This window comes from Oryctolagus cuniculus, chromosome 4 (genome assembly GCF_964237555.1).
Source record: "Oryctolagus cuniculus chromosome 4, mOryCun1.1, whole genome shotgun sequence".
NCBI classification, from domain to species: Eukaryota; Metazoa; Chordata; class Mammalia; order Lagomorpha; family Leporidae; genus Oryctolagus; species Oryctolagus cuniculus.
In genome coordinates this window covers 112,366,395-112,510,573 of record NC_091435.1, presented here as the reverse complement: position 1 = coordinate 112,510,573, position 144,179 = coordinate 112,366,395, and the positions used below count along the sequence as shown (strand labels likewise).

The window sequence follows — 144,179 nt, the reverse complement described above, 5'->3', positions numbered from 1 at the left end:
ATGTGGGAAGCCAGGGCTTCAGATGCACACAGAAGTCAGCTTTTGGAGAGCCCTGGCAGCTCTCCCAGCCAAGAGCTGGGTCACTGGAAATGGAACTGCCCTAGGGGTTTAAGAACTCCTGGGTTGAAGCCACAGATTCTGTTGGCTGTAAGCTGAAAAAAGAGAAGAAAAAAAAAAAAGCCCCTAATTTGGCCTAGCTTCCAAAGTAACCATCACTATTGAGGGGATGGCCAAGTAGGGTTAATAACATTCACAGGCAGAATGGTAAATTTCCTTTAGAGATGCCACCTGCCTTCTCTTCAGGCTGGCTGTCCTCCCGAGCAAGCTAGGTGCCTTCCCTAAGAAGGTTCACTCCTCCCTCATGATGTCTCTACCAGCACCCCATGTGAAGAGAGAGGTCTGGCCCTCATATATACCTGGTCAGGCCTTAGCCCACCTGCTCATTATCAGGTTCTTCCTGTCAGTTTCTATTTGCCTCTCAATGGGAAAACTTCCTCATGGTTTAGATAGCTCCTTGTTTAGGCTCTCTGTTAATGTCTCTGTCCTTTGATTTACACCCTGGGAGTTTAACCTGTGTGTTAGATTTGTTTCCTCCAGACTTGAAACAGTGAAATTCTAGATGGCCATGCACATGAAACTCAGATGGAAGCAGTTTCTGCAAGCTGGCACTGCTACTGCTGCTGGAACCCTGTCTTGACTGCTACTCTGCCCCTGCTCAGCTTGAAAGTCACAGCACAGTCCTAGTCCTATACCCCCTAACAGAAGTTAGGGTCCATTCTTCAGAGGGAGGGAATGTGGGGAGTCAGATGGGTTAGTGGGCAGTCAGGGTGGTCTTGATGGAGGTTTAGGTTTGCAAAACGCTTACTTTCCCCGGAGGTTGCCTTTAGCAAGGTCAAAAGTGCCTGCCTGCCCACCCCATGGAAGCTTCCAGTCTTGGAATAGCAAGGAAGTGGTGATTCCTTCTGAGCTCCCAATTTACTGTAAAGCAAATTAGGTGTCCCACACTTCTGATGGCTCTTTTTATTTTATCATGAGCAAGCCTGACAGGATAAAAGATTGCAAATCAGGTCTTGATGGGTTTTGTCTCCATCTTGTACTGAATGTCAAGATTTTTTCTTTTCCAAAATTGTGTTTAGAAAGCCCAGTACCTCTAGCCCCTTCAGGTTTTGCCTCTCTTGGGGCTCCCCTTTGTGCTGCTCTGACTGGATGTCTCTGACTCTAATAAATCTTGCTTTTAAACCCTTAAAAAATTGGGAAAAATATCCCACAGCTGAGTTCTGAGCATTTAAGGACAAAGTTTGAGTTCTAGAAGAAAATTAACTTTGATCTGACCTACCTGGGTTCATATTCAGACCTAGTTTCAAATCCGGGCTCCCCTGTGTACCGGCTACTCCTGATTCAAGCCGTCCTGGTTCTACGCTTTGATTCAAGCTGTGCCTTCTTTCAATGCCTTCTCTTTCTACTCAAGGTCTCACATCCATAATTTCCCTCCGTTCCCATCATAATCTCCTCTCCCTCTGAATTCTTCCTTGTTCCCTTCTCCACTCACATTTGAGGTAATCTCTCGTATCTGGTTCAGTCTTCAGCCTAAAGGATAATCAGTTTAAAAGCACAGAAAACACTGAAATTCTATTTATTGTGTACTACCATTCTAATGATTTTTCTGGTACAGAAATTCTTCATTATCACGTCAATTTTACTGGAAGTCCATTTTATTTATTTTTTGCATATGAAGTCTATAAAAGATGATTTACTCAAGAAGCAAAATAGGCCGGCGCTGTGGCTCACTTGGTTAATCCTGTGCCTGCAGTGCCAGTATCCCATATGGGCACTGGGTTCTAGTCCCAGCTGCTCCTCTTCCAGTCCAGCTCTCTGCTGTGGCCTGGGAGGGCAGTGGAGGATGGCCCAAGTGCTTGGGCCCTGTACCCGCATGGGAGACCAGAAGGAAGCACCAGGCTCCTGGCTTCGGATCAGCGTAGCTCCAGCCACAGCGGCCATTTAGGGGGTGAACCAACAGAAGGAAGACCTTTCTCTCTCTTTCACTAACTCTATCTGTCAAATAAAAAAAATACATTTTTTTTAGGTTCTTGCCATTTACTTAGCTAAGAATTCTAAGCACTGACCTATACGAGACAGACAACATGGTAAAGTTAAGGATTTATTTGGAAAGAGAGAAATACACAGGAACATGAGGGCTTTATTAAGGGAAAACTGGTTAGGAAGAGTAAATGGGGAGTTCCATACCAGCCTTTTTGTCGCTCCCCCTCTTCGTGGAGGAACGACACAGGACCCTGCGCTGTTCTTTCGTCTGCTCGGCCCTCCCCGGGTTTGCTGCTGGTTCTTCCCGGGTTGGCTACTGTCCCTTCCACCTCCGTGGAAGGGCAGTTCCCCCTGGCCACATTCCCCACTTCCGCAGGGGAGTGGCACACCGCCGGCCGGCTCTCTCGGGGGCTGCACAGGTGTTCCCCTTAGATGTTCCTGGTGCGTGCCGTCTCTCTCCTCCTTTATAGTCCTCCTCTGCCAATCCCAACTCGGCTGCCCACACGCCGAGTACGCTGCTCTCCTCCAATCAGAAGCAAGTCCTACAGTTTATTAGCTGAACTGGAGGCAGCTGTGTAGAAGCTGTTTTCTTCTCTCCCAGCGCCATATTGTGGGAGAGCAGATGCATAGAATAAGTCTTAATTCCAGTAACAGTCTAGTCCGAGCTGCTCCCCACACCTTTTCTAGGGAGAAGTCCAGAGACTGCAAGGGAAAGAGGGTACGCAGGCAGGAGAGGGCGGGAGGCACAGGAAAGTAGGCACAACAAGTGGCAAAACAGTGCCAGCTCAGTGCGCTCCAGCCTCTTATCTACTTCCAAAAGGGGCATGGTTAGTAGTCTGATTGACAGGGGGTGGACACAGGTGAGATCATGTAGGGAGCAGAGGGTGTGGCCTCCAGCTCATGAGCCTAATTCTATCTCCCTGATTAGTCCCATATCACCTGCACCCTCTTGGGAAACTTGTAAACAGCTCCAGGCTCCTGGCTTCAGATCAGCCCAACTTAGGCCATTGTAGCCATTTGGAGAGTGAAGCAGCAGATGGATGACTTCTCGCTTTGCCTCTGACTCAGTGTAATTCTACCTTTCAAATAAATAAGTAAATCTTTAAAAAAATAAATAAATAAACCAGGTACTAGGATGTTTTCTAAAATGGCATCTCACCCCATTAACCATCTAGGTTACTTTTCTCTCTCTCTGCAATCTGCTTCTCTTTCTTCCTTTTTCTTCTGAAATGTATAAATCAATTTAACAAGTTATTTTGAAATTCAGCTATATATAATGCTCAATCATTGGCATTATAGCTCCCTGCTCATAGCCTGAGAAAAGCAGTAGAAGATGGTCCAAGTGCTTGGGCCCACGCTTCCCTCACAGGAAACCCAGGTGAAGCTCCTATCTCCTGGCTTCAGCCTGACCCGGTGCTGGCCACTGCAGCCATTCAGGGAGTGAACTAGTGGATGGAAGATCTCTCTCTCGCTCTCCCACCCTCTCTCTGTGACTCTGACTTTGAAATAAATAAATAAATCATTTTTAAAAATTCAAGAGTAATCTCTCTCCTGAAGGAATTCAACCTATTCAGAAAGAAATATACAAAAACTAATTAGGACACAATATAGTTTAAGAAAAACTTGGGGAACAGAAGAGTACTCTGGTTAAAACAATGCAATACTCGGGGCCGGCGCCATGGTGCAGTAGCCAGCATCTCATATGGGCACCGGTTCAAGACCCAGGTGCCCCTCTTCCAATCCAGCTCTCTACTATGGCCTGAGAAAGCAGTAGAAGATGGCCCAAGTCCTTAGGACCCACCACCCACATGAGAGACCCAGAAGAAATTCCTGACTCCTGGCTTTGAATCAGCTCAGCTCCAGCCATTGTGGTCATTTGGGTATGAACCAGCGGATGGAAGATATTTTTCTTTGTTTCTCTACTTCTCTCTGTAACTCTTCCAAATAAATAAAGTAAATCTTAAAAAAAAAGTCCACTGTTACTTTTTCAAAATTATTTATTTGAAAGGCCAAGAGAGATAGAAGAGAGAGAGAAAAAAAAACAGAGAGTGAGAGATTTCCCATCAGCTGGTTCATTCCCCAAATGTCCATAGTGGCTGGGGCTGAGCTGGGGCTGGAGCCAGGAATCACGAGACAAGAGCTGGGAATTCAAAAATTCAAAAATAATTTATTTTTATTTCCTTGTGGGTGGCAGGAACCCAACTACTAAAGCCATCACCCCTGCCTCCCAGGGTTTGCATCCGCATGAAACTGGAGTCAGAAGCCAGAATCAAGAATTTAATCCTGGGGCCGGCATTGTGGTGTAGCTGGTAAAACTGCCACCTGCAGTGCTTATCCCATATGTGTACCGGCTGCTCCACTTCCAATCCAGCTCTCTGCCATGGCCTGGAAAAGCAGTGGGAGATGCCCCAAGTGCTTGGGCCCCTGCTCCCATGTGGGAAGACTTGGATGATGCTCCTGGCTCCTGGCTTCAGATTGGCGCAGCTCCGGAAGTTGCGGCCAACTGGGGAGTAAACCAGTGGATGGAAGACCTCTCTCTGTCTCTCTCTCTCTCTCTCTCTTCCTCTCCTTCTCTCTCTATGTAACTCTGGGTTTCAAATAAATAAATAAGACTTTTTAAAAAAGAGTTTAACCCAAGTGCTCCAAAGTGGGACACAGGCATCCTAACCACCAGGCTAAATTCCTATTCTCTCCATTGCTATTCTTAGTTTGAAGACTAATCAGAAAAGAAATATATATATATATATATATAAAAGAATAAGTGGTTTTCTTCTATAGTTATTTAAGCAAAAAATAGTCAATCATTATAGTATAAAAGTCATTTCATTTTTTTGTTTGATTTTTACATTGGATAGATGCTGAAAAGCTTCTTAATTGACCCCAAGTGTCCCATGACAATGTTTATGAGAGGCTGTTTCCTCATATGGAAGAATTTCAAAGGTGACAATATGGTTAAATGTTGAGAAGCTGTGTAACAGTCTAAGCAGTCCTGTAGACATGGTTGACTCGAACAGGCAAAGACTGCATTTCCCCTGAGTTATATTGCATGCAACTCTTTTAAAAAGGTGCCTTTAAACCTCTGGAGTCTAATCTGTGAGGGAGACTTCAGTGGTCCATCGTGAGCAGAACTATTCTCCTCATTAGACAGTTAAACCACCACTGAGGCAATTTAATGAATCTCTATGTAAGTCTCAAATAACCTGCTCCATATTTTATAACTACCAGCAATACCAGAAAAACCTCTAGCTATTCATATACCTGTTACCATATTCGTTTAATAGCATAATCAATGTTTTCCTTTTGTTTTGAAGAAACAGAAATACTACAGAAGACATTGCCTACGCAGCTGAATGCCATTCTAGCAATTGGCGTCACAATTTTTGTTGTTTTTTGTTACCAAGACCAGAATTGGTTCCAGAATGAAGATAGTGTGCAGGTTGAAACATAATAAGTAAACAAAAGGTTCAAACACATATATGTAAACCTAAACAAATAATTGCCCACATTTCTAAGTGCAGAGAGAAGAATCGGGGAGGCAGAGAGATGGTCATTCTACCAGCTCTTACTTGGTAAACAAAATCCTACTATCATATTGCCTTACATTTATTTCTTAGCATAACCAAAAGCTAACATTTAAAAATATCTCAACACATTGAAAAGTAATACAAAACTCGGGGAGCAGCTGCTGTACTGAAAACAATTTTGGAAAATGAGTGTCACCAGAGTGGGGTTATTCATCCGTAGTGTCAGTCACATTCATATTTATCAAGTTCTAATTCACCAGCTTAAAAAACCCAGACAGCATATAAGCAAAACATACTAGAGCACTCCCATTATTAACAGCAACCATGAAACATAAATATATCCTCCTCTTTCACCCGGGGGATGTTTAGCAAGATTTGCAATGCATTTTATTATTATATTCCCATAAACTATGCAGAAAGAAATTTAAAGCAGAACATAAGGTTAGATTTACTTCCCTTCCTTTTCAACATTTGTGGCTTTGAAACAATCATTGTACATTTTTTAGTCAATAAAACCGATTTACTATTTTTAAGAAATTCCAGAAAATTAAAAAATACTCTAATGATAGGAAAATAATGAATTGGCCGAGATTCTTTGTGTTTCAAAATTCAGTGCCACAGTATAAATTTATTTTAGAGCTATGACATGAGAATAATTGTTTGGCCTATGAATGTGTTTTTATCCTTATATATCCTATTTCAAGGAACATTGAGAGAACAGTTTGCTTTAGCCAGAAATGTTTTAAAAAGGAATCAAATAAATTTTTTCCTCTTTGTAAATGTCTACTTGTTAGTTGCACAAATTTTGTATAATAAAATAGAAGGAAAAACAGTTGTCCATAACCCCACTGCTTATTAGCAATGTTTTCTATAATTCATTTTAGTTCTTTAATGCACAGTTTTTGTTTGGTTTTATTTTTCTCCCATGGTTAGAATAATACAATTGGTATCCTCTTGTTTTCACCTAATATAAGCACGCAAAGAGGGATATTAGAATAATTCTCAGACCTCCATTCCCAGCTCTTTGTCATCTTGATAATTACTTTATTTCTCTAAGCCTTAGGTGCCTCATCTATAAAATAGGGGTAATACTGATATTTGCCTTTTGTAATAGTGTACTATGGGTTCTTTTTTTAAAAAAAATTATTTTATTTGAAAGATAGAGTTAGAGAGAGAGAGAGGGAGAGAGAGAGAGATCATCCATCTGCTGGTTCACTCCCCAAATGGCTGCAACAGCCAAAGCTGAGCAGATCCAAAGCCAGGAGCCAGAAGCTTCTTCAGGTTTCCAGGATTCCTATATTGGTGCAGGGGTCTAAGCACGTGGACCATCTTCTGCTGCTTTACAAAGTACATCATCAGAGAGCTGAATCAGAAGTGGAGCAGCCAGGACTCGAACCGGCGCCTATATGGGATGTCAGCATTGTAGGCCAGGGCTGCAGACTGGGGCTTTAATCACTGTACCACAGCGCCAGACCTACTATGGATCCTTTCAGTTGTTAGATTCTTTGTGGTAAAGATTGATGACCTGTAGAAATCAGGACTCCGTCCTAGCTGCCTCTGTGTCAGGGGATCTCTCACAATGAGAGCAAAACTCAGCTTGCTTTCTGCCAAACACACAAACGCTCCATAGCAATCAGGAGTTCCAATTCTCTATCTTTAGGCAAGCTCTCAGCAGTTTTCTTGGAAGTTTCACTCGAAAGCAAAGAAGTTAGTAATATTCCAAGGTGAAGATCAGCTATACTTTTGCTGGGACAGATGATGAAATCGGAAGTCACAATCCACAGGTGTTAAGTGTTAAGCACTTGGCTTTCCAGATTCAAATATACTATTTAGGTTAGTTTGCAGATGTTTATAAAATATTTCTAGCTGATCAATAATATTTGTAACATCACATATTTTACCAATAAGAAAGTGCTGATGAAAACTAATCAACTTGCTGGTGTAATAGCACACAGAGATATCTGAAGCTCTAGTACAAATACCTCTGGAGTTTGGAATCCTGATCAATGTCTTTCAAATAATGTTAAAACCTAAGTACTGGGACCTTTGTCCGCTGCCTCCCAGAGCAGATGTCAACAGGAAGCTGAGTAGAAGCTGAACAGTTGAACCCAAACAGGCTCTCTGATATGGGCTGCAGACTTAACGACTGAGCTACTCACAAACCCTGAAATGAGTATTTCTGGTTAGAATACTGAACTCAACCTGAGTCTCCCACATGAGTGGCAGGGACCCCACTATTGGAGCCATCGTCTGTTGCCTCTAACGGTGCACATTAGCAGGAATTTGGAATCAGGAGCAGAGCCAGGACTCAAACCAATGCACTCTAATTTGGGATGTGGGCATCCAAACTGCATTTTAACTGCTAGGCCAAACACCTATCCTGTGTTTAACCAGGCGTTGTGTTTAACCAGCAGGTGGGCCTTGGCATTTAAGCTGCTTTAAAATTTTTATGATAAAAATAATAATAATAATGTGATAATAATGGTATATTATTATATATAATACTGTAAGAAAGATTTAGGCCTAGGATTCTGTTCCTTCTCTTCTCGCTTTTTTCCAGCTTCTCTTCCTCTTCCTACACATTCTTTTATTTATTTATTTTTTTTTTGTCAAGAAGTTTTTCGTGAGAGAAATTTCTCAGAAACTCAAGCATCTTCTCCCATGTGTGATACTCCTGATCAAAGAGGCTCCTGGGTCCCATGGCTCAGGCAGCAGAGCATTTGTCCCCCAGGCAGGCCGTGTTCTGATGCCATGCTTCACTCAAAGTCAGAAGTCTTGTATGTCACCTGGTGTATGAGATAGAACCATTTTTTAAATTCTGGGTTATACTGCCATCAGAACCTACGTGGCCTACCAGGCATTCTGATTCCTTCTAAATGCTATTATGTACAACATGAAATAATTTATTTTTATTTCTAACAGGCTATCCCAATATGCCCCAGACCACTGGCCCTATGTCCTACACTGATGAAGATACAGTTATTGCATCTTCATAGAATACATTTTCTCCCTTTCTGGAATGCAATACCTTAACAACGCCTTTAATGTTCCTGCCAGTTGTTGCACAGTTGGTCCTATTAAAATATCATTGATATAATGAGCCAATGAGAAGCCCTACAGATCATCATTTAACTATATTATGACAGAAGAAAGGAAAGTTAACATAGCTCAAGTACAAGCCCATTCCAAGTTCATGTGAACTACTTCTAGCAATCTGATTCAGGAGTTTAACCCCTGAGAAACTGGGTCTGGGTTCAGACATGCCAAAGAACAACTTAGGAGCCTTGCACAAGTTCACACTTCTTTATTCACAAAGGTAGGTGAAAATATACACAGAAAAAAAACACTTGTCTGGGGTGGTCTACTGTATTGAAATGAGATATCCACACCCACCCATGCTCCCTAACTTTTTATATGAACTTCAAGACACAAGTAGCAGAAAGCCAAGCTGTTGCATAACAGGGTGATGGGCAGCTAGCCAAGCAGGTGGGCCTGTCGGTTACCATGACAGCAGTTAGCAGAGAGGTAGAGATGTGTTAGCGCAGAGATAAGAGGGCAAGGGTATAAGGTCTGGGAACCTTGATAAATTCCATCTTTTCAAATCCATTTCCTCAAAACCACCCTCCTGATAAGAGCTGGAAAAGGATGTATTCAGCACATCTTTGGCCACTTACCATACACCTTAGCCCAGTTATTCTGCTGTAGCAAAGATAACACATCTGGCACAACTTAATTCACTTGTCAGAATTTGTTTTAAATTGAGTATGGTAGGGACCACAAGTTTGAGTCTTTAAATATTTAAAGGCAGCAATAATCTCTGCCACTGTCCATGAGACATGAAGTTGTTGTGATTTACTATTCTGGAAGACTGTAGAGGAGCAGCTTTAGAAGCCTCCATTTGGCCAAAGCTCTTATCCACAGACTGAGGAGTCAATATGGAGGATCTGCCAGCTACTGAGTATGTCTATTACAATTGTCCATTTGGGAATGGGAATGACTCCAAGTGGTTCTACGGATTACTACAAGGCAAGACCCAGGCCAAATCCATTTATTACTTGAGCCCTAACCACACCCATTGAAACAAGGGCATTATGTTGTGAATTTTTAGGGCCCTTTGTGGAAAAGCTGGAACAACATTACCATTTATCTCCAAATTCTCTCTCCTGGAACTCTGCCCCAGATTCACTACCTGGGTTCTAGTTTTGAAAAACGGCTCATTTAAGGAAAGCAGCAAGGAATTATGACTTTTGGTTAGGGAATCTTTTCTCAGCACCACATTCAACTGTATTTGATTTCTTACGGCTGTTTACGTTGAAAAATACAACACATCTATGTTGGCTTCCATATATCTTTCTCCTTAAGTTGCTTCATTCTATTAATAATCTCTGCAGCTTAGTGTTTTTCTAAGTTAGCAAAACTTAAAAGAACCACTTGGAAGGAGTACTGATTGATATGAACTGTAGTAGGGCTGAGATTTGATCTTATTTGCACCCTAACAAGTTAACCAGCCACAGTTTCACGAATGCCTGTAGATGGCTCAAGACTTCTAGTTCACAGACACAAGACAGTTTGTTACTCACAAAAATAGTAGTAGAAACAAGAGTATCAGCATCTTTTGCACCGGTGCTCCAACAGACAATTCCCAAAGGTCAATGCCGACAGAATCAAATGATACCCAAACATGCAGCAGAGTGTGTTACAGGAAAGATCGAAGAGAGAAACCCTGGGCTTAGGGGACCCAAGTCTTTTATAATGAGCAAAAAGCAAGCCTGCACTTTCCTCAAGAGAGGACCACTATCTCTGTCTTCCAAAGCTGTTTGCTCTACAAACATCCTTAAAAAGATAATTTAAACAGAGGATATTCAGTGCCTCACTTCTCAAAATGTGGAGAAACATGAGACATGGAGAACTGATAACACACATGATAAAAGTTCACAATATTTGTTAAGTTAAATAGTTAGTGTCTATGGAGTGGTTACAGTGTCAGGCCAGGGAAGTAAAAGCTTAATGAAAGGATCACAGTGTTTATCCACGAGAATATCCCATTAATTATTGCATTATTTTTTAAATTTTTGAATTATGTAATATGAAATCGTATTGATTGTGCAGAGGTTAATTTCCTTGACTTTCTTTGAAATTATATTACTATGTTGCATTGAATCTTAGATATAATAATTTACAAGTACTATTATTCTACTTACCACTAGGAAATAGACATTATCTAAAAACTGTATGTTGCGATGCTTCCTCTAAAATCTATTGTAAACCACATTATGATTTTAGAGATGTCAAATTATGGGAAAAAATTGCTTCTTAAAAATCAATGAAATGTAAAAAAAGACATACAAGTGGGCAGGAGATATATGAAAAAATGCTGTCACTAATCACCAGGGGAATGCAAATTAGAACCACAGTGAGATGTCACTTTATACTGTTGGAATGGCTGTTATCAAAAAGACCAAAGAGAACAAGTGTTAGCAAGGATGTGGAGAAGAGGGAATTCTTATCTAGTAGTGGGAATGTAAATTAGCATAACCATTATGGGAACAGTCTGGAGGTTCAAAAAAAATTAAAAACAACTATCATATAACCCAGCAATTCCATGTTTGGGTATGTTTTACAAAGGAAATGAAACCAGTGACAGAGAGATGTCTGTGCTCCCATGTTCACTGCAGCACATTTGTCAAGAAAATAATCAATCTCAATGGTATCCACCAACAAGTAAAGGGATAAACAAGACATGTATGTGTGTGTGTGTGTGCATGTGTGTGTGAACAAACAGAACAGAATATTATTCAAGAAGGAAATCTTGCCACTACACACTGCATTAATGAACTTGGAGGACATAATGTTATTTGAAATAACCCAAGCACAGAAAGACAAATACTATAAGATCTCACTTATATGTGAAACTCAAAGAAGAGAGAATGGTGGTTACCAGGGTCAGGGTAATGGGATGGGGTGAACAGAGGAGAAAGACGGAAAGATATTAGACAAAGGCTACAAATTTTCAGACCAGCAAAAGTAGTAAGTTCTGCAGATCCATTGTATAGCATGACTGTAGTTAACAGTAACATGCTGTGGGGCCAGCACTGTGGTGCAGAGGGTTAACACCCTGGCCTGAAGCGCCAGCATCCCATATGAGCGCCAGTTTGAGAACCAGCTGCTCCACTTCCAATCCAACTCTCTACAGGGTGGGGCAAATACTATGGCCTAGGAAAGCAGTAGAAGATGGCCCAAGTTCTTGGGCCCCTGCACCTGCACAGGAGACCTTGAAGAAGCTCCTGGCTCCTGGCTTTGGATGGGCACAGCTCCGGCCATTGCAGCCAATTGGGGAGTGAACCATTGGATGGAAGACCGATCTCTCTCTCTCTCTCTCTCTCTCTCTCTCTGTGTGTGTAACTCTGACTTTCAAATAAATAAATAAATAAATATTTTTACAAAAGTAACATGCTGTATGATTGAAGATTAGTTAGCATAAAGATCTTTAATATTGTCACCACAAAAAATGACAACTATGTGAGGTGAAAGTTATGTTAATCAGCTTGACTTAATCATTTCACAATGTTTACATATAACAAAAATCATGATGTATACATAAGTATATAAAATGTGTATTTGTTAATGAAGACTTGATAAAACTGAAAAATAATAAAATATGTATTTGTTAATTGTCTGCCTTTCCCAAGTAGAATGTAAGCTCAAGGAACACAAGGATTTTGTCTATATTAACAAGTGCCCAGTGCTAGTGTATGGCTGATTAACAGATGCTCAATGAACATTTGCTGAATCAATATAGGAAAACATTGTGGGTGCTACCTGTCCTCTAGCCCCACCTCCAAATAGTGCTCAACTTTACCCACATATAGAATCAGCTGGGGAACTTTAAAAACATACCTGCTCTGGCCCTATCCAGAATAATTAAGTCAGAATTTCTTGCAGCAAGACAGACACAGGCGTGTCTTAATAGCTGTCCAGGTGAATCTAATGTACCATTCAGAATCACTCATCCATGTTACCCCATTAACACTACTTCCTCAACAGAGAAAACTTTCTAACAGAAATCATTGATATTCCTTCAAAGAGTAATAATCCAATATGCTCACATAACATATTCTATTAACTCTGTCATTTGGTCTTCAAGTAATCAAATGAGGTAGGTGGAGCAAATATTATCATCTAAAATTGGAAAAAATCTTAATCTCAATGACTTGTTCAAGGGAATGAAAAAGGTATGCACATTTTCTATTCTCTGTGTTATGATTCCAAAAAGACCAGAAAACCCATTCTGAATTTTCATTTTATCTCTATTTTCAAGTCACACTAGCAAAACATGGAGTATCTAGTTCTTATGAACCATTCATTTATTGAAAAATATTCACTGGGTAGTGACTTATTGGTTGAGTTCCTACAAGGTTCAAGCTGCTGTTGAGGTTGAGCTTGCCCCGTACCTTTTACTCTTTCTAAGCTGCTGGTACAATTGCTCCATCCTCCTGGCTCTCACCACCCTCATGACCTTCTTTGACTTTCCCAGTTGAAGTCAGTGCTGTAGTACAGTAAATATCACCAGTCTATCCACACACTTCAGTTATTTGAAAGTCTTAATATTCATTTGAAACCCAGTGTCTGATTTCCTTCATGCTCTCAATCATGATACTCTCCCCATTCCTCCCGCCTGCTAAATTTTAATCTGTGAGTTTGAGGCCCCTTGATAATAGATTGAAACAGGCTAAGAATAATATTCAATTAACTATTCAATAATTAAAGGTTAAAAACTGGGGCCAATTTTGGTTTTTGTCTTTTCTAGGAAAGCAAAGTCTCTATATCTCTAATGTGTTAGAAACCATTTTTTCTTCAGGGTGAAGACAGCTATTAAACTCTCATTATTATCAGTTTATAAAGTTAGAAACATTTGCTACAATTGTAAGAGGGATAGTTCCCGCAACAGGGGAATCGGCACTTAAATAAGCTTTGGTTCATAAAAGAAAGGGACTTACAATAAGGCATTTCCCTGAAACAAACATTAAAGACTCTTGGAATCAAAATTCACCATGATGAAAATGTACACAGAACAGGCAAAGTGTTCTAATGAATTTTAGGGAGAGACCCAATTTCCTCTTGGGGTATTATAACATTATTAAAAAGTTAATGGGATATCAACCATCCTTAGAAACCTTGGATCCCAAGGATTTATATTACACAATTAAAGTTCTCATGAAAGAATTTAACATCATTCATAGGCATTAAAAGTCATATAGAAATGATAATGTCTTCTTTCAATTTTTATGTAGCTTCCTTTCAAGTATAAAATGGGGTAGAAGTGGAATCCATCCTTCCTAAGTACACATTTAATGCCAGTGCTTTAAAAACACTGGTCAAATTAGACCTTCAACATGTTCCAAACATAGTTTTTAGGAAATGCTATGTAATATTTCCTACCTAAGCAAAAGTTTAGTATCATCATAAAGGTTCTAGTGTGACATACAATAAATTGGGTGACCATACATCCATATTAGCGTGGAATGATCTTGACTTATCCTTTATCCATTGTCCTAGCTTACACATCAATAGCACTCCCTTTCTCTGTTATTAGTATCCCAGTTTGGATAATAAATAATGTGGTCACTCTCCCAATTTCAGTTTAACATAGTTTATTCTAATATTTGCCACCTTACTTTACTATGGAAGCCATTTATCCTGTAACACTTATCAACCTCTCAAGGAAATGTTATTTTACAGCTTTCCTAATTAATACTTAATGTAATATCTGACATTAATTTAATTTTATTAGAATTTACTCTTGCTTTTTCTTGGCAGCAGTCATAAACCTTATTTGCAGAAATTAGTTGTGGTAGAGGAAAGCGAAGACATGTTAAGGCATTGAAAGAAGAACACAGTGTGTAGCTCACCTTTCGCATGTGCAAGACGTTGCTGTGTGTAAGGTGATACCAGGTCCACTTTCAGGCAGCAAGTGGTGAAACAAGGCCTCGGGCAGCCTTTCCAACCCAGCTGTACCAGAACAAGCAGCACTGGGTAGATGATGCTGCAATCTGTAGCAGCAGGTTTTGCGTACCTCTGCCTTAACCACCAAAATTCACTTCCTTTTTTTACAGGGTCCCTTCCTGTTGCCCAGTCATGCTTAGTGAAACCAGTGTTTGTTGTTATTACTCCTGAATAGAAAACTGGCAAGTGGAAATGCCCAGCAAGTGAGCTTGGACTCTTCCCTCCTCTTGGCATGCCCAGGCCAGGCACCATGGCAGCTCCCCACCTTGGGTTCCCCTCTGTGCATGCTAAGCAGGGACCGAAAAAATATTATTGGGCCCACTTCTAAAGCAGACAATAGGGAAACATTCAGGAAAAGAACAGGGAAGCACACGAAGAGGCTTTTATATTTGGAGTTTCAAGGAGAAACCACATAAATGGTTTTCTCATACAGCCTAATGTCATTTTCATCATCTATCACCTATATCTTCCTTAAATACTACCAGGGGATATCAATGGAGGAAAAATGTCCTTCCCAGTAGCCTATGGTGCAGGTACAGCCCGATAATCTTTGTGATCACCAACCCTCCATTTCCACTATAGCTTTGACTAGGGTGGGGGAAGAAAACATCAGAAAAATTCAACTGCTCCTGAGTGGTATGCTTTTGTCTCTGGTGGAGTGTGGTTGCCTAAGGGTCAAGAGCAACCAACGTTCCTCTTTAGAGACAGAAACATATAACCAAGATATGCTCAAGGTGACTGCCCCATTTTTCTTGAGCTAGTATCTTTTTTATGGGATACAACAAGGTGAGCTCAGACTTCTATCATGGACCATTGTTACAGAACCTTGAAGGGAGAACCATTCAAATCCACATGTATCAAAAACATATCAATGCCACCAAAACACTTCAAGTATTTTTTTCCAACCTGGTTCATTTTTAACAGCAAATGCAACTCCTGAAAAAATCATTACACTTCCAAAACCTACCTGTTACATTGAAATAGACAAATGACTTCTGCTAATACAAAAATCAATTGCCATCTCAAATGATTCGTTTATAACTACTAAGTTACACAGTGTTCTTGGGAAACCATTTTCTGGAGACTATTTGAGTGCCCAACAGGCTCAACATTTCCCCACATCATTATTAAATATTTATGTGCCTTGGTTTTCCTTGTAATGATAGCTAATGCTTATACAAAACTTAATGTGTCCAGACACCATTTAAAACATTTTTCATGCATCTACTTGGTTAATCTCCCTAATAGTCTTTAGAAATAGATAAAAATATTGCTTCTCCACCTACAGATGAGGAAATAAATACATCAATGTTTACTAACATGCCGATGACTACCTGGCAACTGCCTGTCTATACAATTGTATGTCTTTCCTTTAAATTTTAGCAGGCAGAATACTACATCTTTTTTGTGTTTCTGTTTTGAACACCTCATGCCTTTCTGTAGATATTACAATCAAAAATGGATATAATAAAGTTTAATCAATAGTAATAATGTTTAAGATAAATGAAAGAACAATCATGCATAAAGATGCCTATTGGGGTATAGTAAAAATTTGATAAATATTTGTTGGTTCTTTCTGTGACAGTACATGGAGACCATGCCAACATTCCCTAAAAACTGTAAAAACTATTAAGTTATTTACTATTTCTTCATTCTGGTAAAATTCAATATTAGTTAAACAACATACTTCCCAAACAAAGTTGTTTAACTTCCAGTTCAAGGGCATGACTATCAAAAATATATTTTTAGCAGCTTTTTAAAACTATGAGTGTTTTCCTTTTCAAAGATTAAGATACTTTATTGGATTAAATAATGCCCCCCTCAACATTTGCATTCACTCACACTCCCAAAATATGATATTACTTGGAAGCAGGGTCTATGCATATGTTATTAGTTATGATGAAGTCCTTCTGGATTAGATTGGTGCCCATCTAAGGTCCGCCATCCTTTAAAGCTTATGTGCTTAGAGAAACCTAGAAGATAAGCTTCATACAATGATGCAGGCAGATTGGAGTGATGCAGCTGCATACCTAGTAGATGAATTCATTTTCTGTTCCTATAACAAAATATCTGAGACTAGGTACATTATAAAGGAAATATGTCTATTTAGCTCACATCTGTGGAGGGTGAAAATCCAACATAGGTAGCTCCATCTCCTTGGACTCTGGTGCGGGTCTCATGGACAGTATCACAACAGTGGGATGATGTGTAGAACAGATTACATGCTGAGAAAGCAATCTGGAGAGTCTTGGGGGCCAGGATTATTTCTTTACAAAGAGCTCATTCTCCTGGGGCTGATGTTGTGGCTCAGCAGGTTAAGCCACTCCCCTGTAATGTTGGTAGCACAAATCAGAACACAGATTTGAGTCCCAGCAGCTCAGCTTCCATTCCAGTTCCTTCCTAATGGGCCTGGTAAGCAAGCAGAAGATGGCCCAAGTGTTTGGACCCCTGCCACCTATGTAGAGTAAACCAATGATGGAGTGCCTCTTTCTCTCTCTGTCTCTCTCTCTGTCACTGTCTCTGTCTCTCTGTCTCTGTCTCTCTCTCTCCCTGTTACTCTGCCTTCAAATAAATAAAAGACATCTTTTAAAAAAGAACTAGCTTGCTCTTTCCAGAATTAAGTCATTTCGGGAGGCTAGCATTAATCCTTTCTGAGAGTGATGCTCCCCTGGACAAATTACATTACATTAGTCCCTAGCCCTTCAAGGTTCTCCCACCTGTCAATACCACCACCCCGAGTCAAGCTTCCCACACATAAATCTCTAGGGGGCACTCTCAAACCACATCCAAATCTTGGCACCAAGGAACATTAAGTGTTGCCAGCAACCACCCGATGCCAGGAAAGAAACAAGAAACAGATTCTCCCTTCAGTCTCCAGAAGAACTCAACCTCATGTACATCTAGATTTTGGACTTGCAGCCCTCAGAACCAAGAGATAATTCATTTATATTCCTTTAAGCCCCCAGTTATTGATAAGTTATTGTGACAGCACTAGGAAACTAATATAGATGCTAATGTTAAATTTCAATATGTGTTCGATGTTAGATAAAGGTTACATACATCAATTGTTTAGACATTAGCAAGAACAATATTTTATAAATATTACTCTTTAGCTCAGTTTTAAAGATAGGTGGTATTCATCTATCTGAAAGGATCACTTTCCAAAGAATACTTAAATATTTTACTTAAGCTTCTGAATAAGATTAATCTCTGCCAGCTAATTATTTGTTGCTGCATGGTGATAAGAAACTAGGACTATATTTTCTCCATTAGCATTAATAATGGATTGTTTCATTCCTACCTGACAGATAATGCTTTAGGCTCCTCATATTGTATAATTAATTCCATACAGCCCTTGGTGAAGGGCAAGCCAGAACTACTCCCACTGTCTTTTAAAAATAATGACCTTGTCTTCTTGGTTGTTCATAAAGATAATATAATAGCATTGATTCGTACATTTAATCCACTCATTAGTTCAATGTGAAACTATTGAATACTGAATTTGGCAATTATTTTGTTAAGTTAACAAAAGAAAAATGTTACTAATGTCAGTTCTGACTTTATGAAGCCATTTTGTAATTACACAAAACATTTTAAATGTTTGCTTTGTTTGCTCACACTTATCCCTCTCCTTTCACTCTATGAATCTTTAGTTTGAAATAAGGACAAAGAAAAAGTATTCTTATTTGTATGTTGCCTTTGATATCACTTGGCAACTGCATTAAATTTTGAAAATGTAACTCATTATACTTAAAATAATGATAATATTAATTGGAACCTAGAGCTGCTCAGTAATAGCCCATAAAAGGCTAAGTCTCAATCAACAGTGAAAAATGAAGTAGTATTCACGGTTGGACATTTTTCAAACTTTACATTGGAAACTTAAGGATGTTTAAATCACTGGAAAAGCTTGATTGCTATAGGCATCACCTATAGATTTAAAGATATGCTGGTACTGTAACCCCAGGTAAGCAACATAGAAAAAGAAATCAACAATGAGTATGGGAAGAGGTTTCTGACTGGGTCTTACTTCAGTCATTAAAATATGGATGGCATCCATTTTTCACATGTAAGGTAAAGGTATGATTGTATTTTCTTAGTGGAAAAAAAGTACTTATAGAAACAGTATAATAATCAAATGATTAATGTGGAGAATATATATACAAATAAGCCTTGTAATCCCTATTAATTAATGAATTCTGTGGTGGAATGAGAAGGCCTGCCAAGATGGCCACTGGCAAGTGAGCGTCAGATACTCAGGAATGGTTTTGGAAACCACATGGCAATGGAGCCTGCCTGGCAACAGTCTGTGATTGGTTAGGGCATAAACTGCCCCTTGACCGGATTGGCTACCTCGGCTATATAAGCTGCTGTACCAACTGAAATAAACGAGTCTGTGGGCTGCTTGCCTCAGGCTTGCTTTCACCCAACTCCCAGTGTCTGTGTGGTGACTCTGCGCCTCTTGCCCCCACTGCACTCCTCCTCTCAGAATGAATCCCCAGCAACAGAATTCCATATGTGGATGAGGAGTTGAGTTATTTCTTCATTAAAGTAGATCTCCTAAAACCTAACAATCATATGCTTCTACCAGGTTCTCAGCTTTTGTCAAATTAATTCTGTACTATTCAGTTTTCATGGAATACATTTACTAGTGAATAAAGCAAACTTTATTGGCTTCTGAGAATTCTTTATCAAAGGAGGAAATTCTCTATGTCTTAAAATGTGGTATATGTATACAGTAGAATATTATTCAGCTATTTAAAAAATGAAATTCTATCATTTGCAGCAAAATGGACACAACTGGAAGACATAATGTTGAGTGAAATGAGCTAGACACAGAAAGACAAATACTGCTTATTCTCCCTTATATGTGGGAGCTAAAATTAAAAGAAAGATAGATGGATGGATAGATAGATAGAAACAAACAAAAATTATCTGCATGTATCAGTATTGCTACAAATACAGCTTTTTGATACTTTGCTTTATATCTTTGTCAAACCAGTGGTTAAGAATGTTATACTACTATAGTTTTAATGCTCTGTGATTACTTTAAAATGTACTATATATGGGTGAAATGGCCATTTTTCCATTCAATTGTTTGTAGACATTGTCTGTAATCCCACTAAACTAGGGTCTTTTTGCTTTTTACTTGTTAAACTTCTTATTTGGTGAAGTATCAAGCCTTTTAACTCCAATGTAGACTTTTTTTATTTGACAGGTAGAATTATAGACAGTGAGAGAGAGACAGAAAGAAAGGTCTTCCTTCTGTTGGTTCATTCCCCTAGTGGCTGCTACAGCTGGTGCTCCACCAATCCGAAGCCAGGAGCCAAGTGCTTCCTCCTGGTCTCCCATGCAGGTACAGGGACCCAAGCACTTGTGCCATCCTCCACTGCCCTCCCAGGCCACAGCAGAGAGCTGGACTGAAAGAGGAACAACCTGGACTAGTACCTGGCGCCCCAACTGGGACGAGAACCCGGGGTGCCGACACCGCAGGCAGAGGATTAGCCAAGTGAGCCACAGCACTGGCCTCCAATGTAGATTTAAAATATATTACATCAAAAACTAAAAAATACATAAATAGAGAAGAAAGGAGAGTGGGAGGAAGAAAAGGGAAAGTATGGAAGGAGAGAGTAGTGATATCAAGCTATAGAATGTTTGCTTTTCTAAACTATAAAAACAGAAAAACCATAACATTCAATCTCTTCCAGAAGTCAGTCCCTGCATAGTATAGATTTTGTCTGAATTGTTCTTTACCCTTAAAATATAAAGTTTTCTAAAAAATAGTAAAACAAATCAGGAAACTGTGGGATGCTGACCAGAGTTCACCTGGTTCATTACTCTGCATTCTGACTTTGCAAACTGACAGTGGGAGAGTAGGTGGTAGACTGGAGAGAAGGGGGCCCAAAGCCAAGTGTGCCTACAAATAGGGAGCAGTGGGAATATTCAAAGTAAATGAAATCCCCATATGAAAGAGTTGTCTTTACTCCCATGTTTCTAACACCTCTATTCCTAAATTAAGATAAGGAATCAACCCAGATGTCCATCAACTGGTGACTGGGTAAAGAAAATGTACTATTCAGCTATAAAAAAGAGTGAAATCCTGTTTTTGCAACAAAATGAATGCAACTAGAATCCATTATCCTTATTGAAATAAACCAGACCCAAACAGACAAATATCACATGTTGTCTTTGATTTGTGGTAGTTAATATACAGAGTCCAAAAAAACTACAATGTATGTGATCATTGAAATTGGGGTAGGGGGAAGGAGCTGATAACAGGCCACAGGGAAATGTCAAAAGGACTGAAGTCCGCTCCACATATGCCTTCTGTTCAGTGTGCAGAAACACTGGCATTTATTAATTTGGCTATTTAGTCTTCAAACCAGGAACATTTATTGAAATGAATAAAAGCATAGAAAATGATCGAAATCATGGTCTCCATCCATTTGCTTTGTGTATTCACTCCCTACAGCTCTGAAGAAATGTAAGACAAGAAGCTAGGAAATAGGAAGATAAAAGAGCTCCTGGTGTCTGTGTTAATACCCATTCCAAAGTAGGGGTGCAGACTGAACTTATTAAACCATGAAAGAAATCATGGACTGCAATCCATTGGGATAAAAGTAACTAAACTTTGCAAAGGACCACAATTGCATTGAACTTTAATGCAAATTATTTTATTACTTTATTTATAGCTAACTGCAAATGAACTGCAACCCATATCCTCATTCTCCCAGCTCTAGGCATCAACATCTCCTGGCTTTTTAACCCAGCAACTCCCCAGCCCCAAATCACCTGGATTTCATGACACACACAGTGTAGTGATCTGAGAGCCTGCAGATACAGAAAACCAAGCTCATCCAGAGAGAACTCTGTGCCAACCTGCTCATCTCTGATGGAGGACTTCAAGCCACATAATCTAGTTAAGCACATGTCACATAACCTGGTTAGCAAAAATTTTAAGAGAGAAGAAAAGTACATCTGGGAAGTACGTTGAATTTTGCAGCTCTGGTAAGGCTCAGAGAGGGCAAGGAAAAGGCTTGCAGGAATTCACACACACACTCCTGATCCTGGCCCTTGTGTGGTATGATTGGCTGGTGTTATGAAAAAGTCAAAATTTGTGCATGTGTGTGTGTGTGCACATGTATTTTCCTGCTATGAAGCTAGCATTTCATTCTACAACCCCTTTCTGCATTGTCCCCAAATAACTAAATTTATTTCTTTCAAGTTAAATACTGACATATCTTCCCTTTTTTTAAAAAAATATTTATTTATTTTTATTTAAAGTCAGAGTTACAGAGAGAGAGAGAGGTCTTCCATCCAATGGCTCACTCCCGCACCCCGCCCCGCCAGTTGGCCAAAACGGCTGGAACTGCGCCGACCTGAAGCCAGGAGTCAGGAGTCTCTTCCCGGTCTCCCGTGCGGGTGCAGGGGCCCAAGGGCGTGGGCCATCTTCTACTGCTTTCCCCACATAACTAAATTTGTGCTTTCCCAGGCCACAGCAGACAGCTGAATCCGAAGTGGAGCCAGGTGGGTCTCGAACCAGCACCCATATGGGATTTTCCCCACATAACTAAATTTGTGCTTTCCCAGGCCACAGCGGACAGCTGGATCTGAAGTGGAGCAGGTAGGTCTCAAACCAGCGCCCATATGGGATGCCAGCGCTTGAAGCCAGGGCGTTAACCTTCTGCGCCACAGCACTGGCCCCACATCTTCCCTTTTTAATGTATGTTATAGCTGGTTTTCCCCCAGAACATTTTCATTCTTGTTAAATACATATTGTGCTCTCTGGCCACCCTCATCCAGCAGCTTGTTCACCAGCTTTTGTAGCCTATAACCCAGCATGGAGTTTTACGCTTCCTGAATGACCCAAACCTAACCATAAACTCTCTATTAGAGTCAAGTAGTTTCCCTCTTATTTTCAGAAAAGTTTTCAGTCTTGGCTTTGGTTTCCTACCTCCAGCCAGAGTCCCCCAAATCAGTAGAGATTAATGAATTCACACTTGCTTTTAAGACCTTTACATATATGAAATATTTAAAGGTCTGATAAAGCCTAGCTACCAAATAACATCATTGAAAAAAGCAAAGTCATAAATCTAGGTTTAGCCTATGGTCTCCACACTAAGAAATACTTCATGACTTTCACACCCAAACTTTTGCTCATTGAATCTTAACTTGCATGTGGGAAGAGGGAAGAAACATAGAAGTTGAACGAGTTAGATAAAGGTTCAGTGCCTCCAATCACAAACGAGATCCCTGTGATTATTCCCACTAGGTAAAGGGAGGCAAAGAATGACTGAGACATCGAGACCCTTGTGTAAGTTCAGAAAGTTGTTGACCAGTGTAGCCAGGTGTCAAATTCCCATCTGTCTCCTGCCCCCAGCAGGACGAAGTTTACACACCTGTTGCTGTTGTTCTTGAGTATGTCACCTGTGGTTTGTTACCGTTAATGCATTATGATGTCATGATCAACACTGTCACAAAGCAGAATAAAAGAGCAAATTCCTTACTATTTGTTTCTTGATAGTTTCATTTCACTTTACACACATTCATATACATTGTTTCATGATGTATTCATTTTTTTTCCTATGGTCCTACTCAGAAGTAAAATTAATTAAACTGCCAACTGCTCTCCTTTTGGGATTCTTTGTTATTCTATAAAAGCCACCGTTTATAGGTTTCAGAAATATTTGTTTTGAGGCAAAGCAATTGCATTATGAGTTTTTGCTCCATAAGCAGAGATTAATAGAAATATTGATTTATGCAATTCCCTATTGCAATATTCTGAAATCTCCCTGGTGTGACCCTTTGAAAGATGGTGGAAACTGACTCTTACAGCAATTGGAATTTACTTTAAAACACGTTAGCAAAGACATGTAGGGTGCTTGTAAGTGAGGGTGTGGGTACCTCTGTGGTTAGGAGAGGTTGGTTAACTTAAGAAGTTAACCCTGGTGGTGCCTCAATTGTAAATGCACACCCCAAAGGAGGGTGATCAGCCCTTGAAAGAATTTAATCCAGTGACTCAATCCTGGCTTTACGGTAGGATAATTTGAGAGCTTCTCTAAAGAATTTAATAGTTACATTACTTTATTTATTAAATGATCATACAGTCAAATCAACCTTTCATTTTCTTCTGTTGTGCAGGTGTGAGAGTTTGACTCCAGGTACAGATTTGGATCAGAACCTAGGACAGTTTCACTGCCCAGAAACCTCCCTTGAGCTTTCCAGTCACAGCCTCCCCAGGGGCTTTCCCCTCACAGGTCATGATTTGTTAAGAAGCCTTTAAAAAGATCTATTCCCAGAGCTTTTTATTTAAGCAGACTGGGGTAAAGGCTGGGCTGTCTTGAAAAAGGTCTCTCCATGACTCTGATGTGCAGCCAGGACTGGGAACCCAGAGTTCTCATCAGAGCCACCTTCTAGAGGTTGCTGCCACAGGTTTCATGGGGTAGATGGCACTATGGATATTAAGGGCTGTGTTCGTGGGGTGATGGTGTTCAAACTCTGTGGGTGAGCTGGAGGGAATACTGTGCAGACCCTTCCCCCCATCCCAAACAGCTACAAGGATCTGGTGAATCCAGCCCTCCCCCCACCATGAAAAAGGGCACAAGATTGCTAAGGGGACACTCAGGCATAGGACCTCTGCCAGCATGGAAGTGCAGCCAAGTTCTGATCCTGGAGGGGTATAGCATCTGTCCTGAGCAAATCACTCGCATCTCATGACCTTCTAGATGTCCTGAAAGGACAGGGAGCTGTGTTCTCCAGAACTGTTCAGAAAAGTTTTGACATTATTTATACTTGCCTGTGTTTGCAAAGTTGGTATGAGACTCACTTCCACCATAATTTACCTATGACAGTGAGAATGTTGAGGAGGGACTATTATTCTTCTCAGCTTCTAAGAAGTAAAGTAGTAATTTTCAATCTGGGCCACACATTAGAATCACCTAGGCAAAGGTAAAAATCCTGACACCCATACCTGCACCCAGAGGCAATGAATTCAGAGTCTCTGGGAGTTGGATCCAGAATCACAACTTTAAAGACTCACCAGACACATAGGTTGAGAGGTTATGAATGTTGGCCAAGCATAATCTAATAATTTTGTACAAATAAGTCGGCTTAAATGTATTTCACTCATAAAGTTGAATTCTGTCTTCCCTCACCAATGCCTCTGGACATGGCTCTCTGCAGAGTAACTGGCTATAGGCCCCATTTCACCATGCAGCTACCCACCATCCTCACCTCTCTCTTTTGAGACAGAAACACTGTTTGGAAGGTGAATTAGTTATCTACTGCTCTGTGACCAATCACTCCAAAACATAAAAGTATAAGCATGCATTACCTCACAGGTTGTGTGGACCAGGAATCTGGTTTGACGAGGCCAAGAGGATTCGTAGCTTCAAGCTCACTCACATGGCTATTGGCAGGAGGCCTCCTTCCTCACTGGCTGTTGATCGGAGGCCTCCGTTCCTTGCCATGTGGTTATAGATCTCATCATGAGGCTAGCTGAATGTCCTCATGACATAGTAGCTGCTCCCCCTGGAATGAGAGAATGAGAGATCAGAAAGAGAGAGAGAGAGAGAGAGAGAGAGAGCAAGCAAGCGCTTATAGGAAAGTGACTTGCCTTATATGACCACCCCTCTGAGTCACACAGTTCCTTCCCTTTAATTTTACTTCTTTGAAGTCAGTATCTAAATCTAGCCCACACTCAAAGGAAGGAGGATTAGGCTCACCTCTCGAAGGGGAGACTGTCAAGGATTCTGCAGACAAAATTTAAACCATCACAGAAGAAAATAGGCCAGGGTTAAGGGAATATAAAAGGTATACCAATTGGGGCTGGCACTGTTATACAGCAGGTTAAAGCACCAATCTACAGTGCCGACATCCAATATGGGCACCCATTCGAGTCCCGGCTGCTCCACTTCTGATCCAGCTCTCTGCTATGGCCTAGGAAAGCAGTGGAAGATGGCCCAAATCCTTGGGGCCCTGCACCCGAATGGGAGACCTGGAAGAAGCTCCTGGCTCCTGGCTTCAGATCAGCTCAGCTCTGGCTGTTGTGGTCATTTGGGGAGTGAACAAGCAGAATGGAAGACCTCTCTTCTCTCTCTGGTTCTGTCTCTCTCTGTAACTCTTTCAAATAAATAAAGTATTTAAAAAAAAAAAAAGTATACCCATTGTCTTTATGGAAAAAAAAAAGTCCAGTGTCACTAGGGTGCATAACCTTAATAGGAATCAGATACCTATAGAGCCCAAACAGCCAGTTTTCAGAGCTGAGACCACAAAGTTGACTCTAATGTATTAATGGGCAGCCATTGTAATTGGTGCCCATACTTTAAATCTTAAAAGAAGAAAGGACACACCAGCTCAAAAGATGTCATGCCATCTTGTTCAGGCCTATGTTTTCCAATGAACTAGGCCTCTAGAAGACATGTTCTTCAGGGAAAATGCTATGTATGTGCTAACAAATAAACAGAAATGACATTTAATTTCAAGCTCCATTAGTGGCATGCAGTGGATAGGGAGAACAAGGTTGGCCAAGATGGTAAAGGGCAAAAGTATTTCATTTCCAATTATTTAAGATAGTGCACCAATGTTAAGCTAAGATAATGCTGAGTGCCTCCAATTTAGAGAGATTAGCAAAAAAGAAAGAAAAGACAAAAAAATCTTATATCTTAGGCTCTAAACCCCCTATTTTCTGAATTGATTGTTTTTTTACAACAAGCATTTGGATTGTATAAACCAGGTGTCTTGAATCTGCAGGTCAAATCCAACCTGCTTTCTGTTTATGTAAATAAAGTTTTGTTGGAACACAGCCACGCTCTTTCCTTTCTGTGTTGTTTCTGGCTGCCTTCACTGCCCCATAGCAGAACTGAGTAGTTTCAGAAGAGTGTCCAGCTCCTGGAAAGATAAAAAGATTTACTATCAGCCCTATTACAGAAAATGTTTGCCAATCTTTGGTGCAAAGAAGGAAGCTACATGAGTATTTATAATTTCATTACAATAATCCCTAAGCTTTTCTAACACAATTGTGGGCCTTAAAGGTAGGTCCAAGAGAAAAAGATCGGTAAAAGAGCATGTCATTATTTATGAGAAACTGCTACATTTGGGGCAACATGAATAAAATTTAATCAAAAGTATTTCTCAAAATAAATAAATAAATAAATAAAGTATTTCTCCTGTTGGGCTGATAGTGTTCTTCCATAAAAATATATAACGATGAAGTCAGTCAGTTTTGGGGGATCAGTTAAAACTCTCCAACTCACTTTTCAAAAAAGAGGGAAAGGGATGTCGCTCCCCCTCTTCGTGGAGGAACGACACTAGACCCTGCGCTGTTCTTTTGTCTGCTCGGCCCTCCCTGGGGTTTGCTGCTCGTCCTTCCCGGGTGGGCTACCGACCCTTCCACCTCCGTGGAAGGGCGGTTCCCCCTGCCACTTTCCCCACTTCCGTGGGGGAGCGGCACACCGCCGGCCGGCTCTCTCGGGGGCTGCTCAGATGTTCCTTCAGATAGGTGTTCCTGGTGCATGTTGTCTCTCTCCTCCTTTATAGTCCTCTTCCACCAATCCCAACTCTGCTACCCACACGCCGAGTACGCTGCTCTCCTCCAATCAGGTCATCACTCAAGTTGGCGAGAGGCAGCTGCGTAGAAGCTGTTTTCTCCTCTCCCAGCGCCATATTGTGGGAGAGCAGATGCATAGAATAAGTCTTAATTCCAGTAACCTAGTCTAGTCCGAGTTGCTCCCCACAAAGGGAGACGTATTGGAAAGTATAATCAAACGAAGTCAGAACCTGCAAATTTGAACATCATTTGTCTGTCTCCGTGTCTGATTCTTTTTCTGCCTTTCTTTTCTACCTTTTCATCCACTCTCCCCACTCCTCTTTTTTTGATGGCTTCACTCTTTCCTGCTACAATGAGTTTTCTCCATGTGATGAAGGGTAGCTTTGTCCTGGCAGCTCTATCTCCACAAGTTTTCTTTCTTCACCAAAGCAGCCAGAGAACATTTCCCTTATCCACCCTCAGTCTAGAAACCCAGCGGGAGGTTATCGGGTTACTCTGGGATGTGCTCCCTTTCCTCCAGCAGTCACCATGGTCTGCTAGGTGGGGCTCAACAATTGGTCCAGCTCAGGTCTTGCACCCACTCCTGTGGTTAGAGTCTGCTTCAAATGAGAAGAGGAGATGGTGTGCAGACAAAAGGTCAACCAGTGGATGAACATATACTGCACACCACCGAATCAACTGCTGCTCCCCTCACAGTGAGGCACAAGAGCCAGGGACTTCTGAGAGGGTGTTGCATCTATCCCTCCACTTAAGAAGGCCCTTGATGAATCATAATTGATGATTTATTCTGATGAAAACTTCTCTAGACACAGCAATTCCATTAATCCATTTCTCAAGATACGTTTAATTCTTCACACTACAATTGCTGCTTCAAAGAAGACAGACGGGGCCGGCGCCGTGGCTCACTTGGTTAATCCTCCGCCTGCGGCGCCAGCATCCCATATGGGTGCCAGGTTCTAGTCCCGGCTGCTCCTCTCCAGTCCAGCTCTCTGCTGTGGCCCGGGATAGCAGTGGAGGATGACCCAGGTGCTTGGGCCCTGTACCCGCATGGAAGACCAGGAAGAAGCACCTGGCTCCTGGCTTCAGATCGGCGCAGCACTGGCCGTAGCAGCCATTTGGGGAGTGAACCAACAGAAGGAAGACCTTTCTCTCTGCCTCTCTCTCTGTCTATAACTCTACCTGTCAAATAAATAATAATAATAAAAAGACGGACATACATGCATTTGCACCTTCCATTGCATCTCTTAGGTCAAACACCTCCAATTTCTTCATTATTCCTCAACACCATATGACTGAAACTTCACTTATTTTTTTTTGTCTCTCTGCTTTTGCAAAATTTAATATGCATCTTATTAATATATGAAACTCAGAATGTGAAAAAGAACAATGATCCAAACACCACTGGCTATGTTGTAAACTGATGGTGGGATCAGACTCACCTCAGAATAATTCACTCCCACTTATTTGTAGTATGATCTTGAAACACTAAGTATTCCCTTTTTACAGATGAAGATTGTAAGATACTAACTTAAATATTCACTGAATATCCACTAAATGCCAATGCTTGGGATACAACAATGAACCGAATAAATACAGTTTTTACTCTCAGATCTGTCAAGGAGAATACAGACAAGTACATAGGCCGCTCTATGTACTGTGACAAGAAATAGTAGATATGGATGTTATAGGGCAGAAAAAGTTGGAAGCCTAGACTTAAGGGTGGAGTGAGTGGAAGATAGGTCCTTCCAGAGGAACTAGTATCTTTTTTTTTTTTTTTTTTTTTGACAGAGTGGACAGTGAGAGAGAGAGACAGAGAGAAAGGTCTTCCTTTTGCTGTTGGTTCACCCTCCAATGGCCGCTGCGGCCAGTGCACCGCGCTGATCCAAAGGCAGGAGCCAGGTACTTATCCTGGTCTCCTATGGGGTGCAGGCCCCAAGCACTTGGGCCATCCTCCACTGCATTCCCTGGCCACAGCAGAGAGCTGGCCTGGAAGAGGGGCAACCGGGACAGAATCCGGCGCCCTGACTGGCACTAGAACCCGGTGTGCCGACGCCGCAAGGCCGAGGATTAGCCTAGTGAGCCACAGCGCCAGCCCTGGAACTAGTATCTAACATGAGACCAAAGCAGTCATCCAGGCAAAGGATAGGATAGGAGAGCAAAGAGGGCTGAAGAGTGTTTCTCATCGAGGTTTGGTAGCAAACAGACCATGATACAATGGAGTGGAATGTTATTCGGTATCAGTCAGGAATCTCCAGATAGCAAACGACAGAAATGCATTTCCAACTAGTCAAATGAAAAACAGACATTATTAGCTTACTAATCAACCTGTACTAGAATTAGCTGTCATCAGCGATGACAAGATATAGAGACCAGAAAAGGATGCCACAACCCTCTTCATCTATGTCTCTGCCTTTTGCTGTTCTCTGAGGGTGACATTTGTTGTCTACCCTTGTAGACTATTTTTTGGATGCAAGAAACCCAAAATTTATACAGTAACTTTGCTTCTGGAGAGCAATAAGTTGCTATTGTCTTTCCTCCTGCCTGTAAAATATCAAGAATGGTACAGAATCTGAGATTTTACTCACCTTACACACTAATAAGTTAGCTACTACAGGGTCATGGATGCTGACAGATGGCACCAGACTGCTGGGTCTGAGGCAAAAGACTTCCATTTCTCATGGCACAGTGGGCAGCATGAGTTTCATTCATGTTCACATCACTTCCTCTAGCTTCCCAAGTGTGATGGGGATAACAAGTGGATGTAGCACACACAAAGGGTTGTGCCATAGCTGAGGATCTTGGGAAACCCTCAGCTAAGAAAGGAGAGGCTAGTGGGGCCGGCGCTGTGGCACAGGAGGGTAGTCCTCCACCTGCGGCACCAGCATCCCATATTGACGCCAGTTCTAGTCCCAGCTGCTCCTCTTCTGATCCAGCTCTCTGTTGATGACCTGGGAAAGCAGTGAAAGATGGCCCAAGTCCTTGGGCCCCTGCACCCACATGGAAGACTGGAAAGAAGCTCCTGCCTTCTGGTTTCAGATCAGCCCAGCTCCAGCCATCGCCACCGTTTGGTGAGTGAACCAGTGGATGGAAGACATTTCTGTCTCTCTCTCTCTCACTGTCTGTAACTCTACTTGTCAAATAAATAAAATAAAATATTAAAAAAAAGAGAGGCTAATAAACCTATCCAAATTCTCCCCCAAAGGAAGACATCATCTTTACTGTCAAAGTCAGAAAACAAATCTGATCTGTGACCCAGAGGGTTATTGCAGGCTTCTAAGGCTGTCTGCTATGCAAATATACTTGAACAGATGGCCCAGGATAAAGGTTGTCATGAGATGTATGGGAATATGGCAGGACTGCCTTCCAATAAAACAGCCCAGGGGAGATATCAAATCTATGTGTCATGGTCAACTGCCTGTCTTGGATCAAATACTTTGTTCAAGATGATGGGGAATTATTGGCTGTACTAGTCAATTTCCCATGTGGAGACCAAGGTCAAGGTTGCTTACCAACACATTGGAGATGAATGTACTTGACAAAAAAGAGTCACATGTATTCTGACTCAGCGTAAGTTTGTTGTTGGTAAGTTGTAAGGCTAAAGAGGGGAGATGGGGTCAAATCACAAATAATAATATAGGTCACGTGTCTGGAACTTTGCATATTTGCAAGAGCAACTTATTAAATAATTTTATAATGGGGTAGAGTTAGTGTTATTTTTAGGGGAAAATCATATTGGCACAGATTTTTTAAATGGGCAGGAGAGAGCAGTATATAGATGGGTTAGGGACTCTTATAAGAACCCAAGTAAAAGACATATCTATCCAGTGTGGGGAGCAACTCAGACTAGACTGTTACTGGAATTAAGACTTATTCTATGCATCTGCTCTCCCACAATATGGCGCTGAGAAGGGAGAAACAGCTTCTACACAGCTGCCTCCAGTTCAACCAATAAACTGTAGGACCTGCTCCTGATTGGAGGAGAGCAGCGTACTCGGCGTGTGGGTAGCAGAGTTGGGATTGGTGGAAGAGGACTATAAAGGAGGAGAGAGACAACATGCACCAGGAACATCTAAGGGGAACATCCGGATAACACCTGAGCAGCCCCCGAGAGAGCCGGCCGGCAGTGTGCCGCTCCCCCGCGGAAGTGGGGAAAGTGGCAGGGGGAGCCGCCCTTCCACGGAGGTGGAAGGATCGGCAGCCAACCCAGGAAGAACCAGCAGCAAACCCGGGAAGGGCTGAGCAGACAAAAGAACAGCGCAGGGTCTAGTGTCGTTCCTCCGCAAAGAGGGGGAGCGACAACCCAGGACAATAGGAAGGAGGGAAGTGGGCTATAGCAAGGTATTTTTGTGACAAATCCAGGGAGAAAAGACAGAAGCAAGGACAAGCTTTATATGTTTTGAGAAACTCTGAGAACTTAAACAAACATAGGACCTAGAAAGTGAAGAGGTTTTAGGTGATAGGCAAGACAAATTCAGTTTTGAAAATTATGATACTGGAGATAGAATTGGAACACAGAAAACCAGGTTGGGGAAACTGGGAGAGAGACATGTGCCCAACCCATGGGTCGGAAGAGGGTTAAATAGAGAAAAGATCTCCAGCACAAAACCTGGAGAACACCAATATTTAAGGAAGCAGGAAGAAAGGAGACTTGTATAATAGATGGGAGAGAGCAGCCAGGACATTAGGAAGTAAAGTAGCCACAGGTATTAGAACAGAAGCCATGGCAAGATGATTCAGGAACAGAAATTGACCAAACTCACTCTTTTTAATGGCTAGGCAAAATGCTGCAATATGAATGTGCCATAGTGTAACCAAAGAACTAAAAACAAACACAAAGAACTCAAAATGGCTAAACAATGTCAAATACTCCAGAAGACAAAGTTCTTCAAAAGGGAGGAGCAAATCCTATCCACTATAAAAGCACTGTGGGAATCAAAGTGGATCCTATTCACACACACCTTGTACTATGAAAGACTCAATACATGTCCATAATTTTCCTTTATGACAACGATCACCAGCACATTAGACCACATTATGCGTTTACTGTTAGGTCTTTCCTTGTCACTGTTGCAAATAACCAGTAACTACGTTGTTGTTGTTGTTGTTGTTGTTTTAGTGGGAGGTGAAGGACCCCAAAAGCGGTGTCCTTTTGTGACGACCCCAGAAACACAGACTCCAGACCAGATGATGCAAAAAGCAGGAGGCAATTTTATTTCATTTGCGCAAATGGGCCCTCTGCTGGCCGCCGCAAGCAGCGGGGCAAGAGAGGAGCCCCGAACAATCATTTTACACAGTTTTTAAAGGGCAAAACCACAAAATTAACATACTATAGGGTGGCGTAAGTTCATTGGATAATTCTCAGCAACTGGCCTTATATGGCAGTTTGAAAGCGGTAATGTCAGTGGAAAAGTACTAGGTCAAAGGGGTACACCAGGGGAGGGGGTCGTTGGGGAAGGGAAGCGGGTTGCTAAGTGCCTTACGTGCCTTGCGGTTTCTTTGTTAAGCTTGAGCAAGCACAGGGGAGGGGGCTTATGTGCATACCAGGATGTTCTGTCGCCCTTATCTCTGGGTAGTAGCTATCTGCTTTCTCTGTGAACTTAGTTTACTCCCCATTTTCCCAGGACTGTTTCTGGAATTGCTTGTCTCAGTTCCTGTTCTTTTTATTTTATTAAGGCCATTTTAATGGCGGCTCTTGGCCACTCCTTTCAGGAGGTAAAATAGTAAGGTTTATTAGGGAAGGGACATCCGTAAGGATGGATGGGCACCTGTCCAGACAGAGCCTGAGACTGAGAGGGTGCTCATTTGCTCAGACTTGGGGGGAGGGGACGGGAAGGAGCGAGGTTACACGGTTGAGTGGAGAGAGTACACCTGGCCAGACCAGGCGGGCAGCGCAGCAAAGAGGCAGAGGGCTGAGTGCGCAGTCCAGTTGAGGCTGGGGGTTTTTAAGGAGATGGGTCTTGCTTCCCCACCTCTGCTCCTCTTGGAACAAAGGGCTTTTTGGATGTAAATAGAAAAACTTCTCTCTTGAAGGTCTGAAACAAAGGACTTTATGGATGCAAATGTTATCAGACGAGAGGAAGGGTGGGCAGGACCCCCTAGAGAATTGGGATCCAGAGCAGGGTGTTTGAAATGCAGATACTGGGCTGCACCTGGGAGGTTGTGGAAGATTTGTCAGGCAGAAGGGGTAACTACATTTGTACAACAGTTTTTTGTGCTCTACCATATTCATCTCTAGTAGATGATTTAAAAAATAATTGATTATGTCACTGGTACCAAATGCTTTCACTTACTGGTTTCACCAGAAGTCAAACTAATTGGCAGGATAAATACAAGGAATATTTTACTTCTGTTCAGCTCATTAATGTGTATCAGCTCAGGCTGGTCAGTTCTTCTCAAAACAGCAGTTAGGCTGACCCTATCACTGAGGGCCATATACAGAGAGGAGCAGATTGCAACGGCAGCCTTCCTGGGAGGGTGGCACAGCCTTTTTGTTCATCTTGTATGTGTGCACCTGAAACTTCTTATATTTTTGGCTCCCTATTTATTTTTTCTTGCTCCGAAAGGAGCTCAAATAAAATAAAAATTCTTAACTCTCAGGAAAGGGGTAAATAAATCACGTCCCAATCATGTAGAGAAAGATACAAAAAACAGAAGCAGATTGGGAATGGCATTTAATTTTTTAATCTATATTGGTAGCTTTATAACATTTGTTTTCATGAAAAAGAACTGGAGAATGTTAGAAGATCAGAAACTAATAAGAAATCACATATGGTGCTTTGAAAGATTTATCATTTTTTTATAGCTTTATTGATTATTACCAAGTTTCAATATGTTTCAAATAATTAAATACTGCAACTGGGACATTAAAAATACAAACAAATTTACCAAAATAATTGTATTCTGAATATTATGTACAATATAATACATTTTACATTACATAAAGGGTTTTTATACATAAAGGTAAGATTTGATTTATGATTATTGGAAACCCAAAATACACTTGAACAAAACATTCCTATGCATACATACACAATCGCTCAACTGGAATAACCAAAACCATACACAAGTGTGGTCATTAAAAAATAAAATTACACTCATACAATAAGGGTAGAAAATGAAATTTGTTTTTATTAATTTGAGAGTATTGCTGTAAAACCACACACATATGAATATATAACCCAATTCTATATATTCAAAAATCTTTATTCTGGAGACATAAATATGTCTCTATTTCAAGGTGAATTTTTGAATTTTAATTTTCTTTTAAGGGATTTATTGTAATTCATAATCATTAAAATGCCTTATACATACACAAAAAGCAGACCCAGTGCTAGCAAACAGGAAGATCATGAGAGAGTCGATCATATTTCCACATTTATATTTCACTATATAGTCTTGAAAAATAGTTCTATTAAATTGTGCAGTTTGATATGCCTTCATATTCATACTTGTTATCAAAGTGATTACATAGCGAATGAAGCATACAGCTTAAAGGAGAAAAATATATTAGAGAATTAGATGCTGAAATGGATATCACTAGGTGCCTGCAGAGGAAAAAATATTGTGAATGGGTGCTCATGTAGAAACCACCACCCATACCCACTAAATTAGTTTTTAAACAAACCATCGGTCCTCCAGAAAGGTTAGTATACTGATGTGTCAAATCTTGTTTGAACACTGAAGTAGCTGATTAAGTCCAGGGTACTGCCACAGTGAGTTTTGGAACCATCTCACTTTCAAAGGCAATGGCTCTCAAGCAGAACAGCTGTGCTTTTCAGTAATGTTCACTGTTTTTCTAACTGTTCTGAACAATGTCAGAAACAGTCTTTACTGTGCAACAGAAATGGCCCTCCACCTGTATGCCACTGTGCCCACGGGTCTCATTCCAGAGCCACACACACTGGGGAAAATCCTATGAGAACTATACACAAAAATACAATTAGTAAACCAGCCATTCTCCTCTAAGTCTTTACAGCGTTTTACAGTACACTCCCTGTTGTGAAATCCTGTATCAAAGGCAAACAACAGAACTCCTGGAACCAGAAGCTAGAAAGGTGACAAGTCTAAACATATACAAAGTCCACGTTCTTTCCAACATGACAGAATCTATGAAAAATTAGATTCAGGGTGGAAGGTTTGCTTAATTGCTTCTCGTTCATGTTTAGCTTTTATATAAAAGAAACTCTACCCTAAGTTATCAAAATATATTCATATAAATGTATGAGCATTTCTAATACAAAAGTTAAAAAAAATTCTAAGTTCTCATTTTTTTGTAATTAAATATCCTAGAGTTCAGTAGGCAGGTTTCTTCTTGAGCAGCTTGAAAAGAATCCACGGGCTGAGCGCTGTCTGGAAATCGGACACAGCTACATTTCAGCTCTCCGGTGTGACTTCTCCGCAAGGGCAGCCCCGTCTTCCTCCTCTTCCTCCACCTCATAGTGTTCTTCTCGGCCTTTGGGGCGGTTGTCATCGCGCACGTCCTGTTCTTCTCCATCATTGTTTTTATCATCGGCCTTAAAAAGAAAAAAAGCCAAGAACTAGGGTGTAGGGTCAGTGATAAATATTCCCCCTGTGATAAGGGTAGAAAGTTACTCATTTTGGACAAAGGAAACAAGTGAACAAGAACAGTCCTACCAGCAACAGTGGCGCCGCCTCTCCTAAGCTTCATGTTGCTACAACCATTCCTAATTCCAGGGTTAAAGTCAGTCCCACCAAACGGTGTCCTTCCTCACTGGCACCCCCCAATTATACATGTATACATGTGTAAGCACCCACGCACACACACACACACACACACACAGGCACTTGGTAGAAATGTGCATCCCACACGTACGTTTTCTTCATTTTCACCGTAGGTCTCTTCAGCATTATGCTCCAATTCTCTTTTTTTTTCTTCAGTCAAATCTTCCTGGACCTAAAATCACAGACACCATGTGATGCTTTCAACATTTAGACACTTGCAACAATGTATTCTGGTTTCCAAAAAACTTCATTAAAAGCAGCACAATTTTCACTAAAAACATTTGCAAAAGAAAAATGTTAAAAGTATGATTTTCTCTATTAGAAAGCAAAAAAATGTGTAATAATCTAACGTAACTAATTCTGTATTTAGGCCCTTGGTTTTGAATTTCTGATTTCTTTGACTAAAGGTCAATGCTCCTATGATAATGCTTGTGGGAATTCAGCTTATAAAATTAAACAGTTCCCTTTTCCAAATGGGAAAACTACAGAAATATAAAACTCTGGCAGAATGTAAGATCTGTGAAAGCAGGGATGGCCTATTTTATTCAGTTTGCTATTTCAATACCTTTATATATGCTAGGCACACTGGAACTGTTTCATTAATATTGCTAAATGAACACGTCTATGAATTAATACATAAATCAATGTAAAAATTTCTCCACTGTATAGGCATATAAAATAGACACCACTGCTCTATACAACATAGTAGAAAACTGATGTATCTATTCTATGTTTCAAAATAGATTTCTTTGGGTAAAATATCTAGAAAATAGAATACTATCTAATTTCCCCATGAAATAGTCTAATATAAATTGTCTCAAATTCTCATCTCTTTAGTGTTATAATATTTGTTTCAAGTTGTTTTCCTATATGAATATTATTATAGTTTCATTGATTCCAATCATGCATTTCAAAATGCAAATTAAAGAAAATATCTGAACATGGTTGCTAAATAATCTCTTAAATTACCAATCTCATATAAATATAGGGTAAATCATTTTCTAACTTGCAAAGGATTTTGAAAACCATACATACACCAAAAGTTCTAAGCCATTTGAAGATTTGTCAAAAAAAAAATTGCTGAATATCAGTTAAGCATAAGGTAGTATCCCACCGAAATGATCTTTTGTGATCATGGTTTAATAAACAATAAATTCTCTTGAATAACACATAAGTCACAGAACTTGGAGGTAGGGAGTGGGAGGGGTTATTGTTGAAAATCTGATAAATAGGGGGCTGGTGCTGTGGTGTAGTGGGTAAAGCTGCTGCCTGCAACGCTGGCATCCCGTTTGAGTGCTGGTTCATGTCCCAGCTGCTCCACTTCGATCCAGCTCCTGATAACGCACCTGGGACAGCAGCAGAGGATGGTGCAAGTGCTTGGGCCCCTGAATCTGCATGGGAGACCCAAAAGAAGCTCCTGGCTCCTGGATTCAGCCTAGCTCAGCCCCGGGGGTTGCAGCCATTTGGGAAGGGAACCAGTGGATGGAAGATGTCTGTTTCTCCCCAACCACCTTGACCCCAGTAACTCAATTAAATAAAATAAATCTTTTAAAAATAGAAAATCTGAAAAATGGGCAAAGGATGGAGAGGACTTCAAAAAGTTCATGGAAAATGGACTTAAAAGATAATTTGGTGTGGAAAAAAACTTGAAATCCATGTAGGTTTTTTTGTCTGCTTTTTCAAGAATTTTGTGAAGCCCAAAATGGTACTATAAATAAGGAGAAACAAGAAACAAATCTTGTATACTTGGATACTTCAAGGTATCCAGCCCAGGCAAGATAAGAATAAGCTGCAGCCTCCCAGGTTTCCTGTGGACAAAACTTGGCCTCACATGGGCCCCAAAAATGCCCAAGAGAGAGCCAAGCCCCCCAAAACCTGTTAAAACCAGCTCGACTTCAGCTGAGTCTACAGCCCCTGACTACAGTGGTCCTGAGTAAATACAATTTGAGGACAGAGGCAGGAGCACCTCTTGCGTTCACATTTCCTGCTGACAGGAGCTAATGACACCCTTGTCCCTCCCTGTGGCTCTGTGGTCCCTAAATCTCTGCTCTAAGTCAAGAATTCCACAGGCCGGTGGGGTGAAGACAATGCAGCACACATTTCAGACCACATCAAGCTCAGCCTAACTGAAACACCATTAAATTGCTGAAGGGCCCCTGTCTGTATGGATGAATAAAGGTATGTTTTCTGTAGCCTTCTGAACGAAGGCAGGCTATTGGTAAAGACCCAACAACGTTTTAGTTGAGATTATGCAGTGTGATGGAAACGATGTACAAACCAGGGCTTGCGAAATTTTTCCTGTGGTTGCCAAATAGCAAGTATTTAGACTTTCTGGGCTATATGGTTCCAGTGGCAACCACCGAGTAGCACAGAAACAGGCATAGACCTTATGTAAACAAACAGCCATGGCTGTGTCCAGCAACAGTTTACTGAAAAGAGCTGCAGCCTGGTTTTCCATCTCCTAACATATACTATGGAGTCAGACAGACTTGGACCAGCATCTCGCCTTGTCAATGTTTCCGGGTATATAAACAGTAAGGTCAATTGTTTTTATTATGAAATTCTTCAGTAAAACGGACATTTTTACATTTGATTATTGTGTATAGCCCTTGCCTATATTTCTGAGGCAGTATGGTCTTTTTACTTGCTGAACTCTTTATTTAGTGGAGCAGTAAGCCTTTGACTATAATGCAAATTAAAAATAAGTCAAAAATTAGAAAGGAAAGAAAGCAAGGAAGGAAAGAAGCAAAAGAAAGAAAGGAATGAAGTATCATATTCTTAGAATTCTATCTATGAACCACACTGAATCTGTTCTTTATATTAATCATATTAACATGTGCATTGCTGAGAGTTGTACTGTAGTAATTATCATGCATTTGCCGAGACCCTGAGAGTCTAATGTATTAATAAATTCCTTTTTTAAAAAAAATGGAAATCTTCAAGTATATGCTAATAAGGAAAATCTCTTAAGCTAATAGTCATTATCATGGTTCAAATGTTATCTCAGTATTGCAACACTTGTGTTTTTTTCACTGAATTATTCTTGAAACTCGAGGACATTATGTAATTTCACCTCCCTACAGCACAGCGGAATGACTCACATTTCTGGATCTGTTCACTTCTTTATGGTATCACTTAATTCATTCCTCTAGCCCTCATATCTCCTGAAAGTAGAAGTTAGCTTAAAGGTTTAAATCAATTCAGGTTTAACATGTGACCTGTGTTCACCTATTGAAAGCATCCATTTACAATTGGTGCTTACATTAATTGTCTTAATTAAGGGTTAAAAAAGTGATGACTTTCTAGTGCCATCATTCTTTCTGCATTCACTATTTCTATAAAGAACTCATCCATATCGACTGTACAGTATGCTTGGTCATGTCATCCTTGGGTGGGCCCTAACTACGGTTCCAACAATAAATAACAAGCTGTGTGACCTTGAAACATTTAATCTCTCTGAAGATCAAATTTCCTATCTGTAACATAAAGGGGTTGGGTGAAATCAATGATCTTTAATTTTATACATGTGTGGTTGGGGAAGTTCGTGAGTCAGGAACCTTTTTAAGAGTCTGGTAAGAAGGCCAGCTCTCTGCTGTGGCCCGGGAAGGCAATGGAGGATGGTCCAAGTGCTTGGGTCCTGCACCCCATGGGAGACCAGGAGAAGCACCTGGCTCCTGCCTTCGGATCAGCGCGGTGCGCCGGCCACAGTGCACCGGCCACAGCGGCCATTGGAGGGTGAACCAACGGCAAAGGAAGACCTTTCTCTCTCTGTCTCTCTCTCTCTCACTGTCCACTCTGCCTGTCAAAAAAAAAAAAAAAAAAAAGAGTCTGGTAAGAAAATCTTCAGCCAATGGGCGGAGACAGAAAGCACTTCTCATGTAAGTTCAGAAGGTTAGACAGTGTTGTCTGCTCTAGCACTGTGTGTCTAAACAGTGTACTCCTGAAATAGGGGGTGGCGGTGGTGCTTACAAAGAACTCTGATTTATAGGCCTCACAACAGATAAGACCAAAATCTCCATCAGGAAGATCCAAGGATTTGTTCTGGGTAGAAAATCTTCAAGATGACTCTTAGCCATGGCAAAAACTGAGAACCACTTTCTTGAGTAACAATGGATGTTGGGATAAAGATGTCGGCTATGAGATCATCACCCTCTTAATGAATCACTCTCCTTGGGATCTACCGTAGAAAATGTGGTTTGTTTACCATCTGTCAGTGGAGTCTTGGGATTTACATCCCTCTATAGGGAACTCACAAATGGAATCTTTGTAATTATCTAGATGTATAGTCTCTTAGTCCTTACTTGTGTAATATATTCTTCACATTGAGGGCTAACGTAGTGAGAACACACCTTAAAAGGCATTATTAAATAGGACCAAGATGATCCAGAGCTCCTAAAGTATCTTTAAAATGTGCTCCGGCTAATAAACAGGAGGCAGCGGTTTTCCTGTCACAATGCGGACGCGCCATCCTCCACCACTGCCTCTCCTGAGGATCCTGCTAACGCAGACCCAAGCTCTGTCACAGATTTTCCCAGGGCTGCTCCTCCTCACTCATTTTACCCCCCAAAATGTGGATTATAAATATGTCTTAGGCATTTTAGAAATGAGCCCTATGAGATGGGACAACGTTTAGTAAATGGCCAAAGCAAAACAAAACAGAACCTCTGGGTGTGGAACTGGGCTGTGGCTCGCTACCCTGTCTCTACATGCACAGACACTTTTTTTTTTTTTTTTTAAGGCAGAGTGGACAGTGAGAGAGAGAGACAGAGAGAAAGGTCTTCCTTTGCCGTTGGTTCACCCTCCAATGGCCGCCACGGCTGGCGCGCTGCGGCCAGTGCACTCTGCTGATCTGATGGCAGGAGCCAGGTGCTTCTCCCGGTCTCCCATGGGGTGCAGGGCCCAAACACTTGGGCCATCCTCCACTGCACTCTCTGGCCACAGCAGAGAGCTGGCCTGGAAGAGGGGCAACCGGAACAGAATCCAGTACTCCGACCGGGACTAGAACCTGGTGTGCTGGCGCCGCAAGGCGGAGGATTAGCCTATTGAGCCACAGCGCCGGCCCCAGACACCTTTCATTTACACACAGAAGGTGTTATGGGATGAGCCAGGAAGCTGAAGGCTGAAGCCTTTGTGGCCAAGCATGCCAGGATCCAAAAACACAGACAGGAGGTGGCAAAGGGAAGACCTTGGGAGCACTAGCTCGAGTGATGGGCATCCCTGCTTGCTGAGGACTTTCTGCCACAGGAAAAGATTCCTGACATGGTGACCCACAGGTCCCAGGTGAGTACGTGGCCAATGAAGATGAACAAAGGACGTTGTGTGTGGAGTCTCCCAAGCGTTCAGCTCAACATCTTTTCAGCCACACTGGGGAAATGAAAGCATACAGATTTTTCAAGCAGTCATTTCACCTATATATCTCTTGAACATTTAAATAATTTTAAAGTATACATAGCACTTTTTGGCAATATCATAACTGGTGTGTCTGCACAAAGTTGGTAAAATAGGGGGCTGGTGTTGTGGCGTAGGAGGTAAAGCTGCTGCCTACAATGCCATCACCCCGTTTGGACGCCAGTTCATGTCCTAGCTGCTCCACTTCCAAAGCAGCTCCCTTCTGATGTGCCTGTAAAACAATGGAAGATGGCTCAAGTTCTTGGGCTCCTGCACCCATGTAGGAGACCTGGTGGAATTCTAGGATCCTGGCTTTCAGCCTGGCTCAGCTCTGGCCATTTGCAGCCATTTGGGGATTTAAATTAGCAGATGGAAGATCTGTTTCTCTGTAACTCTGCTTTTCTTTTTTTAATATATTATTTTTAATTAAAATAATTTTAGAGCAGTTTTAAGTTTATAGAAAAATTAAGTGGGAAGTACAGCAAGTTTCCACTCTCTTCTACCCATACAGACTGTTCCATTATTTACAATGCATTAGTGAGGTACATTTGTTGCAACTGATGAACCAATATCAATATAGTATTACTAACTAAAATCCATAGTTACTCTTTAGGTTCATTCTTTGTGTAACTCTGCTTTTCAAATAAATAAAGAAATTTTTCTTTTAAAAACTGAGTAAAATAACTGGGTTGTAAGCAAAACAAGGAAGAGATCATGGTATGAATTCCTTTGACTCTATGGTCCCAAGCAACAGAGAACACTTGTTAATAATCATTAAGAAAACGCTGCTGTACTAAGATATAAGAAGGCAAAGGCAGTGTAGGTTTCCTGAAACCACACTTACAGTGGCACCTGGAGATTCAAACAACACAACAGGGGTTGATGGCGTGGCACAGGAGGTTACTCAGAAACTTGAGACACCTGCATCAAATGCTGCAGTGCCTGGGATCAAGTCCCACCCTCACTTTTGATCCAGCTTCCAGCTAATGCGCCCAGAGGCATCAAAGGATGGCCCAAGTACTTGGGTCCCTGACACCATGTGGGAAATCCATATGGAATTCCCAGTTCTGGCTTTGACCTGGCTGAGCACTGGCTATTCTAGGCATTTGGGTAGTAAACCAGAGAATGGAAATGCTCTTTAAACATTCATTTCATTTATTTGAAAGACAGAGTTAGATAGAGAAGTAGAGGCAAAGCAAAAGAGAGAGGGCTTCTATCCGCTGGTTCACTCCCCAAATGGCTGCAATGGCTGGAACTGAGTTGATCCGAAGCCAGGAGCCAGGAGCTTCTTCCAGGTCTCCCACACAGGTGCAGGGGCCCAAGGGCCATCCTCTGCTGCTTTCCCAGGTGCATTAGCAGGGAGCTGGATTGGAAGTGGAGCAGCTGGGACTCAAACCGGTGCCCCTGTGGGATGCCAGCACTGCAGGCTGGGGCTTTAACCCACTGTGCCACAGTGCCTACCTCAGAAGTGCTCTTCAAAAACAAGATAAATCAATGCACAGTTCCGCAGCATTTCACTGTTTTCAGAGTGCATCTCTCAGACACACATATGCTTATAAACAATACAGTCCACAATTCTACTTTATTTTCCCATTGCTGCAGTCTACCGAGAACTTCATCTCCAATCATCACTAGTGCCTGAATGGGATTTGTGCACCACTCTTCCTCGCTGGTCCGGGGAAGTTACACTGGGAAGAAGGAACACTCCCCAGGCTTGCACAGGCAACTCACCTGGCAACAGTTCTAACCCCAAGGGGGTGGGTGGTATCCTGGAGCCTCTGAAAGAGAGACTTGGAAAGACGGGGATCCAAACATTGTCACACTCACAAGAATTTGTAGGCAAAAACTAGGGAAAGGGGATCAGGACTTGGGGCCAGGTGCAGCCAGAGGGGAAGAACCCTGTCAGCTCAGCAGGCTAAAGGCACAGGAGGATGTTGAGTTCAGACTGTGCTGGGCCAGCACAGCTCCTCTGTGCCATCATCCTTTTTCCTTCTGTCTTGTCTCTCTGTCTTTTTTTTCTATCCCTGATCTCTCTTGCATCTCAGGACCTCCCTCCTCTACCTTAACTGATGATAACACACAAGTGAAAAAGAATCAGTAAATACTATTAAATTTTGATGTTGACCCTTCTGAATTTTTAAAAAGAAGGCAAGGTGAAAGCTTTCTGTCTAAATCCCTCAAAGATTTCTGATACCTGTCATAATGAAATAAGGTGATATTGGTCTAGACATCCTGCTACACAAGAGGCGCAGACCAATATCACTTTCTTGCCCATTGTGTTAATATTCCAGGCTGCTGGTTTCTCTGATGCTCTCTTTCCGACAGAACAGCTCAGGTCTTGATGAATGGCAGACTGAGAAAGAGTGAGAATAAAAAGCTCAAGCCAGTGAGAGCCCACATGACCAGACATGTTGCCAGTGGCTGCAAAGGCCAGCATCCTTTCCTGCTTTCCTGGGACAAGCACGGATCATAGCACGAGCTGGGAGCGGCTGACAGGAGCAGCAAGCAGCAGAGAGCAGAGCTGGCGAAGGGAACCTGCACAAGGGCAGAGCACACACTTCCTGTGGCGGGGACGTTCACGCTGTCACACGTCCATCCTCCCCCGACCTTCTCCTTAGGGACAAAGCCACACATTTGCATGACACCTGGCTTAGAACCAGCTCTGAACTGCAGCTTTACTTTGGGAGCTATTCCTGGTCCTCAGAGAGATTAAATAATGTGAGATCTGCACCTAATTTCTGTCATATTCCCAAGGATCGCAGGTGTTCACCCAGCAGAGTCAGTGACAACAAACAGCAGCATTCCCTAGTTAACTACAGGAATGTGGCACCATGACAACACAGCATACACCTCATTAAACACAGTACAGTACGTATGAAGTCTACAATAGACAGTAAATTAAAATCAAATATTAAGGAATTCCATCCAAATACGTTCTATTCAACTTACATATTTTCCCTTCTATTTATTGTCAAGTTCATTTAAGATACCGAATCTTTATGAGCGAAGAGGCCAGAAAGCTAGGCGGTATCATGTGGGTTCCAAGAGACACTGCAGGGCATCCCTGTGAGGGAGGCACTGAGGAGAAAAAGCTACAGCGACCGTCCAGATTCCCTCAGTATGAAGAGCTCTGTTTACTGCCTTTCAAGAGCGAAAGAGACATGAGAGAAAGTTCTTACAAAAGATCACAGAACTCTAAGTGTGTCACGCCTGGAAAGCCCAATGCCTTCTCAATCCAAAATTCCTGGTGAGAACCAGAGAGATGGATTTTCTTACGTGGGTTTTTTTGTTGTCTTCTAACCAAATGTCTCTACTGCCAAGGCCCATTTCCGCTTTAATCCACCTTTTCTGATCCTGTGTCAGCCTCTCTGAACCCTTCTACACAAGACACATCAAAGTGCCCCTGCTGAGGCTTATATAAGGTGCCTGCGGCAGACCGCGCCATTTCATCCGTCTGCTGCATTCCATCTTACTACCTCCTCTTCTCCCTCTTCCTGGTACTGCTCATCCACATTATCCTCTTGCTGGTCTGGATTTCCTGCCATCTGTTGAAACAAAAGGGGAGGCTCACGTTACTGCGTGTCAGAGACGCCTGTCACAGTACTCTGGGACAAAAAGCAAGCATGCCACCTTATAAAGTGCACTTGCAGCACACCTGTGGCCAGGCAATGACAAACAACCTTCCTAACCCAAGGCCCAGGATGTCGTCACCCCCTCCCTGTGCGCAGGCGCATCAGTTCAGAGTGGCCTCTACCCCATCGTAGTGGCACTGCTCTGCCCTCTGCAGATTATGACTAACCTTTGGCATACACCAGGCTTTTGTCAAAACACCCAGGCTCGAGTGGCATCGGCTTACCCCCAGACGCTCCTCCATCTCTGCGTTCTCTCGCCTCTGACTGCGAGGCTTGTGCTCTTCATTTTCGTCTGGCAGGTTTTCTTCTCTCACTTGCTCAGCTTCCTCAAATTCATCTTCCCCTTGATTATTGGGGTCATCTGCTGGGTTTATCTCCTCTACAGCTGCCCTCTGTGAAATTTTAGTGGAAAGTAACCATCACTTCAAAACTAAGGATCAAGCTTAATTCCATTTGAAAGGCCACACGCTGGCGGAAGTTGAAACCATCCTTCACTGGATGGCTAAGATCTCTCCTTGCCAAGACTCACCAGAATCAGGCAGTCCAGTGCCAAAACATACAAGACTCTGCTTAATTTGTCAGAGGTCAAAGAATCAGAATGAAGTAGAGATACCACTTCTTTCCTGACTCTGCTCAACACTACTAATCCGAGTGACATGAATGCAACTGAGTGAACAGTAAGAAAATATTGCTAAGAAACGTCAGCACACTACCTGGGATTAACTGATTAATTTAGATGGGCAAACAGCAACCCCCTTCATGCTAATGTTGATTTTTAGACAAACTTCTGTTCGGAAGCAATTTTTGACATGCAAGTAGGTAGACAGTAGTTGAAGATAAAGAAGCCTCACTCCAGAGAAGACTCAAGAGGAGGATCTGAAAAGGAGGCAAGACAAGGCTAACTTGGAAGCATACAGCGATTCCAGCATGGATCTAATTTCTCTACCAGCACAGCCCACCATGAAATAGAGAGATGCACCCCTGGCAAGGACCAGGAGATGAGCGGCCCAATCCTGGGCAGTATCTCCTGAACAGTATCCTCCCCTCAGCCAGCTCCCACGCAGTTCTCACTGACTCTGATCAGCTTTGGAGTTCTTTCAATTTTCCACTTCATCTCCCAAAGCACCTTCCAAATAGCACACAGCCTCACCAGGATTCAGAGTTTAGAGCCTGAGATGCGCAGACACCGATGCTCACGATGAGCTTCCCCAGCCTCCCCCAGCTCACCAAAGGGCACTGACTAAAGCGGTACGTGGTCCCACAGGACAGGGCGGCCATGGAGTGGGATTCAGTCTCTGGCAGTGTTCTCCAGATAACAAGACGCTACTTAACTTCACCCAAGAGCCTTGAACATGTTCAAGAACTCATTGCAGTCTCGGCTGATGCATTACCTGCACATCCCTGGACACAGACTTCACTCAAGTGCAAATGACACTCTTCTTAGGCAATGTAGAAAGTGACAAATCATCACCTTCATAGTCAACTCAGTCACTCCATGCTCTCTTGTCATATGGATTCCTTTTTGTGCATTACCAAAAATATGTGTGGAAATAAAGGAACAATGTCATGTGTGCTCAGTTCATTAAAACGTAGACTAGCTCCAGTTTCAACAGTCTTATGTAAAAGTTAACAGGCACAGACAATACTAAGCGAAAATAAGCAGAGCTAGCAATCTCAAAGGAAAAGAAGGCACAGTGGAAAGGCCACTGTTTCCCAGTATGTTCCCCTGAAAAAAAAATAAACAGATGACAGGAGAATAAAGGGTCATACATTCAAGTAATCAAAGCCTACGGCAGCTCAAGTGGCTGAAACCCTCAGCCCTTCCCCACCCCTTCTTGTTCCTCTCAGGTGCGTGCAGGCTTTTGCACACTTGTTCCCTGGAGTCATGGACTCTCTTGCTCTCCCAATATGCTCTTGCTAACTCTTGGTCTTTCTTGAAAACTATTCAGGGCTAGCTTCCTTGGTGCAGACATTACAAAGAATAATATGGGGACGGCAGGGAAATGTATTCTGCCACAGCTCAGGGAAAGTTAAGTGGAAAAGCCATTTGCATTAAGGGGGCATAAGCAGCTAGCAGGAAGAGTTTGTCGATGATGATGGAAGAAAGACACAGATCCTCCTTTCAGCTGCCTGGATCAGTATGAGCAGAGCCTAATGATAACCCAGACCGAATCTTATAAACATGGGGTTGATCGCTCAGCAAAAGATGACAAGAGAGTTAAAATAAGTTGTAAAAGTCATCTACACAAAACACAAGAGCAGACTCAACACCTGCTTGTCTCACTCCTAGGCAGGGCCGAGTTGAACTGGGGGTCTCAGTCATCTTTTGGAGAACACCATGGATGAGGTGGTTATTAGGTGTCAACCATTTATATTCAAATTTTCTATACCCAGGGAACCTGAACAACTCCTATCCTAACTCAAATCCCTTGTGCTTACTACATATTGACTAGAGAGTCAGGGGCTGTTGGGAAGCTTACAGAAAGCCACACGCAGACATCCCCCAAGCCTCAGGAGATGACTCAGCATGCTGCAGAGAGGTTTACATTTCTTTCTCTGGGCCCCTCTCCAACTCCCACCTTTGCCTCTCCTCCTGCCACCTTCCAGAGTTCTGCATGTTACGATGCCCCTCAGTTTTCCTTTTCTACGGTTTGATTTTAATGACCTAAAAGCTGTCAGAGGGACAATACTTAGATTGCTGTTTTTTTCCCTAGAGCGTCCTCTAGCCACACCTCGTCACACACTTATGTGATGATTCACAGTTGAAACAAGCAAGCGTCATGATGCAAGCCACCTTGCCCCGTGCTGATGAAACACCAGCCACATCTGGGGCCAGGCTCTGCTGTCAGGCCAGTGCGCTGGGCTTCCGTCCCACCTCGTGAGTTTCCAAGTGGAAGCACACTTACATCTGCCTCCAAATCGGGGTCGACTTCCTGAGGTCCTTGCTCTCCAGGCTCCTGTCTGTTTCCTGGCTCTACTTCTGCTTCATCTTGGTGCGGGTTGTCTCTTTCGTAGGCTACAAATCAAAGGAAGAGAAATCAGTCCAAAACAAAGGACTCTTCCCTTTCAACTGCGGGCTTCGCCAGAGACCCTATCACCCAATCTCTCTCTCCTCCACCTTGGCTAACATAAGGCAAATGCTTTGGTGTTCTGAATAAAGTAAGAGCCTCTTCCCAGACTGTGTGTCTGAAGACAGGGGACGGGGGAGAGATCACACTTGAAGCAGAGGCTGCAGTTCTTCCCCGTGTGATGACAGAAAACAACAACCGTCAAAACGTTTTCAGGAAAGGAAAGCCCGGTGGATGGGGCATTTCTGAAATAATCCACTAGACTTAATATCAGAAGAAACTGCCAGGTTCCCAAAGAACTTCATAAACTTCTGTGAAGTGAAAGGGAGAACATCACCATCTGTGGGGCTCAAAAACAGATACACCTGATGAGTTCCCTGCCACCCTAACGAGGACACTGCCACGGCAGCCACGCCAGCCACGCCAGCCACGCCAGCCACGCCAGCCACGCCAGCATTCACCCTGGACAGCCGTTCGCTCGATGCTTTGTGAAAAACTTGTCAGATGAAGAGAATTACAAGGGCGTGCAAACACAACCACAAATTACTTTTTACAAGACCTAAGATACAAGAAGAAAGGTTAAATATACGCAAAGTATTTAGGCTTCAGAAAACCTCTTGGTAACAGGGTAAGTTACCATCAGGATGCAAGTGTGAGAAGGGATTTATTAAAGAAAGAAAGGAACAAATTGTTCCCTAGTCTTCCTGATAACAGAGCAAAAGAGCTTAAAGTGCCCCAAGGGAGACATAGGGAAAAGTATTTCCTGACTGTTATGGCCATAAACTATCACAACAAGCTATTGAGGGAGTTTGTGTCTCCACCTTCCCTTAGATCTTTTTAGAAAAGGATACACAGCCAAGTGTTAGTGGTGCCAAAGCGACAGTTATCTTCTACTTCTATTATCACAGTAAGCAATATTTGATAAATCATGCACTAGATGCTTACCACAAATGAAAGCTACTACTGACTTATTTTGAAAAAAAAAAAAAAAAAGAAGAAGACAATGATGAAAAGACTTCCAAGATAAAGAGAAAATGTAGCCATTTTCCCAAAGCATAGGGTAATTTGTTGGAAGTAACTACTTGGAATACAAAAAGCTTAAATTAAGGGGAAAATATTAGAGAGGAGAGAGGTTACCTTGGGCAATTTTCACTAAGTATGTACACAGTTTGCAAGAATTAATGAAAACACAACAACACAACTAGAACAGTAAGAGACAGCTGATTGACAAGTCTCCTTTGCACTTACTCAGGTATGCACACAGCACAGTAATATTACATAACACTGGCTCATTGATCTTGGGTAATATTACCAAGTAATCCTATTCACACGCCCATCATCTAAGAAGTCTCACCACCTCCTTCCTCTTCCTGGGTTGCCTGATCCTCCGCTCCTTGAACGATATCATTATCCATAGCATCATAGCGAGCCTGCTGCCTGCAAGGGACACAGACTTCATAAACTCAGTGACATAAATTACACGGCACAGTTTGACAACGGTCATTTATCTTTAAATACGGCAATGAACAAGATTCTTCAACATTTTTCAAAACCCACTAAAGTATTTAAAAATGTTAAAGTATCTTTTATACCACATCTTTTGACAATGAAATGAAATAAAGTTACCCGCAAGCCTGCCCAATGATTCAGAGACCAAAACTATCATTTATAAACAGGAAACAAATATGGACTTTTTTTAAAAAAAATTTGCCATTTAAGTCTGAGCTCAGCAGGACTTGGGGTAGCTGACCTGCCTCAGCCACCTCAGCTGCACAAGCCCAACAACTCCATAGCTCACAAACCCACAGAGCAGGTAGAGGGGAGGCTACCGGAGCTGCTCCTGGCGCTGCTGCAAGCCGTCTTCATGCTCGGTCTGCCTCTGCCGAGCTCTCTCTCTGGCCAGAAGCAGCTGCTGCTGCTGCTGCTGCTGCTGCTGCTGCCGCTGGCGCAACAAGTGTTCCTGCAGCCTCTGCTGGTGCAGGGCTTCCTGGTGCTCCCGCAGCTGCTGGGCCTCCTCCGCCTGCTGCGCCGCCAGCCTCCGCTGCTCCAGCTGCTCCTCATACGGGGATCGCACTCTGGTCCTGGCCTGGGCTGATGGATACACCTGGGGCAAAGAGGTGTCAGCTCTAACCCAGCCCAAGGGTTCAGCTCCTCCGATTTCCCTTTCACTCACTTCTCGGGACGACCTCGAGAGGAAGGGTCGGTTTATTAACATCGATGGGTCAGGTAGGCTGTGATTACCCATAAAGTCCAAGAATTCCTATTTCCCACCTTCTCTGAATCACTCCTGGCTTCTTTTCACAGCTGGTCTTCCCAAATGACTACCATTAAGGCAGACTTTCAGTGTGTTCCCGCTCAAATGGAACAGGGGCCAGAGAATAAACCGATTTCCAGCTGTAATTCAATTCCTGCTCACAAGGCTTTGAGGCAGGCGGGCACTCAGTAACCTCACAGTAACGGGGCGGTTTGTGAGCTGAAGCAGCGACTGTGGTTTTCTCCATGAAGAGTGACAGACAGGCATGTTAAAGCAATGTACTTGTATCTACCATTCTCGGGCTGCGCCCAGCCCACCAAGTCCCCACAAGGCACGTTCCAGAGAACGTCAACGGAAGAGCAGAGGACCAGTTTTCGTCAAAGAAATGAAGCCTGGGTGAGAACACAGCACCTTCTGATTAAAAGTAAATCTGGCAAAGCAGACAAGCTCTTCAAGCTGCTGCCCATCAAGCACTCACTGCCCTCCCCCCGGCCCTTCACACCAAGCCACCTGACGTCTCAAGTAGCTTCAAGTCTCAGAAACTCTGAGGCCAAGAGCAGGTGCTTAACCTAGTGGTTAAGACACTTGCACCCCAAATCAGAGCACCTGGGTTTGATAGCTGTCCCTAGCTCTTGAGTTCAGCCTCCTATTAATGCACACCTGAGAGAGGCTGGTGTTGTGGTCCAGTGGATTAAGCCACTGCCTGCGACACCAGCATTCCTAATGGGCACTAGTTTGAGACCCAGATGCTCTACTTCCAATCCAGTTCCCTGCTCATGGCCAGAGAAATGCAGCAGAAGATGGCCCAAGTGCTTGAACCCCTGCACTAATATGGGAGACCTAGATGAAGCTCCTGGCTCCAGGCTCCAGCCCAGCTCAGCCTCCACCATTGTGACCACTTAAGGAGTTAATCACCAGATGCAAGATTCTCTCTCACTCTCTCTGCCTCTCCTTGTCTCTCTGTAACCCTGCCTTTCAAATAAATAAATACATCTTTTAAAAAGAAAAAGAGCACACCCCAGGCAACAGTAGTGGTGGCTTAGGTAACTGAGTCCCTGCCACCCACATGGGAGGCCTGGATTGAGTTCCCAGCTTGGGCATCTGGGGAGTTAGCCAGTGGATGAGAGCTCTTTCCATCTGTTTCTGTCTCTCAAGTAAGTAAATTAAAAAATAAATAAACCTGAAGAAGGTATGACAATCAAGGAAAAGAAAATCTGAAGCCAAGCAAACTTCCATGTCTTGGAGGCTGACGCTGTGCTGCAGCAGGTTAAAGCCCTGGCCTGCAGCACTGGTATCCCCTATGGGTGCCGTTTTGAGTTCTGGCTGCTCCAATTCTGATCCAGCTCCCTGCCGATGTGCCTGGGAAAGCAGCTAAAGATGACCCAAGTCCCTGGGCCCCTGCACCCACGTGGGAGACCTGGCAGGAGCTCCTAGCTTCGGACTGGCTCAGCTCTGGCTGTCACAGCCATTTGGGGAGTGAACCAGCGGATGGAAGACCTCTCTCTCTCTGTCTCTACCTCTCTCTCTAACACTTCCAAATAAATATAAGAAATCTTAAAAGAAGAAACAAGGCTTGCGAGGTCTAACCACAGGTGACTGGCACCCATGTGAAGGCCTAGAGACCCACTGTTGGGCCTCACCTTAGAGACAGAAGAAAAGAAACTGGCTGCACTCACCATTGGTTCCAGTGCCTCTGAAGTACTGATTATAAAATCGGTGGCTTTTTTTAAGGAATGACAACGTCTGGTCTATGTTTCTGAGGGGTACTCAGTACATGGAGCCTCAACAGACTGGCTGAACATATCCAATTGGCAGAATGTTCCTCCCTGAAAAGATCACCTCAAAGATGAGTGGACCACAGTCAACACAATGAGACAGTGAATGAACAGAAAAAGAGGCCTTTGGGCATAGAAAATGAGACCCTTCTCCAACTCATAGATGCTCAAGAGGGGACCTGAGTGCATAGTGGGAAGGTGGCCAGGCAGGTGCTCCCAGGATCTAAGGCGTTAGCGCCCCACCGATAAAGGGAAGAACATGTTAATATCCCAGCCCTGCTTTCTCATGCCAGCCAGCTTGCTGAGGTTCGCAAGCGGCTGCACCGTGAATGCCACCACAGTGAAATCACACTTCTTTGTTTGGAGCTCATGATATAAGGGGAGGCGTTTTCCTTCCGTCACTACCCATGGAGTCCCATTCCCCACACACTGTACCTCCGCGTGAGCACGCCCCTCCTGAAGGCCGGCTGCTTCCTGTGGTGCACGCTGTTCTCTCCACGCCTGGCCCTGCTCCTCTGGTGCTGGGTCGTGTTCCTCCTCCAGGTGCTCCGCCTGCCCGACCTGCTCCATCTCCTCCTCTGCCAGGGCCTTTCTGTGCTCCTCTTCCACCCCGTGCTCCTCAGCCTCTCTGTGCTCCGCTTCTTGCTGGTTGGGCTCTGCAGGGGCCTGACGTTCTGCCTCCCTCTGGGTGGGAGAAGAGTCCGTGTCGTCTCTTCTTCCAGGAATTGCTTGCTGCTTCAGCCACACGTCATTATGTCGAGACACCTAGGCCAAGCACACCAATGGGAATGACACTCTTATTTCAAAAGTACCAATATCATGTCTTTTCTTTACAGCCACACCTGGGGGGCTACATCAGCAGCAAAATCCTAGCATCTAGAAATATATAGAGGGGTCAGTGTTGTGGTGTAGCAGGTTAAGCCACCATCTGCAATGTTGGCATCTCATATAGGGGCTGGTTCAAATCCCAGCTGTTCCACTTCCAATTCAACTCCCTTATAATGCACCTGGGAAAGCAATGGAAGACAGCCCATGTCCTAGGGCCTCTGAACCCATGGAGGAGACCTGGATGGAGTTCCAGGCTCTTGATTTTGACCTGGCAAGGCCTGCAATGAGTACTCAATGAGCAGATGGAAGACATCTCTCTCTCTCTCTCTCTCTCTATCTCTATTTCTCCTTCTCTGTGTTTAACTGCCTTTCAAACAGATAAATTTAAATATTTTTAATTAAAAAATAAATACATAGAGTCCTGTTTTAAAAATATGGTTGCAGGGGCTGGAGCTGTGGCGTAGTACGTTAAGCCTCCTTCTGAGGCGCTGGCATCCCCTATGAGCACCAGTTCCTGTCCCGGCTGTTCTTTTTCCTATCCAGCTCTCTATTAATGGCCTGGGATGGCAGTGGACGATCCCCCAAGTGTTTGGGCCCCTGCACCCACGCGACAGACACAGAAGAAGTTCTGGCTCCTGGCTTCATACCAGCCCAACTGTGGCTGATGTGGCCACTTGGGGAGTGAAGCAGTGGATGAAAGACTTCTCTGTCTCTTCCTCTCTCTGTCTGTAACTCTGCCTCTCAAAGAAGTAAGTGGAATCACTTAGTTTTTATTATATAATCTTACCCCTAATGTAGTATTAATGTAGGCAAAAATTTCATCTTAGAAAGAATTCAGAGGCAGGCATTTAGCCTAGAAGTTAAGAAGCCCACATTGCACATTGGAGTGCCTGGGTTCAATCCTGGCTATGACTCCTGACTCCAGCTTCCTACACACTGGGAGGCTGTGGTAATGACTCAAGTAACTGGGCTCCTGCCACCTATGTGGGAGGCACCGATTGAGTTCCCACCTTCTGGCTCTTACCAGCCCCGCCCTGACCATTGTAGACATGGGGAGTGAACCCTCTCAAACTGATTTTTTTTTAAAAAAAGATTTTATTTTATTTTATTTAAGAGGTAGAGTTACAGACAGTGAGAGGGAAAGACAGAGAGAAAGGTCTTTCTTCCGTTGGTTCACTCCCCAGATGGCTGCAACGGCTGGAGCTGCGCCAATCCAAAGCCAGGAACCAGGTGCTTCCTCCCGGTCTCCCACCCGGGTGCAGGGGCCCAAGCACTTGGGTCATCTTCCACTGCTTTCCCAGGCCACAGCAGAGAGCTGGATTGGAAGAGGAGCAGCTGGGACTAGAACCAGCGCTTATATGGGATGCCAGTGCCGCAGACGGAGGATTAACCCACTGTGCCACAGAGCTGGCCCCTCAAACTGATATTAAAAAAAAAAAAAAATCCACTAAATAACCTGGAAAAGTCAAGCCACAAGAAACCACAGCTCAGAAGTAAACTTGTCCATCAAAAGCAATAATAACCATGTTTTCCCTTAGAATAAAAATGAAAAAACCCTCCAATTTCCAGTGATGAAATATTTACAAAATTTTCTTCAATGTAAATTCTGTTGTCAATACTCAAAAAGAGGAGATCAAATTGGGGAAGAGGTGGGTGAAGTTTTTATTAGTTTGATTTAATACAATTTTTTTAAAAAAGAATGCCATTACTGACAACGACATTAGTTAAAATTAGTGCCCATTAAACAAACAAAATACAGTAAAATTATTTGCAAGCATTAAATTAGGAGTTTTTTATAAACCAGTCTTTGGTAAATATTTTGTGTTGTCAATACAGAAGATCTGCATAGAAAAAAAAGGAAGGTCTTTGTTTAAGAATACTCCTGTGGGGCTGGTGTTGTGGTGCAGCCATCTGCCCCCCAACATGGGCACCGGTTCATGTCCCAGCTTCTCCTCTTCTGACCTGGCTCACTGCTAATGCACCTGGGAAAGCAGCGGAGAATGGCCCAAGTCCTTGGGGCCCCTATACCCATGTGGGAGACCTGGATGATACTCCTGGCTTGTGGCTTAAGCCTGACCCAGCCCCGGCCATTGTAGCCATTTGAGGAGTGAACCAGCATATCTCTCTCTCTCTCTCTCTCTCTCTCTCTCTGTTTCTTTAACTCTGCCTTTCAAGTAAAATAAATCTTAAAAAAAAAAAAAATATTCCTCTAAAATTGATTGATTCAAGTCAGTTTTCCTGCAGGTTTCAGAGGTCTCTAAATGATCTGCATTGCTTAGAAAGTGGGGTGTGAGGGGAGATGATAGAATATTGATAGAAAAACCTGTCACCCTGTTCCTTCCTTAACCTTCTTTATGAGAAGGGGGGAGGGGCTTCTTTAGTCAGATTACTCTGCCATAATTAAAATAAAAGTGAAACCCTATTCTGAAATTGGCAGATGTATTACCAAGCACATGAAACTGCACTGCCTATCAGTAATAAACATTTGAGGACAACATTTAGATATATACATGTTAGCAACTATCTGGCCAATGTGATGGAACACTATCCTGGATCAACAGGAAGTATTTCTCCAAGGAGCGCCATGTGCCTTTAAACACCTGCTACTCATCATCACCATATCCCTGGAAGGAAAGTTGGTGCAGGTAACTATTAGCTTCCACTCCCAAATGGAAAGAAGACAGAAGCTCTGATTAGTTCGACATGAATCCACTAAACCAGAAGTCAAACCAGGGTCAAGGACAGAGCCAAGTGCCTGGCCAATGATCTGGTCATGCTTTCTTGCATCAGTGTTAACATAAGTACTCAGAGGAAGAACATGCATCTGTGAGGATGCTGGACCTGTCTGGGAAGGAATGTTCTCAACAGAGCAAAGCCCCTCATAGATGAAGTCCACTCACATTAACCTCGTCATTTCCATAAGACCATAACTAACATGGAGGCAAGTCTTCTCAAACAGTTACTGTTATGAAAAATTTTATCAAGCGAAAGATACTGTATTTCTCATCTTTTATTCTAAATGTGATTGCAGAAACAACTTTATAAGAATTAATGATAAAGAGGAGATCACTTTTGATGTCCCTCTTATGACAAGCTTAATTTTCATGATGAAGACTGGAAGGCTGCATTATGAGACTAGCACTCACACCCTGACAGGCAAGTGCTTCACTACAGATCTGGACACATTCTGTGCAGACTGAGCAGGGCACCAAGTTCAGACATATCAACTCTAACACTTGAGTGGGCTGTCACACAGTGTCCTCATGATCATCTAATCTTCTCACCCTACGCCCACAAAAAAAAAAAAAAAAAAAAAAAAAAAAAAGTAACAAATAACCAGCCTTCAGAAATGCAGACACGGCAGCTCCTTTAAGACAAACTCACTTGCATAATGTACAAAGCCAGTGAAGTTTTCCCATGTAATAGCACAGCAGCTGTTCTCAAATTGTGCTCCCCAAACCACCCGAATCAGTCAGAAATGCAAAGCCCTGGGCCTCACCTCCAGTTAACTGAATCGGATGCTCTGGAGCCAGGGCCCAGCGATCTGCATTTAACAAGCCCTACTGGGGGGTGTGATCCACACCCTGCTCTGCAGGAAGAGCAGGCAATGCTGGCAGCCATTAGCTTGACAGGGAAAGTGCCCTGACCCGGGATTCCCCATTCTCGCCTCTTACCTCCCGAGGTTCTGCCCGAAGTTCTGCCCGAGGTTCTGCGGATGGCCTCGCCCTTGCTTCATTGTAACCCTGCGGGGGATGTGCCGCTTGGGTAGGGCTGACGTTCTGCTGCTCTGCTGGGTCAGGCTTTCGAAAGCTTGGAATCCTGTTCAGAGTATCTTTCAGTTGTTTATATTCCGCAACTTGGGTCTGCACGCAAATTGTACAATGTGAGGAGGGAAGAAAGACATCACTGATAAACAGACACAGGGGTTCCCTGGAAGGCCAAAGGCACGGTACGGAAACAGAGGTTAGGCAAATATGCAGATGGTTTCCATGCAGCAGCCATTCCTCCTCAGACATGCCGAACCATTGCTGAGCACATGCAGGTTAGATTTAGAGTTAAAGGAAACAGAAAACATATCTAAAACAGACTGTTAGTTTCCCACGCTATGACAGAAAACGAAGTCAGACCTTTTGCACATAGTTTTCTATTATAAATATCATTATTAAAAGACAGTTGTGGAGGTCAGCACTACAGTGCTGGTATCCCATATGGGCGCTGGTTCCTGTCCCCGCAGCTCCACTTCCGATATCCAGCCCCCTGCTAATGGCCTGGGGAAGCAGCAGAAGACAGCCCAAGTGCAGACAGCCCTGCACTCTGGTGGGAGATCTAGAAGAAGCTCCTGGTCCTGGCTTCAGCCTGGCCCAGCTCTGCCCTTGTGGCCATTTGGGAAGTGAACCAGAGGATGGAAGCTCTCTCTCTTCTCTGTCCCTCCTTCTCTCTCTGTAACTCTGCCTTTCAAATAAATAAGTAAATCTTAAAAAAAAAAAAAAAAAAAAAACTAAGAAAGTTGTACAATCATTATTTTATCTCAATAAAAAAAATCTACTAAAAACCTCAACACACAATTATACAAATATTTAGATATTACCAGCAGGATTTGAGGGCCATTTTTCAGATGAAAGAAATCATGGGTTTAAAATAAATTAGGGGGTATGTGTATATGTGTGTATAAAATCACTCTCTATGGGGCTGGCACTGTGGTGTTAAGCTGCCACCTGTAATGCTGGCATCCCATAGGGGCACCAGTTCGAGTCCTGCTGCTCCATTTCCTATCCAGCTTCCTGCTAACGGCCTGAGAAATGCAGCCAAAGTGCCTGGGCTCCTGCCACCCAGGTTGAAGACATGGACATAACTCCTGGATCCTGGCTTCAGTGTGGCCCAACCCTAGCCATTGCAGCCATTTGGGGAGTGAACCAACAGACAGACAATCTTTCTCTCTCCCTCTCTCTGTAACTGTGCCATTTGAATAAATAAATCTTTAAAAAAAATACCCTCAGGCTACCTTTTTCCTCCCAGTTCACCTGTGCTCTAATAGTGTCCCCCACATTACAATGCTGATATCGTGCTCGGTGGGTAATTTTTTTTTGGGGGGGGGGGTGGGAAGCAGTGACATAGGCATGAAACCAGGCTGGATTTTTATTCTGCAATTTTGAATACCTTTTTCTTGTGACATGACAAAGGCACTAATACAGATAGAGGACTAAAATATTCTCATAAAGGTGTATTTGGGCATATACGTTGTAGGGTATGTACATATTTGTAATGTTTTTAATACAAGGAGCCAGAAAGGCACAGAAATCCATTACTTTAAGAAAGTCAATAGAAATTGTGTAAACATATATCTCACCATACATACACCGGCACTGCTACCCCGAAGAGAGAAATTCTGTAAACATACTTACATAAGCACATCCAAAGAACACTGAAATCTTTCTCTTAACAAGCTCCCCAGACAGGACCTCCTCCCTCACTGCGCCCGACACAGCCGGTGAGTGGGGCTGGAACCAGCCCTGACCAGCCCTGCACCCCGCCACACTGCTCTTCCACCTCAATGAAGAGACACAATTCTGCATCTAATTTACACAAAGGTGAAGAAGGCTGCTTGCTGAACCTGTCTCAGGAGAGTGTCTTTTTATAATTGGTAAAAGGTCCTTATCTCAGGAATCTATCAAAACACGTGCAAAACAACTGTGTAGGTCACAGGAAAAAAACTGACATCCACATAGTCACACTTGGAATACTTTCCAGGCACGATGCAGAAACACACAAAACGCAGCCCTACTCTTCCTTTCTTTTCCTTCTCGGTCTATCATCTGTGCAGGCAGTCCTGATGTAGTTCTCTGACATCAGTATGCATGCAGGACCAGGTTTAAGATGTAGTTCCTGGGCAAGGTCTGGAGCGAGGCCCAGGGGACTGTGATGGGGGGCTCTCAGACCTGATTCCTGAGGAGCTGACGTGACTTTCAAGTCCAGGAGTACCTGAGCTTCAAACTTAGTTCTAGTCCCTGTTGTGGGGTGAGTTACTTGACATCTCTCTTCATCTCAATTTATTTAGTTATAAAAGGGCACAATGTTATAAAACTCACAAGATCGTGAAGATCCCATAAAATCCTCAGCCTCATTTAAAAATCAGGCTGCCAAGCCAGAATCTCCTGAGATGATTTGCATGCAGGTGTCTGAAATAGCATTTGTTCCCCAAGGAGACTTGAGGAAGTTTAAAACAGTGTTTAGGACAGAATGTGGTGTCCTCCCAAAATCCATATCCCGCAATCCTAACCCCCAGCCAGTGTGACAGTGTCAGGGGCTGGGGCTTCTAGGAAGTCACTACCTCACGAGGGGACAGCCCTCATGAATGGGATTAGAGGGAGCTCTCCCAGGCTCTCTGTGCTACGAGGGGACACAAGGACAAGTCAGCAGCCTGCAAATGGTAAGAGGGCCTTCATCAGACTGACTGTGCTAGAACTTCCAACTGCCAGAACAATGAGAAATAAACTGTTGTTTAGGGGGTGAGTGTTCGGAGATGCCATGTGGAACTCCTGCATCCCAGGTCAGGAGCCTGGGTTCAAGCCTTGGCTCCTGATTCCAGCGTCCTGCTTATGCACACTCTAGGAGGCAGCAGGTTGTGCCTTGAGTACTTGGATAACCTTCCATCCAAGTAGAAGACCTGGATTAGTTCCTGGCCCCTGGTTTCAGTCTTGCCAAGCCCTGGCCATCATAGGCATTTGGGGGAGTTTCCCAGTGGATGGGAATTCCCTATCTCTCCCTTTGTCTCTGCCTTTCAAATAAATAACCAAACCTTAAAAAATAATACAAAAGAAAATTCTGTAGATTATTAGCCACCTGGCTTATGGTATTTTGTAATAGCAGCCGAAACTGAAAGACATGGCTCTAATTAAGTCAGGTACCTAATTCTGGTATAACTATTAAAAAAAAAGGCAGAACAAACATTAAGGACCCTGCCAAAAAAGACATACAATGAAAAATAAAACTACACACAGGTTATGTAAAAAAAAATATTTTTACAGCAAACCTCCATCAGCAATACTGGCTGCCTAAGTGCTTACCAGGGAATTTGGTTTTTGTTGCATTATTTTACTTATATTTTTATAGATTTTCAAGCTGTCATTTAGTCTAATATTTTTAGCCACTATAGCTGAGTATTCAAATCCTTTTGTCACACTGTAAAGCATGAAGCATAGCCTTAAATAAAATAACATGACAAAACCTAATAAAGTTTGAAATTAAATAACCTCCTCTAAGGTTAATTTAATTTATATACAAGAGAAAGAAAAAGCTACCCCAAAGCTGCAGTTTAGTAGGGAGACACACATGAATGACTCTTTTAGAAAGAGGTCCCAGAAACACAGAAGCTACAGCCTCCAAAAAGGGTCAGGAATGAATAGACTTTTGCCCTTAATAATTTTTAAGAGACAAAAAAATAATAACCTGGTCTCTTGGGGAACACAGACAGTGTGTTTCCCTTTGCCCTTTTCTCACAGTCCCTCCAAAAACAGAAGTGAGGACCTGGTTGTGCAGTGACTGAGCCAGCCATTCCTGTCTCTCTGCTTCTGCTAGAAGCTGTAAAGCACTCAGTATGCTATCGATTCATTCAGCTCTCCACACTTGCATACACTCACTCAGTCCTTCAGTAAATATGTACCGAGGGCCTGCCTTGTGCCAGGGGCTGTTCCAGGCTATGAACAAATGAAGATCACAACTCTTCTTTTTCCTTCTCTATTGATTTATCTTCTATTCTGTAATTTGAGCAGCAGCACAGAAGCCTAGTCTTAACAGCAGTGTGTGTAGGTGGGATGCTGGCTGTGTGGCTAAAGGGATTCAAGAAAAAGTCTGATAGTAATTTCGGTGGGTACCTAGCATCAAAAATCCTATAGATGCCACACCAAGAGTTCACACTTATCAGATAGCTACAAAAGACCATATATGTGGAGGCAATTTCTACTATTTAAGCAAGTATTAGACCATCACTTATAGGAACTGGGATGGGGTAGAAACAGCCGTATGCACCAAAGAACCAGTGAAAGTTTACTGACTAGTCTCTTGATTGAATTTTAAAAGCATGCATAGTCCTTGGATTAGGAGAGCTCTGTCGAAAGTGATTCACTGAAGACTGGCTTGTGAGAGACTACATGCATAAAGGAATTCAGAAATGTTAAGCAGACTTTTAAAAGAACCAGCAGAGGCTGCTACCCTTCTAACCTGTGCAGCAGCTAGTGCACTCTTGTGGTCTTCCAAAGTCACTACAAGTTGTTCATGTTCGGAGAGTAAATTCTTATGCTGTTGCTACATAAAAAAGAATTTTACATGTTGAGCTTTAACATTATAAAGCAAATTCTCCCTTGGTAAATGACAACCTGAATGATACTTTGATACTTGCTTGTTTGTTGTTGTAGTTAACATTTATCTGACTTAAAAATCATTCTAGAAAGAAGACAGATTCAGGTGATACTCCCAAATCTAAAATGTGCTACCCAGATAAATCATAACCATTACAATGAAATAAAACCAAAGGAATTAAATCTTTTATTACCAAGATACCTTTGTAAATACAAAGTTTTTAAAAATGCATCCACCTAGCAATGAAAATTGCAGTTAATGAAAGCATTTAGATTTTCAGATCACCTTTTAGTTGACAATGCCAAACTGATAAAGGGAACAGGTACACTCCAGTTGATGCGAAGCTCACAATAATAACCAGGATTGGCAGAGCAGGTCAGTCAGGGAGTGACCTCTCAAGTCATCCCACACAGCAAAGCGAGCAAAAACTCTCAGAGGTCAAATGCCTGGCTGTATTTTACCTTGACATCCTGAAGCTGTGTGTGTATGTCCTGGTGTGCTTTCCTCAGCTGTCTATTCTCTTCTCTCAAATTGTACACCGTTTCTATTTTAGAAAAAGAAAAATCACACAGAAAGGCTTCAGGGTTTTAGATCCAGTTATTTTCACATATTAAGACTCCAATAATTTAATTGCAGGCTTTTTAATCCTGACAGTGTAATATTCCATATCATATTGGGAGAAGGAATGGATTCAGTTGGACATCTCAATACAAGCTAGTTCAATCATTTAAATACTTTTAAATAAGCTATTCATTTCTGACAAAAGGTAAGAACATCTTAATTACTCAGGAGTTAAAAATGAAATACTTCTGTTAATAAGCAAGTCCATATGAATAAGACATAATAGCCAGAGTGGTTTCAATATTACCTCTCCACAAGTTAAAAAGAGTTATTAGAAAATACAGACCATTTTTCTCACAGAACGAATAATTTTCATAGCCCCCAGAAGGTATTTCATTCACAAAGGCAACTTAAGAAATAAGAGACAGAGAGAAGCCCAACTTATCTGTTGAAAAATTCCAATTAATTTTTTCTTTCTCCTACCATTAAGTTCCTGACTGGTCCTAAGTCTACTTTCAGGGCTACAATGTGAGACTGTTGCAGTCACTGTGACGTTTTAAAATTTCCCCTCCAGAGCCCTACTAATCAGAGAGATTCTTCCACTTAAAGATTCCCAAATCACCTCCTACCATCTTAGTAATTTTCCCACATTCCCTGTATCTGGACATTGGATATTTTGAACTGGTGGCTGTTGGGCTAAATGTAACCCATACCTTTTTTTTTTTTTTGCCATTGCAGTGTTGGACTAAACAGAGTCCATATTTGAATGGTTGTCATCATTTACACAATTTGCATCAATCAAATTTGGCAACAATAGGCCAATTTGCATGCAACAACATTCAGAGCTGAGTGGTGACAAAATAACCATGTCATTCATTTTGCAATGCAAATACTTCTGAGAATGAACAGGGGTGCTTTTGATACTCTTCCTGGGACAACAGGCATAAACCTGAACTAATAAGCAGGGAAAACTGTCCCTAAACAGCATCAATCCCCTGCAGGACAACAGCCTAACTCTCCAGGTTACACCCAGTGCTGAAGGAAATGGGTCAGTCACCATTTCTCATCATATCTTCTGGGCATATTTTCACAGTCCCTGTCTGATCCTTGGACACTGGCTTGGTGAGTGGGTTTGGGAGAGAGATCAGGAACAATGTGGCAATGTGACCAGTGCCTAGGCTGTCCACCTCCAGGTAACAATGGTTTCTCTCAAAGGTTAGAACATGACCCCAGTGGCAATCCAAGAGGACCTTACATGTCATTGCTGGATGGGGCTGCATCTAACACACACACAGATGCACTTGGAATTACACACACATTGCTAGTGTTTAAAGCAATTTCAGATAATAAACCTAAAGTCAGTGGCACCTGTGCCTTTGCTGCCTTACCTCAAGCCAAGTAACTTAACTTCAGCAGGTTTCAATTTCTTCATCTGTTAAATGAGGCTAAACACAATGCCTACCTTACAAGGTGTTAATTATTAAAGAATTAAAAAAACAATCCACATGAAGAGTTTCACTTGGTACTGACACGTGATCAACAACTGTTCAGTGTCAGCTATTCTAGCGATGATGATCGGGAGTAATTATCTAAGTCTACATCTGTCCTGCATGCTCACCAGGAGTTCTAAATTCTCTCCTTGCATCACATGAAACAACCAAGGACCACGGGACTTCACACCTTGGTTAGCCACTGCTGAGCTGCGTCAACCACAAAACGCTCTCACTTAGTGTTGAAAGCATCTTTCAAGGATCATAATCCACAGTGCTGATGTGGAACTTGCTTACAAAGTGTCAAAGGCACCACCTATACGCTGCTGTTTCAGAAGCCTTTGAGTGCCTTCTTCTAATGTGCTTTTCTTGCTCTCTCCTACAGTATTTTCTGGTGACAAGGGCCCTGTGATCTTCTTTTGAACCGGGTGCTAGTAAGTTCAGACTGGGTTCTAGGGCTTGAACTATGTATGTCCTCTTAATTTTCCATTGTTCTGTTTTCTTCTATGTATAATTTGTTAAAATTTTACTATACATGAACTTTTTTAAAAAAAGAGAACTAGGCTAATCCTCCGCCTTGCTGCGCTGGCACACTGGGTTCTAGTCCCAGTCGGGGCGCCGGATTCTGTCCCGGTTGCCCCTCTTCCAGGCCAGCTCTCTGCTGTGGCCAGGGAATGCAGTGGAGGATGGCCCAAGTCATTGGGCCCTGCACCCCATGGGAGACCAGGATAAGTACCTGGCTCCTGCCATCGGATCAGCGTGGTGCGCCGGCTGCAGCGCGCCGGCTGCGGCAGCCAATGGAGGGTGAACCAACGGCAAAGGAAGACCTTTCTCTCTGTCTCTCTCTCTCACTGTCCACTCTGCCTGTCAAAAAAAAAAAAAAAAAAAAAAAAAAAAAAGAACTAGAGCAGAGAGCAGATAAAAGAAAACATGCCATTAGGGGATATTGCTAAAACACATAAAATTCTTAAAGTATGACAAATACAAATCCAGCACCTAGAAAACTGTATTTCTTATTCCTTCATAAGTCAACTTGTTATCACTATAACTGAATGTGTTTACTCAGCTTGGCTAATACTGAATGGCACAGGCAGTAAGCCAAAGGGCGTGTTCCTCTCCAGACACAGGTGTAGCTCTCCAGGCATGGCCAGCACTGTCCGACCCTGGAGGCCCTTGTTTCAGGCAGACTTTGAGGATTTCTGATGTTCAGTCTGTCTTCCATTCTCTGTTTTGTGATCCCCAACAACCGCTCACCACCTGCCAGACCACCAACAAGCCATAGACTCTGCAGGGCCACATTTTTAGGGTATCATCTACTGACACATGGCCCAGCTCTACCTAGACCACCTTCACCATCTGCAATACTGCCCGGGTTACAGCTTAACTCTGACCCATCACCCAGCTTCCCTTCATGATGGCTCCTTATGCAAACACAGTTCGTTACCATAACAAGCCAACTGTTTGCCACAGGACAATTAACCAGGCTTCATTTGGGTTGCACCATCATTTCTGCAAACACCAAGTATGTTTTATAACCATTCTCATAGTTCAAACTTATTTAGCATTTATGTATTTGCTTAGAGACTGCCCTGGCTTCCAGAACTGAAAAAAAACTAAGAGAAGAGATACATTTTTGTTCCCTACTGCTATGAAAATGCCTGACATTGACGTTGTTGGTAGCTAATGCACCCTGTGCCAGGAACTATTCTAGATGCTCTGCATAAATCATTTAATTCTCACACTACCTGATGAGGTGCCACTTTACACGATTATTTCCGTTTTCCAGAGCAGGATGATGAAGCACATGGTGAGTACGCAACTTGCCCAGGGCCACGCAGCAAGTAACTGAAGAAGTCAAGATTTGCCTGGGCAGTCTGCATGTAGGCCCTGAGCTCTCTGCAGCTATAGGCAGCAATCAACGGGAAGTCACTCTGCCCTGTTGGGGATTTTTAGAAATATGTGGAGCAATTTTTGAGTTGGGTCAAAGATGTTAAATGTCTGGCTATGTACACAGAAGAATTACCTTGCTGCACACGGCCATGTGCCCCACTAAGACATAATAGAATACACTAAGTATTCTATTCTGCTTCTCTGAACAAACCCAAAGAGACAAGGGTCAGTGTGAAATGTTACCAAGAAGCAACTGGCTGGTAAAAGGCCACAGGATAAATGTCAAAGACCAGACAAAAACCAAGTCTGTTGTTCCAGTGAAACATTAGCAGGAATGCTTATGTATACTTGACTTCCAAATACCTTTCAGCTTAGACAGCTCTTGCTCTTTTTCTTGCTGAAGCTGCAGGTATTTCTGCTTGTGCTCATTAAACGTCCTACTGAAGTCTTCCCCTTGCTTGCGATGCTCCTCTTCCAGGTCGCTGTGCTGCTGCTTCAGCTCCTCGTGTTGGCTCTGCAAAGGGAAGCACTTGAGCAGAGATGCGCACTCTCTGGATTACAGCAGAGCCTGTTTCTGGAGGCTCCACCTCACCCCAGTTAGAATGGCTCTCGTACCGAAATCAACAAGCAATAAATGCTGGTGAGGAAGTGGGGAAAAAGGCACTCTCACCCACTGTTGATTGCAGCCATTGTGGAAGACAGTATGGCAATACTTCAGAAAGCTGAAAACAGATCTACCATATGACCCAGCAATCTCACTCCTGGGAATTTACCCAAGGGAAATGAAATCAGCATATAAAAGTGTTATCTGTACTCCCATGTTTATTTCAGCTTCACTCACAACAGCTAAAATGTGGAGTCAACCCAGATGTCCATCAACTGATGACTGGATAAAGAAATTATGGTATATAGATGCCATACTCAGCCATAAAGAAGAATGAAATCCTGTCTTGTGCAACAAAATCAATAAAACAAAATTGATACAACTGGAAACCATTTAATTTAGCAAAATAAGCCAGTCCCAAAAAGACAAATACTGTATGTTTTCCCTGATCTGTAGCAATAATAGAGTATTAAATATGTAATGTAATAGGAATGAAATTGACATCTTGATCTTCAATGATTGTTTACAGCTCTGTAAACTTTTTTTTTTTCTTACTATTCATTGAACTCTTAGTGTAGGGTTAATCTTGTGGGTATAAAGTAAACTGAAAATAAAAATTAAGTAAGGGAATTAATTAAGAAAGGGAAGAGGAGAAGGAGGAGGGGGAAGAGTATGAGTGTGGGCAGGAGGGAGGGTAGGGTGGGAAGTATTACCATGTTCCTAAATCTGTATATTTGAAATACACGAAATTTGTATACCTTAAATAAATTTGTTAAAAAAAAAAAAGTCTACTTCTTAGGAGCACAGCCTCTTTCTTCCAAGAAAAATAAAGAGAAATGAAGAACTAGGCTATGTTTTTCTCAAGTTACTTTTAATTTGTGTTGCTCCCTTCCATTTCCTCTTTATTTCAAATGAATAGTTTGGGATCATGGCCAAAAAATAAATCTCCCCTCAATTTTTTTCCATCAACGTAAACAACAAGAAGTTTCCATGGGAGATAGAAAAGGGAAGGGTCTGGGGAGATTCCCAGGGACCCAAATTACCATGGAAACAAGGTAAAGCTAATTGGTAAAATCATCCCTCCACAGATTTTCCAGGTTTCCTCTTCCAAGTCACACTTTCCCAGCAACATACAATGGCCCTGTGATATCTGAGGGGGATGGGTTCCAGGACCCATCTTGGATATCAAAATCAAGACTGTGCAAATCTCTCATGTAAAATGGGTATATTATTTGCACATAACTTTTAACCATATTTGAATTCACCACAAGAGTACTTATAACATCAGACAATATAACATTCTACATAATAGTTGTTATACTATATTGTTTAAGGATTAATGGCAAGAAAAAGCCTGTAAATAGTGCAATTTTTCCCAATACTCTCTTTTTTAAAAAAAGATTTACTTATTTATTTGAAAGGCAGAGTAAGAGAGATAGAGATAGAGACAGAGATAGAGAGATAGAGACAGAGAGAGATTAGAGAGATCTTCCACCTGCTGGTTATTTCCCAATGGCTACAATGGCCAAGATTGGGCTGAGCTGCAGCCAGGAGCTTCCTCCAGGTCTCCCATATGGGTGCAGGGACTCATGCATGTGGGCTGTCCTCCACTGCTTTCCCAGGCACACTAGCAGGATGCCAAATCACAAGTGGAGCAGCCGAGACAGGAACCAGCACCCACATGGGATGCTGGCATTACAGGTGGCGGCATAACCCCTGTTGAATATTTTCATTTCAAGTTGGTTAAATACACAGATGGAGAACCTGCAGATACAGAGGGCTGATCATATCTGATTTCTCTTCTTTGGTTTTCAGTCTTCCTAATAACAAGGTTTCAAAAAGAAAAGGCTGTTTCCCCTTTTGGGGAAATAGTACATTGATTGTTCATAGAAGTGATTCTTATTTACTCTATTTCTGCTTATAATCTCACACTGTAATCACAATCTACGGATACTCTATAGTCTCCAAACGTTCAATGGAAAGGAGGGTCTGCATTGCACTGTTGATAACAGGAAAGGTTCTGGTTTCAATAAAAAGCACATGCTCTACTGATGTGGGGGGAAGACAATGCCACCCAAAAGGCTGGGGGCTTGGCCCGCGGTGGAGACCACAGCATCATCTGCACACTGCACAGCACGGTCCGCTGCTCATCTCTTCCAATGGGACAGAAAACCTCCCTCTCCCTCTCTCATCTTCCTGACACACTATAATGAGTTTTCTCAAGGACCACGGAAGGAGAATCTTTAAATAATAAATTGTGTTCCTATAGTAGGTAAAAGGCCAGTTTTTAATAATAGCAACACAAGGGAAGTATTTTAATAGCTCCACAGTCTCCAGTCTGTCTAAGATAAAAGAAACTGTCTAAGGAAAGCTACTGTAAGAAATGAAACAAACAAAAATCTTTACAGGACAAAGACAAGAACAAAATTAAAAAGTAGGTGAGCAGAGAGCCTGACATGTAAGAAAATGTATAATGTATTAAATACATTCTTTGTAATCAGATGATAACTAGGGTGGAGCACTACATTTTTCGCCAAATGTGACTTTAGCACACCACGTTACAGAAAAAGTCAACTCTCTGTTTACTTTTTTAACTACTTTAAAGACCATTAATCATTCAAATATTAGTGAATTCTTTATTTTCCTCAGGGAGAACAACTTTACTCACTTTCAACATTTGATGCTGCACACTCAATGCACTGTATCTGCTGTTGGAATCTTGCTGTAAATCAAAATAAATGAACAAATAAATCAGTCAATCCGTCAATACCAAGATGCCTAATCCAGTTCTCTTGATATACACGCTTAAAGCTCTTAATAAAATTCTCTCCCTTGTAATTTATTTCTCTTATGTAAGCTCATGAACTCTATGCTTGATCCAGGATGTCTTGGGGCCATCCATTTAATAACAGAAGCAAACTTTGAGCATTCCCATAGGTTTGCTATATTTTCATGATGAAAACACAGAACATGGAATCCTAAAATGCTAGGTGGACAGGGTCCTGAGAGATAATTTAGTTTCAGTTCTCATCTACAGAAGAACTGAAGCCCAGCATGAGGAGGAACTTGTCCTGACTCAGTCACTGTATGTGACCAATCCCCTGCACTGGGTGCTCAAGGTCAAGGAGGCAAATCCAGCAGGAGCAGGCCTCACAAGTTTGGCAAGAGAGGGAAGAGAAGAGGTACTTTCCTGCCCTGAACTTCAGTGGGTAACAAATTCTACACACTTGACTTTACCTAATGAGACTGTTACAGAGTGAGAAGCTGAGAAGGAGTAAGGAGCAGCCCAAGGGCAACATTTCATAAGGCGGCAGAGCCAGGGCTGATATCTGAGCCTACGTGGCTGAACTTCCCCTTCTGAGCTCCAGGTTCAGGCGTGGATCTTTAGGCCCCTGTAGGATGCTGGGGTGTCCCCACACCTGGACCACACACAAGTGCACAGGGCAGCCATACACAGACACCTGGAACGTGCCTGCCACCACGCTATGTGGCTCTATGTGACTCAGCACACTCGCTGCCTGACTCCACAGCCAGCACAAGTGCACTCGTGAACTCCTTCTCATATTTTCGCAACTTCTACAAGGAACTGCATCTTTTGCTTATCATTTGGGTTTACTACTTTGCTACATTAGTGTGTAAGGAAACGGTATCACAAACATGTACAATAGAGTGAAAAACAGACTTGGTCAAGGCCTTTAAAAGCAAGTAAGAGTTGAAAGTTGATAGCATCCCAGGCTATCCAAAGAACTGTTTTCTTGGTTTTAATACCCCAAGGTACCAGAACTTTACTCAACTAATGCTCTTGTATTTTCCTTAGGGCAAGAGTAGGTAATTCCTGCAGGTAATTTGGTCTTCTAAAATATTCTTAAACGCTAGACTCACTCACTCACTTGTTCAATCATTTCACAAATGTTCTTAACTGCAACTAGAAGCCAGGTCTTGTGTCAGAGGTTACACAGGCAAAGGTAAACCAAAATAAATAATATATTCTAAAGAAAAGCGAGAATACAAGTAAAAATGCATAAAAAATAAGATCTTTATGTTGAAACTACTCTCAATTTGTCACTATCATCAATAATGTGAGAAGGCAGGTTTTAAAAGAAACTTAAAACTAATAAGGCTTTCCTCTTAGAATATTTTGGTAGCAGAAAAAATGTATCTCAGTCCCACAATCCCAGTGGTCAACAGAGAAAAGATGTTGCCACTCTATTTCCCGCCCCTTCGTGTTTCATGAACACAAATCAAGGAACAAAACAGAACAAAACTTACCCTTCCTTTATTTAGGGTTTCTTGTGCTTCTAACTTGTAAACAAGAAAATCTAGGACAAATGGAGAAAGTATAGTGTGAGCTAATTCACTGTGACAATTTTACACATCTGAAAGGATAAAGGCAAACTTTACTTAAACTTGCAAAGATGTTTTGGCCTTAAAACTATCTACCTGGCAATTTTATATCTCTTTTTTGCCTCCCAATGCTTTAGAGAGAACTGAAATGAAATATAACATCCCTCTTTATCTTAAAGCTGTGAATCTTTGCATCAACAAACTCCGCACTATAACCAACTGATTAAAAGTGCACAGTCTGTGGGATGAAAGCGCATCTGACAGGTGATTTATAGCTCCCCACTAGATGGCACACTCAACTCCTTCAGGACCCACGAGGAGAAATCCAGCCGCCCAAGCCATCTGTAATGCTCTGAAAACTTTATTATCCACTAGATGGCTCTATAAAATCGCTCTGCATTTGAAGACAATGAAAATCCAAATCCTCCTGAAGCATTTCAGTGGTGCTAAAACTTGTGTTCTTCACATGGGCTCCATGCAAGGGACAATAATACACCCTGGCCAGCACAGCGTCCTCCCCTACTCTCCCTCCCGGACCCCACCAGGGCAGTCAGAGAAACACCAAACTTGAATTTCCAGATGTGTCACAAAACAGGAACAAATACAAATAAAACTGATAATGTCACCTCACAAACTATATGAGGTCAATGATTTGCAGAAAATTTCTGAGAAAAATCAATCCCACTGCCTAATATATGCACTAAATGTTACTTTTTCAAACTGAACCAGTAAGTCGTGCCAATAAAAGCTTTCATGAGAAAAGGACAGGTGCATAACTTAAAATATACCAGACAATGTGATCAGTCCATTATGCTATAAATGTGTGTCTGTGTGTGTCTGTGTGTATAAAGCTTGTTATATTCTGGTTTCAGTGCCACTGCTCTTTCTTCCACTCCTTTTTTCTGGATATCTGTGAACAAAAGTTCTAGGAATTAGTAATATACCTGTGTGATATTCAGATGAAAAGCTACGTATGATCTTTGAAGTTATATGTATAATATGTATAATATGTATATTATACATATATATAGTTCATATATGAACTACCTCAAGGTGGCACCAACTGAATCAAAGATTCTAACTCCAACCTTGAGCAGAAATTACTGTGCAGTGCCTAACCTATTGCCTGACACCTCATTCCCTCTCCAGCTGCAACATTGCCTTTGAGCTGATTTGAGAAGTATCTAGCAAAAAGTATAGTAAAGCAACTACATAAGACTTCAAAGAAGAATATGAGAAAACATGGAACACAAATAGCATTATTTCTTTACCTTCCTTGGCTTTCTTGTGTTCAAGTCTTTCCTTTTGCAATGATTTTTCTAATCTTGATCTGTGTTCATACACAACTGGAAAAAAAAGTTAAAATTTATATTTGACAAGTTAGGAATTCAAAGTAAGATTAACATCAATTTTCAAAACAGAAAAGAACACTGCAGGTCCTCTACTTTAATATGTAATTAAAATGAAAGCAAATGCATTAGAAGTTCCACATTCTGGGTAACGAAGACATGCAGAAGGGTATGACTGTCATGCGGCTGACTGTCCCACAGCCTGCCCTTTTGCTAATACTCTGAACTGAGTTTCTGCTTTCTCCAGCAGCTCCGGGTCCTTCTCCAGCCTGCTACATGCAACACTGTCTGAGGTTCAAGGTCTTTCTTGGGCAACTGTATCTACTCTCCTGACCTCAACCACCATCTGCACTGGAGTTACCCCCACATCTGCATTCCCAGTTCTTGCCTCCCTCTTGAGCAGTAAATGAGTGCTTCCACCCCGTAAGTACTGCAAAGTCAAGGTGATCTGCCTCTGAATTCAGGCTGCCTGGATGGTAAGGAAACCTCAGCTGCATGCCACCATGATGCAAGAAGACAAAGTGTAACCCCTGGCTCCCGCAGCAAGGTGAGAGAACACAGAGAAATGGAAGAAGGGGGACTGTCCAAAGAACCCATTAAAATGCCCATGAAATAATGAGCCAGATCACCATCTGCTGTGACCCATGGGAAACCATAGTGTTCTGATGTTCATCCTATGAGACCTCCCCTGCCTTTATCTCCCCTCCCCACTCATCCATATGGTGCCCTGTGAGTAAGGCAGGAAGAACAGAAGGGCTGGGGAGTCAGGGAGAAGCAGCCCTCTCGCATGGGCAGAGCAGGAGCTGGAGGCGAGGGAGAGGCCCTACCTCTGAATGAATAAAAGACCTATTATTACCCTGCACTGAGACCAGACATCCTAATTACTGAACTGAGACTGCTAACCAAGACAAGTCACTAAGAGTTTGAGGAAGTTTTCTTTTTGTTTTGTTTTGTCTTGTTTGTAATCTTAGAGAAGCCAAAGAAGTAACCAAGTCTGTCTCAGATTTAATACAGGAAAAGAGAACTCAGCTCCTCAGAGGGTCTGGGGCAGACAATGAGGGGAGAGGAGGAGTAAATAAATGAAATTTCTGATGTACTGTTTGAATACTGTTTATTCAGCATGATGATTACATATGATCTCATTCCCTGGGGAGCTAAGCCAAACCTGAACTCCATTCTTTTGCTGGTCACAAGCTTCCCATGGCTACATACAATTTAATCATCCATCACCAGTTGACCATGTAACAATATAAAGAGCAGTCAGCCCAACACTACCAGCTGTAGCCAAAGTCGTCATGGCACCAGCAACTCCCCTCCTCACCCCTGCTACAGTCCCTTGCTGCTGAAAGGATTTGCTGCCTCTGCCCCTGCACTTTCCTCGTCATCACAGCTGCCAGTTACCAGCTACTGTGGTCATTCTTCCAACATGGCCATCATCTCCTGGGTGCACCAAACCATCCCTCCCCAGGGCTCCATCTGCTATGATCATGGGCCCTAATTCTACTCAAACCTCTGCAATCATCTCTGTAACTCCTAGGATGCCTGTGATCACCCACACTTACATGGGCATTCCCCTGACGGGACGCCTATTCCAGGCAATCTCGGCCAGTCATTGTAATGACTCTTTCCCCCTTCCTTCCTTCCTACCCGAGCTCCTATTCTATTACCAGATGATCACTTCCTCCTGTACCATCATCATAAAAAGCTTCAATACAACTGCATATTTATTGAGCCCCTACTCTGTACCCAGAAAAAAGTAGGAAATTATACTAAAGGTTAATTGTAATTTATAATGCTCGGCTGTAATTCCGTAAGTCCCTTGGTCAATTCTAAAATTCTATTAAAAGCAAAAGATTTCTTGGATTGGAATCAACAATGTTATCCTGACTGATGTTTGCAGTAAGACAGGAAAAGCATAAAGATTAGCACTATGTGGGTAACAGGCATTTAGCTTCATGGTTAAGCATCTGCACCCACAGTATACCTGGGTTCAATATCCAACTCTAGCTCCTGACTCCATCATCCTGCCAAAGGAGACTCTAGGAGGCAGCAGTTGACAACTCAAGTAACTGAGTTCCTGCTACCTGCATGGAGACCTGGACTGTGTTCCCAGCTCCTAGCTCTTAGCCCTAGCTCTAGCACAGCCTCAACCATTGCAGACATTTGGGGAGTGAACCAGTGAATCAAAGATCTGTTTCTCTGTCTCTGTTAAAGATGAACTCTATAGGGCTTTTCTAAATGAAGACTGTGCGCTCACAGTCTTTAATAGTTTCAGGCAGGTGGGGAGACATGACGGGGAGAAAAATTACAGTACTATCTGATATAACAGAGGCAAGTACAGGAACACCTGCACTCTGCAGCTGGAAGGAAAAGCATTCTCTCAACACTAATCCACTGGCCAAAGTTCTCCAGGTTTGGGTAGAAGGTTACTGGAACATAAACATGCCAGTTAAAAGGGAATCTGATGCATTAACTGCACACATTATAGACTGGAAGTCATTAAGTATGTCCATTATTTAAGTAGAAGGGGCAAAGTAGTCAAGACCTTGCATTTCAGGAGCTGGAGCTACAGCAGCTGGTCTCAGAGTAGAGGGCTCCTGAAGGAGGAAGGTCCAGATGCAGAGAGAAATGATTCCAGCCTCACAGCACCCATAACCATCAGAAAACAGAAAACAGCAGCAAAGTCAAGAAGGCATACATGAGGCAGACTGCTCACTGCCTGTCACCCCTTTAATCAGAGTATAAGTATCAAGCATTATTCTGGAAGGTTAAGGATAGAAGGAGAAAGTTGAACTTCCAAATTACTGTCTTGTGAAATGTCTGCTTACTTAATGAAATACAGCAACTATCACTGTAAGTTACTATTGCCAACTCAGGGTTGTCAGGTAATGATTGGAGTTTAGGATGTAGAAAGCTCATGAGCGACACCTCATCTTCACCAAGAGTGGAGGGCCCACTGGACTGTGTGAACAGAGGGGGTTTGGAGACACGGGTGAGGAGTGCTGGGGGTGGGAAGGGCGGAGGTGGCAATCCATTCTTTTTCCTCTTCCCTAGCAATCAGTTGGGAAGATAATGTACCAACAGCTGGTCTGCAGCCCTCATTTATCAAATTGGACACTACAATGGTCTTCTCCAGCTGATTTACACATTCGACCCACAAACAGCAAGAAGTACTAGGAAACAGTTATAAACTTTCACACATAATCTGAATAAACTCTACGGCCTCCCAAATGCAAGCATGTTTGTGGATTATGGTCAAAATTCAAAGGTTGTGAGTTCATGAAGATTCCAAGGCATCACTAACAGCAGGCTCTAAGATAGAAGACTGTGTTTTTGCAGGTACAGAAGGAGAAGAGATGTGGTCAGCAGGAAGAGAGGCCCTCTGCAGAACCATGCGGTAATCACACCATTAATATTATCTTACTGCGATCTGCTCAGGCCCTTATGACAGTACAAGCTTCCAGTTCTCATGTAACATAACCCAAGATTTCAGAAATGGCCAGTGGGGTCAGGACGCCACTCACCGGGAAGGAAGCACAGGGAATAGAGCGGCAGGACTGGGGGCGCACTGGGGAAGGGCTGTTCTTCATCAGGCTCAGGAAAAGGAAAAAGGCAAACCAACCTGAAAGGCGCCTTACACTGGAAGCTGAGGACTCCACATTAAGTCAGGTCAAGTGAGAGTGGAAAAAACAAATGAAAACAAAAACCCTTAGCATTAAAAATCCCCCAAACAAGAGGAGAAAGAGGAAGGCAGTCATAGGATGGCCGAGAGCACAAACTTGATGCCTGGGGTTGAATCCCCAGTTCTGCTTATGGGATAAGCTCCTAAGCTTCTCTGCACCTCAGTTTCCTTTGTGGCATATGGAGGTAATAACAGAACCAATGTCTCTGGGTGACTGTCAGAATCCTATAATATACTATATGCAAGTGCTTCTGATTCCATCTTGTATGGCTAAACACTAAATTAAAATTTTTTTTCACCCACATGCTGTCTTAAAAGTGTCAAAGAGGGAATCAGAGGATCTTTCATGATTCCTTCCTATCCTACCACTAGAACCTAATGTTAACAATAACAAAGTGCACACACACACACCCCCACATCCACATAGTCTTGAAAAGGCAATAATATTAGTCTTGGGTTTTTTCCCTTACAATAATTATTTTGAAATGCTTTTTAAATTATTAAATTATTTTATTAAATTATTTTTTTAAACTAAAAAACAAAGGTCAGTAAAATGAAAGAGAAGCTTTGTGTGCCTGTGGTCTAGAAAACTTCTCTATTATACACACATACACCCTCAATTCTTTGGCTACGCATTCTCTAGGCTTTGTGATGGTAATTTATCTAGATAGGTTTACTCTTTAGCTTAGAAGGAGGATTGCTAATCAATCCTTGTCACCTATCTCTATTTTCCTGTTTAGACTCTGGAGTCAAGGGCATCAGTCACCAGAGACTAAGGCTGCTGCCAGAATATCTGCAACTAAAACCGTGGACTATGAATATCCTCACAGCACCCCGCAACCTTAAGGCAAAATAAGTATAAAAATAATAATTCAATCTTGTCACTCAAGATTTTAATGCAGAACAACACTGCAAACTGGAATGGGGTTTGAATCACAAGAACTCACCAAAAAAAGACAAAATTGAGTGAACACTCATCTCCTCCCTTGCTTCCTGAAAAGGACGTTAAAATTTTTCCATGCAGTCAACAATGGAAAGAGGATTTATTCCTCCTCAAAAGTACTCAGGGGATTTAAAATCCACCTGCTTCTTACCACAATCCTCCATTTTAACTCTGACTTCCATCAGAAAGTAACAAGAGAAATTAGCTATAAATATCCCCTTATGGACAAAATATACATCTATGCCATTTTAGGGCAAATTACTCCATTTAAAAATTAGAAATCAACACTTTTAAATTAGGCAGAAAACATCACTAAGTGTTTTAACACCTTAAGCCAAAAGAATGCAACATTTCTTTGGCAGAAGTAACAGCCCAAGAAATGTTACTTTGGTGCTGACTATAAGAGAATATTTTATATTTATAAATAAAGGAAGCTTGAACATTGCACATTTCAACTTGTAAAAACATTAAGATTTGGAAGTATCTTCATAATTTCAAATATGATTAAAAAAACTAAAATGAACAAACTTGTGCTTTTAATAATTCGAAAATTTTTAAGTAGGAAGCCAAGAGAAGGAACAAAAAAGGGAAAATAAGGGTCAGCCTTATGGCACAGCAGGTTAATCCACTGCAGGCAATGCCTGGGTCCCATGTAAAGCACCAGATGCCCCACTTCTGATCCAGCTCCCTGCTCAGGCACCTGGGAAGGCAGTGGATGATGTCCCAGGTGCTTGGGTCCCTGCCACCCATTTGGGAGACACAGATATAATCCCAGGATCTTGGCTTTGGCCTGGCCCAGGCCTGATCATTGCAGTCATTTGGGGAGTGTATTAGTGGATGGAAGAACTGTCTCTCTCTCATTCTCTCTCTCTCCCCCTCCCTCTTTCTCTCTCCCTCTCTGTCTCAGTCTCTCCCCCATCCCCATCACTCTGCCTTTCAAATAAATCTGTTTTTAAAAAGGAAAACAAATTGAAATCAATACAGTTCTCAGAACACATCACTTTGGAGGTTTTGTCTTGGTGTTTAGGTCTACTGTTGTCAATATTTATCAGGTTCTCTAAGAGCAGCTGCAGCTCTACTTCACACAAAAGGGTGGGGCTCCACCACTGGCCTGCCCCCAATTGCCCAGCAAATACATTTTTCCAATTGTCTTTCTTACTTCTTTCACAATTTTACCTTGTAAGAAGTCTGAGAAAGAATACAGAAGATCTCCTTAGAAAATAACCCACATAAAACAATGAGAGAGAAAAGGAGGCCGACAATGATCACCATCTGCAGGCCCACACGATACCCCACGGCAGAGTTCTGCACCCACCTTCACAACTCCCCCAACCCTCTCGCAGATGCCTCCAGAGGCTTGGCCACCTTTTACTTCTCACTCGAGCCCGCGCCATATCTCCAATACAAGCTTTCCAGGCCACCTCACGATTTAGAGCAGAACGCAATCAGTGACTCTCTTCCTGCGTAGTCAAGGTCCAGGACTGGGGGCAAACCCTCGGAGGGTGTCCATCACACTCCTAGAGAAGCCTGCAGTCCGTCCTGCCCCAGCCCTGCAGCTTCATGGCCACTCCACGAATGGGCCAGGTCAATCCAGCTCTCCCATATGGGCAGAAGATACAGGTAACTTGTCCCTGCTGCCCCCAGTGTCTGTGTCAGCATAAAACCCGACTCAGGAGCTGGGTATTTATTCAAGTACCCTGATGCAGACACACGTGTTTTAACTACTAGGCTATGGGCCGGCGCTGTGGCTCACTAGGTTAATCCTCCGCCTGTGGCGCTGGCACCCCGGGTTCTAGTCCCAGTCGGGGCACCAGATTCTGTCCCGGTTGCTCCTCTTCCAATCCAGCTCTCTGCTGTGGCCTGGGAGTGCAGTGGAGGATGGCCCAAGTGCTTGGGCCCTGCACCCGCATGGGAGACCAGGAGAAGCACCTGGCTCCTGGCTTTGGATTGGCGCCAGCCGTAGCAGCCATTTGGGGGGTGAACCAACAGAAGGAAGACCTTTCACTCTCTCTCTCTCTCTCTAGTTCTGCCTGTCAAAAACAAAAACAAAACAAAACTGCTAGGCAAAACACCTGCCTAAGTTCCCACATTTGTTGGCTCATTCACACATATCTCAAAGCATACATAGGCAACAGAACAGAAACTAAACATAAATTTATATGTCAATGTATAGGATCATAAGATTAGAATTACTAAATGACAGCCCTGAAAGACAGATGCTTTCAGAGTGCTGGGAGAAGAAACAGTATTTTGAGTTATTTTTCCATGGATGGCAATTAGTGTTTTTTTGATTTGTTTTTTTGTTTTTTGGCTGCACATCGAAGTTCTTAGTTCCCACAAAGTCCTGTGTTTAAGTTTGCTAGTGCATAGTTTATGAAGCAGTTTAAGCCCAATTTTTTCGGTGCTTAGCTACCTTTCCTATTTCGAAGAACATGATACTAGACCTTCCTTCATGGCACTATCTAATGGAGAGTGGCCTTTCCACACAGCTTTGTATTAGCTAACTTTAGAGATGCTTTTTCCTACCAGTCTTCTTATTGGCATATTTGCAATTGGGGAACCACCAACAATCATGCTCCTCATCAAATGCCATCCATTCACGCTTTATGGAAGGATTCTTAGATGCTAAGAGCTTTTTATTAAAAATAAAAGATTTATTTTATTTATTTGAAAGACAGAGTTACAGAGAGAGGTAGAGACAGAGAGAGAGGTCTTCCATCCAATGGTTCACTCCCCAGATGGCCGCAACGGCCAGAGCTGCACCCATCCAAAGCCAGGAGCCAGGAGCTTCTTCCAGGTCTCCCACGTGGGTGCAAGGGCGCAAGGACTTGGGCCATCTTCTACTGCTTTCCCAGGCCATAGCAGAGAGCTGGATCGGAAGTGGAACAGCTGGGACTAGAACTGGTGCCCATAAGGGATGCCTGCGCTTCATGGCTTTAAGCTGCCATGCCACAGCAATGGCCTCTTTTTTTTTTTTTTTTTTTTTAAGATTTATTTTATTTATTTGAAAGACAGAGTTACAGAGAGAGGTAGAGACAGAGAGAGAGGTGCTAAGAGCTTTGATATTAAGTCCAGCAGCATTCCAGGCACCATGGGAGACACCAAAGAGTAGAAAGTCCTCTCATAAAAGTCTTAGGACCAATGCATTCAGGCTATGTGAAGAGGGTAAGACAGGTAGAACAGTCAGCAAAAGCTAGACAGGCTGAGGTGACACAATGATCTGCCAACAGATTTTTAATCAGCACCTCTTGCAGAGCTGAGAGGGAAACCGCCTCCTGGCCAGCGAAAGGGCTGCATGCTACAAAGCACATATTACATGCTCAAAGACGTGTGTAAGTGTATATGCATATACATTAGAAACTCAGACTCAGTAACAAGCAAAAGGGTTCTAAAATGAGAAGTGTATAACGTATCCAGTACAGTGATATTCTTTCCTGACAGTTAGATTTCAACTGGTTAATCTTGTAGTATTTCAGACAAAAACGGAGAGGTAAAGCAGAGGAAAGGGGAGAGAAGTGGATAGAGGGGAGAGAGAAGGTTGTTTCTGATGCCCTCAGACTGATGCAAGGATGCATAAAGATGCCCTGAAATGTGCTAAGTATGCAAAGGCACATTGGCTGGATAATGGAACTATGAATTTATGCATATACTCTTTGAAATTCATTTGGAACCAAACTTACAAGTTAGCTCATTTCCATAAGATTTTTTTTCCATGGGAACTTGCCTCTATGGACACTTTAAAGTAACATTAACAAAAAGGGAACCTAAAATCCAGTACTCAGAGAAATCAACCTCTAGAAGGTTTAAACACTGTATCACAGCAAATACCCACAACTGAGTCGAATAAGCCTGGCCACCACTGGCTTCTCCTTCAGATCAATGCAGTGGTGCACAGACTACTCCACCCTCCTCCAGCCTCCCAATTTCAAGCTTTCATTTCAAAATGCAAAAATCCACAGTATATCTGGAAAAGGGCTCCTACGAATCTGGCTTATAGATAGCTATGTAAGGTCTCCTCTCTATTGCATCCTGAATATGTCACTCATCAAAGCAAATCAGCATTTCTTGAGCACCTACTGTGAATGAGGCATTGTTCTGATATCTGGGAAAACATTGTGGGCAAAACAGTAAGAAAATTTGCTTTTGGAAGTTTATATTCTAGCAGAGAGATATAGATGATAAACAATCAGCTAATTAAATAATATCCTAAAAGACAGTTAGTGCTACAGGGAAAAAAGCAGGGTAAAAGATTGAGAGACATTGGAGATGTAGGGAGATGGGCCAGGTTTCTTTTCTAGCTGATGTTTAATTTCTTATTTATTTACTTGAGGTGAGAGAGAAGAGAGAGAATCACTGGGGCTGAGCCAGGTGGAAGCTGAGCGCTGGGGAACTTAATTCAGGTGTCCCATGTGGGTGGCAGAGACCCAACTACTTGAGTCATCCCTTGTTGCCTCCCAAGGTACAGCTTAGCAGGAAACTGGAACTAGGAGTGGAGCTGGGACTTGAACCTGGATAATCCAATATGAGGCGAAGGTCTCTCAAACAATGGCTTAACCTCATGGCCAAATATTCTCCTCCTTATTTTGTATCTATTTTAACTAATACCTCAAATTTACATATATTTATGGGGTACCATGTGATGTTTTAATACATGGAAATACATTGCATAATGTTCAAATCAAGGTAAACATCTCAAAATGGCCAGATTTCACTTCTTTTTAAAGAAGTATTTTTTTATATGAAAGGCAGAGAGAGAGAGATGGGGGCAGAGATAAGAGATGGGGAGGGGAGTAGGAAGAGAGTATCTTCCAATCACTGGTTTGGTCTCCAAGTGCCCACAATAGCCATAGATGGGCCAGACAGAAACCAGGAGCCAGGAACTTCATCTGCATCTCCCATGTGTGTGGCAGGAACCCAAGTACTTTGACCATCATCTGCTGTCTCCCCAGGAACATTAGTAGAAAGCTGGATTGGATGTGGAGATAAGACTTGAGCCCAGACATTCCACTATGGGATCCCAGGCATCCCAAGAGGCAATTTAATCCACTGAGCCACAATGCCCACCCAGGATATAAAACAAAGGACATTCATTATTAGAAGACCTAAGAAAGGTGCTATCCAAACCACGAGGAAGTTTTCCCATTGAGAGGCAAATAGAAACTGACAGGAGGGGCCTGATAACAGTCAGGTAGGCATTAAGGCCTGGCCAGGTATATATCCAGGTATATATGCAGTCCACACCTATCTTTTCACACTGTGTACTGGTACAGACATGATAAGGGAGGTGTGAACTTCCTTAGGGAATGCACCCTGTTGACTTCCATTACCTAACTGGGGAGGACAGCTGGCCTGAAGAGAAGGCAGGTGAAATCTCTAAAGGAAATTTACAGTTCTGCCTGCAATGTTATTGACCCTACTTGGCCGTCCCCTCTACAGTGGTGGTTACTTTGGAAGCCATCAAGGAGCCCCAATAGGCCAGTCCACCACAAATGCCATTGGTTTTCAATGTGGAAAGCCAGGACTTCAGACGGACACAGAAGTCAGCTTGTGAAAAGCCCTGGCAGCTCTGCTAGCCACAAGCTGGGTCACTGGAAATGGAACTGCTGTGGGGGTTGAAGGACTCCTGAGTCAGAGCCATAGACCCTGTTGGCTCTAAGCTGAAAAGGCCCTTCACTCGGCCCAACTTCCAGAGATTTCTGATAATGAATGTCCTTTGTTTTATATCCTGTGTTTTTGTTTTTAATATTTATTCATTTATTTGAAAGTCAGAGCTACACACAGAGAGAAGGAGAGGTAGAGAAAGGTCTTCCATCTGCTGGTTCACTCCCCATTTGGCTGCAATGGCCAGAGCTGTGCTCGTCCAAAGCCAGGAGGCAGGAGCTTCCTCCAGAGTCTCCTGTGTGCGTGCAGGGGCCCAAGGACTTGGGCCATCCTCTACTGCTTTCCCAGGCCATAGCAGAGAGCTGGATTGGAAGTGGAGCAGCTACACTCGAACCGGCACCCATTTGGGATGCTGGCATTGCAGGCAGTGGCTTTACCAGCTATGCCACAGCACCAGCCCCTATCCTGTGTATTTGTCTGCTTGTTAGCTTTGTTTTCTCTAGACTTCAAACAGTGCAATTCTAGATGGCCATGCACATAAAACCTCAGAAGGAAGCAGTTTCTGCAAGTTGGCACTGCATTCCCCTCAAGAGGCCACCTCCTTCTGGAACTCTGTCTTGACTGCAGTTCCCAACTCCGCCCCCTACACAGCTTGAAGAAGCCAGAGCAGCAGCCATCCCATACCCCCTAACAGAAGTTAGGGTCCATTCTTCTGGGGGAGGGAATGTGAAGAGTCAGACAGGTTAGTAGGCAGTCAGGTTGGTCCCAGTGGAAATTTAGGGTGCAAAATGCTCTCTTTCCCCAAAAGGTATCTTTTGCAAGGTCTAAAGCCCCTGCCTCACTCCTTGGGCACTTCCATTCTTATCATGAGAACAGCAAGGGAGTGGTGACTCCATCCTTCGGAGCTCTCAGTTTTCTGTAAAACAAGTTAGGTATCCCACCTTCCTGATGGCTCTTTTGTTTCATCATGAGCAAGCCAGGCAGGATAAAAAGATTATAAATCAGACCTTTTGATGGGTTTGTCCCTACCTTGTGCTGATTGACAGGTTTTTTTCCCCAAAAATTATGCTTAGAAACCCCACTACCATCAGCACCTTTGGGTTTTTCCTCTCTTGGAGCCCCTCTCCAGGCCACTCGGGCTGGAGGTCTCTGACTTGAATCTTGTTTTTACATAAAAAAAGAAAAAAAGAAATCAACAAATAACAAATGCTGGCAAGGATGTGAGGAAAAATATACCCTAATCCAGTGTTGATGGGAATGTACAATGGTGCAGCCACTGTGTAAGACGGTATGGAGATACCTCAGCAATCTGAATATAGACCAGCCTTCCCACTCTTGGGAATTTACCCAAACCAAATGAAATCAGCATCTGAAAGAGTTATCTGTAACCCCAGGTTCATTCATTGCAGCTTAATTCACAGTAGCTAAGATATGGAATCAACCCAGATGTCCATCAACTGTTGACTGGATAAAAAAATTATGGTGCGTGTGTGTGTGTGTGTATGTGCACACACACTGTGGAGTACTACTCAGCTGTGAAAAAGAAATAAAATCCTGTCTTTTGCAGCAAGATGAATGCAACTGGAAACGATTATACTTAGTGAAATAAGCCAGTCCCCAAAAGACAGATATCATGTTTTCTCTGATCTGAGGTAACTAATATGTAATGTATTGGAGTAAAATGGACATTTTGAGATTTGATGATTGTTTACAGCCCTTTTCTCTTCCATAGAGGAAAAATAATTTTCTTTCTTCATACTATTTGTTGAACTTACTATATGGTCATTAAGCAAGCTGAAAGTAGTTCTTTGTAAAAATTAAGAGTGGGAATGTGAGAAGGAGGAAGAAGAAGGGTTGGAAAATGGGTAGGAGGGAGCGTAGAGAGAGAAGTATCACTACATTCCTGAATCTGTATATATGAAACTTGTATAACTTAAACAAAAAAATTTTTAAAAGGTGATACGAACTTAGGTTTTAATGTAGTGATCACTCTGACTGCAATGGGTCCAAGATGCACACAGTGCTGGGATTACTACATAGTAAGCTACTGCAGTGATCTATCAGGAGGTGAGGGCAGACAGGACTGGAACGCAAGCTCTGCAGGGTATTAAATAGATTCGCTCAGCAGCCAACGTGGGGAAAGCTGCTGGTACCATAGGCTTAGCGGAACCTCAGGAATAAGCATATACTGATTACATGTGATGCACTGAGCCTAGAGGAGCCAAGTTAGACTCGCTTGGCTGAGTGTTGAAAGATGACAAAGGAGAAAAGACAGAGGGTAAACTCTTACAGCTGGGACAGCTGTGAAAAGCAGGGAAACAAATCTTAAAATAACCTATTTTGTGGTATTCCTCCAACCCTCCAGAAGGTAGGAACAATGTCAAGTGCTCCATAATGGCACAAGCTTCTTGGGAATCCCAGCCCCCTGGCACCAAAAAAAAAAAAAAAAAAAAAAAAGGAAAAAAACTACTGATTCTGAATTTCCAGGGGGTCTGCATATTCAGCAAGTGACTCCTCTACTCCCCAAGAAAGTCTGCAGGGACCCTGACAATACTCTGTGCGGCACAGAGTTGATGGGGAGGCGGACAATCAGGACAGGACAGAATGAATGAGATAGGGTGAAAAATAACTGACCCGATGTGCATGACCTCCTACACACAGGATATAGCAGGGAACTAGAGAGAGGACAGAGGCTGCTCTTCAAATATGTGGAGGTCATTTCAGTAACCTAAAAACATTAAGATGCGGGTTAAACTTCCATATTGTCTGAATATAAGATGATTTCCAGTTTTGCCAATAAGTTCCATAAGAAAGTTGTTTTGTTTTTCCAAATAGAACATATAAAATTTTAAGGAAGTGAAAAAGATTAGACAAAGAACATGAATAAGCACTTAAAAGTATCCTAACGGCCACTGAATATTTGAAAATGTGCTCAAGTAACTTAAGCACTGAGAAAATGCAAAATATAATCATAGTGCCATATCGCTATTCTCTTGTCAAAATAGCTACCATAAAAAAGACAGAAAATACCAATAGATAGCAAGAATTTGCAGGAACTACTTCACTGATGGATGTCTAGATTGGTATAAGTATAAAAACTGACGGTGTTCACCAGAGCTGAGGAAGGCATACCTTATGATCTATAAATCCCACTCCAAGGTATGTGCCGACCAAATACTAGACACTTACTCACCGAAAATCACATCAGGGAATTTTCACAGTAGCAGTATTCGTGATAGTCCCAAACTAGAACCATCACAAGTATAAATCAGAGTAGGATAGCAACTGTGGTTGTTCAACAAGTAAAATACCATTCAGCAAGGAGAACAAACTTAACTAACAGCCTGGATGAATTTCACAACCAAAACATTGAGGAAAGAAGCCAGACTGCAAAGTGGTACTTACTGAATGATTCTATTTATAAAATGCTCAAAAACAAGCAAACCTAAGCCATGGTGATGAAAGGCTGGCTGCTCATCCTGTGCCTGGTGAGGGGCAGGTGGTCAGGAAAGGACTGAAGGCAGCGAGGGGAACGCGTCTGGGTGCTGATAATTCTCCAATTCCTGACCCGGGTGCCAGCTACAGCACCTCCTTTGCACTGATTCATTGAGCCATATACTTACAACTCATCTAATGCTACGAACGTATCCTTCAGTAGTTTATCAAAAATTCAGAGATGGTATGAAACAGGCATTACTCATTCATATAACATCATGACATTTTTAGTTTAGGTTGGAACTGAAATAGCAAAATATAAAATACATTTTATGTGTCACTGTTTTCTTCCTCTATGTCTCTCAAAACAATTTCGTTCAAATTCTTCTCGTGAATGGCTGACATGCATCTGTCAACCTGTCAGTCTCTTAGTGCCCTCAGAGTTTTCTGAAACACACCCAACTCTATCTTCCCTTGAGATAGGGCATCGGTGGAATCTGTCTGATGTCTTCACTGCAAGTCATGTCCTAAACCATAGATAAGACTGGGTAAAAACTAGGATGGTGCCATTCCAATTCATCTTGTATCTGCATAGTCATCTTCTCTATATCCTTACCTCCTAAGTATACTCAGGCCTGTTTGTTTTTCTGTATGTGTGTCTGTGTGCAAGAGAGAGAGAGACAAAGAGAGAGAGAGAGGGAGGAGAATAGAGAGAGAGGCCTGTTTATAAAGACATTTTCTATTTGCAATTGTGAGAACACATTCTTGGGAATAAATATCCATTTGAAATGTTACCGCAGCCTTCAGAAGAAAAAAATTGTCAGGTGCCTTCCATAAATATCTAAGCATATTACTGGGGTCATCTGGGGCTAATGTGTCTTCCTTACACAGTGCTCTGCTGTATAAAACAAGGCAGGTAGAAGAGTGCCCATTAATAGCAGAGGCTTTGTGCTGACTCTCATGAGACTTCCTCTTATTGGAGGGGTATTTCTGCAAAGAGAAAGGAACCTTAACTTATATTCAAGCACGTGCAACAACCATTGAATGAGGGAGGGCTGACTCAAAGTGAACTATGATAGCAGACCCAGGGATGGTACTAGTATTTCTAGCTTAGCTTCTGTATGAAATGGAGGTAGTAGAAAGGGGTACATCAGAGCTCCATACTGGACATGTTTTTAAACTAATTTATCTTATTTATTTGAAAGCTGGAGAGAGGATGAGAAAAAGACAATAAGAGATCTATTCACTGGTTCACTCTTCAAATGCCCTCAGTAGCTGGGGCTGGGACAGGCTGAAGCCAGCAGTCAGGAATTCAACCTGGGTCTCTCACACGGGTGTCAGGGACCCAAGTATTTGAGCCTTCACCTGCTGCCTCCCAGAATGCACATTAGTAGGAAGCCAGAACCAGATCTACAGCTGGGACTCGAACCCAGGCACACAAATATGGGATGTGGGTATCCCAAGCAATAGCCTAAGCACTACACCAAATGCCCCCTGCCAGCCCACCCCTGCACCCAACCATTTAACACTTGATAGATGCACACAGAGTAATGTAGGGAACACTCAGGCTGCTCTCACTGGAGAGGAGGTCTATTTTCACCTCTGCACACATGCCTAATACCTAACCAAGGCCCCATCTGAGACAAGCCCCTGCCCAGCTCCCACAGCCACCTCTTCCTCTTCCTGGTCCTTCATTGCCCATCATCACCACACTGCTTAACTACAATGTATACTGACCACTGAGGAAACATAAAAAGGAGTTCCCCCCAGAGACTGCCAGGACCATGTCAGGAGCTGTCTCAAACCGGCTTCATCAGTTTGATGGGAATTCACAGTAATATCCTGCATTCACTTTCATTTTGGGATACTTTATGCTGTTCTTTGGAATACCAGCATAATTAAGTATAATTTTTTAAGACTTTAGTTTTTTTTTTTTTTTTTTGACAGGCAGAGTGGACAGTGAGAGAGAGAGAGACAGAGAGAAAGGTCTTCCTTTGCCGTTGGTTCACCCTCCAATGGCCGCCGCGGCCGGCGCGCTGCAGCCGGCGCACCACGCTGATCCGATGGCAGGAGCCAGGAGCCAGGTGCTTTTCCTGGTCTCCCATGGGGTGCAGGGCCCAAGCACCTGGGCCATCCTCCACTGCACTCCCTGGCCACAGCAGAGGGCTGGCCTGGAAGAGGGGCAACCGGGACAGAATCCGGCGCCCCAACCGGGACTAGAACCCGGTGTGCCGGCGCCGCAAGGCGGAGGATTAGCCTAGTGAGCCGCGGCGCCGGCCAAGACTTTAGTTTTTAAGAGTAGTTTGAGGTTCCCAGAAAATTGAAAGTAAGGTATAACATTCTCCCATTTACCTGCTGTATCACTTTTTCCTTTCCTGATACTTGCTACAAAACGTAACAATCTTCCTGACAGCTGGTCAGAAAGAACTCATGTGGCTTTGAACAGGAATATCTCTGCACCAAAATATTGAGCATGACCTGAACTGGGAAAGGCAGGTCTATCTGGATCACCAATCACTGCACAGCATGTAAAAGCCCAGGGAGCAGAAGGCTGAGCTCACGGGCCACCCCCTCAGAGGCCACCAAGAAGAGTTACACCCTCTTCCTCCCCTACGGAAGGCACACTGCCGACAACGGGTGTGGGTTTCAGGATGGACAGTAGCAGGCTATTGCTGAAAAGGTGACTGCCATGAGGAGGAACTGGAGGGCTTTGTGAACGCTTTTCTGGAGTGTAGGCCTGAAGGTATTTCCATTATACTGGCCTGCATCACATAAATCGTAACCCAAGATGGTGACAGCAGGATCGGGGTCTGCCTTCACCATGGTCCGTGGAAGCTTCCACAGGCCATTGACATGCCTCCCCTCTCCTGCAGGGCACTAGGCTTACCTCCATCCACAGTCATGTTCGGATACTTTATGTATCAATCTGTCACTCCCACTGCATTGTGGGATTACTTAGGAGGAAGTTTATTTCATAATCTGTGCACACTACCACCCAGCCTTGAGTCTGTACATTGTGCGTACCTGTAGATGTTTCTTGAATGACTGAATTATACAAAACTGAATCTAAGATATCACACTGTGTTAACAATGCATTATTCTCCCTATTGATTTTATTTAGTTTTTTAAAAACACTTATTTTCATTTATTTGAAAGGCAGAGAAACGGAGAGAGAGAGAGAGACCTTCCATCTACTGATTTACTCCTCAAATGCCTGCAATAGCCACTGCTTGGTCAGACTGAAGCCAGGAGCCAAGAATTCACCCTGGGTCTCCCATGTGGGTGACAGGGAACCAGGCACCTTTGTCATTACCTGCTACCTCTCAAGGAGTACATTAACAGGAAGCTTCATCAGAAGTGGAGGCAAGACTTGAACCAGAAACTCAGATATGGAATGTGGGTGTTACAAGTGGTGTCTTACGTACTACACCAAATGCCTCACCCCATCCTATCAAATTTTATTTCATAAAACTCATAGATGGGAAACAGTAATATCTACATATCAAGAGAGATACCTAAAGGTCCCATTTTAAGAAACTTTAAATTTGCTACAAATGACATACCAATATAAGTGCAGGAATTCACAAATAATCTCTAAGGTTTCTATATGAAAGTTGGAGAATATATCGATATTTAACAAGGACATGGAAATTTCTGAAAGCAGCACAATAAAATCAATGAGCAATTCAGATCTATGGAAAGGTACATGACTGAAGGCTAAATCAAAGAAAAATCTTTGATGATATCAGCATTCTAATTAGACTTCTATTTTTTTCACCCCCATTTCATAGTTCAGATTAAATCTACTGAAAACAAACAAGACTGAGATAGATTCACCTGGAAGGAAAAAAAAAAAAAAAAGAACAAGAGGGTGCCCAGAGATAATTCACTGAGGATTTTCAAGTACTCCCAGTTTGGAGAAAACAACACTGGCCTGAGCCAAGATTCCTGTGTGCCCAGGTGCCTGACACTAACCAGTTCTATGCACACAACTAAGAAACTCCACATTTTTGTCTCTTCAACAATAAATGATGTAGCTGGACAGTTGAGTCACCAAAAATTTCAGAATTCTAAATATGCATTTACATAGTAGAAGAGTACAGACCACCCCCAAGTTATGATGGTTTAATTTATGATTATTTTTCTCTTTACAATGGTGTAAAAGTTATTTGTATTCTACAGAAATCATATTTTGAATGTTCAACTTTTCTAGCCTAACAATATGCAGCATGACACTCTCCAGGCAGCAAGTGGCAGCTCCCACTCAGTGACCCAGTCACAAGGGGACACAGTAGACAGACCACAGCATACTGTGTTGCTAACTGTGGTGTCTGGTGGGCTAGGTGGTTAAATGCTTTTCAACTTAATCTAGTTTGTTTACCATGAGTTTATCAGGTCATAACCCTATCACAGTCTAGCAGTATCCATAATGACATCGCAGCACATTATTTCAAATTAGTTTAGGGGAGTGGACATTTAGCCTAGCAGTTAAGACACCCACATCTCACATCCAGAATGCTTCAGTTTCATTCTCACCTTTGGCTCCTGACTCCAGTTTCTCACCAATGCAGACCCTGGGCAGCAGTGGTGATAGCTCAAAGTAAGTGTCCCTGGCCCGGATGTGGGAGACCTGGATCATGTTCCCGGCTCCTGGATTCAGTCCTAACCCAGCCCCAGCTGTTGTGAGCAACAGATGGGAACTTACTTTCTGTGTTTGCACACCTCTCCCCCCCCCACCACCACCTCCTTCTCTCTATGCCTCTCAAAGCAATAAAAAACAATAAAGAGTTTTTAAAATGAGTTGGAATACTCTTGGTGACTTAAATTTCAATGAAAAGAAAGATTCAGTACAGCACAATTCTGGCAAATAGTGACTTTTCAGGAAAGTATTTTAGTAAAAGAAGACTCCTCAATTTTCTGTTACCTGTGATTTTCAATAGCTTGGAACCCATGATATATAAGCTAAGAAGCTGTACCACATTTGTGGTGTCTGCCAGTGGGGCTCTCTTTTTCTCTATGTGTGACTATGAGAAATGCAAACACACTATGCTTCTCTGACACTGAATAATAAGAGCAGTAGTCACATACACATGCAACTGCTGTTCTAATTGCAATTGGATCTAATGAGTGTGCTTGCTTGGTTTTCCCTGTCTTCCATGAGTTTCCATTTATTCTCCCCCTAATAACTCTTGTGCAGCTGGGAAATCACCAAGCATATTCTGTCAGCAGCCCTTCCACAGGGGTAGGAGAATGTCAGGTGCTCCTCCATGGAGTAAGCAGAGCTCTGCACAAGACCATGAGGAATCCAGAGATTTCGTTTCATTTTGAATCTGAAAAGTATTTAGTTCCTTTAGTTTCATCACTAGTAAAATAAAAGGGCTTATCAACTGACCTTTAAGGTCTCTCTCTTCATGGTCTAACATTCTCTGATCTGCTTTAACAGCATAATACATCAGAATTAGGGAATGACCTGGATACACATTTGTGATCTTAGAACATCACAGTGATGTTCAGAAAGAATTCTGACCCAGAAGAGACAGGAAAAAAGAACTGGGGGTTTGGAGGGGCAGCATCTCTCTAGCTGAAGAGCTTAAGGTTCTTGATGAGGGATGAAGGGCTTAAGGCCCATTTTCTTCTACAAAATACCCGAAAATGATTACAATTATTTTGACAGCTCCGAGTAATTGGGAGGTAGGTAAAAAGAGAAAGTTCAGGCACAGAATTCCAAACTCCACCAACTCAGCATTCACAGTAATTTGGACATGCGTAGCTGACATTTATTATTAGACTACATATTCATTCTCAAGCAACAGAGGATAAAACTAATTATAACCATAGTCCTTGAAACAAGACTCATCAGCAAGCTTCATGTTTCACTTTCATTTTATTTTTCCATTAAAAAAGGTAAATCAGAAGTTCTCAGGAAGACTGAACAGTTATTCCATTAAAGATCTCATTCTACTCTTACCACCCTGTAGATAAACCTGCCACTAAGAACTTCAATATACACAGGTCCTTCATAAGGTTCAGAGACAAATGGAATTAACAGATGTTTTAGTGCAAAAGAAATTTTAAAATCCATGCACAATTTTTCCATAACACACATTTTCCATGAAACTTCTGGAGACCTCCACATGTTGTTGAAGAATGCTCATCTATTCAAGAAAAAATACTCTTGAAAACACATTTTAGGAGTGATTGTAATAAACTATGTTTTCATGACCCTTTATAGTTTCTGTACAAAGGGCTTTTACACCCAATTCACATGCAATTTGCGGATGAAAAAGTAAGGCACTAACTAGAAATTTCACTGTGTACTCATCAGAAGTCTCTCTTTAATAGTAGCCCCGTTTAATGCACTTACTTTAAAAGTGCACTTACTTAAGCATTACACTTTTTGGTAATTCAATATGGTCTTCTCTCACTGCTCTGAATTTCTGAAAAGTTACTTCATTAAAAGAGGAAACCACTTACTATGGTCATTTTTGTGAATATCAATCAAGAGACTATGAGAAAGAAAAGGCACTATTAACTTCAAGTCCACCTTTAAATTGTTTATACAAGATCATTTTTCCAACCAGCTCCCTTCCCCATCCCAGACAAAGCTACATGAATACAAGAAAGAGAATCAGGACAATTTTGAATTAATATTCATGCTTGGTTCTTTCATCTTTGCTTTTGAATCATGAGAACACATTAGCTACTTTTTTTTTGACAACTTAAAGGACCTCCTTTTATGTGCTACTTTCAATGAAAATAATTTTGTGGCCACTTTATTACATATTCAGTGATGGAATAAAAACCACCTAAAAACTGCTTACAAATAGCCCATCCCTTCAATTCCAAATGAATTAAGAATTCTAGCCCTTGACTTAAAGCAGTAAATGTAGGAATACACATCAAACTGCTACCTAAATGAACACAAAATCTGCAGTATAAGTAGGGATTCAAGCACACAGAAAAGCTACTAGCTTTTTATCAGAGGCTACCAAATGCACACACGATACAAAAAAATCCCAAACCAACACAAAGTCCCCTGCTATGGTATGAATGTGGATCCCAAAAAGCCTATTAGAAACTTAATTCTCAATGCAAAAGTGTTAAGTGTTCAGAAGCCGGAGTGCAAAGTTTCCAGAAAACACCTGCAGGACCTCAGCACTTGGTGCTCAGGGCCACCTGTGAACTCTGTTCTGTGCCTCCCATACCATGCTCCTTAACCTCCAAGGATGGGAGCTCAAGCTGCAGCCCCGGAAGGCACCCGTCATACAATGTGGTGGTGTCCGCGTGCTACAAAAGCTACGGGGCAGAGGGTGCAGAAGCTGCGAGGCCACAGCAGTCTCTGCCTAGATGTTAGAGATGCATCAGAAAGCCTGGGCACCCAGGCAGAGGCAGAGCCACTGCAGAGTCCCCATGAGGCAATGCCTTGTAAGCTGTGGGCATGGGGCAGCCCCAGAGACCCCAGAACTGTAGGGCCACCAGCACACACTGTATGGGGCTAGCCAGCAAAGCCAAAGGGGCAGGGCTGCCTGAGGCCCTGTAGACCCAGCCTCCACCCCACTGCCCCACCTGCAGTAGGTGGAGTCAAAGGAAATTATTCTCCAGCTTTACAACCTAATCTTGCTTGCCCCACTAGGTTTCCGGACATATCTGGGACCTGTTACCCACTTCTTCTTGCCTGTTTCTCACTTCTGAAATGGCAGTGTCTACCCTTGGATTTTCAAAGAAGATAAAATTGTTTAGTTTCACAGGCTGCACAGCTGAAGTGGGATTTTCCTCAGGATGAAGCTTGCCTTGAGTCTCATATCCAGTTTAGATGAGACTCTGGGCTTTTCAGTTGGTACTGGAATGATGTAAGACTTTGGGGCGGGGTGGGGGAGGGGCTGTGGTGCAGCAGATTAAAGCCCTGGCCTGCAGCACCAGCATCCCATATGGGCGGCGATTTGAGTCTCGGCTGCTCTACTTCTGATCCAGTTCCCTGCTAAATTGCCTGGGAAAGCAGCAGAGGATGGCCCACGTCCTTGGGCTCCAGAACCCACATGGGAGACCTGGAAGAAGCTCCTGGCTCCTGATCAGCTCAGCTCTGGCTTTTGCGGCCACTTGGGGAGTGAACCAGTGGATGGAAGAGCTTTCTCTCTGTGTCTCTACCTTGCTCTGTAACTCTCTCAAATATATTAAATAAATCTTTAAAAAAAAAAAAAAGACTTTTGGTGCTATTGGGATAGAATGAACATATTTTGTATGCGAAAAAACATAAGTGTGGGGACCCAGGAACAGAATGCTACAACTTGAATATTTCCCCCAAAAAACCCCTTGTGCTGGACAGTGAATCCCCAATCCATTCGTGTTAAAAAGTGAAACTTTTTGAGAGATGATCAGACCATAAGGGCTCAACCCTCAGAAACGGATTAATACTGATGACAAAAGGCTATGAGGTCAGCCTCTTGCACTCTTACCCTTCTTGACTTCCACCATGGGATGATGCAGAAAGCGTCCCAACTTTAAGAAATAAACCTGAGTCTTGGGAGAAATTTCCAGAATTCCACACCCAGGAAGCCCTCCACCCAGAAGTGTCCCAGACAGGGAGAGGAAAGAAAAATGAAGGGCCTATACACCCCCATAAAAATATTTCATAAGGACTTCTCTCCATTAAAATCTCAATCCACACGCTGGCACTGTAGGTGGCATAATAAGTTAAGCCTCTGCCTGTGGCACCAGCATCCCATCTGAGCACCAGTTCTTGTCCCAGCTATTCCTCTCCCAATCCAGCTCTCTGTTGATGGCCCAGAAAGGCAGTGCAAGATGGCCCAAGTGCTTGGGTCCCTGCACCCATGTAGGAGTGGGAAGAAGCTCCTAGTTGCTGGCTTTGGATGGCCCAGCTCCAGCTATTGCAGCCATTTGGGGAGTGAACCAGTGGATGGACGACCTCTCTCTCTCCCTTTCTCTGTCTATAATTTTGTGTCTCAAATAAATAAATCTTTTTTAAAAATAATAAATATTTATTTATTTATTTGAAAGGCAGAGTTACAGAGAAGCAGAGGCAGAGAGAGAGGTCTTCTATCCGCTGGTTCACTCCCCAGATGGCCACAACAGCTGGAGCTGCACTGATGTGAAGCCAGGAGCCAGGAGCTTCTTCTAAGTCTCCCACGTGGGTGCAGCGGCCCAAGTCCTTGGGCCATCTTCCACTGCTTTCCCAGGCCATAGCAGAGAGCTGGATTGAAAGTGGAGTAGCCAGGACTTGAACCGGTGCCCATTTGGGATGCCAGCACTGCACGTGGCAGCTTTACCCACTATGCCACAGTGCTGGCCCCACAAATAAATAAATCTTTACAAAAATAAAATAAGATCTCAATCCAGCTGTAGTGGGCCTTGCTGGATCACTCTAACTACCACAGCTGCTAAACTGTCAGGCTTTCCTGCCTACATTCATTTCTCCAGGTTAAAACTCATCCTGACCAAGGAAGGTAACTGGGGCAAGGCCCTGAAGAGGTGGTGAAAACAAACCCTGATACCCACATTGCTTCACTTCATTGCTATTCCAGGAGATTCTGAAAACGCCATGAGACGGCCCCCATGTCTGATCTTATAGACAGTCCCATTATCTTGCCCTGAGCACTCCCAAAGCTGCCACCTCCATATCCAACCAAACCAAAAAGCTTCCCACTTTCCTGTGGCACTGATTTCCTCCAGGGTGATTTTATCAAGTCATTCCTGAATGCCTTTACCTTTGCTGAAGCCGTTCTACTTATTCTGAGCCCTAACACCCAAAGGTGATTTTCACGCTGCTTCTCCTGACCACTGCCCTGCCTCCCTCCCGTCCTGGCCCATGCAGCACTCTCTTGCTGCACATCACTTAGAACGTACACACAATCTCAGCGCGCTTTCAACATCTGGGAGAATGAACCAGGTTTAGCTTGAGAAACTTCCCTACTTCAACATCTGTTTTCCATGTGGGACTTCTCTCTGCCTCCTCACTTACTGGACCAAAGCTTGTACTCTTACCTTTCCATCTCCCAATGTGTCCATGGCTTCCAAAAACCAATTTCTACCAATTTCTCTAACCATGAACATTTGCCACAAAAGAACTGTCCCTCTAATACCCCTCCTAGCCAGCTTAAAAACTGCTACTGGGATGCGCATGGGGGTAGGAGGACTTGCTACATCCCTCTCTTGACTACCAGGCCCTCTCTAGAGATAGGCAAGACAGCCTAAGTGAAATATCTCATGGCTCTTTTAAGGTCCATGACTCCTTAACAACTATTGTTATTTTTCATTTCTCCTGATCTAATAACAACTATTGTTATTGTTATATTATTGTTAAGGAGTCAACATGACCTTACCAAAGCCAACAGAGCTTAGACCTATTAACAGCAGAAAAAGAGGGTCTCTTTATTTTTATTAGAATGTTGCTTTTACGTGAATCAATCCCGACTTGTCCATGATGCTGCTCGCAAGCTGACAAAGCATCCAGAATTCAACAATGGACACTGGACTCCTGAAACAGCTGGTTCCAAAGCCCTCCTGGCTACCTAGGCTTGTGTCCCTTCTCACTCCCCATAACAAATTTTTCCTTTTTGTTTCTCTAGGGCCATGTATGCTTCAGCTATTGATATGGTTCATTCATTAAGTGGTCCCGAACATCACTGAAACCCATGTAGACAATATCCTGCTAAAAGGTGCTCAATTCCAGACACTGCTCCAGCGAACCCGTACTGAGAGAGGGCAGAACCATTCCCCTAACTATGCCCCTTCTCAGCAGTAAGTAGCCATGGAGACTCATTGTCTTGCTGTTTTTGCTACGCCAGGAATCTTATCAATGTAACATCAAACGTTTCTTTTTTCTTTGTTTCTACATATGTTTTTTTTTTCCTTGCTTTTTTCTATGTACATTTTAAAATGCTGGATTTGCTAGAACCTATTAAGCCACTAGGGCTCATTAGAACTCATTAGATCAGGTCACTGAGCCTGAACTCCCAGGCCTGATGATGAGCAGATGGATCATTTAAATATTACTTAAATGGGAAAGCCCCGCACTTGGGACATTCCCAACCACCAAGACAATGCACTGTAAGCTGCACCAAGGAGCCTTTCTCACGTTCCCCACTCACCCTATTAGGGTCCATGCTGCGCTCTGCACCTCCCCAACAAGCTGCTTAAGAAGGGACTCTGGGCAACAGTTCTAGTCCCACTGCTCTGCTTCAAATCCAGCTCCCTGCTAATGCATCTGGGAGAGCAGTGGAGGATGGTCCAAGTGCTTGGGCCCTGCACCCATATTGGAGACTGGGAAGAAACTCCTGGCTCTTGGCTTCCAATAGACTTGACTCTGGCCATTGTAGCCATCTGGGGAGTGAACCAGCAGATGGAAAATCTCTCTCTCTCTCTCTAACTCTGCCTTTTAAATACATAAATAAAATCTTTGAAAGGAAAAGAAAATTGTCTTTAAAAAAAGGAAGAAGAGACTCTGCCTGTTGCTCAAAGGGAATGAAGTCTGATTTCAAACTCCTTGACTCCGGTCCGGGCAGGCTCAACCCCACTCTATTTACTCCTCCTCATTTTGTCCTCCCTAAAATAAAAGTCTTTCCTACTTTTAAGAAAGAGAGAAATCTGTGTCCTTATGCACCACTGAGTCTCATGGTTTCCTGGAACAGTCTCACAAAATAGTCCAAGACACTCTGATAATTAAAAATATGCTATGGTCAAGTAGCACTTGTGTCCCCAAGACCCAGGTTTTAACTGATGTCTTCAAGTTAATGGTTGATGACTAAAGCTGGAGACCCCGGCTCACCATGGGATTGTTCCTCCACGTCCACCATGACCAACTTCTACCAGACACCAGACCATGAGGCTGCCAGGCCCAGAACTAAAACCTCCGAACTGTGAGCTAAAATCAACCTTTTCTTTCCCAAGGAGCGCCTCTTAGAATTTTTACAGTAATGGAAACCAGACTAATACAAAGTAGTTTACAAAGCAGTGACAGAACTCAATAAATTATCCCCATGATAAATGCATCAGAAAATATACCACCATAATTTAAGAAACAAAAATGAGACTAAGACTAATTTAAAAATTTCCACAATACAGAAAGTACCATTCTACATTATCAATATGCAAAAAAATATTTAAATATATGTGGCAGAAAGCAAATATTTCCACCAACCCTTCCTTCAGAGTTTCATGGGCCGAAAAGAACACAGATAACAGCTAATTCCTCTTTTCTGGCCTAATGTTCTACTAAGAATATACAAAAATAATTTACAGTTCTTCAACTTCAAAACTAAGAAATAAAGGATGCTGTGAGTGGAATTTATCATTCTAAATTTAAATGAACTTATAAAATATCATTATAAAGCTGACAAAAATAATGCATCTCACAGTACATTATAGACTAAAAATATTTTGCTTACAAAGTTAATTATTTCAAATTAATCTATCCAAGACAGAATACAGATAATTCATGGTTGTATTTTTGTTAAGTTTGCATTCCTTCTCATGATAAAAAAAAAGAAAGCAAACCAACAAAAATTACTGCAATGAAAACTTCTCATTCAACACTCTAAAAAAATAGTTTAAAAAATTAACTCTTAAAATTTGACTTCTAAATGGCTTCATTATTTGAATTTTCCTGAATTCTGAAAACGTCCATTTTACTACTGACATATAAAACTCTTGCAGAATAAAATAAAATTTAAAAATAATCTATTCTTTTTTCTGTATACTTAATAAGATTTTGCAACATTGATAAATTAAGGACAGATTTTTTTTTAGAGTTTTTTTGTAAAGACCATAAAAAGAAGTTCATTTCTGTTCTTTTCATCTATTTTTTCTTTCTAATTTCACTAAAATTCAAAATTGAAATAATACATAAAGCAAAATGCCAATTTAAGTTATAAAAAAGAAATGCACATCCATTTGCCTTTGATTCTATAAATAAAGGCTAAACACTAAAATTTTAATGAAGTTCCCTCAGGTTATTGGAATTATGAATGAATTCTTTTGCCTCTTAAAAATTCTCTGATCACAAACTACTCTTAAGTTTGTATAACATCAATTAGTTATGCTGATACTCATTGCTTCATAGCTAAATGGAAATTTTTTATTCAATGTTTAGAAAAGAAGGAATGATGGAAATCTCATAAGGCCAACTCATTGTTATGCAGAAGGAACAATGTATATATTTATTTGAAACTTTCTATTTAATCTACACTCAAAGAACTAGCAAGAACTGATGTTACCAATGAAATAAAACAATTAATACTATCTAGAATGCTTTTCAGTAGAATATCTTAAAACAATTTAGGATTTTCTTTAATTAATTTCTTTTCTTTCTCCAGATTATAGGTATGCGTGTGTGTGTGTGTGCATTTATATATACATATATATACAATACAAACTCATATATACAATACAAACTCATATATATATATAATACAAATTCAAATTCAATAAAATTATTTAAATACAGAGACCAGAAACCACAGCAGAAAAGGTAATAAGTTTTCTTTTTAACAATGACAACTAAATTCACCAGAATATTCCATTTCCTGACTATTTCACTTAATTGAGTTTTGCTGCCTTGATGTTCATAGTCTCTGAATAAAATAAATTAATGCTGGAAATATTTGGCTGCCTTTTACCATTTCAACATATTTTGCATGAGAGAAATAACAATGCCTGTTATGAACATCAAGTCTTATAATAATGCTAAACTTACTTTCCCTAGTGGCAATCTCAAAAGGGGGTCCCTTAGAAATTTATGTCACCTCTATCTTTTATTTTCTAAATTACTGTTACAGAAAATCTTTGATCTATTTTGTTTTCAACTATGAAGTCTCTGAACAGAAAGATGAAGTTACTAACTCACTGTTAGTAAGGTAACATTTTTACAGAAGTTGTATCAAATAATTAAACAGTGGGTGGGTTTGTCTTTTTCAAAATATCTTACTGCACACTAGGCACTTTCATTATACTTGTAACTCTAAAAAAGGAGCATGATCTTCATTTTAACAGGCACCAACAGAGGCTAAGTGGCTATTTAACTTATCAGAGGTCATCCAAGTCATTCTGAAGTCCAGATTTGAGCATAGGTGTATACTCATTCAAACACAGGGAAAGTACACAGCTTCTCTACCTTCCTGGCTGAGTACTCACAGTGTGGTTTCATGAAAGTCTCTGAAGTGATCCCCTCCCTTATCAAACACAGGCTCAAAGGTAAACTTAAACAAACATATTTATGAAGCCCAAAATGGGTTATCGCTACTATTCTCTCCCAATAATATAATCAATAATTAATATTTTTCAACCCATGGAAATAACCTCAATTTTCATTAAATTAAAGAAGTTTAAAAAAGAAAACACTTTCAGTGATCTGTCTAAAGGAGGCAGGTGGTTTTATAAATCAAAAGAGAAGTCTTATTTATTCATTGTAACATACCTTTCTGAATAAAGATCAAATCCACATTGTGAAAAAACTGAAGTCAGAAAGGAGTTCCCCAATTTCTACATATTTAATAATAGTTAACTCTTCCTAGTGAATGGAGTTTTTCAATACTAAATTACTAAATCAATTATAAGACTAATCCTTTTTTTTTTCTTTTAAAGATTTATTTTATTTATTTGAAAGGCAGAGCAAGAGGGAGAGTGAGAGAGATCTTCCACCTCCTTGTTCACTCATCAAATGGCTCCAAGCGTTGGAACTGGGCCAGGCCATGGCCAGGAGTCTACAGCCACATTTGCATCTCCCACATGAGTGGCAGAGGCCCAAGTACTTGGGCCATTTTCCGCTGCCTTCCCAGGCACATCAGCAGGAGGCCGGATCAGATGCGGAGTACCCAGGATTGGAACAGGCGTTCAGATGTAGGATCCCAGGCAGCCACTTAGCAGTCTGGGACACAACACTGGCAAGACCAGCCATTTTTAAGTTGGTGGTGAATACGACTGCTTTTTCTACACCCTGCAAGCCGCAGGCTGCCATTACAGTGCCAAGATGGACCTACAGAATGGTATTTGGTGCTTACAATGATGAGAGCCAGGGGAGGAGGATGCCTGCAGCACACACTCAAGCACAACCTAAAGTGTTCAGCTCACACCATCAGGGATCCCAAACCTCTCGGCATGCCTGCAGGAAAAGGGTGCTATGCTAAGTCAGAGAGGAACTCAATTTACTGTCAGTATACTTACATTTGAATCCCTTCTGCATTTTGTTACCTTTTCATTTTGGAAGCACAACCTCTCTTTTATTCTTTTAACCCATAATGTTGAGCATAAGGGCCTAATTCCTAATTCAGTGTAGGACACATAACAGGTACCCAATGAATTTCTGGTAAATATAAAACAAGAAAAGAGGGGTGGGCATTTGGGCTAGCAGCTGGAACACCACTTGTGGTGCCCATAAGAGAATGCCTGAGTACAAGTCCCAACTCCATTCTCCATTCCAGTTTCCTGCCAATACAGCAGCAGCTGACGGCCCAAGGAGTTGGGCCCCTGCATTCTATGTGAGAAACCCAGGTTGAGTTCCCAGCTCCTGGTTTCGGCCTCCCGGTCACAGCTACTGAGGCTCGCTCTCTCGCTCTCGCTCGCTCTCTCTTTCTCTTCCTCTCCCTCTTTGTCTCTCTTCCTTTCATGTAAAATTAAATGAAATAAAGCAAGAGAAGAAAAGAATCTCTCAGCTCCAACTTAGCTCCCCCAGAATGGATGATGAAAAAGTACAAGAAATGCACCATTGCAACATTCCAAAGACAGAAACAGAGTGCAAGCCCTTGCCGCAGTGGCAAATGCCTGACGTCTGGGGAAAACCAGCTCAAGTGAAAAACAAGGCCACCTGGCAGCAGGAGGAGGTCCACACTGAAACGAGGGTCTCTGGAGCGGACCAGACACTCCGGGAAGTCAGAGATGACCCAATTTTGCTTGATGACAAAAAAAGAATGCCGGCTTCACTGATTTGCTACTGGATGAGTCACGAGGGTGGGTAACCTCAAAAACTATGTGAGCCAGTGGAAAAATCTCAGTAATTAATGGATGCTGTAGAGCTTTAATTTAAAAATTCCGTACTCTGAATGTTTTGTCAGCTTTGTGTATCTACAGTGACTGTCACATCCTCCCATGAAAGCTCCGTGGCCTTATTTCCGAAGGCTGAGATGCCTCTGGCCGAGTTCCATTCACTGTAAATCCCAGGCAGGGAGTGAAATACCGTGGGGCAGTTACACTTGCTTCTGGACATCGAATCTCTGAATCGTGCCTGGAGAACAGTTCAGTTTTATGGCCAGCCCTGGTCTCTGGGTTTTCCACAGGCCGAATTCCTCGTACTACACTGCAGTGAAACTCAACTCACACGGACCCTAGCCACACAAACTGCACTCTGGATCTCAGGGAGGAACAAATGGCCGCTGGACTAGGCTGGCCTTCCCTACATGGCTGGAGAAAAACCAGGACATCCTGGTCAAAGTGGCTTGCATCACAGACTCTGGTGACCGAAGCATCTGTCACGAGGCACGAGGCAAGGGTATGCAAAGCCTGTTCACACTGATGGGCAAATGACTGTGGAGGGAAACAGACTGCCAGGTAATGGTCTTGCCCTTACCACAGTCACCTACTCTTCATACCAACTCGATAAGAAAGTGATGGAACTCTTTCGGGGGCTGGCGCTATGGTGCAGCGGGTTAACGCCCTGGTCTGAGGTGTCAGCATCCCATATGGGCACTGGTTCTAGTACCGGTTGCTTCTCTTCCAATCTAGCTCTCTGCTATGGCCTGGGAAAGCAGTGGAGGATGGCCCAAGTCTTTGGGCCCCTGCACCCATGTGGGAGACCGGGAGGAGGCTCCTGTCTCTTGGCTTCGGATCGGCGCAGCTCCGGCTGTTGCAGCCAATTGGGGAGTGAACCAGCGGATGGAAGACCTCTCTCTCTCTTTCTCTCTCTCTCTCTGCCTCTCCTCTCTGTGTAACTCTGACTTTCAAGTAAATAAACAAATCTTAAAAAAAAAAAAAAAAAGAATGAAAGATGCAACTCTTTAAAGGATTAAAGGAAGCTCAGAAAGTTTCAGCAATTAGCTTTTAGGACATAAAACTAAAGAGGGCAGAGCTATGAGGCAGTCTGACGTGGATTACAGAACAGAGTTCAGTAGAAAACTTAAACATCTTGTCTACTAAGTGAAGTGCTTAAAACCGAAGCTAGTACCATACAGATGTAAAAATGGGCCACAAACAGATGAACTAAAATAAATAAAAACTCCCTTAAAAATGAATGACTTAAAAACTTTTGGGAAGAATCTTATGTATTCTTTATTCTAAGTAATTCAAGCAAGGTTAGTTATTCTGCTTTTAAGTCCGTAACAAAAATAGAAACATTAAGTAACATTAAGGAAGGGAAGAGAGAATGACTACAGTTAAGAAGCTGACAACAACAAATTCTATTAAAAAATCACTTTTAGAGAACTAATTCTAAAGACACATTGGTTGGGGCCAGCGCTGTGGCGCAGCGGCTTAAAGGCCTGGTCTGAAGCACTGGCATCCCATATGGGAGCCAGTTCTAGTCCTAGCTGCTCCTTTTCCAATCCAGCTCTCTGCTATGGCCTGGGAAAGCAGAAGATGGCCCAAGTCCTTGGGCCCCTGCACCCACGTGGGAGTCCTGGAAGAAGCTCCTGGCTCCTGGCTTCGGATTGGCACAGCTCCGGCTGTTGTGGCCATCTGAGGAATGAGCCAGCGGATAGAAGACCTCTCTCTCTGTCTCTACCTCTCTCTGTAACTCTGTCTTTCAAATAAATAAAATAAATCTTTTTTAAAAAAATAAATAAAGACACACTGGTTTGGGACTATTTAGTGTTTAGGCAAACTGCTTTCTATATAATGGCCATATATATAAGGCAACACAATTTCATTTAGTCATTTTAGAAAGGTAAATTTTTAAAATATAGAACTAAATAATTACCAGCAGATAGAAGACCTCTCTTTGCCTCTCAAATAAATAAATAAATCCTTTTTAATAAAAGCGCAAAAGTTGAAAGTTAACAAATAAATAACTCAGAAAAAAAGAGTCACAAAGTAATCAGTGTTTATGTGTTTGTTGCTTGAAGGCACTGAGTTTGGGTGTAATTTGTTACGCAGCAATAGGTAACTAATACAGTGACCTTTTCAGGAAAATGCCTTTCTAAGTAGCTGAAATCTGAGCAGACGTCTCAATAAAGAACCAGTGACTCACAGATCTCAAAAAAGAGCATTCAGACAAGAGAACAGACTGAGAAGGGTACGGGCATAGAATGTTTCTGAAACAGCTTAAAGGCTCACATGGTTGGGACTTATTCTTTACACCAAAATAGTAAGAGAAGGGTTGATGCTTCTTTTGAAGAGAGATGGGAAATAACATTATTTCTATTTTACAAAGATTAAGCTTTGTAAATCATTGGGCTATGTTATGAGGGAGAAAAGGGTAGAAGGAAACTTGGCAGCCTCCTGGGTTACTCTAGGAGAGAGCTAATGCCTGATTTTTTCTTTTCTTTTCTTTTTTTTAGAAACCTTTTATTTAATGAGTGAAAATTTTATAAGTACAACTTTAGGAATACAGTGATTCTTCCACAATACCCGCCCTCCCACCCCCACTCCCACCCTACTTCCTCCTCCCTCTCCCATTCCCAGTCCCATTCTCCATTAAGATTAGTTTTCAATTAACTTTATACACAGAAGACCAACTCTATGTAAGTAAAGACTTCAACAATTTGCGCACACACACAACTATAAAAAACTGTTTGAGAACAAGTTTTACAGTTAACTCTCATAATACAACTCATTGAGGACAGAGGCCCTGCATGGGGAGTTAGTACACAGTGACTCCTGTTGTTAATTTAACAATTAACACCCTTATGTATGACGTCAGTGATCACTCCAGGCTGATTTTCACTACCTCACACCAGGATGCTAATACTGTGTCTATGAATTTTACAATGAACATTACATGAACACAACTATATGAGAAACTTATCAACAAAGTCCACATCATGCCAACAGATTCTGACTTTGGAGCAACCCAGTTAACACTGACCTAGGCAGAGGGCAAATTAGATACAATCTAGTGAGATATAATTCAAAACTCAAGAAATAACTATGCTAGTTGAAAGTTATAACTTCTCATAATTAAAATGCTGTGGGGCCTAGAAGTAAGACTTTTCCCTTTATAAAATTAAGTATTCAGTAGAAACAGCACACTTTTAAAATAAGTGTTTTAAGCAATCAATTAGTAAAGTTTTTAAAACATACTAAAACAGAGATAAGAAAGCTCAAAAATAAAGCCAGATTTTCTATTCATATCAACCTATTTCGAAAGGATTGAAGTTAATGAGATGAAATATTTCTTTAAGATAGAGAACAAATACACTGATAACTAGCAGAGTATTCTCTGGTTTCCCAGAGCATTTAGAGTTTAATTTATTAAGGCATCACAAGAATCTACATGTCCCTACTCTGAACATTTTCCAAGCAGGCACTGTTCACAAAAAGTACTTGAATAATCAAGTTTTCTTTTTTTTTAAACGTGTCTTTTCTTACTGCTTCTTTTATTATATGCACAAAAAAAAACATGTCGAGACAACTCACAGAAATACACATTTGCAAATAAGTCTACATTTGTGTACCTAGAGAACAGCTTTCAATGTCTGGCAAAAATTAAAAATCTCAATGTTTAAACTGACATGAAACAGTGAGTATAAAGAAAGAATGTCAAAAACTTGCTACCAGAAGTATTTTACTTAAAAGGCCAATATCACAGCTGGAAAAGCCACCACCTGAAACACCAGCATCCCAACAGACACCAGAAGCTCTGCTTCTGATCCAGCTCCCTGCTAAAGGCCTGGGAAAGAAGCAGAAGCTGGTGCAGGTACTTGGGCCCCTGTACCCACGAGGGAGGCCCAGAAGAAACTTCTGGCTCCTGCCTTTGGCCTGGCCCATGCCCAGCTGATGTGGCAGCCATTTGGGGAGTGAACCAGTGGATGGAAGATCTCTCTCCGTCTCCCTCTCTCTCTCTGTAACTCTGCCTTTCAAGTAAATAAAAATAAATCATTGGAAAAAAAAAAAAAGGCCCATATAATAATGACTTGGCACACACAAACACCCTACATTCAAAATTCAAGTTGCAATTTTATGACCTCAAATATTTCCACAACTTACCAAGCAAGCCTCCGAGTGAATTATAAGTAACCACTCTCATGAGATCTCATAAGATCTACTCCTGTCACTTTTTTGGGTGTGGGGAGGGTTTCTGAGCAGCTCCCCTCTATAGGAACCACCGTGTTCCTAAATCTGTATATATGAAATACATGAAACTTGCATAACTTAAACAAAATTTAAAAAAATAAAGTCACAAAAAGAACAAAGAAAAAATAAAACTTCACAGGAATACACACACTATTGTTGAAAAGAGCACTCAGTATGAATAGTAAAATCCTGAATGAAAAATATGTCACTAAGTACAGCTTAATACTTTTTTTTTTTTTTTTACAGGGAGAGTTAGAGAGAGAGAGACAAAGAGAAAGGTCTTCCTTCCATTGGTTCACCCCCCCAAATGGCTACTACGGCCGGCGCGCTGCACTGATCTGAAGCCAGGAGCCAGGTGCTCCCTCCTGGGCTCCCATGCAGGTGCAGGGCCCAAGCACTTGGGCCATCCTCCACTGCCTTCCCGGGCCACAGCAGAGAGCTGGACTGGAAGAGAAGCAACTGGGACTAGAACCCAGGGTACCAGCACCACAGGTGGAGGATTAGCCTAGTGAGCCACTGCGAAGGCCAGCTTATTACTTCTGAACACAAATACTTTCAGGATCTCTCGCAATTACTGATAGGAGTCACCTATTAATTTTTTGACCTAAGAAGATCTTCACTTTTATTCCTAAGTAATTCAGGACACAGCTCTTTTTAAAAGTTAAGTTAGACACATTTTTGTTACACAAGTATGTTAGTAGGTAATTTTTATATCATGGGGCCAGCACTGTGGTAAAGCTGTTGCTTTTGACACCAGCACACCATATCCTAGCTACTCCACTTCTGATTCAACTCCTTGCTAATCTGCCAGTGAAGGCAGAAGATGACCCAAGTACTTGAGCCCCTGCTACGCTGGTGGGAGACCAGGATGGAGTCTCTGACTTCAGTCTGGCCCAGTCAGCAGATGGGTCCTGTCTCTCACTCTCTCTTTGTTTCTGTCTCCTTCAACTAAATAAATCTTAAAAAAAAAAAAAAAAAAAAAAAAAAGTCATAATTTTAGGCTACAGTTTGTCAGCACACAAGGTTCAATTATCATGTTAGAAAATGATCTTTTTATTGACAAATTCTAAGAATTTTACTGCATTTTTGTCACTTCATATAACAAGGCAAAGCTATATCCTGAAATTTAGTGAAAGGGATGGTTATTTGGGGTAGTGCTTAGGACACCTGTTGGAACACCAACATCCCATAATTGAATGTGTGGGTTTGCTTCCTTGCTCTGCTTCTCAGTCCAGCTTCCTGCTAATACAGACTCTGTTAGAAAGCAGGTGATTGGGGCCAGCACTGTGGTGCAGTGGGTTAAAGCCCTGGCCTGAGGCGCCATCCCATAAGGGCACCGGTTCTAGTCCCGGCTGCTCCTCTTCCAATCCAGCTCTCTGTGATGGCCTGGGAAAGCAGCAGAAGATGGCCCAAGTTCTTGGGCCCCTGCACCCATGTGGGAGACCTGGAGGAAGCTCCTGGATCCTGGCTGTTGCGGCCACCTGGGGAGTGGATCAGCAGATGGAAGACCTCTCTCTCTTTCTCTACTTTTCTTTTTTTCTTTGTAGCTCTGTCTTTCTTAAAAAGAAGAAGAAGAAGAAGAAAGAAAGAAAGCAAGCAAGCAAGCAAGTGATGGCTCAAAATGTTGGGTCCCTGCCACTCACGCAGGAGACCTAGATTGAGTTCCTAGCTCCCAGCTCTAGCCTGACTCTTGCAGGCATTTAGGAAGTGAACTAGCAGAGGGGAGATCGTTATCTCTCTCTCTCTCTCCCTCTGTGTGTGTGTGTGTGTGTGTGTGTATCTTTCTCTCCCTCTCTCTGCCTTTCAAATATAAAAAATGCATATGAATAAAGTGCTGAAGATGAGTCACTACAGATGATTCTTACTTTCATCACTATTCACTTAAGCCACCACCTTGGAATTTAAAAATCACACTTTAGCCTAGAAATAATCTCAGGGCCAGTTCAACTACCTACCAGATATTTGCTTTAACTCCATTATATTCCTTTCAAATGCTCAGATAACTGAGTATAAACTCTGACTCCTTCCTGTAAGAGACAGCACTTCCCAACTTAGCAGGAGACAGTTAACAAAAGGCAATCGCTGAGCCTACAATACTAACTTCTAAATGACTTTAGAAGACCCCATTTACAGTTTACAAACAAGAAAAGAATGCACCAAGTGAACATGAATGCTGGCTAATGGAGACGAGACAAGCCAGCTTGTGACGAGGCAGTCCCGCAAGCAACACATCCCCCACTCCCTGGCTGAGTACCATAAATGCTTGTACTTGGAACATGTAAGTTGTAATTGTTTTATTTTGGGTCATAATTTTAAATTTGTACTAATAATAAAACAGTGATTATAGATAGAACACATGAGGATATTAAACAGCACCAGTAGAGGGATAAGAATAAAACAGTAATTTCGCAAATACACTCAAAATAGTACTTCAGTTGCGTTATTTACTTAAAATAGTCAAACACTTCATGAGATTGCTAGTCCCTTTTTAACGAAAAAAGCCAAAATAACTAGTGCATTCAGTGGCAGTAACTAATATTATCCAAATGTCCATGAACAAAATGGATACACTGTGGCAGACGTCATCTATAACTACATGTAACAGTTATGCAAAAGACACCAGACCTAAGAGTACACAAAGCAACTTCACAAACTTCATGCAAAATAGAAATGAGATAAATCTACTTTATGCAAAAAAAGTCTATACATTTTGCAAAGCATTCAAAAAGTTTCTGGAAAATGTGTATTATGAAAAAATTACACATGGATCTCAAGAAAATTTTGCACCAAAATAATTTTTTTATAATTCCATTTTCCATGAACTTGTTAAAGTACCCTTGTATATGGTGTCACTTATGTAAAAACTGGTCAACCCATTTCACACAGCGGTTATTACTGTCTAACAGAAATACACTCTGAAGCACTGATAATTTTTAATTTAATTTAATTTCTAGTAGTCACTTTTACAAAATAGGAAGGTAGGGCCGGCGCTGTGGCACAGTGGGTAAAGCCGCCACCTCCAGTGCCAACACCCCCTATGGCATCAGTTCAAGTCCCGGCTGCTCTACTTCCAATCCAGCTCTCTACTATGGCCTGGGAAAGCAGTAGAAGATGGCCCACCTTCTTGGGCCTCTGCACCTGTGTGGGAGACCCGGAACAAGCTCGTGGCTTCAGATCAGAGCAGCTCTGGCTGTTGTGACCACCTGGGGAGTGAACCAGTGGATGGAAGACCTCTCTCTCTCTCTCTCTGCCTCTTCTGCTCTCTGTGTAACTCTGACTTTCAAACAAATAAATAAATCTTTAAAAAAATAAAATAGGAAGCTTATGCACGCCAAAATATCTTACACAAGACAACAGCTAAATTGAAATGTAGTCCCACCAAAACAATAACTAATTTTAGGTGACTGAACCTTTCTTATTATTTAGATAAACTTTAAGAACTAGAAAAATTTTTAAGTTATAAGAACTCTGAATATTAGATCTAAAAGTAATTTTCCTTCAGTTTAAAACCTATATTTAATTTTATACTGCACTTAACAAAAATCTGTTCCAAAATCAAACACAAAGTGATTTTGAGTCTGTCCAAATTTGTTACCTTAGATAAATAATTCACACAAAATGGTGTCACTTAAAATGAAGAAAGGTAAAAAATCTATAGATCATGAGCACCCATTTTAAAATTCATCTTTACAATTAATTTCATATCACTGTTGATGATACACTAGTACAAAACTGTCTCTCACACAGCACTACCTTTCAATCACATTCATGGGTTTGTGGATACTTAGGTTGTCTGCATTTCTTAGCTACTGTAAACAGTGCCACAATAAACATGGCAGTACAGATGTCTCTTCAAGAGACTGCTTTCATTTTCTTTGAACATGTACACTTGGAGCAAGTAACTGTATTTCTGATGTTTTGAGGACACCCCATACTGTTTTCCACAATGGCTGCATTAATTTGCATCCCCAGCAGCCGCGTGCAGATTCAGTTCCCAGGTCACACTAGCTGCATTGCTAAGTGCCACTGCCACACGTGACCAGTGGCTCCCCTATAGGACAGCACAGTTGAGAAGTCATTCCATCTCTCTGACTCTCACTCTCACTGTCCTCACTGATCACTAAAGAAGCTACTCCAAAGAAGTTCAAACTCAGGCGCTGACAGAGGCCATGCAAAAAAAACCCACAGCAATCACAGTAGGAATTGTGGCCAGCTGAAGTTCCTGTGCTCCATTCTAAATGGGCAGCCAGTCATTCACCACACAGAAATACAGGATAGCACATTTCCAACAAAATTAGAAATCTGGATGTTATGTAAAATTTGTCTTTTTTCCATGTAGACACTACCGTGAAATTTTTTACAGCAGTGTATGGACCAAACCAAAACATACCCATATGCTGCACCCTGGGCTTTAAGAACTTTCTTTCCTGCTTGACCAATCGATGATTTATTGAAAGGAGTGATCTGAATCTTTACAGCTGGAGAAATCCCTTGAACAGTGAACTTCAAAGCCTCTCCGTGAAAACAAGGCAAAGTGAAAGACACTATCAAGAGGTGACTATTCAGGCTTCTGCTGTCTGTTAGCAGGAGCCCAGCATGAGCTCAACCACGTGGACATCTCAGCATGCAGAGTCTCATAAGGAATCAGGTCCAGGGGAGGACTGCCCAGGCCCCTGTCTCCGGATCACAGACAAAGTGCCTAAGATAACAGGCAAAGGTGGTGACACCGAGCTCCTACAGCAGCTATCACCCTGACTACCCAGGGACCCAGTCCCTTTGGAGCCTACCTGGCTCTCCAGGGCCTGTGAGATCTATGAAGGAGCAAGGCAATCATGACAGACAGGGCCAAGCTGCAGAGGTGATGCAGGGGTGAGCATCTCGGGCAGCCATCAGCCCCTTCCACGGAAATGGCCGACAGATATGGCAAGGGGGACAGGGTGGCAGTGGACTCCACCCAGGCCAGTTCTTAAAGTCCTGGTGAGTCACCATCTGGGAGCGTTCTCACCTAGTAGTGGCATCTGAAGAGAACAGGGTTCCCTTAGGGGAGGCAAAGCTGGACACCCTGCTGGGGCTGCTATTAAAACTTCATTTTAGTTCCAGGATGTGGGAGCCTTAGAAACGTGGCAGCATATTAGAAGGACCCCAAGTCAGGACTCAAGCAGCTTAAGCACTGATCCCAAATGTTTGGCCTGCTATGGGATTTCTGCTTCCCCAAATTTAAAATGGTAATAACACAGAACATACTACATTATACATAGTATGTTCTCAGGATCAAATTACATCATGAATACAAATGATAGCAATTTCAGAAAGTAAAGTTCTCGTATCACTGCAGTATGTTTCTTGTGAGTTAGTGAATTATAGGAATGCCTTTTATTAAACACTACTTAGGTCTCTAATGAGGACAGTTAGGGCTTTTAGGGGAATAGCAGCAAGCCCTGATGACCCCCGCAACAGACTCAGTCACCTGCATCCATGTCAAGAGGGTTCATGGAGCAGGACCAGGGGAGGTCACATTCAGAGATGAACTTGAAAGGACCTCAGAAGGAGGAATCTGCCCTACAGCAGTGGTTCTTAACCTTTCTCAGGACACTGATGCTTTGAGAATCTGATTAAAGCTATGACTCTTGTCTTGGAAAAAGACACAGATGTTTTCAGGAGGTTCATGGGCCCTCATGGATCTCAAATGGAAAATGCCGCCCTTCAGGGAGGGAGGGTGACAGACTACACACTCAGTGTGGTCTCAGGCAAGGACTTGTTGCTGTAGGAGGAAGCTTTGAGAACAGCTGGAGGCCAACAGTGAAAACAGGGCAGATTTTCTTTATAAAGGCTCAGCCTCTATTCAACATATTGTTACTGTGGGCCCTCAGAGGAAGACTAGCTAAAGGGTCTCACCTGCACTCGCAAACACCATCATTCTAGCTAACTAGTACCTGCCGCTTCCTTGTACCATTTCAGCAGCAGAGAACACCCTCTAAAGTCCATATGTGCCCTGTTCAAACTCACGGACTACAAGGCATGCAAGGAAAATACAAAATGTTAAGCCTCCCTAAGAACTACCCTGCATATTATCAATACATCATGAAAAGGTAGAGAAATGTCCCCCTTTGGGCTTTTGGAACAGAGAACAGAGTCACATGTTACTAGGAACTTAAGGTATGCATATGAATGTCACCAAGACTAGAAGTCCAAAGTCAATAAGAACAGTGTTCGGCATGGCAGCAACCTAGCAAACACACAGAGCAATGGGACAGGAGGGGACACAGGAAGTACACAGCAACTTCTCACCGACAAGAGCAGAACTCCTCTCGACACTTCAGTGGAATAAGACCTCAAACACAGTTTGACAAAACATTCTCTACTCACTTCCCAATCCCATCTCCTAGAGAAATATGCCTTAGACAGTAAAATGGAAGTCAAACAGAAACAGAAACAGTCCAACATACTTCTAATGACTAGATTATGTTTAGGAAAATGAGGACATTCCATGAACTTGAAATTACAAATTTCAGAATATTTAGTGGCTTCTTATGATATGCTCTTATATTCTGTTTCTTATTCTATCACAAAAAGTACTCCAATAATGCAATCTAAACTTGACTTTTAACGCACAGAATACAGTGAAATTATCAGCCATGCAATTAATGTTCTTTAAGTCAAAGATATCTTTTTAAGACCAACCAAGCTGAAAAATAATGGCAAAATGTAGATAATTCTGGGTTTTTGAGTTGATGTGCCTCTACAGTAAACAGGATTTATTCTTCACATTCTAACAAGAGTAATCTTTGACATTAATACAATTTCACTTGCTTTACAGCATGCCAAATGCTAAATAGAAAATAAAGTCCTTTGAAAAACTCCATCTGAGGGGCTAGTGTTGTGACACAGCCTACTAAGCTACCAGCATCCCATATGAGTGCCAGCTCCGGATACTCCATTTCCTATCTGGCTCCCTGCTAATGCGCCCGGGAAGGTAGCACAAGTTGGTCTGAGCGTTTGGGCTTCTGTGACCCACGTTGGAAACCCGGATGAAGCTCCAGGCTCCTGGCTTCCATGGGCCCAACCCCAGCCACTGCAGTCATTTGGCGAGTGAACCAGCAGATGGAAGCCCTCTTTATAACTGCCTTTCAAATAAATAAATAAATCTGAAAAATAACAAAATTTTAAAATTTCTAAAAAAATCTCTGTTCACTAAAGCGCTAAGATACTGCTTTATCGGGGCCAAAATTATAAATTTCATAACATCAAATCTCAGTAAAGCAAAACTTGTTAATTTGCTCTATTCAAATCAAATTAATAAAATTACTAACTATCCCATTTTTATCTATGCCTATAATATTTATCTATACAATCAAATAGCTATGTCAAGAGACAAACAATATCAAAGCTCTCAAGTATTCTGATTTGCAGATTTCTTTTTTTGTGTGTGTTTGTCACAAAAATTCCAATTAAAGGGGGTATTTTGAATGGGATGTGTACTGGAAAATACACTTAATTCTTCTAAAGTGATTTTTTTAACCTACTTACTCTAAAAGACAAGCAAATGTTATCACTCAAATGTCCTTTAATGCCTGGCCCTCAGGATGACAATACATCTCTTACTTTTCTGTTCACTATCCATCACACTCTGACATTCTATATACAAAAAATAAGTAAGGCGATACTTTTTAAAATGCCATACTGTTACAGAAAGCAACACGTTTCCTGCCTATGTCCCTCCAGGCTGCAAGTCTACTTAGCGAAGCTTATTAGCGAAGGGCAATGACTGGCACATCTTCTGTATAAGCACTCACAGGCCAAGCAAAACAAAGAACACAAATATGTCACCCAGAAATGCACAGCGTTGCTTAAGAACTGCAATGCCCATTTCTGCTCAGAGAGGAGGGTGTTGCTGATCAACAAAGGCAGCACAGGGCAGTAGAGGAACCTATCTTGTGTTGGAAGTTAGGTTATGTGAACTCCAGGCTTAGCTCAAGACTCATGGGATGTGATTTATCCATCCAGGAACACAGTTTGCTAACTGTAAACGTCAGTGCTTGTATCAGATTTTCTCAGTCAATCCATTCAGACATGCAGGTACTCTTCATCTGATTTTTTTTTTTAATTTATTTATTTATTTGAAAGGCAGAGCTACAGAGAGGCAGAGGCGGAGAGAGAGGTCTTCCATCCACCGGTTCACTCCCGATGGCCACAATGGCCGGAACTGTACCGATCCGAAGCCAGGAGCCAGGAGCTTCTTCCAGGTCTCCCACACAGGTGCAGGAGCCCAAGCACTTGAGCTATCCTCCACTGCCTTCCCAGGCCATAGCAGAGAGCTGGATCAGAAGTGGAGCAGCTGGGACCTGAACCGACATTCGTATGGGTAGCGGCACTGCCGGCAGCAGCTTTACCAGCTGTGCCACAGCGCCAGCCCCTCATCGCCCGATTTCATACCACACCCATGCAAAATCTGCACAGCTAGTATGAGTTATCAAATATTCATTTTTCCCTTTTATTAAATTTCTTAAAAAGGAATTTTATACCACTACTTTGTAAATGAAAGATCTGATTTATATAGCGTTAGTAGATGGCAATTAATTAATTATTTAATTTAAAATCACATAAAGCAATAAAGTAATACTAATTCTAGCTAGCATGCCATTGGCTGCCTAGCGTTTTCTCTCTTTGAAGAAACAGACAACCATATGTATGAGAAAACTATAGCATCAGAGTTTCTCCTTGACCTGGGAATAAAGCAGTGACAGAGAATTACATTATGTGATTTGACTTTATTTCCAGGAGCCTCCTAAAACCAACTCCAGTGTCAACCAAATCACCTTTCAGACCAGCAGCAAATGCACTGCACCCTAGAAATGCTGCATTAAATACCCACATCTGTTACTTTCAATTCTAAATCTCATCTTGAATCATATGATCCACCTAACCCATTTTCTCAAAACCAGTAATACTGGCATGAGGCACACAAGAATAACTTAGAGAGCAATGGTGTACTGTGGAAACAACACGGCTACTATCACAGAAGGGTTCTAATATCAGTTGCATTTCATCTTAACACTGACAAGTTAATTAACTTCTCTAAAGCCTCAGATTGTTCATTCAGGTTAAAGAGCTAGTGTCATCGTCAGGTGGCATTATGCATGGGAATATGCTTAGCATAATAACTGAATATGACAGGTACTCAATAAATGTTATATATTAATAATTTAATTTCTTCTAATAAATAAATTTCCCAAATCCTATCAAGATAAACTCACTCTATGTAATAATGGCTATAAAGGAAAACAGAGCATACCATTTTTTCTTTTATAATAAAGTTACATTATAGACAACTTTCACTTCTAAACAAAGCTACAAAAACCACAAATCACTTACCGGCAAAAGGAGCAAAAATATTTTGCCCTCAATGATAAAACAAGAACACTTGGTTGTCAACATAAAAAACAGCAACTCTTAGTTGCTTTCATGTAAAGCATTTTCAGAGTTTTTTTCCTTTCCAAAAAGGGGTCAAAAGGATAGAAATGATAGAGTGAGAGTGCCTTAAATAAAAACCAAGCTGGGCATATAGCTCTGAAAAGGACCACATTTAGGACACAGCTCAAAACACCATTATCTACTAAATGTGGTAAAGGATGTACAAACTAAAAAGAAAGCACAATATTAATCCAGCAACAGGAGTCCTGGTCACCTAACAGATGGCAGCAGCAGTATATATGCTGCAGGATGTGTGCAGGTCTCTGTAGACACATTATTTTTAATCCATACAAGTGTGTAAGACAGACAACAGTATCCCTAGTTCAAATACAAAGAAAGTGAAATTCAGAGAGCTAACGCTGCCTGCTCAAGGTCACCTTCCCACAGTTGCATTCAGTCTGCACCTGATGCCCAAATCCACTCTCGCCTTCACTATTCCTTGCTGCCTTCTTTTCAGGGCATAAAGGTATGAACAAGAACCCTCCTTGATGTTCTGAAAAGTCATCAACTGAGATCAGTCCCACTTTCTTGCCTTTCCCTCTCGGTGGTTTCTCTTCAGTCCTCTGCTTTTCATCCATGCTATCATCTGTCAGTGTTCAGTTCTCCAACTCCCAGTCACCTATTCTGTAAGTCACTGACACTCGGTCTCACGCCCACGCCCTGTCCTTGCTAAAACAAGATCACGAGAGTTAAATTAAAGCTCCCAGATAACACGACATTCTCTTCCAGGGTCAATTAACATTTACCCTCATTCCAGACCTGGCAAGTTGCACTTTACAGAAAGGACTGGGTGTGTATGTAACAGGGCGGAGGGACAGAAGGTATGGATCAGTTCTAGATTCTTGTGCAGACCATGTACATTTATCTGAATACTTCACTGAGTCAACATTTCAGCAAGTATCTGGAAGTTTTTATCTTTTATTCTAGTAATGAATTGACATACAAAAACTACTACTGAAACAGTATTGTTAGTAGACAATGTCTAATTGATGTTTGTTACATCCTAACTTTGCACTTGAATATGAGATCCCTTATCACGCATTGCCCGCACTCATGGTCTGAATTACCAAGGGGGCGGCGCTACTGCACAGCGGGTTAACACCCTGGCCTCAAGCGCTGGCATCCCATGTGGGTGCCAGTTCAAGATCTGGCTGCTACACTTCTGATCCAGCTCTCTGCTAAGGCCTGGGAAAGCAGTAGAAGATGGCCCAAGTCCTTGGGCCCCTGCACCCACATGGGAGACCCAGAAGAAGCTCCTGGCTCCTGGCTCCTGGCTCCTGGCTTCGGATGGGTGCAGCTCCAGCCATCGCAGCCATCAAGGGAGTGAACCAGCGGATGGAAGACCTCTCTCTCTGCCTCTCCTCTCTCTAACTCTGACTTTCAAATAAATAAATAAATCTTTAAAAAAAATAAATTACCAAGGTTACGAGCCACTCTATTGTACATGAGCTTCCCTAATAGCAAGCTTCCCCCTTCTAAGTCTTGTACACCAGCTAACACTACGGAGCCTACAACCTATCATATGTATTATTACCCTGATTATCACACATGAAGAAACTGAGTCGCAGAGAAGTGAAATCACTTGGCCAAGATCACAGGTAGCAAAAAATCTCCTTATCCCATATTCATTACACCTCACTGATCATAATATAGAAGCATATTCATAGAGAGAAAACACTACATAGGTACAGGCCTCCTGTTTACTAGTCCTGGGCGCAGCCACTTGGCCCAGCAGTTAAACCTCTGTTTGGGATGATCTGTCCCGTATCGTCAGAATGCCTGGGTTTCGGGCCTGCCTCTGGCTCCCTGCCTCGTCCCAGCTCCCTGCTAATAAGTGACCTGTGAGGCAGAAGTAGCTGGGCTCCTGCCGCCCACAGGGTGACCTGGATTGAGAGCCTAGCTCTGGGTGCAGTCCTAACCACTGAGGGCATGAGGAATGAACCTTAGACGGGGAGCGCTCTCTGTGACTCAAATAATTAATTTTCACAAAGAGCCTAGTCCTCAGCTGAAGGAGACTTGTTTTTTCTGAAAACAGACTGAGGAAAGAAGGAATCTAAGAAAAACCAAGCACAACAAGATGTGTTCATATTGAGACTAGTGGGCCACCCTAAGGGTTAGGGGAGCACAGTGCACTTAATAACAAATATGATCCCTTGAAGCACCAACTTTTTAAAAAATTTTTCAATAAATGTAATATACTTACCTGAAATGGAAGCATAGAAAACATTGCACAAACCTTTTCTTGGTGTTTTCTATTATTTGGAAGACCAGAGGCATCCTGATATTGTAACACAGTGTTTATTTGCCTCTCTAGTACATGCCTTTTTAAAAAATTAAAATAGAGGGAGCGGTGCTGTGGAGAAGTAGGTTAAGCATTGGCTTAATTAAGCTGCATTCCATAAGGGCAAAGGTTCGAGTCCCAGCTACTCTACTTCCTATCCAGCTCCCTGCTAATATGCCTGGGAAAGTAGCAGAAGACAGCCCAAGACCTTGGGTCCCTGCATGCATGTGGGAGACATGGAAGAGGCTCCTGGCTTCAGACTGGCACAGCTCTGGCCGTTGCGGTCATTTAGGGAGTGAACCAGCAGATGGAAGACCTCTTTCTGTCTGTAACTCTGCCTCTCAGTAAATACATGGCATTTTAAAAAGAATTTAAATAGCTATATATTGCTCCCAGATCTTACTGCACACACCATTGCTTCGCAGTCACACCTTCTTCCAATCTGCATGATCCAGAGAGAGTTAATCAATGTCCAGGAAGGTCTCTTCTCCAGGGTAACATGCACTGGAATTAGGCCTGCTTATCTATTTTCCTTGATGTTCAGTTAGGTACAATAAAGGGTAGTGGCTAACTATAAAAGCAAATTCTGCCACATTTACAATTTTACCCTGAAAAAAAAACCTGGTAAGAGAGAGATGCGGTATGTTACCTCAAACAGGACTCTGATGAGAATTACAGCTAATTTTTAATGAGAAGTACCTACTATATGCCAGGGGTATGCTAAGACCTCTACAAGTATTATCTTATTTAATCCTCACATCACCCCTATCCAACGGATCTTTCTAAGCTGTTTAATAAGCAAAATGAGGCAGGGCTGGCTTTGTGATACAGCAAGTTAAGCTGCTGCCTGTGACGCCAGCATCCCATGTGGGTGCCAGTTCAAGTCTCAGCTGCTCCACTTCCAATCCAGCTCTTTACTAATGCACCTGGGAAAGCAACGGAAGGTGGTCCAAGTGCTTGGGCCCCTGCCACCTACACGGGAGAACCAGTCAAAGCTCCTGGCTTCAGCATGACCCATCCCTGGTCATCATGGCCATATAGGGAGTGAACCAGTAGATGGAAGATCAATTCTCCCTCTCCCTCTGCCTCTCCCTCTCTCTCTGTAACTCTTTCAAATATAATAAATCTTTGAAAAGAAAGAAAGAAACAAGAAAGAAAGAAAGAGGCGCATGTTCACCCAGGAAGTTGCAGAACTAGAATGTGAATCACAGTGCAGACACTAGTCTGCCTTTCATCACATGCCCAGGATGAAAGACTCACATGTCTTTGAGGCCAACTCAATCAATGGGAGAAGTGGCTCTGTTTAAAGATCATGCAGCTGTGATTCTCAACCAGTGTAGCAACTGGAAACCACCTGGAGAACTTTAAGGTCTACTAGGGCTGGGTTCTACCCCTAGAGACTGGGACCTAATTAGTCTGGGAGCCAGCCATGCCGGTGGCTCTAACAGGCAGTTCAGGCTGAGAACCACTGCCTATAGACACACAGAATGGTGCACAGCTCAGTTAAAAGGATTTTTTTTAAAGTTTAAATGTTAAGTAAATACTGGGCTGACCAAAGGTTGTTGTTCCTTACCTCTCCCACTAGTATGTGACCTCTGCCCCAGTCCTCAGTATAATTAGGGTGCCCGCTTGGGAGCTGCATATAGATGACTGACAGACAAATGAACATTGTTTCTAATGCAGGGAGGGTTGCCTAGTCTATAAACTCTCCCAGCACCTTTATGAGGCTGTTTTACAACAAAATGCACTTGGGATTAGAAGTAACCTACTTGCAAAGGAATCTTTATAGTATTACCAATTCTTAAACTGAAGATGACCCAAATATGCTCACTTAACAAATAGGTACCATCAGATTATGGAACCAAACTAATATAATGTTTTCAGGGCTCGTTTTTTTTAAAGGTCACTCATAATTAACTCATCCCAATTCAAGCCCAGTCCAGAGATTCCACCTAATAAGCCATAGGAGTGAAGAAGCTGATTCCCTAAAATTCAGTTGATAGGGTAATACTAACCACTGTTACGCAAAAAAAAAAAAAAAAAGTCATTTGTCACTGGAAAAAGAAAGCAAAAGCTACTTACCATCCAAAAATATTCACTAAATGGGCTGTAGATGTGAAGTTCAAAATAAAGGCTACAAAAGTCAAGTGGATCCATTAAAAAAAAACTTTAGCTGCGTTTGAAATGCTTTATGCATAGTCATATTTAAGTGTTGTAGCATCGCAATCCAAGAGAAAATGGCAAAAAAGTAAATTAAGAAATAAACTTTAAGACTACTCATTCAAGCTAAGTAGGACATTTCCATCTCCTGCTGTGGGCAAAATTGTGCATTTTCATGATCCTGTGTTACCATTCGCTACCCTTCTCCTCCGTTACCACCACCTAAAGAAGGCAAATTAAGGGAGATAAGAAACTGACAGTGATTTTCAAAATGGAATACTTCCAATAGAAGCCATCATGCAGAAACCAGGGGCTCTGGCAACAAGTTCGAGCGTCGGCAGCTGAGGCAAAGGAGCTCCTCCAGCCAAATATTTTGTTGTTGCTGTTGTCTGGTCTAGTTTTCGAAAAGCAGAGACTCAGAAGCGAAGCCTCGGAGAACAGACCAGTGGTGTCTTGGACGAATTTTCTCTCCTTGACTCAGATTATTCGTGTTTGTTGCTGGAATAAATATGCACTCCCCCAGGAGTCACTGTGAGGCACTGGGCAATGCTGAGGGGGGGGGGGGGTGGAAATGCAGTCCCTGCCTCGATGGGACTCCTAAACCAAGGCACACAAGCTCAAGGAACCAGCTATCCAAGCCCCTCACAGCCCCACCGTGGAATCCAGTGCTGCTTCCCTACTATTAGACAGCAAAATTCTCCCTTGGCCTAATTGAACTGAACTTGACAGGAAAACTGCTGCTATTTCTTTAAGTAGATAAATGCCCACTCTTTTCAAACCAACCATAACATGTGGGTAGATAGCAACAAGTTGAGTGAAAAAAATATTTTGAACCTAAAAGTGTACCAAAACAGGTTTTTCCTTTTGAACTAAGCCCAGCCACTTATTTTCACAGCCTCTGGCCATGCAGCCTCAGTGAGTTAAAAATACTTTTCTTTCTTCTAAGTTGGGAAGAACAAGCAAGACGAAGCAATCAGCTGTATATCATTTTCTGTCATCTTAAATTTTTTACTAGAAAACAGTCAGAATAGCTGGAGCAACAAAAGGCATCTGTTTTATATCTCCATACACACACACACACACAGAAACATTCCTCCAGGTTCTGTCTGTCCTGTTACATGAAATAAGGTATATTTGTATTATCAGCAGGGACTGTCAACATTTGACTGCTTACAGCTTTTTGTTCGGGGTCCAGGAGAAAGCTTCGTAAGTTGAAAACTAACCACAAGTACAGGCAAAAGCTTGGATAGGGTGATTATGTCCTCAAAAACACCACATGGTGCTTACTGTGCAATCATGCCTCAAGCATTTTCGAGATTTACAACAAATGAGATTATAAGCAGGATACACAATTTCAGTCTTTCTACAGGTTTTATTCAAAGTGTGTTTGCTGTGCCTAGCAAAGTGACAAATTCTGTTTGTCCTCTTCCACCGCCCAAGGCTGAGTAAAATGTGTGTTCGTGCACACACACACACACACACACACACATTCTGTGATGAAAAGAAAGCTACTAGGGAAGAAAAATAAACCTTAAACAAAAAAATACCTGCCAAGAGTGTGAACGGTTAAGTAGTATGGACTTTTCCAACACACCCAACATGGCGAAATCATCCTATTAAACTAACAGAATTAAAAACTCTCAGGTCTAGGTTCCATTTCACTGGGCCATTAGTTTGGACTTCTGGGTCATGGCTTCAGTATGTCCCTGAAAATCAGCACAGTTTGGAACGTCTCTGCCCAACTTTCCATTTCCTATGGCGGCTGACAAAGTGAACTGGAGAGCAGCTAACCCAGAACCCCACCCCCACCCCCACTCCTCCAGAACCATGCCCCTCCGGGATGGGCTGGCAGATGGGGCGCGAGGCTACCAGTCTGCGCGTCCGGACTGCAGCTGAGCCTTTGACAAGCGCTCGGGAAAAGGACCCCGCGCGCAGCTGCCCTCCTAACGCCCAGCGGGATGACGGGCAGGTGTCCCCGATTCCAAACGCAACTGCTGGGAGGCGGCGGGAGGATGGGAACGCCAGCTCCCCGGACGCTCCCGAGGGCCAGCAGCCCTGCGCCGCTCGCCTCCCGCGTCCCTGAAGGTCAGCCGTGGCGCCCGCATTGCCAAGGCTCACCAAAAACCACTTTTCCACCCGCGGCGGATGCGCGGGGCGAAGTTGGCCCCGGGCCGCGCGCGTCCCGTTAGCCGTACCTTGCAGTTGGGCGGACAGGGACTCCTGGTGCTGCTGGTACTTGAGCGCCACCGCCTCGGCTTTCCGCAGCTGCGTCTGCAGCTCGTAGTAGAGCATCGCGCCGTAGAGAAAGCCAAACACCACGGTCAGCAGCAGCAGCGTCTGGAAGATCCGCTTCTGCTTGCGGGAACACATCCCGTTCCCCATAGTCCCGTCTGCACCGCGCGCCGCGGCCGCCGCCGCCGCCGCCGCCGCCCCTCGGCCCGAGCGAGAGCCTCAGCAGCGGCCACCGCAGGAGGTGGCCGGACGCAGCATGAGGAGGAGACGCGAGACACAAAAGCGGGGCCCGAGGGGAAGTGGCGCCCGCTCAGCCCCCGCGCGCCGCCGGGCGCGCAGCCATCGACGCCGCCAAACTTCTGCAAGGCGCGCTCCCCACGAGTACCCGGCCCAGCGAGGGGCCCCTCCGCATACTTCGGAGCGGCTGCCCTCCGGCCGGTGCCCAAACGCCGCTGCCCGGGTCCCTCCTCCCCACTTTTTGGCCCGGCGGCTCTCGCGGTCCCGCCCCGGCCGCCTCCCGCCCCCTCGCGGCGGCTCCCCTGAACGACTTTGCGGCCACCCAAAAGAGGGGGTGCGCGCCTAACAAAGGGGCCCAGGCGGCGCCCCGCGCGCGGCCTGCCGGGCGGGCGGTGGGTGGGGGCCGGCTGACCCTGCGGGCTCGGGGGCGGCGGGCCCGTGTCACTGACGGGGCTGCCTGGACTTCGGCCTCCGCCGCCTCCCACCCCACTTACGTGTCACCCACGGCCCCGCGCCTCTGGCCAACGGGATTCCGGGAGGAAGTCCCACTCGGGCTCCCTTGCTCATTGGGCCGGTCCGAGCCGCCGCTCCCTCCCTTCGGAGAGGCAGTGCCGGGCTCGATTGGATGCCCGCTTTGTCCGTCCGACCCCGGGACCGCGCCTTCCCTCGCAGCGCGGGGGCCGGCCCGGGGCTCCGTGGGCAGCGCGGCTGCCTGGCGCCCGGGTGAGCCCACGTGGAGCCCGGGCGGGTGGGGAGAGGCGGAGGAGCAAGGGGCGGAGAGCTCGGGGTGGCGGGGGACTGGGCGGGCTGAGGCCGGGTGAGGTTCTTGAGCACGTGTGTGTTGAGTGAGCGTTGGGGACCCCGCGCTCAGGACGCACGTGGGCACAGGAGAGCAGTGTCTACGCAGACCAGGGAGTGGATGGCAGCGACCGCGCGTCTTTTCCTATGCAGCCCACTGATGCGGCAGACGCGCGCGCTGGCCGTGCAGCCCGCAGTGTCTCCCAGACGGAACCCGAGCGCCTGCTATGCCCCCCCGGGTCTTGCGCTGTCCAACCTGCTCCGCCTGGGCGCCTGTGTGCCCACAGATGGCACCCGGCGAGTCTGGAGACTTGAAGCGCGCCCGGCTTACTGCGCAGCAGCTGTCCACGTGGGCTGGGGAAATCAGTTTGCCTTTGGCACAGGGGAAAGAAATGATCTCATGTTTTTCTCCTGGCTGCGAATAGAATAGAAACAAATCTTAGAGGTTGAAATCAGTTTTGTCATATGTGTAAGTTTTGTGTGGTGGCACAAAAAAAAATTCAGTTTTATTTCTAAATTATATTTTAAAGGTCAACAAAGCTTTCCTGTGTTAAAAAAAATCAGGTAAAACAAACGTGATAACCACAAACCTCTTAAAAAAGCTGTGTAGTGCGTTTGTTCTATGTACTTGAGGGGTACAAGTTGAAGTTATGCAGAAGTGAAGATTTGTTTTCTGCCCTTGACCTGAATTCTAGGGAAAGTAGATGACATTTCAAATGCCTCAATAGTGTGGTGGAATTGGTTGCATACTGCATAATTTTTATGTTTCTAACTGGATTTATTCATCACCATGGTTAAGGGGCAATGAGTGTTCAAAACAAGGGGCAGGGGCCAGCGCTGTGGCCATGTGGGCGCCTTTCTAGTCCCGGCTGCTCCTCTTCCAACCCAGCTCTCTGTTATGGCCTGAGAAAGCAGTAGAAGATGGCCCAAGTCCTTGGGCCCCTGAACCAGCCTGGTAGACAGGAAGAAGCTCCTGGCTCGCCAGAAGAAGCTCCTGGCTCCTGGCTTTGGATTGGCACAGCCCTAGCCATTGCTGCCAATTAGGGAGTGAACCATCAAATGGAAGACCATCTCTTTCTCTCTGCCTCTCCTCTCCCTGTGCAACTCTGACTTTCGAATACATAAATAAATCTTAAAAAAAAAAAAAAAAAAAACAAGGGGCAGATCTAGTTAGCCAAATACAGCATGAAGATAGTCCCTGGCCCGGAATTGTTTTAGATGGACTCAAGTCACAGGTTGCTAAAAGCCATCAAATAAACCAAATTTACAAGGAAGCAGGCGTGTGGTATTTATACTACTATGGAAATTGACCACCTGTCATGTACTTTTTGCTAATGAATAGTAGCTTACATTGTATGGTTCCAAATGCTTCCATTTACAAATACACTCTCATTTGTCACAGCCAGGGTAAGTAGTGGACCTACAGGTTGGTAAGTAAAGAAATAGTTCAGCCAAGTGACTATAATAGCTCAAGATCTTCCAGGTGGTACAGAAAGTTAGTTCCTCCAGGCCTGCCATGGGGAGCAGCAGGTTAATCCATTGCTTACAATGTTTATGTTCCAGATCAGAGCACCTGTTGGAGTTCTGGCTGCTCAGCTTCTGATCCAGCTCCCTGCTGATGCACCTGCAGAAGCCCCTGGAAGACTGTCCAAGTACTGGGCCCCTGAGACCCACGTGGGTAGAGATCTGGACTCCTTGCTTTGGTTTTGGCCATTTGGGGACAGTAAAGATCTGTTTCTGTCTCTCCTTCATTTCCATCATTCTGCCTTTCAAATAAATAAAATACTTTTTTTTATTAAGAAAAAGAAAGTTTTTCAGGAGGATTAGAATCCAGATCAGAATCCTGCTCTTTCTATCTTTTTCTCTGTAGAAACCAGATTCTCCTTCTACTTAAACAGGTTATAGTAACTGGGTGTATCTGATCTCTTCAAATGAAAACAAAATTTTAAAAGTAAAACCGCTCTGGATGTCCTAAACAGCACTCTGGCCTCAGAATCAGCCCTTAAGGCATGTGGATCTGGCTGAAAAGCCCATGAGAGTCTTTCCGGCATGGAAAGCCAAGACACTCTGGCAAAAAAAAAAAAAAAAAAAACCACCACACACAACAAACAAACCTAAATGAAAGATCTCCACGAGTGAGATCCCAGTGGAAAGAACAGGACATCAAAGAAGGAGGTACCTTTCTCTGAAGGGAGGAGAGAACTTCCACTTTGACTATGACCTGGTCTAAATATCATCTGAGTTGGTGAACTCAAAAGGCTTCCATAGCCTTGGCAACTCATGACAAGAGCCTAGGGTGATTACTGATGCCATAAACAAGAGTCTCAATTTGTTAAGTCAACAACAGGAGTCACTGTGCACTTACTCCTCATGTAGGATCTCTGTCCTTAGTGTGCTGTACATTGTGATTTAATGCTATAACTAGTACTCAAACAGTATTTTTCACTTTGTGTTTCTATGTGGGTGCAAACTGTTGAAATCTTTACTTAATATATGCTAAACGGATCTTCTGTATATAAAGATAATTGAAAATGAATCTTGATGTGAATGGAATGGAAGAGGGAGCAGGAAAGGGGAGGGTTGTGGGTGGGAGGGAAGTTATGGGGGGGAGCCATTATAATCCATAAGCTGTACTTTGGAAATTTATATTCATTAAATAAAAGTGAAGGAAAAAAAAAAGTAAAACCGCTCTGAAGAGGCTTTGGAGTTTTGTTGTGTAAGTATTTTATACGCTTAGCTTTAATTGTAACTACCATGGTTTAAATTGACTTATTTCAGTTTGACTCTTAACAATTGAGGCTGGGAGGCCAGTGCTGTAGCCTAGGGGTAAGCCACCACCTGCAGTGCCAGCATCCCAGATGAGTGCTGGTTCAAGTCCTGCCTGCTCCACTAATAATCCAGCTCCCTGCAAATGGCCTAGGAAAGCAGCAGAAGATGGCCCAAGTGCTTGGGCCCCTGCACTCACGTGGGAGACCTGGATGGGACACCTGGCTCCTGACTTTGGATCGGTGCAGTTCCAGCCTTTGCAGCCATTTGGGGAGTGCGCCGGTAAATGAAGGATCTTTCTCCCTCCCCCCAACCCCTGCCCTGTAACTTTGCCTTTCAAATAAATGAATATATATTTTTTAAAAAAAGAGGAAAGGGCCGGCGCCAAGGCTCACTAGGCTTATCCTCCACCTGCAGCGCCGGCACCCCAGGATCTAGTCCCGGTTGGGGCGCCGGATTCTGTCCCGGTTGCTCCTCTTCCAGGCCAGCTCTCTGCTGTGGCCCGGGAAGGCAGTGGACGATGGCCCAAGTGCTTGGGCCCTGCACCCGCGTGGGAGACCAGGAGGAAGCACCTGGCTCCTGGCTTTGGATTGGCGCAGTGCGTGGCAGCCGTTTGGGGGGTGAACCAATGGAGGGAGGGCCTTTCTCTCTGTCTCTCTCTCTCTCACTGTCTAACTCTGCCTGTCAGAAAAAAAAAAAAAAAAAAAAAGAGGAAAGGAAACTCAGCCTATATATGATGGGACAAATGTCTTCTTTAAAAAAATAAACTGAGGGGCTGGTGCTGTGGCGCAGTGGATTAACCCTCCACCTGCGGCACTGGTCTCCTATATGAGTGCTGGGTCTAGTCCCGGTTGCTCCTCTTCCTACCCATCTCTCTGCTGTGGCCTGGGAAAGCAGTGGACGTTGGCCCAAGCACTTGGGCCTCTGCACCCATGTGGGAGACCCGGAAGAAGCTCCTGGCTTCTGGCTTCGGATTCACTCAGCTCTGGCCGTTGTGGCCATTTGGGTAGTGACTCAGTGGATGGAAGACCTTTCTCTCTGTCTCTGCCTCTTACTGTCTGTAACTCTACCTCTCAAATAAATAAAATCTTTAAAAAAAAATAAATGGAGACTGGGTAATTATTAGAATCCTTTGAGAATTCTTCATGGCTAATAACTCCCTACTATCGTCAGTGTAAAACTTGCTGAATAAACTCTCCCTCCAGAAACACTGCTGAAAACCGCTCTGGAGGAAATTGAAACTCATGGTAACAATCCTGGCCTGTACTTGAACAGAAAATTGTCCTCACTATAAAGGAAAAGGAAATTGTACAGAAAAATTGGAAAAATTATTGCTCATATATTACACAGTATGCAGTATTTAGTTGCATCTCAGAATCTCTGAAAAATTCTCATGCTTCTTGAATATATGATTACTCATTTTAAACCTCTGATTCCAGACACCAAAGGTATTCTTTGCCTAAAGCTGCCAGCTGACTACAGAATATAATAAATGTATGCCATAAAGTGCAACTCAATATTTTAGTCATAAAATTTGAGAGAGCAAAAATTATTACCTGAACTTATCCGTTATTTCAAATTCAAGAAGGGTCTGCGGAAGTACATAAAATTACTAATGGCAATGTCTTCATAACATTACATTTCCAAGGTGAAGTATGCTGCCAGTTTCTTGAAAATATCAGTGCAGGGCTTTTGAGCTGCCAACATGGGGAAGCTATCCAGGGCCTATAAATTCAAATTACATAACATTGCCTTTGGGCAGGGATTGTAATATATGAGCTATTTATACTGTTCTTGAAAAGTCTTTTGTTATTTTTTTATTTTTGTTTCTTTACGATTTTAAACATAGTATTATGTAATTGTATTTCTATATGTCATATATTTAACAATGTATATATAACTGAAAATTGCAAATCCTGAGGCATTTCACTGATTTTTGTGTTTTAATTCTAAGGTAAGAAGAAGTTAAAAAAATGCTCAAAGTTTTATATTTGAAAATGTCTAAGATAACATTAGGGAGAGTTAGCATTCTCTCCAGCTTAAGTGAATTTGTCATTTTAATCAAATTTGCTCTTTTTCTTTTTCCTTTTTTTTGTTTAATATTTATTTGCAAGTTAGTGTTACAGAGAGGGAAAGACAAGCGAGATCTCCCATCCACTAACAGGAGCTTCATCTGGGTCTCCCACGTGGATGACAAGGGCCCCAAACACTTGGGCCATCTTGCTTTGCTTTCCCCAGGTCATTTGCAAAGAGCTGGATTGGAACTGGAGTAGCTGGGACAAGAACTGGAGTTCTAGGCTCTGGCTTAACCCACCACGCCACAATGCCACCCCCAAATCTGTTAATTTTCAAAATCAGAGAGTTGAGAGAAATAGGCGAAGTATAATTTGTGAAGACAGATAATTCTAAATAATGTTTAGGATCAGAGAGTAAATAATTTCCATTGCCAGAAGTTTTCCATATAGTTTTCTTTACTACAGATGGGAGTCATTTTTTTAACTTACAAGCAAAATCAACACTTAAGGTGATGCATGTTAAACAAATAAAATTTAAAATGGCTTTTCAGTATTAATAAACCACAGCGATAAAACTTTTCATGTGACAACTACAGAAATCAATGATCTTTTACTCTCCACCAGAACCTTTTTTCTTTACCTCTTTTCCTTTGTGCCAATTCACCCCTCTGCTGTCACCTAATTAGCACTGGCTTCATGCTTGCCACCTTTCCCTGACTTGCTCTGAGCAATGAGGCAAGGGAAGATATACATGAGCTATTCTGTCTTTTTGAGGCTTCTGTAAGCAGTGTTCTGAAACGCCTTTCTCACAAGCTTTTGCTAATGACCTGGGAGTAATTGTTAGCAGATTAACAAAGTAGGAAACAGGCCTGTGGCTGATGTCATAACTGAGTAATTGAGCCCCACTCCGCTCAACTTGTCATGGTGTTTTGCTTCTGTCGCTAAGCTGCCACATTTTCAACTGTTTAAGTGCCTAAAAAGGGCAAAGCAAAATGCAAATGATTACGTCTTATCTGCAAGCTGCTTTTCAATAAAAGAAAACTCACTGTCAACATCACCAATAAATACCTTGGAACACACACTATTTGAGAATGAGGGAAATGATGTAGAAGACCCTATTTGCCCAAGATGTAAAGAAAGAGGAACTGTAACCACGTTACAAGCAGACCATCCGGCATAGATTATACTCTTCTAAAATCCAAGGCAGCATCCAAAATCATTACAAATTTTTTTTTGCTTAATGTTTATTAAAGCTAGTATATACTACACACACATTAATTTTAGAAAGTTTAGTCTCTTTTAATGTATATGAACTAAAGAGTGAAGCAAACTTCCCAAATCTTCTATCGGCTCATTCAGAGACATCTGCTGAGCAGAGGCCAGGGGAACGGCCAGGAAAGCATGATGCTTTTAATGTCTCTGTCCAAAATTGTGTAGTTTATTGGATTCTTAGTTTATTGGTTTATCCATGAACATTTACAGAATTGCTATAATAATTTTAATATATTATATAATATATATTTGTAGTAATTTTTTATTTGTCATGAGATGAGATTGGTCATATTTAGGATGTGTACAATTCCAAGTCTTGGGTCAGAAATTCAACATTTAATTTTAGAACTACTCCTAAGGGAAATTATAATCTGCTTCATAAACATTCTTTATGCTATAGTTTCCAGGAATGTGATGAGTCCAACAAAAGGACTACCAATATTTTAACTTAGAAATGATGTAGACTAATTTTTAAATAAAATACTGGGGCTGGCGCTGTGGCATAGTGGGTAAAGCTGCCACCTGCAGTGCCAACATCCCATATGGGGCTGGTTCGAGTCCTGGCAGCTCCACTTCTGATCTGGCTCTCTGCTATGGCCTGGGAAAGCAATAGAAAATGGCCAAGTCCTTGGGCCAGTGCACCCATATGGGAGACCCAGAAGAAGCTCCTGGCTCCTGGCTTCAGATCGGCACAGCTCCAGCCAATGCGGCCATCTGGGGAGTGAACCAGTGGATGGAAGACCTCTCTCTCTCTCTACCTCTTCTTCTTTGTAACTCTGCATTTCAAAAAAAAAAATAAATAAATCTTTTAAAAAATTAAATAAATAAAAATAGTAAAAATCCAATTATCACATTTCAAATAAAAAAATGATAAGAAGTGAGGTATCATGGCCCAAATTAAAACTGTGAAATAGAAACATTTGTCTTGGATCACTATTCTCCTTCCCATACTCATCTGTAGTTCAACTCTTCAACTCCTGGTGTCAATATCTTAGAAATCCCATTTGGTTCTCTGGAGTCCTTCACTATGACTGTGTATCCTCCAGCCTCCCCTCCTAGCCACCCACATACATGAACACTGGACTTTCCTTCTTAGAAACAAAGGAGGCTGGTCCAAAATAATCCTCCCACAATCTTCCCTTCCTGTCATTTCCTTATCTTCAAGGAACCACTTAATCAAAGGAAAACCAACTGGATATATAAATTAATAGGAAGATATTAAAATGCATTATTAGCTTTTTATATCTCCCCAGCCTTTTATGGGAAAAAGTGTTACATCAAGGACTGAACTCTGATGCAGTCCTGGAGAGCCTGGTGAGCAGACGAGCAATAATTGTGGCTAGGACTCGACGTTTATACTATTTAGTCCCTGATTTTCCTGTTCAATTGTCAAGATGCTTGGGATTGTTTAAACCACGACTCAAGATGTGTAGTGTGTGGGAGCGGCAGTGTGATGTACACTTTAAGTGTACAAATATATAATATCAAATTATCAAATAACAATAATTATTATCTAATCCTGCCTAGTTCATAGAAAATCAACCCACAGTGCTCAACCCAAAACTTCAGACTTTGGTTGTTTTTTTTTTTTTTCAAGATTTATTTTATTTATTTCAAAGACAGAGTTACAGAGAGAGGTAGAGACAGAGAGAGAGGTCTTCCATTCACTGGTTCACTCCCCAGATGGCTGCAGAGCCAGAGCTGTGCCATTCCGAAGCCAGGAGCCAGGAGCATCTTCTGGGTCTCCCACATGGGTGCAGGGGCCCAAGGACTTGGGCCATCTTCTACTGCTTTCCCAGGCCATAGCAGAGAGCTGGATCAGAAGAGGAGCAGCCAGAACTAGAACTGGCACCCATATGGGATGCTGGCACTTCAGGCCAGGGCTTTAACCCCACTGTGCCACAGCGCCGGCTCCAAGACTTTGGATATAACTAAATGCTGTAGCTGTTCTTTTCACTGTCCTCCTAAAATTGTCCATACATTTCAAAGAAACTACATCTGATTTTTTTAAAAAAAATTAAGCTACAGGGACCAGCATTGTGGCACAGCAGGCTAGGCAGCCACCTGTGAGGCTGGCATCACAAGCAGGTCCTGCCTGCTCCACTTCCAATCCAGCTCCCTGCTGATGGCCTAGGAAAATCAGCAGAAGATGTCCCCAGTGATTGGGCCCCTACACCTGAAAAAACCAGCCACATGGAATGATGTAGGCAGGCAGACAGGATAAATTTGATTAGATTTGTGAGCTGGAAGACCACATATTCACCCCGCCCCTGTGTGATCTCATCCCCCTACCTGACTCCACCTCTATGCCCACCTACCAATCAGGCTACATGACCACGCCCCTTTGGAAGTGGATGAAAGGCCTGGCCCTTTTTCTCCTAACTGCCCTGGATTCCTTGTTGCCCTTGGCTTCAGGGTGCATGGCCTTCTGGCCTCCTGCGCGCTCTGTCTTTGCTTCGCTGCTCCTGCTAAGCTGCTTGTGGCTGCTCATAACCGAACACTGGCTGCACATGGCTCTTGGTCTGCTCTCTGCTAGGTATGGACCCCAACTTAATTTCCGGACTTTTCTTTCTCCCTTAAAGCCCTCACTCTCCTATGCATTTCTCTCATTAAATAAAAAGCTTAAAAAAGCTGACCATGCTGCCTGGTCTATTTGAGCCAGTATTCAGAATTCTCTGAATTCATGGCAAGAACCCACACAGCTTACTAACTTTGGAAATATTGATAAGCAAAAATGGTTTCACACCCGTGCTGGAAACCTGGAGGAATTTCCTGGGGGCCCAGCCCCAGCGCCAGCCTCTGCAGCCATTTGGGGAGTGAATCAGCAAATCAAAAATCTCTGTCTCTCTGTAACTCTGCCTTTAAAATAAATAAATAAATCATATAAAAATAAAAATTAAGCTTCAACTATGTAATTAAAAATGAGTTTCCAATCATAATTATCAACAGAGCTTCTTTTATTGAGGGGATAAATTATGACTTCAAAACAAAGGGATTTTCCTGTGACACAGTCAAGTCTAATTCTTTCATGATAATTTACAGATCAGTGTTTTCAGTACACTCTTAAGTCTCGACTTTATTTTTTTAAGTATGTAATCTGTGCAAGGTATAATATGGAGACGGAAGTGCAAGGTGAGGGGTACGGTGATAAACAAACCAGGGATCCTTGCTGGGGAGCTTGCAGGTTTGGTACTGAAGTTGTTTAAAGGCTATACTAAGGCTCGTCATTGCTCAAGAAAGCAGCAGAACAGGTGATGTAACCAAGAAAAAAAAATCCTGGAGAAGGCAGTCTGAAAAGGCCTTTGGGGCAGATGGCTCAGTAGAGTCGGTTAATGTTGGTAGTCATAAAAATGATACATAGTCACCTTTAAACTTATAAATGTACTTTCATTGAATCTTGTTTCAATGTGGGGCAAAGATCTTGTCTTTGGGAATGAACCTGTTATGGGTTGGAACTCAGCTTTGCCTTTTAACCCTTAGATTGATTCACAAATTCCAGTTTTAGCTTCAGTGAGTGATGCATGTTAAGGTAATCTCAACGGAAAATATGTCTTGATTTGAAGGATTTTTTTTCTGATTCTTGTTTTTCACCTAGTTGACTACACTTTTCCTTTAAACTACTAGTCATTATAGAACATTTCCAAAGTACTCATCTTAATTTCCATAAAAACAACTCTGTTTTCATCCTCATATTTCTCAGTTTACATAATATTAGATTAAATTACATAACTAAAATAGCAAGTGTGATTGCATAAACAGTGTTTAGAACAAACCACTTGTCTCTAAGAAGCATTCAGTTCAGGAGGCATGTTCAGGCCTATTAGAGATTAGCTTATGTGCCAGGAATCTTCAGCCCTGCGTGTGGAGTGGGAGGGTGGGAAGGTACAAACAGGCTGATTTCTAGAGCTGGAGATCTCCCCTAATGCAATGCGTTGGTTAAATGGAGTTCAGTGCCTCTATCTAAGGCATTTAAAGCAGTTAAGTGACTAGTAGTCTAAAAGGAACAATTGGTAAATAAGAAAAGGTATATGAGAGAGAAACCAGGACACCAAAGGAATTGAGAAGAGAGTTCTTCAAGAGAAAGGGAAGTGTTACTGATAAGGCGACAGAGAGGACAGGTTAAAAAAAGGCAAAACAGGCCGGAGAATTAACAGATTAGAGAACGGAGTGGATTGCAGTAGGCTGAAGAATGAATGGATAAAATGTAAAGAAAGGGAGAAGTAGGTAAGGGTGTACCCTGTTTTTGATATGCTTGGCTGAGAAGGAAGAAACAATCAGGGTTTCCTTAAGGAAGATACTAGGTTGACAGAAAGTTTGATTTTGGGGTATTGTTTTGCTTTGGCTTTTAAGCTTTTTGAAAGGGAGCATGTAGAGAGGAATAGATTACAAACATAAAGTGCTACATTTAAATATCAATTCTAAGAAGGAAAGAAAGGTCTCCCTGTGTCATTAGAATGCTTGGACCATTTTAAAATCATTATTATTTTAATTTGAGGGACAGAGAAAGAATGATAACCAGACTTGTAGAGGGTTCCCTTCTGATGTTGCATTCCTCAAATGCCTTCGATAGCTGGGGCTGTGCTGGGGCCAGAGCTGAGATCAGGAACACAATTCTGGTCTTCTGGCAGAGACAGGAACCCAGCTACATCAGCCATGACAACTTCCTCCCAGGGTGTGCATTCATGGAAAGAAGAGGTCAGGAGCTAGATCTGAGGATGGAGCTCAGGCACTACCACATGAGATGCAGGTTTCTTAATTTTTAGGCTAGGCGGCCATTTCTGGACCACTATTCAGTATGATTTTCATTATGCTGGTCCCTATGGTTGACAACATTTAATTATGCATTTCAAAATAATTAATGGAGATGATGTTGAATGTTCCCTATACAAAGAAAAGCTAAATGTTTGAGGTGATGGATACACCAATAACCTTGATCTAAACATTGTGTGTTTTTTATATATTTATTAATTTATTTGAAAGGCAAGGTTACAGAGAGAGGGAGAGACAGAGACAGAGACAAAGACAGAGAGAAAGAGATCTTCCATTTGCTAGTTCACTCCCCAAATGGCCCAAACGGCCAGAGCTGGGCCAAATGGAAGCCAGGAGTCAGGAGTTTCTTCTGAGTTGCCCATGTAGGTGCAGAGGCCCAAGCACTTGGGCCACCTTCTGCTGCTTTCCCAGGTGGATTAGCAGGGAGCTGGAATAGAAATGGAGCAGTGGGGACTTGAATTAGCCCTGGCCCATATGGGATGCTCGTGCCACAGCCCTAATCACTGTATATTGTACACATGTCCTGAAATATCACTCTAAAGCCAGTGTTCTGACTCCTGTGAGCCAGCATCCCATAGGAGCTCCCATTGAGTCTTGGCTGCTCCACTCCCAAGCTTCGTTAACGAGCCTGCGAAAGCAGAAGATGATGCAAGTGTTTGGGTCCCTGCCACCCATGTGGGACTCAAATCTGTTTTTCATAAGCAGTGAGTGGACAGTGCACTGTATCAAAGAGGGCAGCAACCCCCAGGCCCGGGGCTACCCTACCTCACACACAGTCTCTCTCTTTTACCCATCATTGGTAATCAATTAAGTGCCCTTTCTCACACACCTCAGATGTCACTTAAACACCCATATCAGCAAGTGCCTCTGTTAGTCTTATCTAGCACTATGCCCCGTCCATGCTAAACACTGTACACATTTCATTGAGTGAGTGAATAAATTTGATACACAAGATGGACTGTATTTCCCATCCCTACCATATGTCAAAATTTTTTAAAAAAGAAATTCACAAGATAAATGTTAAAACGTCTGAAAGAAAAGAAAATAAAAACACTCCAGGAAAATATAGGATAATACAAAATTATAGTGTTCATGATCTAATTTTAAATGTAGTACAACTTTCTAAAAATAAAATCATTAGAAGAAAACAAAGGAAAACAAATCATAGATTAGACTACTTTAGAAAATTATTGCATTTCGAAAGCAATCCTGAAATTTTTTTTAAAGATTTATTTATTTGAAAGTCAGAGTTACACAGAGAGACGAGAGGCAGAAAGAGTGAGAGAGAGTGGTCTTCCATCCAATGGTTCACTCCCAAGATGGCCGCAATGGCCAGAGATGCGCCGATCCAAAGCCAGGAGCCAGGAGCTTCTTCCGGGTCTCCCACATGGGTGCAGGGGCTCAAGGACTTGGGCCATCTTTTACTGCTATCCTAGACCACAGCAGAGAGATGGATAGGAAGAGGAGCAGCTGGGACTAGCGCCCATATGGGATGCTCGCACTTCAGGCCAGGGCATTAACCTGTTGTGCTACAGCGCTGGCCCCCAGCAATCCTGAAATTTAAAAATATACATGTAGAGAAATTATGTGTGTATATTAAATATATTACAAAAAGTACATAGATTTGAAAAGTTTGAATTTATAACTTTACAAATATTAAAATATTAAAACACAAGATAATCAACAAAATTACAATGTTCACAAACAGATTATTCATAAAAAGAAACAGCCAGGGCTCTGGCATCGTCATGCCAACGCTTCTGACACCAGCATCCCATTTCAGGGGGGCGGGGTGTTTAAATCCTATCTGCTCTGCTTCTTTTTTTTTTTTTTTAAGATTTATTTATTTATTTGAAAGAATTACAGAGCAGCAGAGGCAGAGAGGGAAAGAGAGAGAGAGAGGTCTTCCGTCTGCTGGTTCACTCCCCAGATGGCTGCAATGGCCAGAGCTGCGCTGATCTGAAGTCAGGAGCCAGGAGCTTCCTCCAGGTCTCCCTCACGGTGCAAGGGCCCAAAGACTTGAGCCATCTTTTACTGCTTGCCCAAGCCATAGCAGAGAGCTGGACTAGAAATGGAGCAGCCAGGACTCGAACCAGTGCCCATATGGAATGCCAGAACTGCAGGTGGCAGTTTTACCCACTTCGCCATAGCACCGGCCCCTGCTCTGTTTCCTAACCAGCTTCTTGCCAATGTGCCTGAGAAGGCAGCAGAAGACAGCCCAAGTGTAGGACCTACCAACCATATTGTAGACCTGGACAGCATTCCTGGCTTCTGGCTTCAGCTTGGTCCAGTCTTAGCTGTTGCAGTTATCTGGGTAGTGAAGTAATAGATGGAAAATACCTCTTCCCCACCCCACCCTTTCTCCTTCCCTCTCTCTGACACTGTGCCTTTCAAACAAATGTTTTTTTAAAACAAGAAACTGCCAGGGCTGGCATTATGGTATAGAAGAGCTGCCACCTGTGAGTCCCTATGGTTCCTCTTCTGATCCAGCTCCCTACTAATGTGCCTGGGAAAGCAGCAGAAGATAACCCAGCTGCTGGGGCCCCTGCGCTCATGTGGGAGACTGGAAAGAAGTTGCTGGCTCCTGGCCCTGGCCTGAGCCAGCCTGGGTAGTTGCGGCCATCTGTGGAGTGAACCAGCAGATGGAAGATCTCTATCTCTCTCAGTCTCTCCTTCTCTCTCTGTAGCTCTGACTTCCAAATAGATAAATCTAAAAAAAAAGAAAAAAGAAAAAAAGAAAGAAAGAAAGAAACTACTGGAAAACATTGAGAAAGTATTCAATCTTTCAATCTCATTAGTAATCAAGAAATGAAACAATACTAACAATGTTTTATCACTAACAAAATGAGAGATGTTTTAAAGTTTATATTGATTGGCTTAATGTGGTTAAAAAAAGGAAAGATAAGCTGCAAAGGGAACTGTGAATTGATGCACATTTTCTGGAAAGCAAGTTGGCAAGACAAATGAAGCATTATAAAATATTCATGCACTTTGATTTAGTAATTTCCCTTCTAGGAATCTATCCTTAGGAAATGGATCAGGAGCTCAGAAAAACATTTTTACGCACAAAAATAATCGTTGCCATGACAGTTATTATAGAAAAAATAGAAACAACCTAAATTCTGAATTAGTGGGCAACATTTAAACAAATTCGATATGAAGAGTAGAATATTAAGCAGCTGTTAAAACTGGCTGTTCTAGCTTGGAATCCCCAGCAATGGACCCTGAAGAAAGGATTCCTGTGGAGAGGTTTGTTAGGAAGAATCCCTGTGAAAACCTAAACGAGCAGTGTCCATGAAAGTAACTCTGACTCAGTCTCCAGACGCCCTGGAGCAGTGCAGCTCAGCCCTCAGAGCTGGTCCTGTGAGATGCAAGAGAGCTGGAGTATTTTCATGCCGGCTCCATACAGCCCCTGACCAAGGGCTGGGCTGAGAAGAATAAATTCTCAGGAAATTCCTTGCCCTTGGTGTGGAAACAGCATTGCGGGCCTCACCAGCTTGCAGGTAGCCCTCCAAAGAAAAGTCACCAACAGTGGGACTGCTGACAGTGAGAGCAACAGGAATCCTGCTAGCTGGAAAATGGTAAAGGTATCCACGCAAATACAATCAGAACACTGATGTCGTCTGCTAACCAGGGGTTTCCAAAAAAGACTACGTATGATCATTACTAAGTGGGAAAGAAGACAAAAACAAGGCTCACAATACTAGCTAGGATACCAGACTTACACTGTAGCCTGAAATAACTCGCAAGATTGTACACAATATATGAAACAAGGGATTCCAACATTAGACACCGGGCGAAAATAATCACAGAGGAAAAGCAAACAAAAGAGACAAGCCTTGCTGTAATTCTAGCTTCTACAAAGGAAGGAGCGTCACAGAGAAGGGGGACTGCAGGTGGATCATGGCAGTCTCTCTAGTAGAAGAAATAAAGCTGAGAAATGGAAGAGGCATTTTATGTTTGGGGAAGCTAGGTGAGGGGTATATCAAAACTCTACTATTTTTGCCATTTTCCCATGAGTCTAAAATTATTTAAAAGTAAAAAGATGTAAGAATCCAAATGAAAGCATCCAGCACGCTAACACAATGGAGAGATGGAGTGCTCATATTAATATCAGAAGAAGTAGATTTCACAGAATAGTACCAAGAATAATGAGGGTCATTTCATAGTAACACATGGGTCAATTTATGAAAAAGTCATAATAATCCTGAATGGTTGTGCTCCAAATAGCAGAATTTCTAAATACTTGAGGCAAAGACTAGAAGAGTGAGTAGAGAGAGACAAATGCACAATTATAGTTGGAGCTTCCAATGCTCTTCTCTCGGTACTCCATCAAACAAAGAGCCAGAAACCTGTAAGGATATAAAAGACCTGGGCTAGTGCTGTGGCTCACTAGGCTAATCCTCTGCCTTGCGGCGCCAGCACACCGGGTTCTAGTCCCGGTCAGGGAGTCGGATTCTGTCCCAGTTGCCCCTCTTCCAGGCCAGCTCTCTGCTATGGCCCGGGAGTGCAGTGGAGGATGGCCCAAGTCCTTGGGCCCTGCACCCACATGGGAGACCAGGAGAAGCACCTGGCTCCTGCCTTCGGATCAGCACGGTTCGCCAGTCGCAGCATGCTGGCCGCGGTGGCCATTGGAGGGTGAACCAACGGCAAAGGAAGACCCTTCTCTCTGTCTCTCTCTCTCACTGTCCACTCTGCCTGTCAAAAAAAAAAAAAAAAAAAAGAGACCTGGACAACATACCACCCACTGTGACCTAACATTTACAGAATACTCTGCCAACAACAGCTGAATGCATATTCTTGGGAAGTACATATGGGTCACTTAGGAAAATGGAACATTTACTGGGGCATAGAGGAGCTTCAGTAAATGTAAGCCATAATGAGTGTCTGAATTTGTAGGGCAACTGAAATGCTTGTATTCTGCAATCACATTGGAAAACAGTTTGGCAGTTTCTTAAAACATATTCCTGCTATATGCTCCAGCTATTCCTCAACTAAGTACTTAGACAATGAACTCATACATACACAGAAAGTCTGTACACCAATGTTTAGAGCAGTTTTATGTGTAATAGCAAAAACCTTGTAGTGATTCATCAAGTGGGTGGACAAATGTGATTGGCAAATCTACACAGTGAAATATTACATGGCAATGAAAAGGATGAGGAGATGGCATGTGGCCTGGTAGTTGGGATATTCACATCCCATTCTGGAGTCCCTGGGTTCAAGTCTCAATCCCAGTTTCCTACTAATGTGCACCCTGGAAGGCAGAAGATGATGGCTTGAGTAACAGTCACTGCCACACATGCTGAAGACTTGGATTGAGTTCCCAGCCCCTGGTTTCAGCCTTGCCCATTCTCAGTCTGTGCAAGCATTTGGGGAGTGAACTAGCACATTAGAAATCTCTGTGTATCTGTCTCTCTCTCTCTTTGCATCTCAGATAAATAGATATAAAAAATAAAAGAATAAACTATTGATTCACAAAATGACAGTGATGTATTTTTTTAAGATTTTATTTATTTATTTGACAGGTAAAATTACAGACAGTGGGAGGGAGAGACAGAGAGGTCTTCCATCCTCTGGTTCACTCCCCAAATGGCCACAACAGCAGGAATGGGGCCAATCTGAAGCCAGGATCCAGGAGCCTCCTTTGGGTCTCCCACATGGGTGCAGGGGGCCAAACTCGTGGACCATCCTCTACTGCTTTCCCAGGCTATCAACAGAGAGCTGGGTCTCAAGAGGAGAAGCCAGAATTAGAACCTGCACCCAGGCCAGCGCCGCGGCTCACTAGGCTAATCCTCCGCCTAGCGGCGCCGGCACACCGGGTTCTAGTCCCGGTCGGGGCACCGGATTCTGTCCCGGTTGCTCCTCTTCCAAGCCAGCTCTCTGCTGTGGCCTGGGAGTGCAGTGGAGGATGGCCCAAGAACTTGGGCCCTGCACCCCATGGGAGACCAGGAGAAGTACCTGGCTCCTGCCATCGGATCAGCGCGGTGCACCGGCTGCAGCGCACTGGCCGTGGCGGCCATTGGAGGGTGAACCAACGGCAAAAGAAGACCTTTCTCTCTGTCTCTCTCTCTCACTGTCCACTCTGCCTTAAAAAAAAAAAAAAAAAAAAAAAAAAAAAAAAAAAACCAGAACCTGCACCCATATGGGATGCTGGTGCTGCAGGCAGAGGATTAACCTACTGTGCCACAGCGCCAGCCCCAACATTGATGTATCCTAAAACAAGTATGCTCAATAACCAGTAACAAACAATATATAGTTTATGAAAGTCATTTTAACAAGTTTAGAGTTGGAAGGCTATTAAACAGAGCCATAAAACCTTTAATTTAGAACCTTCTTTCTGAGGTTGGTATAAAGAACAGATTTGAAACTAGCAAAACTAGAGAGAGAGAGCTTATTAGAAAGTAATTGATGGAGCTGATGATGTGGCATTGCAGGTAAAGATGCCACCTGCAGTGGCAGCATCCCATATGGTTGTTGGTTAGAGTCCTGGCTGCTCCACTTCTGCTCCAGCTCTCTGCTATGGCCTGGGAAAGCAGAAGATGGCCCAAGTCCTTGGGCCCCTGCACTCACGTGGGAGATCTGGAAGAAACTCCTGTCTCGGCTTCAGATTGGCACAGCTTCGGGTGTTGCAGCCATCTAGGGAGTGAACCAGAGGATGGAAGACCTCTCTCTCTCTCTCTTTCTCTCTCTCTGCCTCTGCCTCTCTGTAATTCTGCCTTCAAATAAATAAATAAGAAAAAAAAAAGTAATTGACCTAATACTGATAGTGAATAATAAGAACAGTGGTAGTGAGAATTGAGATAAAGAACAGATAGATTCCAGAAAAGTTTCAGGAAGAATCGAGTTGATGATTCATTGCATTTGGAGAGTATTAGCCTGGTGGGTTTTCCAGAGAAACAGCATCACTATAAGGAAGGAAGTTGAGAGCTCTAGGATCTGCAGTCGCTAAACAGAGATCAGGTAGTACTAATGTTAGAGCTTCAGTTCAAGTCAAAAGGCCTGAGAACTAAGACAGACAAAGGTTTAGTCTCCAATCTGAGTCACACTTCAAAGGCATGAAAAGACTCATGTCTCAGTTTGAAGACTGATGTCTCAGTTCTAAGACAGTCAGATAGAGAAAGACTTCTTTCTTACTCAACCTTTTATTCTACTTAGGCCTTTCATGATTTGGATAAGGCCTGCTTACGTTGGAAAAGACAATCTACATTACTCAGCTTGCCAATCCTATTGTTTTTTTAAGATTTACATATTTATTTGAAAGCCAGAGTCACAAAGAGTGAAGGAGAGACAGGGAAAGTTCTTTCATCCACTGGGTCACTCACCAAATGACTCCAATGACTGGAGTTGGGCCAGGCCAAAGGCAGGAGCCAGGAGCTTCTTCTGTGTCTCCCACATGAGTTCAGGGGCCCAAGCACTCAGGCCATAATCCTCTGCTTTCCCAGGTGCATTAGAAGACAGCTGAATCAGAAGTGGAGAAGCCAGGACTTAAACCGATGCCCCTTGGGATGCTGGTGACACAGGCAGTGGCTTTAACCAACAGTGTCACAGCGTTGGTCCTGCCAATCCTAATATCAAGCTCATTCATTAACACATTTGTAGACACAAACTCACAATGTTGAATCAAATATTTACCTTACAGCTCAGTCAAATTGACACGTAAAATTAACCATCACAAGTTCACAGTTTATCAACTTGGCACCCATATGCATCTTCTTAAACTTATTTAATCTTCAAATAAAGGCAGTAAGATCATAAACCATCTAGTGATATGACTATCATTTGTGCAATTGAAAATGAGCTAACCTCTTCCCCAGAAAAGCAGATGAAGTCCTTGACTGATGCTTACTCTTTTCCTTGATATGGCATAACTTAACAACAATGATGTGGAATTAAAAATACTTAAATACTGGCCGGCGCCGCAGCTCACTTGGCTAATCCTCTGCTTGCAGCGCCGGCACCCCGGGTTCTAGTCCCGGTTGGGGCGCCAGATTCTGTCCCAGTTGCTCCTCTTCCAGTCCAGCTCTCTGCTGTGGCCCAGGAGTGCAGTGGAGGATGGCCCAAGTGCTTGGGCCCTGCACCCGCATGGGAGACCAGGAGGAAGCACCTGGCTCCTGGTGCGCCAGCCGCAGCGGCCACTGGGGGGTGAACCAATGGAAAAAGGAAGACCTTTCTCTCTCTCTTTCACTGTCCACTCTGTCAAAATAAATAAATAAATAAGTTTAAAAAAATACTTAAATGCTATGAAATAAAGTCAGTGCATATTATACTACCTGATAAGGGACTATGGGAAGGACGGAAACAGATTTTGCTTAATATGTATTTGTGGGGGTGTGCATTCATGCACTGCATAAGGGCATTCTAGTCGATGAAAGCCTTCTTGTGAAATGGCCCCATAAGCTGATATTACCTAGCGATGCCATACCCATTGTAATTTGTCTAAATACAACCTGTGATGTAACAAATCCAAAATAAAATAAGGAGGAATACTCATGACAGTTATAATCCTCATTTCTGTAACTAGCCATATGGTATGGCTCCTATTTTTAACTACTTTCCTCTACTACCTGTTCAGTATCTCCTTTGTCTTCAGCAAGCACTGCTGCTAATAATTATTCTCTATTGATGGAGAGACCCAACCTTCATTTCTTAAGGATCTGAGCTATTAGTAGCCCAGTTTGTATTGCATTGCTGTTGTTTTTCACTGACCTTAATCACAAGGCAGGGTAACACCAGGAGATACCCGAAGGAATGTCCTGTGTTCCTGTGAATTCTGTGATTATGAGTGCATTGTTACACTTCATTTGCTGTGAAGTGAGTTCCTTGATCAAAGGCAGTGCTGTGTGGAATACCATGATGATAAAGCATTCTTTAAATACATCAATGGCAATTCTGGCAGAAGCATTGCATTCAAGGAGTGTCAATATATATCCAGAGTAAGTGTTTTTTTTCCCAATAAGACCAAAACACTGCCCCTTCCATAATGGAAACCATCCACAGTAATCAACCTGTCACTAACTGACTAACTGATCATCTAGAGAATGGTGTCATACCTGCTGGGCCTCACTGTTGGTCTCTGCTGCCAGCAGATGGTACAATAGCTGGCTGAGAGCTGTTTCTTTGAAGCAGAGTAGCTATCTGAAACAGTACATGAAGGCTTTTCTGCAAAAATCCTGAAGACCTGCCTGCGCTGTGATTAACCTATGGGGACTAGCCAGAGGCTCTAATCAGCATCCCTATCTGATGCATCATGTGGCTAGGAAGTCCAGCAGCTTGCAAGCTGCTTGGACTTGTTGTAGAGCATTCTCTTGTTCTGGGCTCCACTCAAACTAACAGTTTTTAGATTACTCTATAAATGGATAAAACATCCATAAGAAGAACATACTGCTTCCAAAATCCAAAGAGGCCCACTAGATAGTGCACCTCTTTTTTGGTTGTAGGTTGGGTCAGATGCAACAACTTATCCTTCATCTCATATGGGATATCTCAACATGCCCCCCCACTACTAGAAATTTCACTGAGGTGGAAGTCCCCTGAATTTTCTTTCTTTTTTTTTTTTTTTTTTTAGATTTTTCCCCTCACCCTGGCACACAAATGTCTTACCAACAATTCCAGAGTAGTTTCTACTTCTTTATCACTAGGTCCAATCAGCATATGTCATCAGCATATGTCAGAGTGATAACATGCGGAAGTGAAAGGCGATCAAAATCCCAGTGGACCAAATTGTGACATAGGGCTGGTGAGTTCATGTACCTCTGAGATAAGACAGCAAAGGTGTGCTGCTGATTTTATCTGCTGAAAGGAAACTATTTTTGCTGGACCTTATTGATAGGCATATAGAACAAGGAAGGCATTGGCAGATCAACAGCTAAATATCAGGTGCCAGAGGATGTGTTAACTTGTTCAAGCAATGAAACCACATCTAGTACAGCAACTGCAATTGGAGTCACTACATGGTTAAGTTCATGATAATTCATTGTCATTCACCCAGATCCCCTCTGTCTTCTGTCTTCTGCACAGACTAATTGAATGGGATGTGATGGGAATCACCATCCCTACATTTTTTAAGTAATTTGATGGTGGTAATGATTTCTCAATCCTTCTCAGAATGTGGTTTTGCTTTTGATCTTCTATGAGTATTTTTCTAGATAAGAGTGGCCCTTCCCACAGTGCTATCTATCACTACACAGGTCAGGGGACCAATGTGGTGATTCTTCCAGTTACAGAGCATATCTAGGGTTCTCCAGAGAGGGGGTGGGGCAGACTATTCACAAGGCAAATTGGCTCATTTCATTGTGGAGGCTGAGAGTCCCAACAGACCATTGGAGAATTAAGGAAGCCAGTAGCTTGGCTCAGTCCAAGTCTGAAAGCCTCGGAACCTTGTTAGTCCAAGGCCACAGGATTGAGAGCTCAGAGGACCACTTGTACAAATCCGAGTCCAATCTAGAGAGCCTGGAGTTCTGATGTTCAAGGGCAGGAGCAGAAGGGCACATGAACTCTGGAGGAGAAAGCGAGAATCTACCATTCCTCTACATTTTTCTTCCATCCAGGTCGCCAGTCAGTTGGATGTTGCCCAACGACATCGAAGGCAGGTCTTTCCCTCTGGGTCCATCAACTCACATGCCAATGTCTCTAACAAACACTGTCTCAGACAAACCTGCTACGGCCTGATCATTTGAATCAAAGGCCAAACCACCTGGGTTTCCCTTTCAAAAGAAGAGGGATGGGCTCAGTGTCTGCTGAAGCATTGAGAATAATTGATGCAATGATTGAAAGTAAGTAATGCTGGGGCCGGCATTGTGATGCAGTGTGTTAAGCAGCTGCCTGCAGCACCGGCATCCCAAATGGCACTGGTTCCAGTCCCAGATGCTTCACTTTGGATCCAGCTCC

General features: G+C 42.7%; 1 protein-coding gene across 7 annotated transcripts; it reads right to left on the bottom strand.

Moving 5' to 3' along the window:
- Nucleotides 1-33,898: 33,898 nt before the first annotated feature.
- Nucleotides 33,899-122,202, bottom strand: GOLIM4 (golgi integral membrane protein 4). 7 transcript variants are annotated; one of them, XM_017346894.3, is made up of 16 exons: nucleotides 121,395-122,202; nucleotides 71,317-71,391; nucleotides 69,971-70,020; nucleotides 68,370-68,423; nucleotides 65,461-65,611; nucleotides 61,618-61,700; nucleotides 61,019-61,102; nucleotides 56,476-56,664; nucleotides 52,409-52,738; nucleotides 49,774-50,048; nucleotides 49,299-49,381; nucleotides 47,783-47,892; nucleotides 45,101-45,268; nucleotides 44,721-44,789; nucleotides 35,948-36,028; nucleotides 33,899-35,627 (listed from the first exon to the last, which is right to left on the bottom strand). In XM_017346894.3, exons 1-16 carry the CDS (start codon nucleotides 121,579-121,581, stop codon nucleotides 35,481-35,483), a joined length of 2,136 nt encoding a protein of 711 aa, XP_017202383.3. In that variant the 5' UTR covers nucleotides 121,582-122,202; the 3' UTR covers nucleotides 33,899-35,480. The 7 variants fall into 7 exon arrangements, with proteins under 7 accessions (XP_017202383.3, XP_008264669.3, XP_017202384.3 ...); XM_008266447.4 differs by having other exon boundaries at nucleotides 49,302-49,381; XM_017346895.3 differs by lacking the exon at nucleotides 61,019-61,102.
- Between the last annotated feature and the right edge of the window lie 21,977 nt (nucleotides 122,203-144,179).

What these genes read in the sequence shown, in the direction of transcription:
- GOLIM4 (XM_017346894.3), bottom strand. Translation starts at nt 121,581, where the DNA reads ATGGGGAACGGGATGTGTTCCCGCAAGCAGAAGCGGATCTTCCAGACG. An exon ending in TGCAGCATCAAATGTTGAAA is followed by an intron (nt 65,612 to 68,369) that starts GTGAGTAAAGTT and finishes TTCCCTTTGCAG; the next exon opens with AGCCAACACGAGGAGCTGAA. An exon ending in AGATGGAGGAGCGTCTGGGG is followed by an intron (nt 44,790 to 45,100) that starts GTAAGCCGATGC and finishes TTGTTTCAACAG; the next exon opens with ATGGCAGGAAATCCAGACCA.